We start from the raw sequence: 133,374 nt of genomic DNA, 5'->3' as shown, positions 1-133,374 counted from the left end.
ACTGTGTTTGATATTGCCTCTTATGTCCACATGGAAAAAAGTAACTCAATAAACCTGTAGTTTAGTCCTGTCAAATATTTTATATATATTCATTATAAAATAAAGTCTTAGGAATGAAGATTTTATACAAATCAGAATAACGTCTCAAATACATAATTTGAAAGTCTCGACTTACAAACGCTAAGTTTCTATAAAATACAAATACAAACTCGTCAACGCAGTGACAGTATCAAATATAAGTAAATAACTATGGCTATTAGCCAAAGTACAAGAAATAGTTTGCGTGCATGTAGCATGTCGGCTTCTTGACTGCGAAACTGGGCGTGATCATTATGGAGTGCCAACTCCCTCTTCTCGAACTCTGCTTCTCTTTTTTTAAGTTCTTCATCTTGCCTTAATACTTCTGCTTCTCTCTTTTTAAGTTCTTCATCTTTCTTTAATACTTCTGCTTCTCTCTTTACAAGGGCTTGCTCTTTGTATTCACTACTATCAGACCATTTGAAAAAGTTGCACTGTGGTAACCCCTGATTATAAATAAATAATCAAGGCAACTTGAGGTCAAAATTTTTGTCATTATTACAGTAATATGAAAACATAAGCTTGCAACTACTATTAATTGCGACTACCTCTTTGTTGTAGAGTGGACACCCAAAGAAAGGTCGCCCCGGAATTTTTCGAGTATTTGATATTCTAAGTACAGCTTCATTCCCACAGCTGCACATTGGGACGTTTCTCGATGTACGATTAAGCAACGATGTTGAAGCAACTGATGACGACATTCTAAATTTGAAAGAGATGTGAGACATAACGTCAGTTATCAGCATATTCACTCTGCACTAAATTTCTATAAACCTTGACCATTTTCTAGAGGTTACCCACTTTTGAGACTTCATATGAGTTTTACATGAAAATATACTATTATGTAGCACTATACTGATATGAATCAGTTGTTGGATTTTGAACATGTTCTCTTAACTCATATGATAACATGAACACCACATCAACTTAACTAGGCCTTGGAGACTTAGCCCCATGTTTAACTAAGAGGTGTTTTTAGTGCTATCTTTTTAAAAAAAAAAAATCAGAGAGACAAGAATCTTTCACACCTCAACTGCCAAAATGAATTGCCAAGCCTTCATACCTCAAGATCAACAAATGACGTTTTCCAGGAAAGCAAGAAGAGAAAAGTACTGGAGCTGTCAACAAGCAGTGAGGATGAAGAGGAAAAACAAGAGGAAGGCATTCATGTTAGAGCAAAAAGAGGCCAAGCTACTGATAGTCACAGTTGACAGCTCAAGAGTATATTTGTATGTTATTCATCGAATGTATTTGCAAAATCCATGAGAAGTTGAAATGCAATACCATTTATTTGGATCAGGTGAGAAGGCAAAAAATCAATTACAAGTTGAGATGCTTGCAAGACCTAGTTCCTGGATGCCGCAAGGTAGATTCTTTTTGTTATTTTTATGTGTATATGTGAGTTCATGCTTGCATTAATTGTTTGTGTGCTTAAGTGTATATGTTCTGTAATATGACCCTGAAATTCACAGACAATGGGAATGGCAGCGATGTTGGATGAGATTATCAATTATGTACATTCACTGAAGAATCAGGTTGAGGTAAGTTGGAAATTAATAAACAAACCAAGGTGTAAACACGATGATGCTGTCATATTGAAATCTAAAGCACTAGCAATTAAAAGATTCTTGTTTCTCTGATTTTTTTTTTTTTAAGATAGCATTAAGTATGTGAGAGAGTATGATTGTTTTCTTTGCATTAAGTTTGAATTAACTCAGTAGGGGTATTCTTGTAGATATCTTAGTATAGTTCTTTGGAAGCTATCATATAGTGTTGGGCAGAGTTTTAAGTTCAAAGTTACAATGGAGACTTTGATATCCATGGTTTTAACTTGGGCAGGTAGAACTAATTCTATTTCATGTAGCATTAAAATCAATTATAATAACAAGATCGATGTTGATTTGATGGATGGAAATTAATGTTAATGAATACAAGGGGATTATATATATGCTGCTTGGATTGGTGTTGATTTGATCTTAACTCTCAAGGAATGTTGGGAAACTATATATGCAAGAAATGAGCTGTGTTATTTATAAGATCATGTCAATCGAATTTGTGCTGGCCAGGAATGCATGCATGCTAATAATTCCTTTATATATTCATCATCGATCATGGCATGATGATCATGATCAAGGAATGCGTTTCGTATAAAATAATCTCCTTACATCAAAAGCATGATCAATTCTTATCCTAAATCAATTCTTCATGTGGAAGGGTAGATTGTGGAAGAAGCAACCCATATTTTTAATAATTCATGCAAAGTGAAGATGTGCATACCGAGTATGTGTGATTCCAGGGCATTTATTAAATAAAAAAGGAAGATATATCTCATATTAGGGCTTTGGAGACACTCAATTCAATTCTTTGTATTTGGTCTTTCTATTAGTATTTCCATTATATATGAAAAAGAAGAATGAAATGGATAGTCAAGGAAAATACAGGGTGATGGTTGATGGAATGCCCATCCTACTTTTGTTACTACATGATGTACATATACATTGACAAGTAATTTTTCTTTCTGTTTCCTATAATATGATGTTCATGCCTGTATGTAAGACGTGGAATGCAAACTAATTAATGGAACCAACCATTTAGGAAACCCAATCTCCCTTGAATCAAACTAATCAGGAACCCACTTCAATCCAAAATAAATAGCTATTCATACCAATCTACGCCTGCCTTGTTGCTAGCAGAAGTACAGGCTCAATAATCTCCTTATATCCAAAATAAATAGCTAACAACAAAACAACAATTAGAACTTCTACTATAAAAACACATACAATCTACTATAAAATATATACAATGATTCAGGGCTAACAGCGAAACAACAATTAGAACTTATAAAGCACCACGAAATCATAAGGAGAAACGAAAGTAACCTCGGATGGAGCCGTTTGGTGGATCGCTAGAGCGTGAATCTTCCTCGGCGTCGCACAGGTGCATTAGGGTTAGGTTTATCTTTGGGAGCGAGATCGGGTAGGGACTCGTTAGGGGAAGAAAGGGGAAACGAAGAATAAGAAAGGGGAAGAAAATTTGAGAAATGAAGAGGAGATTCGATGAGTATGGGAAACGAAAGGAAAAGGGATTCGAAATCGCCCTGGGAGAGCAGAGAGTTCGTGGGAGGGAGGGAGGGAGACGGATCGTAGAAGAAATCCAAAACGCCGCGTTTTGGTTCACGCGGGCAGCTATAAGAGTGGAAACAAAACACACCGTTTTGTTTCCACGTATGGATGTCGTCCGCGGGGAGGCCTAACTCGTGCCTGCGTTTAGACATTTTCTATTTATAATGAATCACGATCATTTTTGTCTAAATTCTAGAATCTAGAGCAAACGAAATATATAGGAAGACCCTATAACATTTATTCAATATGTAACATTATTCGGATAGTCAAGCAGACAACAATAAAACATATATTTGAAGAAATAAACTACAAAAGAAAAGCTAATATATAAAAATACCTAAATGATATTATGAAAATTTAATTAATAGCTTAAAAATAAAGATATATATTTATTGTAGATATGAACTCCATAAGAAAAGTCCATGAGTTATAAAGGGTTAATTCGAGCCTTGTTGGTAGACTCAACATGCCAATAAAATGAGTCGTGCTTGACAAATTCTACCAAGAAGGCTAAATGCCTCTCTTTTTTTTCTATACATTTTTTTTTTTATATCCTTAAATATATTTTTAAAAAAAATTTATAATATCATTAAAAAATACTTACTTAATCACTGAATAAAAAAAAATATCAATAAATTATTCTCGCGACCCATTCTTGATAAGTTTAGCATTATTGCCAATAAAATAGACTTGAATTGCAATGCTCCAACTTTAATTACGATGTTAATATCCATTTAATTCGTGTCTTATGTCGTCAAGGGAATAGATGATAGATGGCCAAGTAGTCATAGCAAGCATCCATCCCATCGATGAAACTTATGCCATACATGCGTGAGAAACAAACACACTCCATTTATCTCCTTATTTTTTCAAGAAGAAACGGCATTTCATCATGGCACCTTACTTGGCTTTTGCTTTTTGATAATTGTAGGGGACCCAGAATGATGTCCTTATTTTGACCAATATTGTGTGTGTGTGTTTTTTTTTTTAAGGAATGAACTATTAATAATTTTTTTTTAAAAATATTTAAAAATATATAAAAAAAATTATTTACATTATCGGTACAATGCGGAGCACCATTCTCAACCCCTCATAGCATTTAAAAAAGAGAAAAAAATATTCGTAACCATAAATTGTACAATTTTTATATAATCATTTTAAAAAAAATGAATAAAATACGAGACTCATACGAAAAAAATTAATTATTTAATAATAAATTTTATTTATTTTCAAAACGATTATATCACATTTAAGCATTTCATAATTTTATGCAGAATTAATCTTTAAAAAATAAGAGTTCTTTTTTTTCTCTTTTGTTTTATGTGTAGTTGGTGCTTAGGCTGTGTTGTTTTGGCTTATTCAATGTTGTTTGAACTTTGGAGCCTTTTCAATGCTGAACTAATCTCTGTTCTGTTTTGGCTTATATATTTCTCAAGCTGTCTCCTATTTTAATTTTTTGAACACAACCGGCAACCGGGGAGCTAATGTTGATTAGGCCCAAGACTAAAGCCTTTTACAAGGAAGCTAACGTCGAATTGGGCCAAAACCCTTGGAACTTCTCTGCTTGATATGCATCTTCATTTTGCTTAATAGAAATTATATACCTGAGGGCTGAGAAGGAGGAATCTCACTCGTAAAACAGATCCGAGGGTGGCAATTAGAATTTGTATTGTATTAAGTCATGGATATACGATTATATGGATCAATCTAAATCTTATCCGTTAAGTTAAACGAATTAGACATTTAAATCTTAATATGAACAATTTATATAACGAATCGTGACGTGTCATCCGTTTTGATTAATTTAATAATTAATTAGAGATTGATCAACACGGCATAACTAATTTTTACTCGTTTTATGTAAATGAGTTGAACTAACTTACATAACTCATTTGATTTGATTAACATGATTTCACGTAAAAATTTATATTTGTTAGTAGCTACAATATTAAAAAAATAATAAGACTACATACTAATAAAAAATATCAATATTTTATAGATTTTAACATATAATAAAATTAATATTATAAACTAAACAATAAAAAATATGAAGATAAGTCCATAATTACAATTCCAACAATAAAAATATAATAGTATTGAGAAATCTCAATATTACAATCTAATAATAATAAAATTATAATTTTGAAATAAAATTTAAACAAATTATTACAATTTGATTTTGGATTAAGTGAATTAATCCGTTTAATTATGTTTTAAAAGATCGACCCGTTTTGATCCAAATCAATTTATATCAAATACAAATATGTTAATTTGACATCGTATTCGTATTAGGCTAATAAGTCAGGTCACGTATTGCCACTTTTTAAAAAAATATTACAGAAAATAGAGGAACATGGTACCATGTGCATCTGTCTTGAGGCAAGGCCGCACGCGCTGACCAAAGTGGTGGTGTAGTGGCGGAGGAGTTGGATCTACGGATAACCAAACCGATGGATGTGCATGTGACGGTTAAATGTGGTCACTGGTCAGGCCACAAAATATCAATAGAATCGTCCAAAAAATAGGAGATAAAACAAAAGGCAAAAAAAAAAAATACAAAGTATGCAGTATTGCAATGCATGACTGCCATGAGTGCTAGAGGTGGTGCTTGATAGCTCGGGACAGTCACGAGTCGATGGAAATCAATTGTCCAAGGATAATTTTAAAATATTTGATGGTGATGATTTCGAGAGTATGACACGTATACATCAATTACAATTGAAGAACAGTGCATCTGCCATTCAAATTTTAAAATAAAAATAATAAAAAAATCTTAAAAAGAATGCAGAAAATAGTAAACTGAAAGTTAAATAAAAAATATTATGCTCGGTTTAGATTGAGACGAGATTTAATTCATTTTATCTTATTATTATAATTATTATAAATTTTTATATAAAATATAAAATATAATAAATAATTTAAAATTTTTAAATTTTAGAATAATAATAATATTCATAAATAATATTTTATTAATATTTAATTTAATTTTTAATTTTTATATCAATTTATTTTATCTTAATTTATTATCAAAATCTTATTTTATAAAAATAATATTTATAATCATAAAATTTAAATTTTAAAAAAATTGAGTAAATAATTAAAAAGAATGAAAGGGAGAAGCCCCCTCCTACGAACATTATTTGTGGGGAGGGGCGACTTTTTTGAAATGGACGGCCGGAGCAACCCATCAAGAGTTTGGCCTTATCGCTTTGTACTGACATATCATCAACCGAAATGATTGTTTGAATCCTGGATACATAAATAATCATTTTAAAATAAATAAATAATTTATATTAAAAAATAATTTTTTTTAATAATAAATATTATTTTTTTTCGAAACGATTGTACGATTACTCTTTTGGCTCCGTATCTTTAATACGTGCCACATAATACATATAAATGCATAATATGCTTTGAGGAGCCAAAAAGACACCCAACATGAACAGTTTTTGGCCACAAAATCCAAAAATCTCCTAAAATCAGGCCTCTTGTTTTATAACCCAGAAGAACGAGGCATTTTCGATGCCAACAAACTTGGCAACGTCACATTTCAGAGTAATTATTCATAATATATAAACATCTATGATTGATTGTTCGATCCTGCAATCTGACTGGGAATTGCACCAACTTGCATCTATACTTAAAATGTTTATTTTACAACCCTCAATTATTTTTGGGTTACACATCATAAAAAGCTACCCATAACCAAAGTATAAAAATAAAAAAAAATAAAAAAAAAATATTAGATTTCGTTTGAATTGAGAAGTGATCTCAACTCATTTTATCATTATAATTTTTTTAAATTCTCAAATAAAATATAATAAAAAAATTCAACTAATTCAAATTTTAAAATAATAATAATATTAAAAAATAATATTTTATTTAACTTATCTAAAATCATTTTAATTCATTTTAACTGCCAATCCAAACCGAACTAAGGGTGAAGCTATTAAGCTAAGGCAAAGGCCACATGGACTTGCGTATTTGGAACTCTGGGTGGTAGCGATCCAAGATATTCCCTTTGGTTTTCTGGGAAAGTTATGTGGTATTTAGTTCTTAGATTTTGTATGTTTTGAGTAAATACAAGTGAAACTACTCCAGATGGAAATGGTCGTTATGGCTTGGAATATGTGCTCTTCATATTTGTTAACATTCATCCAATTTGGTTGTTTCCTGGTAATTTCGTGGCATGTGAATACAAGCGCACCCTCATTAATACACATCACATCTGTCCAATTGGCTCAACTAGGAATTTCCAACAAACTTCAAAGAAGATCAATGTTTTGTAACACTGTCTCGCACATATATTTTAAATTTATAAAGATTAATTTTATCACTAAAAAAATTATAAAAAATAAAATTTTTTTTTTAATGAAGAATCTGCCTGAAATTTGCACAGTTAAGATTTATATGAATTAAAATTCTGAACATATTAATGACAAAGAAACACAGTAATAAATGAAGAAAAAAAAATGTTATTTTTACATATATAATTCTGATATTTTTAATATTTTCGATTAATCCTTGAAAGTGGGTCCCATATATAGGCCCTAAGTATGATTAAGAGGAGAAGGTATGATTAGGGGGATGTGTGGCTTTTGGAAGGCAGGATATTATCGATATCTATATAACGTGGAATCATCATTCATGCTCCTAAATATATTTTGAGAGATAATATATAAAAAAATTATATAAAAATAAATTTATAAATTGACATAATTTTATTTAATGTGTTAGATTTATTTTATATTAAAAATAATTTTACAAACTAATATACTATGTGACATTAATTTGTAAATATTTTTGTAATTCCTGCTTAAGTATTTCTCGTATTTAACCCCACCGAGTCACCGACCACCAACACTCCATGTGATTTACGCGCATTATCGGCCCCATTCACGACCTAAACACTGGCCCACCACCACCTCCCCGCCTCAAAGATAAGACCCTCTACTTGGCGATATCCCATTGGCCATTGATTTTATTAAATCATTTCTCTTCGCTCGTCGATTCTCGCAAAAGTCAGTGTTAATCGCATGCCTTGGGCCCCGCATTCCTTTTTTTTTTTTTTTTTAATGTATTTAAAACATGGACCATTTCAAAGTGGCACGTGTACTGTTTTTCAATTATCCAGCCACGTCACCTGCGATTCTTTTCTTAAATATATCTTATTTTATTGTTTTAATTTTCGATTCGAATACATTATAAAAAAGTGAAATTCTTTTTACAATTCTTCGTGCAGATTGCATGTATAATTTTATTAATAAATAAGAATAAAAGAGAAAAAAATATTATTATAATTTTAAATTTTTTTTAAACATAATTACAGACTTGTATAAACAATCTCCATTTAAATACTGTATATAGACCAACTCTATAAAAAAAACTCCATATTTTTATTATGAAGTAAAATACATTTTACCTGGAACTATTCATAGTACAAGAGGTAACATAGGTTCTTCTTAATAGTGAAAGTATTTTATATTATTTTATTTTATTATTATAATTTTTTTAAATTTATATATAAAATATAATAAATTTTTTTAAAATTTTAAAATAATAATAATATTAAAAAATAATATTTTATTTAACTTTTAACTTTTATTTATAATTATTTCATCTTATCTTACTATTTAAATAAAACAAAAATTGCCGGATCATGATTGCTGCGACAATATTTGCAAGTGGTCACTTATAAAATAAAATCGAGGGTTGATAGGGGTTGTTGGAAATAAATATACTTAAACCGATAATAATTAGTATACTTAAACCAATAATAATTAGGAGAGAATATAAGAAAGAGATTTGTTTTATTTTATTTTATTTTTAATTTTAAAGATAATTTTACACATTTGACATATGATGAGTTTGTAATTCCGATTCTTATCTAATTAATATATCCAAGATTATCTGACTATATATATTGTGATACCATTGATAACATACATGATATATGAAATCTTATATTGTTGGAAAATCAACGCATATATATGGCTCGTGACTCCACTATTAAATGACAAGTTCAATCCATATATAATATCTTATATAGGGATTGAATATTTTAGGATCGAAAAATCATATTTGAAATTATAGAATGTGTAAGGTCGTGCATTTTTTTAAAATATAAAATTTATATAAAAAATTAATTTTTAATAATATTTTACGTTATTTTTTTTTAAAAAATAACGATACTTACAAAGGCGTAATTCATTTTCTAATATTAATCTTTTAACACATTTTCTGTATAATTGTAGAGCTGTATAAACGGAACTGCATGCGGTCAAAAGCAATAATGAATAAAAACCCATGTGGCAAACGATGACTGGCTTCTTACAGGGCGGGCCGTATAGTGCATATTAGTGGGCTGGCTCGGATCATCCGAACCTCAAACGCGTAACTCCGAGCCAACGAGGCTCGGACCTCCCGCCCTATATAAGAGCGGCCTCTCTATCTTCATCGCTCACGCGTCGCACGTCTCGCTAGCTGGACGACAAAATCTTCAATTCAAGAAAGATAAGGGAGGGATAGAGATATTTTCCTCGGTCTGAAGGTAATAATAAAAACGATCTCCTTCAGTTTCTGTTCGTTCCGCACAAAGATATATGAGTATTCTATGTCTTCTTAATTGAAAGATGTGACGGAACTTTTTGACGATCTGTTTGGTTTCCGAGAAGCAAAGGAAAAGAAAGGAAAATTGGAAATTGTAGCTTCCTCTTTTTTGCGTTTTTGTTTGTTTCAATATCTCCGTTCTTTATCAGAGACTAAACGAACCGTCATAACCTTGACGGTTTGGATCGATTTAATAAATCTGAAAATTTTAATTGGATAATTTGATTGCGGATATGACTGATTTCTTTTTCTCGGTCTGGCTGAGTTTTCGGGTTTCTAATTTCGAATATGTTGTGAAGATAAATATATTTTCTTTTTTGGTATTCCGTCTCATCATGCTCAGTGATCTGATGGAAAGATTGTGGCTTTTGAACCCTATCTGATCAACGGCAACGTTAAATTTGGTTATCTTTGATATTCTATGGGTCTTAAAACTTATTAAGCTGATGATTTTCCAAACTTCGATGCGAATGCTATTTGATAGTGAAAATTTTAAGTTTTCATCTGATTTGCTATTGAATCGATTTTGTGCTTCCTCGGTAATTATTTGCCCCGCTTATAGCCGATTCTTTCATAACTTTTAGTGATTTCAGTTTTGGGGAAAATGGTTTCAGTATGTGATGAATTGTTACCCGAATAAGAATATGAGATTTTAGTTAGGAACAGCTGCAAATAAAAGTTGCGTTCATATTTAGGATAGGCAAGGCTTGAGTCCTGTAGTGCTTTATTTTCTGGTCATGGACCCTGCTTCTTGATGTTATTTATACCAATGTTCTGCTGACTTTGAAGTACAGGTAAAAGAACCAACGCTTGGAGGTGATTGAAAAATATGGCAATGGTTTCAGGAGGAAGTTCAACATTGAACCCTAACGCCCCTCTTTTCATTCCTGCTGCTTTCCGCCTAGTGGAGGATTTCTCTCCGGAATGGTGGCAACTGGTCACAACTTCAACATGGTACCGTGACTATTGGCTCAGCCAGCATCAGGGTGAGGATGGTTTCTATGACAATGCCGAGGATGATTTTGATGGCATCAATTTAGTGGATCTACTACCGGAGACATTTGAATTTGATGATGGGGAAGATTTTTCGAATATGGAAACTCAGTACGATGTGTATATCCCATCTTTTGAACAGAAAGGTGCACAAATAAATATTGTAGCATAGCTGTTGAAACTAGTTGTAATATTCAAAAACCCTGTTGGAGCATTTGATTGACTTGTTTCCCCATATTTGATTTGGAATGATAGGCTTTGGAATGAATGCCGAGGCACTGGTGAAAAGTCTGAAATCTTTGGATGAAAGAGGTCCCAAGTCCCCAGTTCAACGTTCAAAGTATTCAGAGAAGCCAGCCAAGTACGTGAACCCAAAATGCAGCCCCCGACGCATCCAGCAGCCTCGTTGAAAGGGAGCAAGCTTGATGTGACTTTAGCTTCTTGTAGCTCTTTATGTAAAAGACCCAAGCAAATTAATGTTTCGCATTTCGCTTTCTGCAGCTTCTGTATAGAACAAGGTTGCAACTCTTTCATCCATCCTTGTTCATTATCGTTTCTTTGTACCGTTTACTGTCAGCTTACCAACAATTCCCTTGGAATAGAAACTGCGAAAAAGAGTGTAAAATTGTAACGAAAGAAGAAAAAAAGAGGTTATGTTTATCACAAAGCGGAGCTGCTGCTTTTTTTTTTTTTTTTTTTTTTATTTCCCTGCTGCTCTTCAATTGTGTTTGAATTCTCAAGCTATTTTTTGCTCCAAACAATCCACATGGATGGATCAAACCTAATTTGAACTGGTTGCTAACTTGCGAAAAGTGTTGGGTCCAGCTACATATAGTCATATATACCATCTAGCTGGAAGATGCATTGATGCTGCGCATGAATATGATGCTGTATATAAGTGCCCCTAATGGGTGTCTTCCAACAAATGAATTCTGATTCTAACGAAAAGCAATTCCAGAATTCTGGATTCCCAATAAATCTTTTCAAACCTAAGTGCCCGGAATCAGATGCCTTCATTTGAATGAGCTGCTGGGGATCTGATAGGGTTGTCTATTATAGTACGATTACCTTTTCTCATATTTCCTTTTAGGTCGGGGATGAGTTGAGTTACATACTTGCATGATTCTCCAATCCAAAATGAACACAAGTGACTTATTTCTCTCGAGAAAATCAGTCAAGAAAAAATTAATGCACATTGCATTCAATATTATATGAAGTAAATACTCATGCGCTGCATGCTCTTTTTTCCCCGAGCAGATTCACATTACATTTGCCAAGAAGAAATACCATTGTCTATTCATTATATTTTTAACCAGCATCCTTCTATAACCTCCATACGCGACATCAAGTTATTGATTTGTTATTTTTCACCAACCTATCAATCATTTCAATTTTCAAGAACGCCAGGAAATTATAAAACGATGATTGTTAAACTGATATAAAATACACTTGATTTCACTGTCCATCAGTTGAACAAGAGCACCATTTAGACCGGCTACTATGAATATGGAAAACATTACATACTTGCAACTCATCTGACAAAAAGCTGGATGCTCGATAACCTGAAAAAATGGAAGCCTAGAGAAGTTTTTTCCTAATCAAAACGTTGGCCTAGATTTTGGAAGCCTGGAGTTTGATTATGTTACTGACTGGAAAAGTATCAAATCAATTGTGCTCTTCTTTTTCTTTCTCTATTCTCTTCAAACAGATGCATCTGAAAGAAAATCTGCACTCACTTCTTGAAGCCTCTTCTTTTTATGAACTTGAACTTTGGTTTGGCTGTAAGCACCATCAGTTACCGCCTTTGGTAGCCAAAACCCAGGCTTCTCAAGAAATGGCGCTCGGTCAAGAACCAAAGGTTCTCTTAGGGTTATTTCAATGCCATCATATGTCCACAATGTCAAGGTTGCTTCCCCTTTAAGACCAAAAGAGAACCATCCTAAACCAGCCACTGCAATGTCAACACTATTCACATCCCAACTTCTTCCGGACACTTTGACTTCCCTCTCTTCCCATTCACCTAAATCAGAAGCACGTTCCATGCTGATCGGAGGCTGAGACCAGAAAAAGGCCAAATAAAGTAGTTATACAGACAATACAAATTATAAGAACAGCACTCACATTTTTTGGAAAAAAATGTCTGGAGAAAGTAATTGCAGTTCGTTTTCCAAGGCACTCAAAAGTGAAAATCCATCACCTAAAAAGAACTGCCAACTCGTCCCTCTTCCCCAAGGAAAATAATGTTTTATCCATAAGATCCCCAAAGTAATTTTTCACCAGTAACAGCAAAATAGAAACTGATAAAAACAGCCAAAAAATATTTATACGGCCTAGTTTCATTGCAGGCACAAATACATGTCAATATTTTAAGATGTACCTGCCTCTAGATAACCTTTCAAGGAGTCTAGAGTTTGGGATAAAAAAAAGGTCGTATATAAAACAAGGCAACCTGTATAATAGATAGTTTGTGATTTTTCTTGCATAAGTGCTGTGAAATGGCCTGCCATCATTTGATGAGCCAAGACAGACAATTCAGAAAACTGTTTTAGAATTATCATTTGTGATAAAGGTCTAAGTTTAATTGTCAAAGTTGGCTCTGTAGTGGAGACCAGAGCCATATAATGCTTGGGAAACTATATGGCGAGCTATAATGCTATATGTGTCATACTGCCAGTTGTTGTATCCTTTGGATAAAAAAATTTACCTGCAACCTAACACCGACATGGTTTCTCCAAATCTCATCTGCATTTTCTATCTTTCCAAAGTGTAGAGAAATATTAGGAGAAACCCAAATTGTGACATAAATTGTTTCCACAGAAGCTTGAGTAAGATCTAGCCTTGTAAGACCACCAACATGTATGGTTTGGCCAGCCTGCAAATATTAAATATGCCAAGACAATTAGATCCGATAGCATCATAACTTTGATATAATTATTATGTTCAGTAGACATTGCACATTCTACACTAACTGATAATAAAGCTGACAGTACACAAAGATAAATGGATCCCATCCACCTTAAACACAAATGGAATTTTCCAACACAGCTGATTGAACTGTTGTACAATAGGAACTCATTCAATTTAGTTAAAGCATTTGAAGCAATGTACATACTAAGAGAAACAAGAGAGAAACGAATATCCACCATCAACATGTAATATCCATCTTTTCCCTTGCTTCTCTGAAATATGTTTTTCCCCCAGACATGCCTCCTGTTGGTTCTAGGATTCATGTATTACTAGACAATCGCACATCAGAATCTGATGGGATGAATTCTGATTCTAGCTTCCCAATCGAATTACAAACGGTGATCACAGCCTATATATATTTAACAGTGATATTAAACAACAAGAGAATTTTTTTTAGAGAAATGTTTGATCTACACACAAATCTTACACAAAGAAGTTTACACATTGACGTGGTTTAATGTAATACGTTAGATCTATTTTACAATAAAAAGAGCTTTAATGTAAAATAGATCTAACGTATTACATTAAACTTCCTTGTGTAAGATTTGTGTGTGTAGACCTAACACTTATCTATTTTTTAATAAGTATTAAACAACAGGGATCGGAAAAGGACTAAATTTTAAATGGGTCAAGTTTATGTTTATCCAATGATAAGTTGATTCTAATTTGAATTCATTTGGATATCAACTGAAACAATGCACACTCAAATGTCAGATTCTTAACATTCATCGATTTGTTGCACTTCCAAGAAGTTTCATCCACTAGTCCGCCATAAGTACTTAGTTGAAATGGTACATCAGAACATATCTAAACATAGAAGTCTATCCATGAAGGTGTATGCCAGAATATTTACGGCTACTGTAACAAAGAGCTTGCCTTCATTCTATAAGTCCGAGGTTGTAGCTGCTTCCTTATTTCAACCATTTTCTGCTCCTCCCGATCCAATCGCATGGACATTAAATATGGATGTAGAAGCCCTGGTGTGTCAAACATTTTAGCCTTGGCTGATAAAATCCCCCCAATTCTCAAAATGCCAAGAGTTGTTCCAGGGACTGGAGCTTCCGTGAGCTTTGTAACTTTTGCACCTTCTTTCTTTGCCAACGCATTGACTAGAGTAGACTTGCCTGCATTCTGAGCCCCAATTACCCACACATTACCTCGAGGACCAGCCAAATTCTTGATGAAGGACAACAGATTCCTCACACCCATATCCTTAAGGGAACTAACCAAATAAACGCCGCTTAGCTTGAGTGCACCTCCAGCCCTTGCACGATGGCGAACCCATCTATCTAACCTGGCAGGTGAAATTTGCGATGGAAGAAGATCAACCTTTGTAGCCACAAGAACAAGTTTTGGTGGCTTTTTGCTAAGTTTGAGGTCGTCTTTGGCTCCTTCCAATGCCTTAAACAATGATTTTGCCGCCCGTTTAGGGAAAGAGCCATCAAAATCAACACAATCAACAACCATAACCACTATAGTAGCATTGCCATTCCCAGCGGGTTTCATCAGCCGGGTAGCGATCAACCTATCAAAATCAAAATCGGGTATCAAGTTTTCGGCTGTTTGGTTCTTCACTTGCCCATAATTCCTCAATGAATGACACCGAGCACACACTGTAACCTCTTCTTTCTCTTTGTGAACCTCCCTAGCCATCCTCTTCTTCTCCGCTTTTGACACCTTCTTCTTCTTTGCCTTTTCGATTGTATCCTCGTTAATATTACCATAACCGACCCCCGCCGGAGCAAATCCATCCAGATCCGACTTATCCTCTTCCTCGTTTAACTTAGCTTCCCACTCATCGGAATCCCAATCAAACTCATCCGCCGTTCCAAAATCACCTTCTCCCTCATCACTCACCTCAAACTCACCCTCAATGCCATTAAAAAAGCCCTCTTCTACTTCTTCTTCTTCTTCTTCATGTTCATTTTCCAAAGCTAGGAACTCGCTCACCATACCCTCGTCACCCCCTGACAATTCTGTTCCTGCCACACACCTTCTTTTATAGAACCCAGGAAGGTTTGGTTCCTTATCTTGCATAAAGACTCCACAACCAGGACAGATAGGCCCGTAGTTCGCATCCTCATCTCTTCCCTCGCTCAAAACCGGGTTCCTGCCGCCTTTTTTTAGAGTAATTTTCCCACTAACTTTCTGGGTTGTTTCAATACTTGTTTGGTTATGCTTTACTGCTAGATTGATAAACGAAACTTTCTTGGTCTGTATTGTGTTTGTCCCCATACTCAAACCTGATGAAAAAGATAACGATTTAGGAAAGTGGGTAAGGGTCTAAGTTAAAGTAGAGGAGAGCAGGAGAAAGTGAAGGAAAACGGGGAGAGTTAGAGAGAGAGAGAGAGAGAGAGAGAGAGAGAGAATTTTACCTATTAAAAAACGACTATCTGTAATTGGTTGCTCTTGTATGATGCTGCTGCTGAAACTCTTCGAGCTCAGCTGGGCCGTGATGGAAGGGAGTTTAACTGTGGATAGCAAGACAGCCATTTCTTCGGCACCGGGAATGGTACCCAGGTACTGTATCACTCGCACATATACACAGGAAGAGAACGAAGGAGGCCGGAAAGAATGGGAGGGATCAGACTATGCTGTGATTGGATTTTACAATTAATAATAATAATAATAATACTTAGTTTATAATCTGAGCTGTGCGCGGTTTTACAGTCTGAGCCCCAGAAAGATGACCCGTCCTCCCCAAAATGTCGGCCTAGTCCATCCTCTTTAGGCCCCGTAAGGGATAGCAGGATCGCCCGGCCTAGTAGTAGCCACTCCATTATTTTATTTTATTTTCCAATGCTTTTATTTATGTGTTGATAAATTCGAGCGTTGAAACATATTCTTTTGGTATTTGAGGATGTTGAATTTTTATTATATTTTATATATAAATTTAAAAAATATGTAATAATGAAATGAGGTGATATAACAGAATTTTAGTGTTGAATTAAACATATTTTAAATTGAATTGATAAAAAAAGAAAAGAATCCCGACATCGGGACAAGAAGGGCTGGAAGTGGAAGTGGAAGAACGGAGCCAAATCTAAATAATTAGGGTCTAAATATATGTGATGGCAGAAACTTGCCAAAATATATAGCCATTTATTCTTCTACATTTTCTTCAATTATTTTCCATTGTATTTAAAAGGCCTATGTGTATTGTCCATGTATGAAAATCGATAAGACATTAATTCATATTAATTACTTGGCATTCAAATAAGTCGTCAGAATTCCAAAACAAAAGGCTAAGATGGAAAAATTGCCGCCAAGTGGTTGTTTTATCAACTGAAACTTTGTTAAGTATTCAAGAGAGGATTGCTAAAACGTCGACTTGCATAAACGGTGCTTTGCATTTTCTAATTGTATCCAAATTAGAGCAATTCAAAAAGAAGACATTTGCATTGTTTTAAAAGTGATCGCTAATTTTTGACGCAATTGGTGCTAGACGGTTATTCATATAGTTTTTACAGCTTTTGCGACACAATGATAAGTTTTTGCGTCTAAATTTGAGCGACACAAAAAAGAAAGTTTATTGTGGCATAATTTGAAAACTTATTGTGGCATTATTTAAATTTGTTGTGTCTAAGCGGCACAAAAAGAAGATATTTGAGCCGCTAATTTTCGACGCAACTAGTGTCAAACGATTATTCAAGTAGTTATTACATCTTTTGCGGCACAATCATAAGTTTGTTTTTTCGTCTAAATTCGAGCAATGCATAAAAGAAAACTTATTGTGATGTAATTTGAATTTTTGCATATAAATTAGAGCGACGCAAATGGAATATTGGGTCGTTTTTAAAGTGGTTGTTGATTGTTATAATTCTATATATATCTTTTAATTACGTAAAGGTGGTGTAATTTCTTTAAGAAAAGAGTAAAGTTTATTATTAATTTTTTTTTTTACATAATCTCATATTTTATTCATTTTTTTCAAAACAACTATACAACGATTGTAAATATATTTTTTCTTATCTTAATCATCTAATATTCTACATTGTGATCGTTAATTGATAAGTCTCGGATTTTGATATTTGTATGTTTGTGTGTGTATATATATATTCTTTTTTCTTCTTTCTAAACAATAATATTAGTAGTAAACAAACATGGAGTATACATGATGAGTCTCCTCGATCCCGCTCATTGAAGATTAATATGAACATTGCATAAATAAAATATGAACCAAAAAAAGAAAAAAGTGCTTATAAATTCGATCCATGCATCCATGTTAATAAGAACAAAGCCCCACAAGAAGGGTCTGGAGCGACCGTGTCGTTCCAAATGCTTTACACATCAGAAGGAACAAGAAAATGCTGCAGATACCTTAGACCATCGTCCATATTTACGTACCTCCAATTTACTATACTCAGAATCCCCACACTCACCTTCTCCGCCCTAACCTTCCTGCCACCACCGCTCTCCGATCTCCTCCCACAAAAACCCAACTTCACATCCGCCACCATGCCGCTCGCCACCTCACTTGAGCAACACCCCGGCGACGGTAGCTCCTCCGAGAACCACCCTTCTGCCCCTGGAGAAAAGCTCACCTTCCCCTCGCAATCCATCATCGTAAATATCCCTCTCCACCCTCTCAGTATTACATTCCACGTGATTTTCACGTCCCCCAAATCATCGAACATCGACGCGGGACTCTCGTAGTTCACATCGATATCGAACTTGAACACCCCGCCAGGAACGACTTGTAGTTCTTCGCCAGGTTTCTCCAGACTCACGATGTGAGAAGTTCTGGTGCGGATGTTGATGGCGAAGATGAGGCTGTCAAGGGAAAGCAGTGGCTTGCGGGGGGTCTGGAGGCGGCGCCTGGCGGCAGTGTGGCCAATGGCGTAGAGACGGTGGTACGGGACAGTGAAGTCGGTGAAGTGGATGTCGGACAGGGAAGGGAAATGGTTGTTGCACAAGGGTTTCCAGAGGAGGTCTGAGGACATGGAAATGGTCCATGACTTGCATACACAGGAGGCTATGGCTAGGGTTCTGGGGTCAAGGTGGTGAGCAACAAGAGCAAGGACTGCCCACGGTGGTGAGATGGTGGCGGAGGATGTCAGAGACATGGAACTTACTCCGGATTTGAATTTGAAAATTGAAATAAGAAAACAATGAAGTAGGTAATTGGGCGCGACAGAAATGAGCGGTTTTGTGTGTATGTATCAGTATAGAGACCGACGTATATGTGCATCTGTGGAGAGGGGGTGGGTTTCGGAGGAGACTACGCGTGTTGGACAAGGGCCTTTGGCATGGCCACGAGTTGCCACGTAAGATTGAATGAGCACGGGCGAAGAGTCTGAATAGCATACACGTGACAGCCTCGGCTCGACAGACGTATTAATGACACCCATACTGACGTGGGTAACTGTTCCTATGCCTTGTATTTAAAATTCGAATAACGTTAGTTATCATCTTAATTTTTATTATCTTTTTATTGTTTTATGATATAGTATTAAGTGATTATAAATTATTTTATTATATTTTATTTATAAATTTATCATTTAATACGATATCATAAAATAATAAAAAGATAATAAAAATTGAGATGATGAATAAATTTTTTATAATAGTAAACACACGTTCTTCTTATTACAACATGTTAAAAACATAGATATTTTTTCTTTTTTCAAACATATTGTATTTGTACACGCATCACTTATTACAGCATGTAGCATATACATGCCACGGGGTTAGAACCTATTTTCTCGTATTAAGTTTAAGAATAAATCAATTTAAAAAGTGGGTTTTAAAAGTTATAAACCGTAAGAAGTGCGTGGCATTTTTTTCTAATTTCTACTGTTTATTGTTATCCATATAAATATTTTGAATATTATTAAATGAATAATAAATAATATTGAATCATTTTTATATATCAATTTATTTTCTATTTGAGACTATCAAATTCAAACCAAAACTAAAGGATTTTTTTAATATTATCAATTAGTTTAATATTATTATTTTAAGATATAATAACTTATCTAAGGGACTAATGGTAGAATTGGAATGAGATGATGTATAATGAAAAATCATCCACCATTCTCTTGGTGCCTTGTTGGAATTACGGTAGAAAATAGAGTTTTCACAATAAAACTTTTAGCTGTAGACGTTTATTAAAAAGTTACACTATTATTTAAATAAATTATATTGTTATATTTGGTAAAGTTTTTTAAAAATGTAAGATTATTTGTAGGATATTTTCAACAAAAGCTATATTTTTTTAAATGGACTCTCAACATTTTTTAGGCACTTAAATAACCTAAACATAATTTTTTCTTTAAAGATCGTCTAGGCCGTTAAAAACACTTTTTTAAATTTTAAACTCAAATCCAAAGAAGCACTTAGATTAGGCTTGGATAGTAAGTTGATATGAAATAAATTGAGATGAAAGTTAAAAATTGAATAAAATATTATTAGAATATTATTTTTTAATATTATTATTATTTTAGAATTGAAAAAGTTGAACTGTTTATTATATTTTGTGTGTAAATTTGTAAAAATTATAATGATTACATAGATGAATTGAGACTAACTTTCAATCCAAATCGAGCCTTAATCACCATCTCTTTACCTGACATTTTATGATTAGATGATAAATAATAAATTATAAATAAATTTGTCATAATTTAATATTATATTAAAAAATGACGAAATAATGATGTAAAGACATGTGTAATACATAACATTTATATATTTGAAGGAAAATGCTAAATGCATTTAAAAAAAAAAACTTACAAAAATTTATATATGTACATGGCTTTTCACAAGTTTTTTCTTTTCTCATGTTTTATTTATTTTTAATAAAAATTATGTAAATGAGAAAGGCACGCGAGTACATAAAATTTTAATAATGATTTGTTTTTGTAAATAGAGTCAGCATTACCTTTTTTTTAAATACTTATATAAGAATGAAATTATTCTCATCAATTATTATTTATTATTCTATAAAAAATATTTTTATATTTTGTTAAAAAATTATAAATATGAGAGATAAAAATAAATAATAACTAACTTATAGTATTTCTCAAAAAATATATTTTTGCGGGAACACAAAATCCACAAATTTGAAAGCGTAGTAAAATCCGGCAAAGAAAATTGGAAAAAGGTCAAAAAGCATATTTTAAACATACTTACGAAAATACCCTTCATCCCGCCCATTTAGCAGCAGGTGTATCTTGCGACGTGCGTCTTCACGCTTCCAAATGAAGAAACCAAACAGATCAATGGCGCAAAGAAAGAACTCTTCATCTCCCTCTCCAATCCCGATCGGTAAACCACAAACCGCGAGAACCTAACTAGAAATCAAATATTCCATTAACTGATTTATCATTTCTTTTACATTTATATGTCTCTCACACTCAGGGAATTGCGAGGTCACTGTCGAAACAAATAACTTCAGCTTCCAGTCGGACCCTAGCAGCCTTCAAATCTCAATCTCCAGAAGCGCAACAATCAAAATCTCAGGTACTCATTCATCCTATTACTGTTACGGTTCCACCGGCTTTGCTGTTTGTTTGGTCGCCGCGAAAATGAAAAATAAAGATTTGCTAGAATTCAATAAGGGATTGATTTATATAACTTCTTCCTTTTATTCTCCTCCCTTTCTATTAGTAACAGTACAAAGGGTTAGATTTTTATTTTTATTTTTTTTGATAAATAAAGATTTGCTAGAATTCAATAAGGGATTGATTTATATAGCTTCTTCCTTTTATTCTCCTCCCTTTCTATTAGCAACAGTACAAAGGGTTAGATTATTATTATTTTTTTTTTATTTTTATTTTTTCACTTATTTGGGTTGCTTTTTGAGGCAGTGATGGAAAACATGACTAGAAGGAATAGTAATGAGCTTGGGGCTTCGAAATGTGAAGAGAAAGGTACTTTATATTCAATTATCATTGGAACGCAATAAAATTTCAACTGTGAATAGTTGTTGTTGATGTTTGGTCTTGAGATTTTGGAGGTGTGGTATGTTAATTTGTGATAATTTGATAGATATTTGTTGGACATTTTTTTTCTGGCTTATTTAGAGGAGGGGGAGAAAGTTTTCTTGCTCCTCAATCCCAAGGATTCCGATAGCTGTACCAAATCGTATCTTCAGGTACATCTCTCGGTCGATGTTCACACACATTTGTATCTTTTTTTGTTTGATTCTCAGAGCATCAAGTAATAACGGGTACACTCTTTATCAATCTGTCTTGCAGTATGTACTAAATATGTACATGAAGGAGCTTCCGGCTATGAACTATGCTGCTAATACTGGAAAGCAATCAATGTTCCTTGAACGATGTGTAACAAATGGGTATAAAATGCTCCCCATTGCATGCCAATATTGGTTTTGAAAGTCTCACCTCTCCTTGTAGTGTGAACTATGACTATCCTCACGGAATATATTTAACAACTTAATTGAATATGCTTTTGAAGTGTGTAGCCTCCGAAAATTTTGATATTAAGTTACATTCCAAGGTCTGAGTGGCTTTCATAAAAAATCATCTTTTCATTCCTGTTGTTTTTTTCTTTTTCTGCAGGAAGTATTGTACGTTGCTTTTGTTATCCAACTCTTTGGGAGATTTTGGAGAGGTAGGATTTCCATGCTGTCTTGTTCTGAACATGGTATTGGTACTCTTTAATATTAACTTCAAGCCACGATTAATAATATATAGTGAAAAGGGTGTTTACTTATAAAAAATAAAAAAACTTGAGCCTCATAAACGGGTAATAGGAACAGCATCTTACTCATTAAACTTTGACACAGTATATATTGCACACATGTATCCATATCCACCTTTAGTGAACTCAGCTTTTTCTGTGTTATTATTATTTCCACTCAAACATTCATTGATATTGTCTTGTTTGGATAACCCTTTTACACAAGAATGAACTAAGTGCAAACAAAGAAGTATAGCCATAGAAGCTATTAAGGGCACAGCTATATAAACTGGAGGTATATCTACATGGTCTTTAGCTGTTCCTGATAAATCTTGCCTTTTCCCAGCACACCATGGAAACTTGTATCTTCTGTCAACAGAATTAACACCTATCGGTGGAGATATAGCCAGTTGCTTTATTATGTTGACCTAGTTTTTGGTTCTCTCCTTTTGTAACTATGCAGGTTGTAGCTGCAATTACATATCAAATAGTCCCGGCTGATACTCAATATGCTGAGATCCCTCTTGCTGCTGTTAGTTCAATCTACCAACACAAGGTCTTTTGTTTTTTTATTTCTCTTTCATTGGCAGTTGGCATTCCATAACATTTTGTCGTTTGTCATGGTTCAAGGAGCCATTAGATGCAGGCCGTTAATCACCATGGGGAATGTATTTAACTATTTATACTTCAAAGGAACAATATCCACCATCTAATTTAAGGAAAATTTTTCATTTGCTTGGTTTCATATGATGGCAATGGAGAAATCAAAGCAAACACCTTTATCAAAACTGCCACACCAGGCGAGTTATGTACATAATGAAAAAATATGGATCTAAGAAGAGCATGGAACAAATGTTACTTTTATTTTATTTGAGTGGCTGTGTCTCATCAATATACCTCTAACTCCTCCCCTCCTCCCTTCCTATTCATTAACACTGTGCTTATCTTAGGAAACTTGGAAAGGAGTTTCTTTGTCAATTTAAATGACATCTCAACAATTTTCAGGGTTTTGGTCACCTCTTGTATGTAGAATTGAGAAGGCGACTCCAGAGTGTTGGTATTCGCACAATATTCTGCTGGGGAGACAAGGAATCTGAAGGGTTTTGGCATAAACAGGTAGTTAGTGACTACAGCTTGGAGCAAGACAAAGTCATAGACTCATGGGCATAGCTGCCCATTTTATTGATGATTAGTCTATATTTATCTTCTCCTATGAAATTTATGTTACAAAATGTTTTTCTTTTCATGAAAATGGACACAGTTGTCTCAGCTACGTGTTTTTTTTTTTCTTCCCAAAACTTACACTTCGCTGAGAAGGAAGTTTCTTAAAATAAGTTTAACTTGTGACAGTGAGATTGTCAGGTTACTTTCGTAAAACTTGTTTTTTGTTTTATTTCTAATTTGAGTTTTGTGAAAATTGATTATAATTGCAGGGTTTTGTATCTATAGCTGAGGTAGACTCCAAGGGTAGAGCTCGTAGACTACCTATTAAAGCTGACATACGCAGAGCTTTATGCTTCCCTGGTGGTTCAACCCTCATGGTTTCTCATCTTATCAAGGAAATTTCAGATAGCCCTGCAGATTCTCTTAAATTGTGTTTGCCATTAAAGCCTCGTGAGACATGTTCATCATCTGCTTTTGGAGCTCAACAGCTTCGACTTTCTAGATCTGAAAATCTTCCATCCGAAGGGATGAATGATGGGCTCCCAAGGGAAGACGAAAACTTAGGTGGTACGTTGAATTTAATTTATTCCAGTTCTGTGAAGATTTCTGGTGGTTTCTTATAACGGGAAATTGAACATAACAGTGATGTCTGGACATCCTATATGAGAAGATTCTGTTTTCTGTTTTATACAGATGCTTTGTTCCTTCCTCGGGATGGGAACCCTTATGAGAAAATACCAAGAAAGTCAATATGAGCACATACCTTAATAACCTTGTTGAAGTGCTTTAATATGTTTTGATATGGTTTTGAAGAATCACCTCATCTTCATTTGCTGTCGCAGTGCAGTTTATCAACCTTGACTTCTTCAAGAGGTTCTTAGATTTGGGATTCACTTGTGGTTCTAAGGACCTGGTTCCTTTTGCAGGAGCACACTGCAACAAGATGGCTGCTGGTGCAGAACTATCCAAGAAAGTAACTGATCCTAATGTAGAGCATTGTTCTTGTTCTACACAAGGTTCAAAGAGGAGGGTTTGGGAAGCCTCTTTATCTTCATTGAAGTCAAAAAAAGTAAAGGGTAGCCATTCAATTGACTGTCAAGTTGGTTCTAACTGCGGTTTAGCTTTAGGAGGTGATGAGAATGAATCTCGTTTTCAAGGATGTTCCTTGGACACTTCAAGAGACAAATATTTGGCGAGAGCTACTCATAGTGCTCCTTTGAGTAGCAGTTGTGTGGAAAAGATTGTTGAAGAACATCAGTTGGTTAGTGTAATGCAAGAAGCGTCGGCCAGCGAAGATTTTAAGTCAAAGGGAGAATGCTTTAGAATCATGTTGATGAATATTGCTGATGATACTAAGAGAACTCATCTCACAAAGGTAAATCCAGCCTATTTATCTTGTTTGGCATAATCCAACATTGACATCATGGCGCATCCCTCTTGTCTTATTAAAAGAAAAAGGTTCTTCAGTGCTAGATTATTTTGTTTTTTTGTTATCAGGTAATCGAAGACCTTGGCGGTGCTGTTATATGCGATGGAAGTTTAGGCACACATGTTGTCACCGGAAAAGTGAGGAAAACACTGAATTTCTGCACTGCTCTGTGTTCAGGGTTAGTCTTATTGTCAAAAAGTGATGCCACTTGGATTCGCATTCTCTGCGTTCATTGATGAACTTTATTACATTTACTATCTCATGGGATTTGCAGTGAGTGGTTACCATGGACATTTCAGGCCACCCTTTTTTTGAACAACATTTTGCATGCCTCAGTTATTCCATTTTATGGGGAACTATTGAAATTCTGAATGTGAACTAGCTGATTTTCTCCTTTTTTCTTGATTCCCTTCTGCATATAAGTTTGTTCCTTTATATTTTGACACTCTGTCAGCACACAGTCTGAGTTTGATAAGGTGAAGAGTATTGGTTTCTATATCTGGTATTAAAAATGAAGGACTGTTTCGGATATTATGTGACTTGTTTCTATTGATATCAACTAAATTGTCTAGAAAGAAAAGTACATTCTTGACAGACATGATAACTTAGAAGAAAGATGAAAGAAATTAAAAAAGTAATTTTAAATTCCTATAAGCTATAAGAATGTGTTCCTTTGTGGTTGGTGTTATTTTGAGACTGATTTTTTGTTGCAATTTTCATAGCTCCAAAAAGTTTGGTGAATATTGTTCTTATAAAATATGGTTGTCTCCCTGTCATAGCTTATTTATCTTGCTTATATTTCTCATGCTTTGACACAGTTTCGTTTGTTCACATGTATAAATAATCTTTTTGGTCACGCATAATGATTTTTATTGTTGATGATCTGTTATGCAGAGCTTGGATAGTCTCGCCTACTTGGTTGAAAGAAAGCTTCCGTGAAGGCAGATTTGTGGGTAAGTTAGGCTGAATAATTAGTTTTTGGCTTTTAATCATTATTTAAGCATTTTAATACATATTTTTCGGTTTTCCATCATTTATCAGATGAAATTCCCTACGTATTAAATGATGAAGAATACATGTTGAGGTACAGAGCTGAGCTAAAACATGCAGTTCTCAGAGCAAAAGCAAGTCCTCAGGCTTTGCTCAAAGGGTATTACGTTTGCATAGCGGCTCATGTTCAACCCCCTGCTAAGACTTTATCTGCAATTGTCAGGTCTGCTGGTGGAGAGGTATGTTCTAGGAAGCTCACAGTGTCCCGAGTGTTGATTATGCATGCATATGTTTGTAGTTGAAGGATTGTTTATGTAAGTCTACTTTAATCATATCTGTAGATTCTCTGTTGCAAGTACAAATGTATTCTAGGATTTGTAAAAGCTACCAAAAGAATAGGTCTGACAACATGCTTTCACTTTGAGGTTCATGCTTTAGATGAACCGATGATCTTTATGAATTTTAATGTCCACAAAAAATGCTTATGGATAAACTAAAAGATATGACTAAATCTCTAACATTGCCAATAACATTTTTTTTTTTTTATAAGTAAGAATTTTTATTGAATAGATTGAAACTAGGCAATTCTCAAGTCCACAGGAAGTATACAAAGTGAGACACCTAATTACAATCTAATAAGCTGGAAAGAAGAAAGAAACTCATGAACCTTCCCACTCTTCATGAAAAAAGAATTTATCTTCATGAAAAAAGTTCAAGCTCAAGTGATTTGCGCATATTGCAAGTCTGACATCGTAAGGTTCATTTCTTCCTCATTGTTCTTAGTTTGGTTGGTTTAGACCGATATACTTCTGATTGCTTGGAGCTTGAGCCTTAGTAATCATCACCGTTCAAGTTTTGTTTTCCAGATATTGTGTTCTTTCTTTTTTTGGTTTAGAGTACTATGCGTTGGTCCTAAGCATTTAAATAATGCTACATGCTGGCGTGTCTAGAGACATACGCTTGCATGCGTCTGGTATGTGCATGTAAATGAACAGTGAATATCCGCTCTGTGCTTGTGTTGGGCTGCAGCAATTGAAATTAGATATAAAGTGGTGTCTTTAGGTAAACAGACCTGGGGGGAGGGTGCTTTATTGATACATAACAAATGCCATTATTTACTGATTATTTTGATTAAAAAAAATAGATCATTCGTGGACTGGAGAAAGTGAATGAAGCATCAAGAACAATCTTTGTGGCATGCGAGGAAGACATGGATGAAGCACTGTTGGCTGTAAAGAAAGGGATTTGGACTTTCAGTAGTGACTGGTTAATGAACTGTGTCATGAGACAAGAGCTCGACCTGCAGGCCCCCAATTTGCAGAGTCCCTCTAACTACACTTTTATGAATTGTGTGGAGATCCAAGTTTATTTCAACGTAAATCCTCTCTCTCTCTCTCTCTCTCTCTCTCTCTCTCTATACATATATATATATATATATATATAGGTAACTTATTCAAAACCTGCTCACTGTCCCAAGAGAACGTAATGATAAGACAAGAAGGTTGGCTGGAAAATTCGAAGAAAGCAGGTTATTGTGAAGGCAGATGTTCAAGTTAGACTTATTGATTGATATCACAAAATTTTGTTACTGTGAAGGCAACATAATTGCTATTAATACGTGCTTGAGTATATATTTCTTTACCAAAATATTACTTACTCGACCGTTACTGTATTTACTAAGAAAAATGATAAAAACAGGTTATGTTTCATTTCACGGCATTTGAGGCGATCTATTTGGGTTCCTCAAGTACTTGTTAACTGTGTGGTTGGAACAAGTACTACTTTTTGGTACTAAGATTAGTACGGCTGATCCAAAGGTCCCATTGTTTCCGTTAGCCCCAACCTCGATGATAGGAAGACCTTGTGTCGAGCCCAAAGGCTTGGCTTCCCATGGCCTATGTATATTCATTCATAAATTGATTGCCGATTAGGGTCAGAAAGAATCGTATTTATATTTATTACATTTTAAATGATGACCTGTCATGTCATCTGATTATTTCCTAATTATTCTATGAATCTTAATTAAATTTATGAATAAAATGATGGTCTGTCATGTTTTTTTATTATTTCCTAACTACTCTATGAATCTTGATCATATACATTGTATAGCTGGACTTACAAATAAAGTTATATATGTCTACTATTTTAAATAGATAATTATTTAAAATACTGATATGATTAAAAATATCAATGTATAGTTCGAAAATAAAAAAACAACCTTCCCTTTTACAAATTTGCTGGCAAATACTTTATATAGTCTTTGAATGTACAGTCATTGAGTATTTTATTTGAAAAAAATGGAAGTTATCATTAAAAAAAATAATTTTTTTTTATGCGAGTATAAGTTCAAACATATATAATCGACGCCTAGATGCATAGCTATAAGCCATGTAAATGCTTACAAAGCCGGAAAAAAGACACTCCGTTACAAGTAGAGGATAAGAGATGTTCAAGATTGAGACGTGGATGCCCCAGCCCATGTCTACCTCTCCGTACCCGAACGCTACATTACATAGCTCGATCGTGGACCTTTGGCATCCCCATTCCATTTCGGAAGAAAGTCTCAGCCGCTTCTTCATTCGTTCTCTTTCTAATTATGGCAAAAATGTGGGCAGAGTCCGTTTGCGTTAGTAAAGCCACTTCTTCGGCTGCACTTGGCTCAACATGGGAAACCTCTTCTTCAAGAATGACCCAGCCACGGTCGGATATTCAGCTTTTTTCGTATGCCCCAATTCGAGCTTCTCATTCCGTGGATGACAACAACAAGGCCTACAAACAACTTGGTCTGTTCTTATTTCTTCTTTATGTTCTTGGTGCCGAGTTTTGGAATTGGTAGTGTCGCTTCTTTCGCAATTCTCTGTGAGAATTTAAATAGAAAACTGGGCGGGGCGGACTGTAATGTAATTTAGATGGGTTTCTGGCAACATGTCATACTTTAGATAGGTTTCTGCTAACACTTCAACTGTTTGAGACAATTACTCCATTAACATTTGTTTACGCCTAATTTGGTTTTAAGAGCTGGTGAAAAAAACTAGAAAGGTATTGGAAGTTTGGCGTCTTCATCTATCTGTTTCAGAAGGAAACTTTTCGATGAGAGTTTGGAACATTCCTTTTGATGAGCGAAGTAACTGCTGTTGTTTTTCTTTTCCCTTTTGGAGCTGCTTTCGTCGGTTTTAAAAGCCACGAGAGCTATTATTCTAGCTCCTATGAGCAAGAATGTTGTTTCCGATATGCTAATGGAGCGGTACCTAGGAAACTCAACGTTTAAAATTTTTCTAAGGCAAATATTTGCTAATGTCTTACTTGATTTAATTATTTGTTATTTGATAAACTGCAGGATCGTCTGTGTTACTTTCATCAATAACTCAATGAACCTTAGCGTTAGTTGTTATTTTTTTTTTAAGTCTTAGCGTTATTTAACATGTCAAATGTTATGATTCTCCATCGTAAGATCATGATAAAGTCCCCTTTACTTGATATTATATTAGTATAGCGCTAGCGTGCTACAACTGGCATAGTCTATGCTGTCATGTTTGACATTTGCAATGAGATATGTATTTTTTTAAAGGTGATGGCGCATGGATGATAGTATTATGCGATTTACTTAAATGAGTGGACATCGATACTGAACTGAAGACTTGTTCCAACCAGAAAATTGAAAGGTTAAAAATTGCAGGGCGAAATGTGGTGGTATCCTGTGTTATGACGGTATTCTATCATGAACTTGGATTCCCAAATTTTCTATTCACACCTACAGTGGTATTTAGTTGCTTCAATCAACTGCTTCGCTCACACATGTAATTCAGTGGCCAATAATATCATGCCTTCTGGGCAATAAAATTCCAAACATCTGCATTGCATTATCATTATCCTTATAATTATGAAAGGAATCTATAATCTATTGAGAGCTGTAAAACAAATGACAAGAAAAGGAGAGGACGTATCAAGTATCGTCCTCCACATCCAAGTGGGCGGAGCTATTGAGAGAGCCCGTATAATCCTCATCCAAATGGACATCAATACTTTACATTGTAATGAATGTTGCGGTATCATTATTCTTATGGTGTAAAGTATTATTTGTAAATATACCCATATATTTGCGCTGTATGTTCCCTTTGCTAACCAGGTTCTTGCGTCTCCCATGGGAAAATAACTGCTCTTTTCACTTGTGTGTGGCGGTCAGGTAGTGTGGGTTTGGTTTGTGCACATTTGTGGATTGGTAAATTCCAACACATTGATTTTACAAAAGAAAAATGGCTCTTGAAAGTAGATTTTCAACTGTTGTTGCCACTTCCGCAAAGCCAGTGAATTGATCAGAAATAGATTCTTTGCTACCCGGGTGATGATTTGTTTATAGTGTAATATCTCATTGCTGTATATATTTGCTTCTTTCTAGGATTGAAACTGACTCTGATTCTTATAGTACTTTTTCTAAAGGCTTGTCTTCATTGAAAAAGAAGATTGAAGATGCTGTTATTCGTGCTGAGATGTTCACACCAACTGCCCTGGAAGTTGAGGAAGCGAGATGGAGCAAGCAGGAAGAAATGATACGTGACTCTAACCTCTGGGATGATCCAGCTAGATCTGATAGAATTCTAGTCAAGTTAGCTGATGTTGCTAAAGTGGTTGATTCTCTCAAAGACCTGACATTTAAGGTGATGTACAAGTGTTGTTTTCATTGGAGTTTAAACAAAAGAAATGTTTTACTTTATAGAGATTTACATGGAGTTGCAATCATCCGTTGGTTGGGTGAATGATGATGAATCATTGGAGACTGAAGTGCTATTTTTGTCCTGAAACCAGCGGGTTTCATTACCCCTAATTTTCCCACATTGATATGAAGGAATATAGACATGGTATCTTCATTATATGGGTGCAATATCCGTTTACTTTGAATTAAACAGCTTCTGTTGTACCAATCAATTAGAATTTTGTTTATTAAATGTGTGTGGGTCCGCAAATGTTAAAAGTTGACCTTTCTCCTCAAAAGATATCTTGGAGCACAGAACTTTTTCAAATGCACAATTTGCTTCATTTATGTAATTTTCTTTTCTAGAGCAAGATGCAGATTGCGACAAGTATGTGATTTATAGCTATTTCTGCAGGCAGAAGAAGCGAAGCTGATCACAGAGTTGGCTGATATGAATGACATCAACTGTGGGCTATTTAGGCAAGCATATAATGCATCTTTAGATGTTAGCAAGTTTTTGGATCATTACAGGATGTCCAAGCTTCTTAAGGAGCCATATGACTTGGAGGGAGCATGTGTAATTATTAATGCTGGATCTGGAGGGATTTACCCTAAGGTTTGGGAAATCACGTTTTGCTTCCTCTCTCTGTTTTTTGTTTTCTCTTACTTTGAGTGCCTTCCATGTTCGGATGTTCCTACCTTGCTTCTGTATATATTAACTTTTGAAGTGACAGTTTTAAAGCCAATGCATGTTATAACTTATGTTTCACTCCTAAAACTCCACAAAATTGTTTGAGTTCATTCTGCTTCTTTAAGCACGGAAGCTCAAAAGAAGTTGAATTGTAAATCCTTGGTTCTTTTGACATTAGCTCTATAATCCTCATGATGTAGACATATGGCCTTAATTAATAAATTCCTTTACCTGCTTCAGAATAGAGCTATAATTCTGAGAATATATGCTGCTGCTTCTAGAAACAGCTCATTTTCAAATCTTCCTGTATACTTGGGTTGCGCCCCATTGCACTTTGAATAGAACTTATGTTACTTATAACAAAGTTCCTACTTTTCATTTTGCTTATAGATAAAAAAAAGTTCCCATTTAGACTGAAAGTATAAAGTCTTGTCATCAGTCCCTATTGAGCTTTTGTATATCTAACTCTGTCAGAAATTGAGGTTTCAATTTAGGATAATGTAAAAGCTATGATTATGCTTTTCTGTTATAGTTGTAGCTGTTTTTGTTATTAAGGCCCCACATTTGGGATGGACTCTAGAGAGTCTTGGTGCTTGTCCTCTCCTGAAGTCATGCCATCGCCTAACTTTACAAGGATGTCATTCTAGTTCTACCCTACTGAAAGTGTGAAACTATTCTTTATATATCTATCTATATATATATATATATATATATATATATATAAGTAAGAATATAATTTTATGTGAATGAACAATAGGCCCAAAGGATGAAACCATTCTTTGGGAGTTGATGGAGCTATATAGTTCCTATGATACATTTGTAGATTAGAGCTGTTGATTGACCCTTATGTGATCCATAATCATACTTTCCTCTCTCTCTCTCCCTCTCTCTCTCCGAATTCACTTTTTATATATGCAAATATAGATCTGGGCAGAACAACTCCTAAGCATGTATGCCAAGTGGGCCAAAAAGCAAGGTTACAAAGGAAGGGTAGTTGAGAAGTGTTCTTCAAAGAATGGTGGCATCAAGTCGGCCATGATAGAGTTTGAATCTGAGTGTGCTTATGGCTATCTTTCAGGGGAGAGGGGTGTTCACTCTCTGATAGGTTCTCAGAATGGATGTATTCTGCTTGAGGTATGACTACCATTTCCTTTTCTGACCTACTTATAACAGAAAAAATTAAAACTTCTCTTATTTGCTTTTGGGTTAGAATAAATAGAGAGAAAAAAATCCCCCCATTTTTTATTATTTGATATCATTTTTTTTTTCATTTTGGAGGTTGAGTGGATGGGATTTTTAATTGGTTATGTTTTGGACCCAAACTTTTTACTGTTTATCACTTCTCGGGCATTGCTTTGTGGTAGGACTTTCTTATGCATAGGACCATAGATTTCAGGACCCTCCTGATTTTCTTCAACTGTATTTAGAGTGTCTTATTGGATCATATGCCCATCCCTGAAATATAGGTGGTTTGTGGCTGAGTAGCACCGCTCATTGTTACCGTTAGTTGTTTTTGCAACGTTTTTTTTTTTTTCATTTTTCTATTCACATTTTTTTAATATATTTAAATATTTTTAAAAAATAAAAAAATACACCAATACACTTAAAATTACTTCCTTAATCACTAAGTAAAAAAAAAAAAAATTATCAAGCGGTACATTTGAGCGTTACAACTTGGGAGGCAAAATAGCTTTTTCCTTGTGGAAAATAGATTTAGAGCTACACACTAGTTGCTCAAATCTGTCCATCTACAATTCTACTTCTCATTTTTATTGTCATTGAGTTCATTTGTCAATGTCTAAGCATAACATTTTGTGATGTTACTTATGTTGTAACGTTGGTTGGTTTATCTGAAGATAAAGAGTGAATCAGAGAATATCACTTTTGTAAAAACAAATAGTTGGAGAGTAAGCACTACACACTGACACACACTTAAGGAGAGTAGATCCTTGATTTTCATACCACATACCTTTTTTGACCAGGTAAGGAAATGGTTTCTATAACAAATAATATTCAGAAATTCTTTCTTAACAAGTTGTTGTACACTAGGGTTTGCAACAAAGATTCACGGGCATTATCACACGCACAAAAAGCATCTTTGTGGGTGTTATATTTTGTAGAAAATTTCTCAGAGTTCATTTTTAATTCAAACCAATATTCAGCAAAAGTCAGAATTGTACTTTACCACCATATGTTTTAGATGTTACTTAGCTATTTGAAGGACAGCTATGCTCAACATTAGTTCAAGATCTTGTGAAATACTTTCATAAATAACACGTTTGGGTACTCAGGAGTTTCTACGAACTCGTAGAAAAGGGGACACTGTGATAATAGTGAGGAAGGGACGTAACTTTAATGGTAGTTTTATCTCCATCTCAGAATTTGGTCGTGATAAGAGGAGAGGATTGTTTGTGATTCCGGAAGGAAGGAAGGGGGAGGGATGGAAGAAGCTTGCTGATATTTTAATGGAGATGGCTGATATCCAGATAGTTGCTGCAAAGAAGAATAAAGGTGAGGGAGGTGCTCCATCATCGTGGGCAGGAGGTGCAAGGTCGTACAGTGAGGTGCTGAAGAAGGAACCGTATCGTGCTGCATTAGAAGTGGTGTCAGGTGTAACCATCTCTGAGGACGTGCAGCGGCATGGTGTAGCAGAAAGCAGATTGGCGGGGCTAAATGAGGAAAGCATTATGAAGATGTTAGCTGGATTGGAGGAGAAGATCAGCATTGTGTTAGATGAAATAAATTATCTAAAACGCTGCGTTAAAGGTAAGGAGGTGGTGGGCCGAAATGGTGGGCTTGGTATGGGTCTGGGCAGAGCGATGGGCTTGGGCAAGGGTCAGGCATCAGGCCCTGTGAAGGCTTGGAGGGCAGTGGAGACAGTTGGGTCGGGGAAGGTTCTCGGATCCGAGATATCGGACCAGGGACAGCGGGTGGCGCCGATAAGTTCATTACCGGCAACCCTGCCGGCACAGAAGCTGCCGACAACCTCGGTCGAACCCTCTGGTGAGACGGAAAAGGAGATCCGACTCGGATATGAGATTTTGGACTAAGGTCATGTTGCTCCTGTGGCGCCGATAAGTGCATTATTGGCAACCCTGCCGGCACAGAAGTTGCCGACACCCTCAGTCGACCACTCAGGTGAGACGGTAAAGGAGTTCCGACGGGAAGAGGTAGAGGAGGGGGAGTTTCTGGTGTTAACTTCTGCGTCTGTGGAGAATGGACTATCGGAACTGTGTGTGGTGGACGAAGTCCCAGAAGTGGTGCACAAGCAATCTGGCTTGAGGGATAGAGAGATGTCTCTTTGCGGTGAGGTGTTTTCGCGGGACAGTGATGTGGTTCAGAGTGGTCTTCCACTTTTGGTGATGAGTAGACCTAATGAGTTATTTTCTGGGGATGATTCTCCTCCTAATAATATGGTTTTAAGTGGTGAAACAAATAAGCTGGATGTTTCGGTGATTCCCAATAACAGTGTTGGGGAAGAGGGGGCTCTTACTCCTTTATGTACACTCCCTCCCAGTGATTATGGGAGTTGTTCGACGAATTGGATTTTTAAAAAGGTAGAGGAGCTACAGAAAATTTTTGGGGTCTCTTTTGGAGGTTATGAGGAACAATTTATGGCCCTTCTTGTGGCTATTGAAGCTAGCCGTTCGAAATCAGCTTCAAAACAAGATAGGGAACTTAAACGCTTAACATGCTCCATCAATTATGATGTCAAGGAGGGGAGTAGTGGAAGGGTTAGATCAAAAGGGAGGGGTAAGTTAAGTTTTAATGAAGCCTAAGATCGTTTCTTGGAATGTAAGGGGTCTCAATGATAGGGACAAACGCCTTCGGATCAAAGCGCTATTGAGATTATGGAAGGGAGATGTGATATGCTTGCAAGAAACAAAGTTGGATTTTATTGATAGAAGTTTTGTGCGTAGTATTTGGGGATGTTCTTATATGGGTTGGTCCTATTTGGCCTCTCCGGGAGCATCAGGTGGAGTATTATTAATGTGGGATAAAAGAGTGGTTGAGGCGATTGAGGAGTGTGTTGGAGAGTTTTCGGTTTCGGTGTTATTCAAAAATGTGAGCGATGGGTGGATTTGGGCTTTTGCAGGGTCTTATGGTCCTAACATAGATAGAGATAGACGACGGTTGTGGGAGGAGTTAGCGGGAATACACTCTTTATGGGATGTGCCGTGGTGTATGGGGGGTGATTTTAACATTACTCGTTTTCCTAGTGAACGATCGGGGCATCATCGACACACTTTGGCCATGGTGGAATTCTCTGAATTCATCTTTGATATGGATCTTATGGACCTCCCTTTGGTGGGTGGTGAGTATACTTGGTCTAATGGCCGTGCTTGGTCGAAATTGGATCGATTTCTTGTCTCACCGTTATGGGAAGCCCACTATTCAGAAGTTAGTCAGAAAAGGTTAGCTAGAGTCAGCTCAGACCATTTTCCCATCCTCTTAGATTGTGGTGGCATTCAAGGGGGTCGCCGGTATTTCAAGTTTGAGAATATGTGGCTTAAGGTGGACGGGTTTGTAGAGATGGTGAGAACTTGGTGGACTTCGTACCAGTTTAGTGGCACTCCGAGTTTTATTCTTGCAGGTAAGATGAAGGCTCTAAAGCAAGACCCGAAGAAATGGAACTTGGAAGTTTTTGGTCACATTGACAATCAAAAGTCTATTTTGATGGAGGAGTTGCAGGAGTTGGAGGGTAAGGAATTATTGGGAAGGGCTTCGGAGGAGGAGTTATTGAGAAAAGTAACGGTTGTGGCAGAGTTGGAAAGGGTGTTGCTGTTAGAAGAGACTTCATGGCGTCAAAACTCCAGAGCCCTCTGGTTGAAAGAGGGTGATAGGTGTACGAAGTTTTTTTCACAAAATGGCTAATTCTCATCGACGTAATAATGCGATTGAGTTGTTACATTCAGGTACATAGGTGCTATCTTCTTCGGCTGATCTAGAAAGTCACATTGCACATTATTATGAGACTCTGCTTACCGAACCAGTAACTTGGAGGCCGAAGCTTGATGACTTACCGTTTGAGGCAATTGATCCGCAGCTTGTGAGTGTATTGGATAGACCTGTTGTGGAAGATGAGATTTTCAAGGTCATATTTGGTATGGCTAAGGACAAAGCGCCGGGTCCGGATGGTTTCTCAATGGGTTTCTTCCAAACTTGTTGGGATGTGGTGAAAGGTGATGTCTTGCGGGTGTTAAGTGAATTTCATGCTTATCAAAAGCTTGAAAAATCACTTAATGCGACTTTTATTGCACTCATTCCAAAGAAATATGGGGCGTCGAATATTGAGGATTTTCGCCCAATAAGTTTGATTAGCAGTGTCTATAAGATTATTTCAAAGGTCCTTGCTAAACGGCTTAGTCTAGTGCTGGAAAATATTATTTCCAAGCCTCAAAATGCTTTTATTCATGGGAGATATATACTTGATTCGGTGCTCATTGCAAATGAGTGTTTGGATGCTAGATTGAGGGAGGGAAGTCCAGGTATTCTTTGCAAGCTAGATATGGAGAAGGCTTATGACCATGTGAACTGGGATTTCCTTTTGTATTTATTGAAGAGGTGTGGTTTCGGAGATAGGTGGATTTCTTGGATGCGTTTTTGCATTTCAACGGCCCGGTTTTCAGTGCTAGTTAATGGCACTCCTGCAGGTTTTTTTCATAGTTCGAGGGGTTTGCGACAGGGTGATCCATTATCTCCCTTTCTTTTTGTCATAGTTATGGAGGCGTTGAGCAAGATGTTGCAGGCTACTGTTAGTAGGGGTTTTTTATCTAGTTTTCAGGTGGGAAATGGCTCTGGTAGCTCTTGTATCATTTCACATCTTCTTTTTGCAGACGACACTGTTGTTTTGTGAAGCGGATAGGAGTCAGGTCCAAACTTTGCGTGCATTATTACTTTGTTTTGAAGCAGTATCAGGGCTTAAGGTGAACCTTGACAAGTCTGAGTTGGTTCCGGTGGGTGTGGTCCCTAATATACGCAACCTATCAAGTCTTCTGGGTTGCAGGGTGTCCTCGTTCCCAATGAAATATCTGGGTCTTCCGTTAGGTGCTACTTTCAAGAGTAGAGCTATATGGGATGGGGTGGTAGAAAAGATAGAGAAAATGTTGGCTGGATGAAAAATGGTGTATCTATCGAAAGGAGGTCGTCTCACTCTTATCAGGAGTATCCTTACAAACCTCCCCACTTATTTTTTATCCCTTTTTCCTATGCCTGCAGGGGTGGTGAATAGAATTGAGAAACTCTTCAAGGCATTTCTATGGGGAGGCTTAAGGGAGGAGAAGAAAGTTCATTTGGTTAATTGGAAGACAGTATGTTCTCCAGTTGAGTATGGGGGGTTGGGTGTGTGTAACTTGAGAACTTTTAATAAAGTGTTGTTGGGGAAATGTCTTTGGAGATATCATATGGAAGAGGGTTCTTTGTGGAGGGAAATAATAGATGCTAAATATGGGGTTGATTGGGGTGGTTGGTGTTCTAAAGAAGTGAGAGGGGGGCATGGAGTGGGGCTATGGAAGTTTATAAGGAAGGGGTGGATTATTTTAGTAAATCATATTCGTTTTGTCGCAGGTGAGGGTGACCGAATCAGTTTTTGGCGGGATGTGTGGTGTGGAGATCATGCATTGGAAAAGGGTGTTTCCAGTTTTATATCGTATTGCAGTTAACAAGGACGTTTCTGTGGCGGAAGTGCGATTATTTGCTCATGGTTCGCATCAGTGGAATATTCTGTTTAATAGAGATATTCATGATTGGGAATTATCTATGGTTTCAGATTTTTTCAGCTTGTTACATTCTTTAGGGTCTACTATGGCGCAACAAGACAGCTTGAAATGGAGGTTCCAGGATCATAAGAAATTCTCAGTAAAAGCGTATTATAAAATTTTGATTTCACAGGATCACACCTCATTCCCTTGGAGGAACATTTGGAGGTCTCGAGTGCCCTCTAGAGTTGCTTTCTTTGTTTGGAATGCCGCCCTTGGGAAGATCTTAACCACGGATAATTTGAGGAAGAGAGGATGCGTTGTACTGGATTGGTGTTACATGTGTAGAAAGAATGGAGAATCGGTAGATCATCTTTTACTACATTGTGATGTAGCAAGAGGGTTGTGGGATGAGATTTTTTGACGGGTCGGTGTGGCTTGGGTAATGCCTAGGAGAGTGGTGGAGCTGATGGGTTGTTGGAGGAAATTGCAGGGCAGTCATCAAGTGGCAGCAGTTTGGAGAATGATTCCGTTGTGTATCATGTGGTGTATTTGGACGGAAAGGAATATGCGATGCTTCGAAGACAAGGAAAGAACAATGATGGAGCTGAAGAATTATTTTCTGCACACTTTATTGCTTTGGTTTTCAGCTATTGTATAAATGGGGATGATATACATGAATTCCTATCTTTAGTTTAACGCTCTTAGAATGTATCTAGGTGTTCAACTGTATACTTCCTGTGTACTAGGTATATGCCTATTTCATTCACATCAATAAAGTTTATATCTTACTTATCAAAAAAAAAAAAGGAAGCTACTTGAAATTTTGGTACACCGTTGGTCAAAACTACCCTTGAAATGAGCTATTTGGCCTTCTCTCTCTTTCTCCCTCTCCAATTGATGAATAAAATATAATACTTGGATTGGTTTTTTTCTAAAAGATGCATGTCCCAGATATGTTCAAATGGGATGACATATTTTCCTAAGTGCTGAATGTAATCATCATCATTCAGTAATTTCTTATGTCCTTATATCCAGCTTAGTTGATCACCTTTCACTAAACTGTTCCATTTTCAAAATTGAAATTTCACAGGCTTCTGCAGTATGTGTGGACATTGTTCCCCTCTTTCTCAAAACAACTTATGACTTGCAAATCGATGATGTGGATTTGGTTGTATCATCATCCTCAATAGATCAAAGTGGAACTGAACCAGCCATTTGCATTCAGCATATTCCTACCGGAATAAAAGTTCAATCCTCAGGTTTTTATTTATTTATATTGCTGAGTATCCTCAGGTACTTATAATTTACTAACTGTCATAATAAACTAATCTTCTTCTTACAATATTAGAGGCAACGAGCTAACACTTAAGATTCACATGCACACACAAACACCCAGAGGAGTGCAGGATGGGAATTAATTTTGCTAACTACTAACTTAGTTCATACTAGAAATTGTGGGTCTGAAAATGACTAGTACTGCCATACTAGGAACTTGAGGCTGGAGTAGATTATTTGTACGGTCATGCTTAGTTAAATATATTTGTTTCCTCAAGTTTTTCAGAGAGGAATTTAGAAGTGTCCCAAGTCAGCCAGCAAACAAGTTTTACATTTGAGGTTGCTTCTCTAACTTGCTTTTAAAGAGTTCTTCAGAATCTTGCTCTTGCCTACCATATGCAGCATAACTGCTTGTAAGCATAGTATTGGTTATCAACACAAGGAAAAAGGTGATTAACACAACCTCGCTGCAAACTGTAGGTAGCAGAATGCAGCAATATTCTTTTTCTTTGTTCCCGTCAACCATCAGTTACATTCAGAATTCTTATGGTTTTTTGGTTTTTTTTTTTTTTTTTTTTTTTTTGGGGGGGGGGGGGGGGGGGAGGGGGCTTTCAGGAAGGGACCAGAATAGAAGGCATTATGTTACTTGAGGTGGCAATAAAAAATTAAGAAAATAAATAGAAAACAGTCTAAAAATAGGCATCTCGTGGTTGCTTGTGCTGTAACCTTGAAATAAAGCAGGTTCAAACCTACGTAAAGGTTAACATGACTTTACAAAGTAGATAGATTTTTGTATCTGTGGATGCTCCTCAGCAGACTCCCTCTAATTTACTTGCAGCCGAGAGGAGCCGCTTTGCGAATAAAATCAAGGCCCTTAATCGATTGAAAGCCAAGCTTCTTGTAATAGCAAGGGAGCAAGGAGTGTCCAGTGTAACTAGCATAAAGAGAGATGCCATTGTCAAGTTATGGCAAAAGGAAACTCGAAGGTATGTGTCTCATCCATTCAAGCTAGTACAAGATGTGAAAACGGGCATTGAATTGTCTGACCTGGATTCTGTTTTGGATGGAAATATTGAACCTTTTATTGAAGCTCATATCAATATGAGATAGTCATGTGCTGCTTTTTCATTTTTTATTATTACAAGTCAGCCAGTCATGTGATATGATCTGAATCCACCCCTTTTCAATTGATCAATTAGTCATCTGAGATTTCTGAACCCGTGATGCTTTACTTTCTCTATACTTTAATAGAGTTGCTATAGTTTCTGTTGTAATATTGCTATTTTTTAAATCCGGAAGTACTGACATCTTGATTTGGCAACTTAAGCTGATCTTCAAGTGTATATGGTCTCTGCCTATTCCGCCTATTTCCAGGAAGGATTGTGACTCAAAACTGATTTATAACCAGTTTGTTCACTTTCATCATGCTATGGCTATTCATATATCAATTCTCTTTTATCCTTGCAATTAAACATGTTTCAAGCATATTGGCTAGCATATCACCACCTATTGATAGGATCATTTTTGAGCTGCAGAAATGGTTTACTGACCAGTCTCCTACTATCATTGACATTAGTATCCAGCATTAAAAGATCAAAAGCATCTTCCGAAACTATAATGGATTGCAGCTTAAATGAAAAAAAAAAAGAGGTTGAGAAATAGAACTAAGAACCAGTGCTAGAGCTGGTGCTTGGTTGCCACAAAATGCGCTAGTCCGTATGCAGGCGTGTCATGTGTGTACATGCATGCGCGCGCGCGCACACATACAAAAATGGTGACAACGGGGGATTCGCTCAACCCTTTGATTAGTCCAAAATACAACTTGATACTTTCGTACACGTGAATTCGTGGGTTTGGGTATAGAATTATTTTACGACAGACTTGCAAACGTATTTTAAACGGGATCATCTTTTAATATTTGCGTGGGATTTATTTTATGAATTATGCAAAATATGTCAAGATCTGCCAGACAGCTTAGACCTCAGCGATTTATAAGTAACTTGTACAATACTTTACACAACACTATTTTAAAATAAATTTTACAAAAATAATATCATTTTATAAATATATATTGTGTACATCATTATTCGTGAACTCTGGAACACATCTTTTGGTAACGTTAAAGACAAGGTATGGGCGGGTGGGCGTATTGGAGTAGGCCCGGACCTACTACTGGGTGCTCGTTGGTAATCAGATTTTGACCTGCATTATAAGTCCTTTGTTTCAGCCTAAACCTCACACCAAACCTTTTATCATTTTGCCATTAAAAGTACAAAGGGAACCCACGAATCTTGATGCTGCACTTGGTACGGTTGTTGGGAATGTAGATTCTTTTTGTACAGTTACACTTTGCCATAACACTTGACACGAATGGCTTGTGCTTGAATGTGTGCATTCCTGTGCACATGCATCTATCCATACTGACCAACTCAACACATCTTTAGCTGTACCATGTCAATGCCTGACAGCTAGTTCCCCATATTAACTAGTACTTGGTTTCATGCATATGCGAAAAAGGCTGACTTCGTGCCAATGCCACCTGGAACATGTCCCAGTCCCAACATGTTCCATGTGGGGGGGATGGCCTAGGAAGAACTACAAAAATGATGAGTAGTTTTATATAAGCATGTGTTGCGTGCGGTTCACAAATTTGTAGTTTATTATGTATAAGCATGACAACCCGAGATTTGGAATTGTAAAACTCACAAATGGGAGGGTGGGTTGGTGGGATGATTAAACAAATCCCACCAACGTGGGTTCCATTCTAAACTTCAACATATTCTTGTTAAAAACAATCAATCCTTGAACCCGATACCCACCAAGTTCGGGTCAACTTCCAAATACAGCAAAACTTTTTGAGAATTATAATTGACTACGTTGTGTTGACAGATTAAAAACTCTCAGTTTCAAGTTGTGTTGGGTTTGGATCGATCAATTACTACATCGAGTTGTAATTGAACGATGGCTTTAAGATTCCAATTCCAATTCCACACCATAATATATTAAGATGCTGAGACCTTTCTTTTAAAAATAGAAGAACATAAAGCAAAAGTTGATAAAATGATAAATTCAAGAAATTTATTTTGAGAAAATAGTTTTTTGGTGGAGCAAAAAAAAAGGACAAATCCACGTGGAGGGTAGCCGTCAAGAAAAAAGGAGAGATGCACGTCGTTAACCACGGCTACAAAGAAAGCAGAGGAGAGATAGAAGTCGAGAAACGAGTGTCGCCATTATCTCCGCAAGCATAACCCAAAGCCACAACCTACTCCCTATGGTTCCTCTGTAAGCCACCTCTCCCTCTCTCTCTCTCTCTCTCTCTCTCTCTCTCCCTCTCTTTAATAATTAACAATACATACGTTTACCATATGGGATGCTCTTTTCTTCCTTACTTGATCTGATGGCGGTTTAGTACTTTGGTGGTGTTTTGTTGTTGATTTTGTCGGTGCAGAGGGGAAAAAGGATGGGTTTGCTTGATAGTCTTATGCAGTGTTGAGAGACTCTAGGAGGATGAATAGTAAAGAAGGAAAAGAAAAGGTGAAGTTATATTTTTTCTTTTCTTTTGTTGTGGTTCAGTTGTTATCGAATGAAAGAATGAGGAGCAACTGAAAGAAAGAAGAAAAGGGAAATGGAAGTGTCAGTGCGTATGCCACGTATCGTTGCTGAAAACATGTGGGAAATAAGTTGATGGGTGTCTTGTTTTTCATTTATCAGCGATCCCAATTAAAGTATGTTGCTTAGCCGTATTCAATAAGTTTTACTCGAATGTAAGTTTTAGGTGGACCTTCTATGACCATTTTTGGATGTTTATTTTACAAAATTGTCAATGTACTGGAAATTTGGTGTTTTTATCTGTATGGTTTCTTTTCAATTTGTAGTTTCCATAGTTTAGCGCTCAAAACTTTAGTAGCTGTCTCGATATTGGACTAGAGGGCAAGATGCGTACTTTTTATTTGTCAATGTAATTACATTCTGCTGCTCAGGTGGAATGACTTTCCACTCCTACATTTGCGTTGCAGGAGATATTGTGTACGGTTTCAAATTCACTGTAAATATCTTTTTGGTGTTATTAATAAAAATTGAGGGGAAAATAAAGATTAAATATTTTCTGAAACATTTGTGGAATATCATGTGGGTAAGTATAATTGATATGATGATATTTGGGTAATGAGCAGAAAAAGAGCATAAAACTAAAAATTCAAATTTTCTATTTTCTTGCCTCTATTTGCTCTACCTTACAAGGGTTTTCTTGGTATGATGGTCGATCACAGACGTTGTCAAGGCCATGAATGGTGATAATTGAAACTATCAATTTTTAATTTTTAATTTCACCTTACCTCTGAATGATGGATAACTCGTAAGGATAAGGGAAAAACATTGTGACTTAGTGGGTAGGGTTGATATTGCTGTGTCTTGTGTCCCAGATGGCATTGTATTCTCCTCGCCTCATTGTTACAGAAGTCCAGTGTTGTTCTCTACTATATTCCTTGAAAAGTATGCCACTGTGAAATTTATCTTGGTATTTTTGACTGACTGCTGTTATGGTTTGTAGGATTGATGCTTCCTGATGCTCATTTATGTGAACAATTACCTGAAGTGTGGGGTATTTGAAGCTTCACCCCTTCATAAGAGAGATTTTCAATTCTCCATTGAAAGAAAATGGAGCTTAACTTGTTTGCCGGCTTCTTTGCCTGGACATCATCTCACTAGAAACGGTAAGCCCTATTCCAAATGAACTGTAGGTTCAGAGTTACATGTACCTTATATTCACTCCTATGCATGAATCTGATTAATAGGAAAGAAACACTATAATCAATGACTTCCATTCATCCAAAAGAAACACTTTAATAGGAAAGAAATTAGATAATCTGTTCATCCAAAAGAAATGGAGATAATGTAAGTTCATCTCAGTTGGTTTCTTCATTAGATACTAATCAATCTAGAGAGCAGTGAATCATATAATTGGATAATTGACTCTTTATGTTGCTATACTGCGTAAAAGATTAACCTTGAATTTTCAGACTTACCACTTGACTTAATATATTAGGTCTTAGATCTGCAAAGATGTCATCTCAAATCATGGAAAAAATGGAATGCAATGTGGTTGTGAAGGAGTACTTGCAAGATCATCCTCTCTCGTATTCATACGAGGCTGCCATGGAAGCACTTTCCTCCCTCATTACTCGTAAAAATCGAGGAGACAAATCATCCATAGGTGGTAAATATGGAAAAATGCAAAGAATGTCTGAGTATCTTAAGGTAACATTTGTGTACTTGTTCCTGCATGTTTGAAGTAATTATTGTTTAGAATGCTGTACGTTGTAACTTCCATGAGCATTTTTTAGGTTAGCAATATACGTGATGTACATTGTTGGTCAACTTCCACCTGCATAAGTTTATGTGGCTGATGATTTCCAATATCTTAACTGTCATCTTTTTTTTTTTGAAGCTTTCTTGTTTTAGGAATAGAAAATGGTCCCTGAACTTTGATTTTTCCATTCTTCATCAATCTGAATAATTTTTTTGTTAAATAGAATTCTCAGAGATGGAAAGATACGATGCTTCTTTTTCTGTACAGATTCTTGGCTTGGAGGAGCATCTAGATGGGCTCAAAATAATTCATGTGGCTGGAACTAAGGGGAAGGTACTCTTCTATTTATGTTATCCCACAATAGCTTCTTGCTAGGGCAGATTGGCTTGAGGCCTGTCGTTATAAAATTCTGAGCTTACTTTACTATTTTTTCGAACCTTATTATAGATAATGTCCAACATGGTTATCCCTTCTGTAAAGGATGAAAAAAATGTATGGTTGTTTCACATACTGATAAAAAAATGTGTAGTTGTTTGACATGGATAAAGCATAAAGTGACAGAAGCTTCAAAGATATTAGATGATAAGATGCTACAATCTGTATTTATACTGCAGTTTGACCTCCTTGTTTGAAAGTAATATCAGATGAGAGCTAATATTTGAGTATGCTTTCTTCTCAATGTTATTTTTTGCTTAGCGGATTCACATTTCAGGGTTCTACATGCACATTTTGTGAGGCTATTCTGAGGGAGTGCGGTTTTCAAACTGGACTCTTCACTTCTCCTCACTTAATTGACGTGAGAGAACGATTTCGTATAAATGGGTAATTGTTTAAATGAATCATTGCTATCAACTTTGTGATTATGTGTGGAATGGTATCTGCATTGATGATATCAACGCCCTTGAACTGTCCCATCCTAGAAGTTTTCTTTATCAGTAAGAAATGCAATGGGTTGCAGTAAATTGATTGATAGACTTTTTTTTTTTTTTTTTTATCTTTGATGTACTATACTTGGAAGTCTGTAACAAGATGGATCACTATCACCTATGAAATTCTCCAGGTATCCTAATTTGTGGAGTACAAGAAAACAAAAGGCTACTTGGCTAGAAATAATTTTGGACCTTTTATTGCTATGTAAATAACCATGGAGTTATTTCATTCGCATGCATTTTTAGAAGTTTAATGCAGGAGGAGATTTTGAAAATTTTATGGATATCATGGCTTCATTTGTTTATTTCGGCTGTTGACCGAAGGAAAGGTGTTCTATAAAATCATTACATGATCAGTTATTCCATCGGGTCTCTTGAGCATGCCATTTCAGCATCTCCACATACATGGATGGATTTGGATTGCCAAGTAACCTACAGGGGAAAGTGGATCCAATAACTTTACTTTGATGCAAGGCTTTCTCTATTTGTGAATGGGAAACAGTGGGAACCAATCCTCATAAATATATGGGAGTCTAAGACCATTTTTCTCTGCAAAAATTTTTCCTTGCTATCTTTATGTCTCTATCATCCTTAATGGTTGATATGAAAATTTATATATATCTGATTTTGATTGCCTCTGTAGGTTGGACATATCCGAAGATAAGTTTCTTCTGTATTTTTGGGATTGTTGGAACCAATTGAAGGTATAATTTTGTACTTTATATGATCATAAGAAGATCAATAAGCCAGATTATCTTCGAAGATTATATTGTTCTCTTTGAGTGGACTTTAGAAACTGAAAGCTGATGTTCAGACCCCTGTTTTTGAAATATAGATTAACAATTTTGTATAATGCACCATACATTATTACTTATTGTGGTCACTTCTTGATGGTGTATTGCAACTCATGTGATTGATCATTGATGCCTCTTTCCACTTAAAAAAAAAAAAAAAACTCCTAAATGGCGTCTTTTTTGATTCTTGAAGTCAATTTGCAGGAAAAGGTTACAGAGCACCTGCCAATGCCTCCGTTATTCCAGTTCCTCACTGTTTTGGCTTTCAAGATATTTATATGTGAAAAGGTTAGTCATGGATCCTTTGGTTTCCATTGAAGCTTATCTATTTTCTTGGTTCCAAATTTGAGTGGTTAACAGTTGCAATGCATGCTTTTCTATCTTGTTCTAATGAGGGAAGGGGAAAGTTAATTGTAGGGATTTGTGAATTAGTAATTTTAATTAGTGCTTGAGGTTTTTCTTGCACAAAACAATTAGTGCCCAAGTTTTGTAGGGGTGGTATAAGTTTGGAAAACTCTTTTGTTAGGTCTCTTCAAATAAGTTGCAAGTTTGAGGTTAGAATCTATTATTGAGCTTTGAGTGGAAGTATAGATTTTAACTTTTCTTTTTGGGGATAATTATTGAATAATTATGACTTTTTCAGGTGTTCTTGAATTATTGTGTTGGGGATAATTTTGGAACTGAAAATGGTTCCTGTCTGTAGGTCGATGTTGCTATTATTGAAGTTGGTCTTGGGGTAAGAGGGACTCAACAAATGTGGTATGTTTTTTTTTAATCAGGGGCAAAAGTAGTAAATATCATTTGTAGAATTACCCTGATTTTTTTCAATGCTTTTAAAGTTCTAATTTTACCTTTTAAATGTCTTTTACTTATCTAAATTTCAAAAGTCCAAGAAAGGCATTATAATAAACAAAAATTCGAGTCTTTACTTTAGCATTTATATGAAAGTCTTGCAAGCATAAACAACTATGATTGTAATGAAGATTGATGATAAGCCATGCAGATTGAAAAGCCTGTTGTCTGTGGCATTACTTCTCTGGGGATGGATCATACAGAGACCTTGGGTGCGTGCTTTCTAATTTCCTTTAGACATAACTCAACAATTGTGCCCGTTTTCTGTTTTCTTTAGACATGGTTCTCACTCAATATCCAATATATGGGAAACTTATTACTTCCAATTTTAGTATTTTGTTTGTGATGCGATTGTTATCTAATATCCCGTTTGACTCTTATCGCAAACTATTTTTCTTTTGGTATCTTGGTTTAATGTTTCCATAGCTGCAGTGCATTAAAATTTTAGAAATTGAGAAAAGGTGTATCTGGAAGCTTAAGTTTGATAATAACTGAACAACATGCAGGAAATACTCTCGGAGAGATAGCTTCACACAAGGCTGGAATCTTCAAGGTATAGAACTCCTTTAAGCAACTCAGACTATAAAGTATTTGGCTTTCTTTAATAATGGGTAATTTATTGCAATATCTCTGTTTTGATTATTCAAAGTGGCAGTTTTCATTTACAAGTATTTTCTGAATTGGATTGATGTCTTCCCTGCTCCTGAAGCCTCAAATTCCTGCATTCACTGTGCCCCAACTTTGTGAAGCAATGGATGCTATTTTGCAGAGGGCTCACGAGCTGAAGGTAGTCATATTCCTTAGCCCATTTCCTGAAAAAGATCATGTTAAAGGTCTAATCTTATGTTTTTTTTTTCTTTTCAAGTGCCTGCTTTTGCAGTAATGTGTTGATGAAATTACTTTTTCTTGCTTTGACATGACCTGCTTGTTATTTTTATGGGTAAACAATAAATCATGGATTCACAATTCTTGAGTTGGTTTCACTCTAGACCAGAGAACTATCTTCTTCTAGGCAGATTGAACCAATTTCTGAATCTAATCCTGTTTTTTGTGCCAATCCTGTTTTTTGTGCCAATATAATCTGATTAGATTGTTTTCTTTCTTTATTTGAATGTGATTGTGCTCTAGTATTTGTAAGTTATAAATGCACGTGCATATAGTTATTTTGGCAAAATATTTATTCAGTTAGAATACAATAAATTCCAGAGCCTATATATATATTGAAGTATCCAGATCTGTTCCAACATTATGGTTACTTTTGAGTTGGAAGAAGTAGGATAGGCGTATACTTTATAGAAGTCTGATCCTTTGAGAAGCCCAGTCATCTAAGAGAACTATGTCCTTTCGTATTCTATAATGTTTAGACAGGATAGATTAAGATGCAAAGAATACTAAAATTGTACTATTGTATTCAGAAGATACAATACTATTGTCTGTCATATATTTTTTTTCATTATTCTATTAGCACATTTCATACCAGAAATAATAATAATAATATAATTAGTCTAGGTTTAATATTTACACATGCACCTGCTATTGAATGTGGATTTGAACAACGTTAGGAGCACTACTGTGAATTGAATTAGCACTCAAAAACACACGTGAACACATCACATACTCCTACATGGACTGGTGAATTGATAGTGATGTACTTGATTGATCCATTCTTATCAATTGCAGGTTCCATTGAAAGTAGCGGCACCTCTTGAAAACAAAAATTTGGATGGGTTGAAGCTAAGCTTGTCTGGTGATCATCAGTTCATTAATGCTGGTCTCGCTGTTTCCCTTTGCAAATGTTGGCTTCAAAGAACGGGGAATTGGGAAAAGCTATTCCAAAATGTTGGTTGAAATTCATCTGCAACTGTCTTTTGCTTTGCTTGCAAACAATATCTCGATACATTTCCAGGCTTGCAAACTCACAGAATGATTCTAGGTTTTCATCGTGAGAGAGTAGTGGAATGTTGTAGAATTAGTTAAATATATAACGGGGTTCAACCAAGTAAAAGATATGTTGCGTTTGAACGGTCTTTGAGATCCCTCGTCATCCAAATAGAGACTTAGTTAAACATATAACAAATAAAACACTCATATTAGTCTAATTGTGTTTGCCTTTAGGTATATCCTTATCTTTCTATGTTCCCAGTCCATGATGCATGGGTAGAGAGATATAGGGAGTATTTTTCTTTTGAGTGGACTGGAGCCAGAAACTTTGGTTTCATAAGAGCACCAAAAGGATATTTCTGGTGTCGACTAGTTCATTTAAACCAATCGTCTTTGGGCCAAATGGCACCTCCTTTACTCATAAACAAGTGATCGAGGGTAAAGCGAGTTTTGATATTGTTCAGTGTGTTCATTACATTATTTTGCGGAGGAAAAGAAACTGTTTGACCTTTTACTGTTATTTAGTTATTTGGGCACTTTTTTAGAGTAATCTACCTTTTCACATCAGTACTCCAAGGTTTAAGAATTTTTTGTCCTTTTTCCTTTGTCTTCCTGTCTTAACTGTGTGGAATACAAAATCTGGATACACAGGAAGCAGATCTGCCGGTGTCTTTTCTTAGAGGTCTTTCAACTGCACAAATTTCCGGGAGGGCTCAGATTGTTTATGATACTTACTCTGAATCCAATAATTCATTAAAACTGTCTGCAAGTTCTTGTGGAGATCTGATCTTCTACTTGGATGGAGCTCACAGTCCTGAAAGCATGGAAGTTTGTTCCAAGTGGTTCTCTAGTGCTGTGAAAGGGAACAATAAATCATCTTCTTCATTTAAGGTTGAAGATTTGGAGGAGGTTTGGGGGAATGGTCATATTCAGCATGAAATTGGGGGCATGGAGGAGTCCGAAAAACAATTAAAGCAGGTATTCCATAATATCAATGGATGACCAGGTTAGGGTGACCAGGTTGCATATTTATCAACGGATACTTTTGTCAATTTCTAAATAGATTATGATGGACGTTAATTGGCTCCTCTAATGCAGTGACTATAACTTATTGTAGATTCTGTTGTTCAATTGCATGGATGTGAGAGACCCTCAGATTCTGCTTCCACGGCTTGTGAGCACATGTGCTTCCTCAGGTATTGCTGAGTACAGCCCGACAGACTTCTAAGCAGAGTTGGCCACATGAGTTTTGTTCTATTAGTTTGCTCCATATATAGATATACTTGCTTAATCGTATGCAAGGCTTCTTCTTCTCATCTACCTTAATTTACATCTCTTGTTGTAAGTCTAGCATTCTTACTAATCCTTATATCATATCCTTACCTCAATTATGGCTATGTCTTGAAAAAAAAAAAAACTAAATTTTAAATCACATCACTTCATCCTAGTGCTACTGGCATTTATTTGATTCCATTTGGAAAAATCATGTGAATCAACACTCGTCTTTATAATGACAAGAACTCTATTTGGTTCTTTGAAAGCAAAACTAAGTGATATAAAAGAAATAAAGTTGTGGCATAAAACAGTAAAAGAATCAAGTCTGTTAATTCACATGCACCATTCTGCACTATGGAAAAGAACTTTCTGTTGTTTCAATGGCTTGGACTCCCTTTTTTCCCTTTATCTGTAAGTAACTCATGCACTTTGTGGCACTTGAACCCAAGATCTCACCCACTCAAAGACCATTGGCACATGGACTCAAGATAAATGAGGTGGTCTTTTGACTCTCAGATTTCCTGCCAAGAAATGGCTGCATGAAAACATAGTCTTATTTTTCTTTCCAAAAAGAATTCTGCATGGTCACGAGACTTGCAAGCATGTATTGAGGATTATATATGATTCTGTGCAGGAACTTACTTTGCAAAAGCGCTTTTTGTCCCAAGTATGTCAGCATATAACAAGGTCACTTCTGGTGCCTCAGTCATTCCTTCAGATGTCTGTGGCAGGGATTTGTCTTGGCAATTCTACCTCCAGAGACTTTGGGAGAAGATTATTCATGGGAAAGGTATGCCTCATCTTTTTTGCTTACTCTTAAGCTTGGGTGTTTGTTTAACAGGTCGACAGTTTCACTTCATTTTTCTCCATCAGGTATCATTGGAAATTAACTTGTGTAATCTTTCTTTATTTGTAGCCATATAAATTCAATAAGAGATAGTGAGGGCTATCAATAGAATTGGGGGTACCGTCCCTCTTTCTAAAAAAACAAATTCAACAAGAGACGTGGAAGGGGTAAATTAATTATGTCTCTTTGAACAGCCCTCACTTGCTCCATTAAAGAGGTGCTTGGCATATTTAGAGGCTAAACCATAATGTATAGCCAGCACCTTTGTAAATATTGTTTTAAATCATCAGCTGTAAATATATTGTTTGTTGGGTTTGAGGTACACATGCACTTGAAAGGATTGATCTGACCGGCATGCTGTTGTTCTGTTCACATGCAGAAGTAGGTACTTTTCATGACAAGGGTGCAAGGATGGACAATGCAACAATTTTACCACCTCATGAATTTCTTTATGAGGATGCTTCTCATTGTAGTCCCGAGGATAATTATTTTGCTTGCAGTGCAGTAATGCCTTCATTGCCATTGACAATAACATGGCTGCGGGATTTTGTCAAAGAAAACCCGTCCATAAAAGTTCAGGTAAGATTAATGGCAACCTGTTCTTATTTTAAGTTTTTAACTTTGATGTTGGAATGACCTAGGCAGCATAGGGGATCGTGGGGATATGGGTTAGGAAATTAGTCCTGAAAGTTCCCTCGACTCTTCTTTGATAGGAATAAAATTTAGGAAATTGCACAAATTGAAGTGTCTTTCAATTTAGCATAAACTTTGTCATAAACAAGAATGTCAAGGATATGCCACTTTATGATAATAGTACACAGCCGGCATGTGTCTTGCAGACACTCATGCTAACATCTGATCATTATGCTTATTGTTGATTTACAGGTTCTTGTCACTGGATCACTGCACCTGGTTGGGGATGTACTAAAGCTATTGAAGAGGTGATATGCATTAAGACAAGGGCCGAAAATAGGGGTTATACAAAACATTCTTTCACTCATTTGCATCACATTGATTGATTCTATACCACATTTTTGAAGCAGCTAAGCTTCTAAATCATAATCTGCCAAACTGATAACGCTTCCTTGGCAAGTGACATTCCACTGATTTATTTTCTGTAAAATAATTGAGGTTCACACCATTAATTACAAAAACATGTATTTGGTGTTAAACAATGCATTTTTGGATAAATGTTACCTTTTTATGCAGAAGAAGCAAATTCCGATTTGGTTTTTGAATCGGTACGTCTGATGCACTGAAAATATGTTTACCCCCGGTCTTGCTAATGCAGTCACTTGAGCGTTAGGAAGGAATTAGGATTGAAAATACGAACTCACTGTGTTAATGCCTTAATTTGCACAACAGACCGGAAGGGAGGAAAGAATCATCTCCAGCCCACGATCGGGTTTTGATATGGTGTTCTTTGCGTTCATCCATAACATAAATAATAAATAAACAAATAAAAGTAAATAAAAAGAGACAAAGATTTATGTGGTTCAGCATAATGTCTACGTCCATGGGTTGTTTGGGGGTGAAATTCACTATAATGGTGATTTTACAATCTTTCATAACTTCACGTTTTATAGTACAATGGAGAAATTTAAGAGAGATCTTTTGGAGTCGCTATGTGTAGTGGAGTTTGGCGTATGGAGCTTCTGTGACAATATTTTGTGTAGAGAGCTTGTGGAGAGTTTGTCAGATTTGTGGGAGATCTCCTCATTATATAGAGGTCTAATACTTTGGAATGATTAAGTCCAACTTGTCTTGTTAAGCCTTTTTCTTTTAGGAGTCTAAGTCAACTCGTCCCATCTCTTCTTGATTTTATCTCTTAGTTTGATTTTCGATCTTATCTCGAGATTAAATTATAGGCTGCTAATTTGACCCCTATAGATGCCCATGATTCTTAAGGGTGATTTGTTGGACAAGAAGGCTTTGAGAATCTTCAAGTCAATAATCTGCAGAATAAATTTTGAAAATTGGTTCCTAGTTTCCTGTTTGGTCCCTGATTTTCTGTTTGTTTCCTAATTTTCTGTTTGTTTTGTGCTAAGCGGTGAATAGCTCAGTTTGGGAAGATAGGAATGAGGTGTACTCGACCACATTATGTATGAGCATGGAGCTCTACTTTGGCAAGAGATGTATTAAACCGAATTAAGTCTTAGCGTGAAGCTCTACTTTGGTAGAAAATGTACTCAACCACATTAGGTGTGAGCATGAAACTCGATTTTAAGTTTGTTTATTTGTGTAGATGTTTGCCATGAGAGATGGTTTATTGTCGGCAAATAGTGCATATTTCTATGATTGATTTTTTGTGATCATTTTTGCTTTTGTTGGTAGTAGTAGATTTTCTGTCTTATTGGTGTAAATTGTTGTTGGTGTTCTCATTTTGTTGTTTGTTGGTAGTAACCAGTGCTTAAGTAGTCAGGAAGCCCGTCGACTCCCTGGGTCCACATTAGGTGGTTGTCGAGCCCATCGACTCATTTTCGAAGGAAACCTGCTGGCAGTGGTTGTGGCGTGAGCATAAACACTCGGTGTTTGCTGGAGAGATGTTATGCTTGTATTGCTGTCTATATGAGAGAGGTCGGGCAATTGCCCGCCTGTTAGGCGTCTGGGAGGTCGGGTGCTCCTTGACTTTTCTCGTCTATTGGCTTGTCACGTGGGAGGTTGGGTAGTCTGATAACTTGTCCTGCTTGTTGACCCTCGGCGAGAGATGAGTGGGGTCAATCGATCCCTGACCTTTCCCTTTTCTTGGGCATCGCGAGTCTTTGGACTCGCCATTAGTGTTTAAGAGTCACGTGGTCTCTTGACCTTCGCGCCCTTTTTCATGGGTACCGCCAGTCTTTTGACTTGTCATTGGTTTTAAGGGTCACATGGTCTGTTGACCTACACGCCATTTTTCCTTGGCACCACGAGTCTTTGTACTCGTCATTGGTGTTTAAGGGTCGTGTGGTTTGTTGACCTCTGCGCCATTTTTTCTTGGCATCGCGATTTTTGTACTTGTCATTGGTGTTTGAAGGTCACGTGGCCTGTTGATCTCAGAGCCCTTTTTCCTTGGCGCCACAAGTTTTTGTACTCATCATTAGTGTTTAAGGGTCGCGTGGTTTGTTGACCTCTGCGCCATTTTTTCTTGGCACTGCAAAACTTTGTACTCATCATTGGTGTTTAAAGGTCGCATGATTTATTGACTTTCGTGCCCTTTTTTTCTTGGCACCGCGAGTCTTTGTAAGTGTTCAGAAGGATGCTCAACCGCACTGTTGTGGTGGGAGGTTGAGTTCGACCGCCCTTATAGGTTTCCACAAAAAACTAATAGGTTAGTATAATACAAATTACAAATTTGAGATTTGTAAACATGAGTCATTCTGCCAAAGTATGGTGAAGGCTGGTGACACACGAGAGATGCTTATGCCTAGCCATGCTTTAGCATTGATGAAGGCTTGGGATGCCAGCGATACCAAGCGGTCTATCTGATGCAAACAAATTAAGATGTCTGTGCGGCTCCCGGAAGGGGCTTTGCAGCTGGTGTTCTATGTCATGCTGGCGATTTCTCGCGGAATATATTTCTTGAGCGTGTAGCCACTTGGATTCTCATGGAATCTCGATGAGTTTCTGTGGGGAAAATCTCCAAAAATCAAATTTATTAGTAGAAAAATGAAATTCAAATAGCATGTTTGAGAGAGACAAACCAGATAAATTTTTGCCTCTGCTTTCCATTTTTCCTTATTGAAATTGTTCGCTGATGAATACTTTTTGCATAGGGAAGTTGTCCGCTTTTTGTAGCAATGGAGATTGTTTGTTTTTTAATGATTCTCTCTCTTCTCTCTCTCTCCTTTTTTTTTTTTTTTTTTGCTTGTGTGAATCGTCACTCCCAGTTGATTATAACTGCCGATCAAAGAATATCGCCATCTTTTCCACTACAGTCAGTTGCTCGCCTTGGAGTGGTTGTCCACCGCCAAGGGTTGTGTGATTTGCTTGGGTGAGGTTGGCGAGATGTCATCCCGCCATCTTTTGTGGCGAGGATGCGAGGAAACTTCAAGGTGAACAGTAGCTAGGTGCTTCTATGGCGAGCACTGGTGCTAGCGGCGAGGAATTTCTGTGTAGATTACAAGCGGGGAGCTCCCTTGGTGTGAAACCTTGGTTGCCTGGGGCGGCATTGTACCGGTTCATGCTTGTTGCCCATTAGGAGTGCTATGTGCTTGTTTCCCACAACAAGGGTGGTGAGGAGCGGTAGGTGTGGGTAGTGAACTTGCACACTGTTTGTCATCTTCGCGGAAGCCCACTGGCGGCATGTACCATAGACTGCAATCTCTATCTCTCGTTCGGTGGCTGGGCGAGCTTTTAAAGCCAGATGAGGCTTGCAGCAGTGGAGGGGTGTTGCCGCAGGTAATGGAGGTGGCGAGGAGCTCTACGGTGGTTGAGTGTTGATGCGCTGGTGACAGAAACTATCGTTGAGCTTGTTGGGCCGCAACACTTGGACTTGGCGAGGACTCCTACAGTGACGAGGACCTTGGGGAGGACTCCTACCGCCCCTTTCTGGCCATCAAGGGTGATGGTCGTACTCAGACCATACTGCTGGATGAGGTGGCGGGTGGTGTCGTGAGACTTTGGGTTTCGTCTAGCTTCGCGGGCAAGGCCTTGGCCGTTGGTTGGCTTTGGTTACATGTATATGGCATGGCCGAGCTGCGCCTCGATTAGTTTCCAGTGGTCAAGCTTGTTGGCGACTTCTGGGTTAGGAGCGCCATGATGGGTGGGGCTATGGAGGAGGCTTTACGACCAAACTTTCACAGGCTTGGTGCAATGTGTTCAAGCTCTCAATGGGGTCAGGGACGCAGTGGTGTCCGCGAAAAAGGTTGGCAGATCGTCGCCGTGCATTTTGATCACCTCGCAATGTTGTGGGTTGTGTATAACTGAACTGAGGTTCATGGCAGGAGGCGTTCTCACCATAGTGGAGAGGCGTTGAGCTACTCCTGTGTCAAACATCGACAGTGGTGGCGAGGAATGATGACAAACAAAGCCTTCATGGTCGGGAAGCATATCGTTAGTGACATAAAGCGATGGTAGCCATGTGGTGGCCACTGACAACTTCACTTAGCTCACATATTGTTGGTGGGGACTTTCCAAGTTGTTTTCGAGCTTGCAACGGTGAGAAGCAGGCGGGAAAGCTCCCGACGGCTCCATCTGGTTTTTCGACTCGGCTACCGGCCTTTCCCTTCACCGGGTAGAGGAGGTGTCGGGCCCTTGTGCTCGCCAACTAAGGCCACTAAGTGCAAGGTGGTATGTGCCCCTCATGCCTACTGTGCGTGCCATGCACAGTGGTTGCCTTACATGCACAATTTGTATCACGTGCACAACTCGTGCCTTACATGTACAGTACGAATCATGCATCTTGCACATGTCCTTGGAGTCTTTTTCTTCTTTTTTGCAGGTATTAGTAAAATAAAAATAAAAGGTAAAAAGTGGAAAAACTTATCAACTTTTGTATATGGTCTTGTGAGTTAAGGGATAACCTTCTCTCAATTTCGATGCAGAAGATTAGTCGATTCCATAGATGACGCCAACTGTTAATGTCTTAATTTTCACAATAGACCAGAAGAGAGGAAAGAATCATCCCCGGCACACGATGATAATTCGGACTTTGATACGGTGTTCTTCGCGTTTATCCATAACATAAATAATAAATAAGCAAATAAAAGTAAATAAAGAGAGTCACAGAGATTTATGTGGTTTGGCATAATTCCTACGTACACAGGTTGTTTGGGGGCCAAACTCACTATATTGGGTGATTTAACAATTTCTCATGGTTTCACATATCTCACAATACAATGGAGAAATTTAAGAGAGATACTTTGGAGTTGCTATGTGTGGTGGAGTTTGGCGTATGGAGCTTTTGTGGCGATATTTTGTGTAGAGAGCTTGTGGAGAGTTCGTTAGATTTGTGTGGGATCTTCTCATTATATAGAGGTCTATTTTCTTGAAGTAATTAAGTCTAACTTACCTTGTGAAGCTTTTTTCTTTTAAAAACCTGAGTCTCTTTCCTTTTATGAGTTTAAGTCAACTTGTCATATCTCTTCTTGACTTTATCTTCTATTTTGATTTTCGACCTTATCTCAAAGTTAAATTATAGTCAGCTGATTTAACCCATACACATTGAGTAATGTTGATGGCTAGTAGCTACTGCCATTTATAGAGATAGAAATCCTCTAAAATCCTCTTTGTTTCTTGTCCTTAAATTCAAGAAGTTGAAACTCCAGTCTTAAATTGTCACCTGCACCATAAACGTCGTGCCATGGTGATAATTTATAGTTTAAATATCAATACAAAATAGGTTGGAAAGCAAGTGGCTTTCATTTATAGTTTGGGCTGGAAGCATTGCCTTATTGAGACAGACCAAAAAAAAAAAAAGTGCCTTGCATATTCCTCATCTATTATAGAATCCTTTTTGTTCATCCTTATCCAGTTTAGTGGAAAACTTCTTTTTGCCAATAGAAACAGACCACTAAAAACTTGAGTGCTATGACTCTTTTCTTTCCTCGCATCTCTCCTTTATATCTGAAATTATTTTTATGCCCATTTTGGGCATCAACATAACAACATAGAGCACACCACCTGTGAACAATAATAGAAAATAAAACAGATCATTTTTGCTTGTAATCTACCTACATTTCGTGTAGGGTTCTTAAGACAAGGCCAAGGCACTGATTCCTTTGGAATTAACTCAAGGGATTTAGAAAAATGGAAAAAGAAAAGGAGAGAGGTCCTATATGGCTTAAAAATAACATGCATGCAGGGGTTAGATCATAATTGAACATATATAGCTTTAAATGTGGATCCGATCTGACGGTAAAACTAAGTTTTTCTTTTCTTAATCATTGTTGCCATTTTAGCAAATCTCCACTGAAGAAACGAATTGTGTCAAAACCATTGCGCAATTTATTAAAAAAACTTAACTGAAATAAATATATAGCATTACAAACGCAAAGTGCAGATGACGACGGTACGTGTTCTACCTCCATGTTGTCTGCTCTTGCAAGCCATGTTACTTCCTGCCAGTTTCGAGCAAAAGGTTAATTCGAATTAATATTATATTCTTAATTTGTTTTATCTTCTCTTGCAGCTTGTAAAATGTGGTGGAGAGTTCTATCATTCATCATCATCATACATATATATATATATATATATATATATATATATATATATATATGATTATTATTAGTATGGTGGGTCATCATCATCCTCATTTGGTGCTAACGTCTTAACAGAGCAGACATTAGTTCAGCATTGAAAAGGCTCCAAACCTCACTGAATAAGCCAAAACACCACAGCCTAAGCACCAACTACCCTTAAAACAAAAGAAAAAAGAAAAAAGGAACCCTTAACCTAAAAACAAAAGCCAAGTCATGAGGCTGCCATACCTAAAGCGCTCTCCGCCATAATGAAATGCTGTTTCTTCTTGGAAAAGTGAGGAGTTAATGGAGTGTGTTTGTTTCTCATGCATGTATGGCATAAGTTTCATCGATGGGATAGATGCTTTCTATGACTACTTGGCTGTCTATCATCTATTCCCTTGACGATATATGACACGGTTTAAATGGATATTAACGTCGTAATTAAAGTTGGACCATTGCAATTCAAGTCTATTTTCTTGGCATCTCGAGTCTACAAATGAGGCTCAAATTAAGTACTCTTTATAACTCATGGCCTTGATCAGTATTTAAAAAGTTTAAATAATTTTAATTATTTTAATTTATGGGTTTTCGTTTAGGAGTTCATATCTACAATTAATATATCTCTTTATTTTTAAGCTATTAATTTAATGCTCATAATATCATTCAGGTATTTTTTTATCTATTAGCTTTTCTTTTGAAGTTTATTTCTTCAAATATGTCTTTATTGTCGTCTGTTTGATTATGTTAATAATATTACATATTCAATAAATGCTGTAGGCTCTAAAAGATAGTGATTCATTATAAATATATAATTTTTGTAATAGTTTTACAATTAGATTAGTATGATTTGACCTTTGCTAGTTCATTCAATGTAAAATCCCTCAAAAATTAAAAAAAAAATTAAAAAATTCCCACGTATAAGTACGTTTGGAAATTAAATCAAACTCAACTCATCTCAACTTATCATTACAACTTTTTTAAATTTTAACATAAAATATAATAAACAATTTAATTTTTTCAAATCTCAAAATAATAATAATATTAAAAAATAATATTTTAACAATATTTTATCATCTCAACTCAACTCAACTCAATATCTAAACGCAGCTTAAAAAAAAAAACATTTACGGTCACAACTCATCCCTATGCACTCATGCATAAAGAGTTTTAATTTAGAATTTCATTTCAATTAGAAAAAATACATATATAAAATTGGATCTTACTATCTTACGATATTTATGAGTATTTAACTTTATTATCTTACTCTAAGCATCATTTTGATGCTTGCGTTATAGATTGGGACACTAGTAAAAATTAGAAGTACAACAGTGTATGGACACCCTTTGGTTAGTCAAAGATGTTCAATTTGGAATTTATTGAAACAATTTTCGGGTTGTGTTCATGATCCTTGGTTATGTTTGGTGATTTTAATGAGATTATTTTGAATTTTGAAAAAAGAGGGGGCAAGGTTCGTATGGGTGGTCAAATGCATGCCTTTTGGGATGCAACAGATTTCTGTGGTCTGAAAGGGATTGATTCGGATGGTTCTTTATTTACTTGGTCAAACTTACGTGAGGGAGAAGCACAGTAAATCATTTTCTTACATCGCAATCTGATCACCAATGCATGTTATTAAACACTGTTGGTTCTGTTGAACATTTTCGAAGAGGGAGAAAATCATTTCGGTTTGAGGCAATGTGGGTGGGCAGTGAGGGTTGTGTAGAAACTATTACTCATGCATGGTAGGAAGCAAATTGCATTGATGCTGTGAATGATTTGTGTGCTGCAATTTCATCATGTCGACGTGATTTGAAAGTGTGGAGTGCTGTTCAGTTTGGAGTTACTGATATCAACATGTTATTAGAAAGGGAAGAATTAACGTGGAAACAACGGTCTCGTGTGTTATAGTTGGCTTTGGGTGATCAGAATTCAAAATTATTTCATAGAAAAACTTTACAAAGAAAAGCCAGAAATTTTATTACTAAATTACGGGATGATGAGGGTGTTTGGCATGAAGGGCAAGCTATGGAAAAGGTTGTTAATGATTATTTTAAGGCGCTGTTCGCTAGCTCTAGTCCCTGTAATGTGGAGGCTATTCTTGACGCCATTCCATTGAAAGTAACTGCTGCTATGAATGAGGAGCTAATGAAGCCATATTCCGAAGAGGAGGTCAAATCTGCATTATTTCATATGCAACGTTTGAGGGCACGGGTTCCGATGGCATGTCTCCTTTATTTTTTTAGAAATATTGGTCTATAGTGGGAAATTTGGTGACCTTTGTGGTTCTTGTTCCAAAAAAGAAAAAATATGAAAATATGAAGGATATTAGGACTATTAGTTTATGTGATGTGGTGTATAAGATTATTGCTAAAACTATTGTTAATAGGCTTAAAATTATATTACCACAAGTAGCTTCAGATTGTCAAAGTGCTTTTGTACCATGTCGCCTTATTACAGATAATGTGTTAGTTGCTTTTGAATCTGTTCATGCTATTAAGAACAGAAAAGAGGTCACAAGGGTGTTATGTTAGTGAAGCTTGACATGAGTAAGGCTTACAATAGAATAAAGCGGTTTTTTTTTAACAAGTTATGCTGAAACTTAGATTTAATCATCATTGGGTGGGTTTAATCATATCATGTATCAGTTCAGTTTCATACAAGGTGTTATTGAATAGAGTTCCCACCTCATCTTTTGTTACATCTCGGGGATTGAGGCAAAGTGATCCTTTATCACCTTATTTATTTGTTTTATGTACTGAAGGTTTATCATCTCTACAAAGAAATACTGAGAGTTGCCGGTTGATTAATGGAGTTAAGGTTTTTTTCTCGGGCTCCAGCGGTTAGTTATCTATTTTTTTTGCATATGATAGCTTGCTATTATGTCAAGCCACTTGTTATGAAAATGAAGCTTTGCAACAACTATTGGCTACATATGAAACTGCTTCGAGGCAACAATTGAATTTGGATAAGACTGAGCTGCTCATGAGTCTGGATGTAGGTTTGGAAGAGGTTAATGCTATAGTGTCTATTTGGAATGTTTCTTCTCTACAACACCATTCTCAATATTTGGGACTTCCTTCATTTGTGGGGAGATCTAAGAGTGCTACTTTCCAAGATTTGTGAGAAAGGGTGTGGGGTAAATTACAAGGGTGGAAGAAACAACTACTTTCTTAAGCTGGTAGAGAGATATTGATTAAAGCAGTAGCCCAAGCTTTAACAACTTATATAATGAGCTGTTTTTTAATGCCAAAGCGGCTATATGGGGAGTTAGAAGCAATGTTTGCTCGATTTTAGTGGGGTCAAAAGAATTCAAAACGCAAAATGCGTTGGATTAGTTAGGAGCAAATGCATGTTTCTAAGTTATAAGGAGGGATGAGTTTTAAAAATCTGCAGTTTTTAATTTGGCGTCACTTACTAGACAAGGATGGAGGTTGTTAACAAAATCTCTGTTGGCTCGGGTTTTTAGAGCTAAGTACTTTCCTAATAAAGATTTTCTACATTCACGTTTAACAAGGAAACCATCTTATGCTTGGAGGAGTATTTTTGCAGCTAAAGAGATTTTGTGTTGTGGCTACATTTGGCGAATTGGGAAGGGGCGTAAAGTTCATATACTACAAGATCGGTGGCTTCCCTTTGATTGTCAATTGCACTCTCTCTTTTCTCAGCATTTCATTCATCCTTCCTCAACAGTAGATTGCTTAGTATTGGAGGATCTATCTTTATGGAATAGGGAGTTGGGTTTTTCAGTTTTTACTCCATATGTGGCTGCTACTATTTGTTCCCTTCCTTTGCTATCTAGATAGGTGGATGATAGAGTAGTATGGTTGGGTAATAAAAATGATTACTACTATGTGAAGTCATGTTATCATATAGCTTTGAAATTGTTTTCTCCATCCGATGTAGCTGAAAGTTCTCATGCAGATGAAGCTAAGGGATTATGGAGAAATTTTTGGAACTTGAAGTTGTCTAATAAAATTAAGAATTTTCGATGGAGGGCGTGTAAATATAGCCTTCCTACAAGACATAATTTATTGAGGAGAGAGATTATTCCATTAGCTGTTTGTGATCATTGTAAGTTGCTTGTGGAAGATGGTTACCATTCTCTTTGTGGCTGTCTAATTTTACAAGATGTTTGGGCTATCTGATGTCTGCAACTTTTATCATATTTAAAGCAGGTTGGGTGATTTTTAGAGCTGGTATAGTTTTTGTTAAAGTTTGATCCAAAGTTAGTTCCTATTTTCCTTACGGTTTCATGGGATATATGGAAATATAGGAACCTTAAGATGTTCTAGAATTTCGAGTGCTTTCTTTTATAAGTAATTGATAATTGTCTTGCATACGTTGAAAGTTATTTTAATGTGAAGAATCAACAAATGGTGGCAAGTAAAGAAAAGTTGCTCTCTTGGAACCGCCCCCCCCCTGCGAGAAGCTTAATTTTTATGGTGCGTTGTTTCAATCTTCTGAGTCAGCTAGTATTGGAGTCATCCTATGGGATGATCATGAAAATGTTTCGATGAGTTGTAAGAAACAAATGGTATTTTTGAAATTGATGATATTGAAACTTTAGAAGCTTTAAGGGGTTTATAATTAATTTTGCATACGGGTGTGACTAATCTGGATTTGGAAGGAGATTCTTTAATTATTGTTGAAGCTATTCCTTCTAAAGACACTAATCTATATCTTCTTATTCGGTTTGGCTCATATGATGTATGTCATGTTGGTCGTCAAGGGAACGAAGCTGTCCATCTTCTTGCACCACATGCTTACTTTATTGAAGATACGTTACAATGGTGGCATGTCTATCCATAATTTGTTCATTCTAGAGTTATGATAGATCGATGCTGCCATGTAATTGTACTGTGTTGGATTATGTTCTTTATCTTCTTTATGTATGAAGGTTTGTTGTTTTATTAAAAAAAAAAAAATTTGAGGATCATTCATTCATCGTATCTACTCTATAATAAAAAAAAGTTTAAAAAAAAAAATAATTTTATAATATAACGTAATATGTTATACCACATCTACATCAATTTAAAAAATTTTCGTAAAATCTTTTTATAGGCTGCACATTTCTCTTGAGTATTTTATTTTTATAACATATGTATTTTATTTTTCTATTTGACTAATGTTATATATACATACAATTTTATGTACAATATTATACGTATTAAATATCTATTTCATTTTATCAAATTTCTTTTTAATTCGAATTTTAAAATTTCTGCCATAAGAATTTCTTTCTCCACTTCCCAGTTTGTGATAAAACCAAACTGATATAACATAAATTAAATAAAAATATTTCACACTTTTGCTCAAAAAAGTATTTGACATTTTTTCAGCCAACGTGAGAAAAAGGTGAAAATGATCCCAACTAATTTGAACTAAAATAATTAATTATTTTTAGATGAAAAAAAGAGGAAGCCGTAGCAACTAGCAAGCGATAGCAATGGTTTCTACCATCTATGACGGGTTCATTTTTCCTTCAGGTTTCAATTTCTCCATCGGCTTCCATCTCTCTCCCTCTCACTCGCTAACGTAGACGATATACCTGCATGCATATATAAATATATATATATATATATATTATTGCTATATATGCACCGAACTTTCTCTCCTTGCAGCCTCTCATGGCGGGTCTCCACTCTGCCCTTAGACCCACCACCTCCTCTTCATCTTCTTCTTCATTATCGTCGTCTTCCTTGCAGTCCTTCAGTTCTCGGCTCCTCTTGCTCCTTACACTCCTCTCGTTGACTCTTGCTTCCTTTGCCTTTATTCTTCAATGGCGGGGCGGACTCAACGACCCGATTACCCGCTGGTCCCCAGACCATAACGAGTTCCCGGGCATGGGTGTTTCCGGCTCCGGAACCTCCCATTCTTCTCGCTCTTCGGGCTCCGATTGCGTGGATCTTCTGGGTCAGAGCCGCTCACCGGTCTTCCCGTATTTCAAGGACTGGAAGTTCGGGTACGGGTCGGATCTGAAGCCTAAGGTGATTGTCTGAATTGAACGCTTATAAGTGTTCTGGTTTTGGTTAAATTTGGTTGATGGGTTTTGCTTGTATTGACTTTTGGGTTTCTGGGGTTTGAGTTTTGGTGGGTGTGTTTGGTTTTTTTGGATCTGGCATCTGGGTTGTGCTGATATTGGTTTGGCACGAGTGGTAACATGCGATTTTAATTAGCATTAGAATAGATTTAAGACATGACTCATGTGAGCCATTGCCAATTGGAAATCAAAGTGAGTTTTGTTGCCTGTACTGTATTGTTAAATTTTGTCATGCGGTACATTATTATTTCGTTTTTTACTTATAAAAAAAAAAAAGATTATTATTTCGTTTGAATTAGCAATTTAGCTTTATTCATTAGATCATTTCGATTCAAAACTCTCATCCACAAGTTTTATTTTTTATTTATTCTAAATTTTGTTAGATGCATCTGAAATTATAAGTAGAAGCAGCATGGTGGGAAAAAATATTAATATATTTTGAAATTGACGATGAATCTATTTGAAGAATCTAACTTTTTAATTCCAGATGATATCTAGGCACGCTCTGTTCAGCGTTTTCATAAGGCGTCCTCCAAAATCTTTAGTTTTTGTCCAGGATGCGGATTGAGGAAATTAGAAATATTTGAGACCAGGGCAATGACCAATGACACGATCTGACTCACAAACATCTCGACTTTCTAGGTGTGAAAGTCCATCTGATCTCTGGTCTTGAGTAATAATCTCTCTTTTTTTTTTTTTCAACTCTTAAACAGATAAGTTGGATTTCTTTATTTAAATTTTCATGGCATGAGATGCTAATTGATTATTCGAAAAAAAGTAAAAGAGTAGCCAGATGATCCCTCTTCTGAGCAAGTTGATATTCTCAATGCGCACACAAACACGCCATCTTAATGGATCAATTCATAACTGTTACAATGCTAAAAAGAATTTCACTAATTTTTTTTAAAACAATATTATGTACTTCAAGTAGGGCTGGAATTGTTGCAAAAAGATATAAAAGAACAAAAGGCATTTAAATGCAGTTTTGTCCGGTGCTTGTCTAGATATGGTCCTAACCTTCAGCATTTTTGCATGAAGTGTCCACTTTCAGTTTAAAGCATGTTAACTTTCAATTTGCGAAAGCAATATGCTTGTGCCTATTGCTGAAAAATCTTGGATATTCTCCTTCATCTTGATAATTGATATATAACATATTTATTCCTATAAAATATATCATATTTTGTTTTTTTTATAATTTTGTTTGTTTTTGGTATTTCCTTTGGTGATATTTTGTCCCTTTAATGAAATTTGAGGTATCTATTAAATCTATTCTGCATTTGTTTGTCATTTTTATAAATGAGATAAATTTCCTTTGATGCATTAATGATGTTGTGAATTGATGCCAAAGTTGTCTTATATTAGATTACTTTGTTGATGAATCATTGATCAATTTATGGTCTCTCTCTCTCTCTCTCTCTCTCTCTCGCAATTTTACTGTATGCCAGATATGTATTACAACAAGCACTTCTGCTGGTCTAGAGCAGACCTTACCTTGGATCTTTTATCATAAGGTGATTGGAGTTTCAACATTTTTCCTTTTTGTGGAAGGGAAAGCTGCCTCCGCAAATGTATCTAAAGTCTTGGAAACAATTCCAGTGAGTCTAAGTCTTCTGCTTCGTGTATTACATTTACCAGTCAATACCTCGTTGTATTTAATGTCTGCAATTTCTCTCTTAAATTCCCTTCTTGTTTTGAATTTCTTGATTTCTTTTATTATGGTTAAAGATTTTTTATTTTTATTTTTCAGGGAGTTAAAGTTATATTCAGAACAAGAGAATTAGAGGAGCAGCAAGCTAAAAGGTTTTATTTAGATTTCCCTTTGAGAACACTTTATAATGGATGGCAGCATAGATATGTTCTTTCAGTTTTAGTTTTTAGGACTTTATTAATGTTTGCTCTTTGTTCCAATAAAATTTTATTTTACTTATATAAAAAAGCGTAGGTGTATCTATTGAACGACTCCCTTGTACTTAGATTGCGCCTTTTTTGGCTCTTCAATAAAATTATCTCAGTTGAAGTATTTATTCTTTCAGAGGTGGTCGGTGATATTGTCAGCCAATATTTATTAGTGGAGGAGACTGTTAGTTTGTTTTTACTTTGTGAAATTTCACTAATACGAGTCTAATTATTTATGCTTCAATTTCCGTTATTGCAACTATGTGATTAGCCGGATCTGGAATGAGACTTGGTTGGCAAGCTTCTTCTACAAACCATGTAATTATGAGTTGTTTGTGAAGCAATCTCTAAATATGGAAATGGCGATTGTCATGGCAAGGGTAAGGTTACTGAATTTTTATCTGTTGTATGACATGCTTATTATATTTTCATAATGTAATAAGACGCTATTGCTGTTTTTGAAAATTTTAGGATGCCGGGATGGATTGGATCATCCATCTTGACACTGATGAACTAATACATCCAGCAGGCACTCGGGAGTATTCTTTGAGACAATTGCTGTCTGATGTTCCTGGAAATGTTGATATGGTTATTTTTCCAAACTATGTGAGTGAAGCAGCTTTATCTAAACTTTTCTTCAAACTAGTTAATAGCAGTACTTAAAATTTTGTTGGCATATTGTGTGTTTCAGGAGAGCAGTGTTGAGCGAGATGATATCAAGGAACCTTTCAGTGAGGTATAATCTTTTTGACCTTCCCCATGGTCTTGACCACGATTTCAAAAATAGATGACTGATGGTATAGAGATTGGCAACATTAGTTTTAGTTGAAGTTGGAATGATCAAAAAATTTATCTGTATTATGGGGCTCCCCACCTAGACATTTTCAATCTTTTTCAAATCAATGAATTGGTTAGAAAGTTCATAGTCTTTGTCTTGCTTCCAATAAAACTTTTCAAAGTTGCTTCAAGGAAAAAAATTTTTGGACAATTTGAATTATGCTGGGACAATTCAAAGTGTTAAAATCTTGCAATTGACCCATTATTTTGATAAAAAATTTCATGCAACTTCTGTTATTAGACAGACATTTGTTGCCCAATATCACTTATCTTATTTCGGCATAGGTCTCGATGTTCAAGAAGAACTATGACCATCTTCCAAAAGATGTGTATTTTGGCAACTACAAAGAAGCAACCCGTGGCAATCCAAATTACTTTTTGACCTACGGAAATGGAAAAGCAGCTGCTCGAATTCAAGATCATCTTCGTCCTAATGGAGCACACAGATGGCACAACTATATGAAGACCCCAAGGTATGTTTGATTCTATGTTACATTTCAGCAGGTTTATTACCATGCATGTCTTGATCAAAGTTTTTAAAGGGCTCGTTTGTTTTCGCAGATGAGATAAGATGAGTTGAGATTAAAGTTAAAAAGTTGAATAAAGTATTGTTAGAATATATTTTTTAATATTATTTTTGTTTTGGGATTTAAAAAAGTTGAATTGTTTATTTTATTTTGTATTGGAAGTTGAGAAAGTTGTAATGATTAAATGAGATGAGATGAGATGAGATGTTTTCTGAAAACAAACGAGGCCTAAATGTCTCTGTTTATACAAATGATATGTTAGTTTTAATTCAATATTTCCAAATTTATGGTTAAATGAAATTTGTTTTGTCTACACTCACATTTCCCATGCACTCTTTTTATAGTGAGATCAAATTAGACGAGGCTGCTGTTCTGCATTACACGTACCCTAAATTTTCTGATTTAAGTTCAAGACGTGATCGGTGTGGCTGCAAGCCTACAAAGGAAGATGTTAAAAGATGCTTCATGCTGGAGTTTGATAGAGCTGTGAGTTCTGATACCTTCGCTATCCTTTTCTTGTGGTTAAACCTGATGAAACCATGCCTTATAGATTTCCTGTAGTTTGGAGAGGGCATAGTTATCATTTTCATTAGATTCAACATGTGGTGCCTGAATTGTCCTCGAGTTGAAGTTTGTACTACCCCAGCGCATCTTAGGGTATGTTTGGTTTAGTGACAACACATTGTGTTGATTGGAATTAGGATGAACATTCCTAATATACCCGTCCTAATTTTTTTCTTAAAAAAGAGCATACAATCTTTTTTTAAACCCTATAAAAAGAGCAAATGGTGGCTGGTCAAATGATTGTTGGGTTGGTTTGCTGTGGCCTGGGCCAGTCGGCCACCCATACAAATTTGTAAAATTTTTGCTATATTTTTAGCACAAATCCTGCATATGCGTGATTATACATCTTGCTTACAGTTATGTCCTATTATATGGCTGTGCAGGCATTCATAATTGCTTCAACTGCAACAGAGGAGGAAATGCTTCGCTGGTATGAGGATTTTGCACAAAATCTCGCATCCTTGGTTTCAATAGATAAAGTTCATAGAAAATAAAATTTTATGGTCTGTCCTTTGCAAGTTGTATTCAAGGGTACATTTGGGCATCACTGAGTTTTTAGTGATTTTCTTGTGGTCTTTCGACATTAACAGTGGTGGTGATTGTTGTGAACTAAGGCTGGGAATGATAACCCATTTGTAGGATTGTGATAAGACCCACTTTTTTTCTCAAGTTCTCTCCAAGATGGCCTATTACAGCCACCTTTTATTGAAAGTTAGGACAGTGTATTATGAATGAGATAACCGTTCTTAGCTTTGGTTTCTATAATTGTGTGTTTTTGTTTAATCTTCTTTGTTGTTAAAGGTACCGTGAACGCATCGTGTGGACTGACAAAGAACTAAATTTGAAACTTTTGAGGAAGGGCATATTGGCTCGTGTTTATGCTCCTATGGTGAGTTCAATATCCATAAAGTCTACCTTCATTTTGATTATACTCAAACTTCCCAGTAACTTATTTGCTTGCACCTTGCGTGGTTGTTAGATGTTCTCAAACCCTTTTCATGTCTTCTGTACAGGTCATTATTCAAGGTCTGAGGGAATCTGGCACTTTTCACTCTGTTATCATTTCAGCAATGCAGACAAGTGTGTCGAAAGACAATTTCTTAAAATCCATTGAGAGTAGTAACTCTTCTAGGGCAATCACATCCGAAGTGATTACTTCAAGAAAGATGGGTAACAGCGGAGAATCTCAAGCGACTGCAAGAAAATTCTTGGAAATCGAAGAAGCTGCTTCTTACCCCTCAGCTATCCCGCCCTTATCTCCGCCGGGGCTGCATGATTTTCACATTGACACATAGTCTTTTCTGCCATTCACTAATACTACGGCCCTTTAACTCCTTGCCAATGTCAGCTTTCCCGTTTGGAGATTGGGAGGCAAAACAGAATAGAGTGAGAGAAGCAGGTTTGGCTGTTCCGAGGGCACTTCATTGTTCAGTTTCATGGGGGGGGGGGGGGGGGGGGGGGGGGGGGGGGGGGGTGGGGTTCTTCCCGATCATTACCCAAGCGCTGGTGTACATTCCAGGTTTAGATGGATAGATTTTAGAGAATGATAGGTGTAGAGCGGGATTTCGATTGCAGATTCTTGATTTGCTTAAATCTTGTTCATTCATGTAACTATCTGCTGATTACCCGAGGTTGTAATCGGAATTCCTCCCTCATAATTGATTGTTAATTGATATCAACACATTGAACTGGGCCATTTTAGAATGGAAGTTCTTTCCCCAGTGAGGATAGAGAGATGATTACTCAATAAACATGGCTAATCAAGTGCCATTGATTTCTTTTAGTCGAAGGGATACCACATTTTCACATGAAATGTTTAATGTGCAAATTTAAGTGAATAATTTCTCCCCCCCTGCCTGAAAAAATGACGAGAAAACGAAAACGTTCTAGAAGCTTATAATTTACATCCTCTACAATATCATGGTAAAAATGAGTAATGTTGCTAGGGGTGTAAATTCAAACCGGTCTGGTCTGGTTTTTAGAATATGAAAACCGGCTAATTCTGGTTTTAGGATTTTTTGGACCAGATCGGACCAGTTGATAAAAAAAAAATATAAAAAATAATATTTGTATTATTGTATATATAAGTTTTATACAAAATATTATATATATATATTAATATATATAAGTTTTATATATTATGTATAATGATAAATTTTTATGTGAAATTTTTATATATAATTATATATATTCATATATGAAAAAATTTCTTATTATAATTTATAAATTATTAGATAAAATGTTAATACTAAATCATTAAAAGTTTATAACTAATACTAATAGTCTAATATAGACTAATGACTATAGTTATACTTATAATTGATACTACAAGTTTTTACTAAAAATTTATAACTAATATTAATATTAAATATATAGTTTATAACTAATACTAATATATAACTTATAACTATACCAATAGTTTAATATTAATACTATTATATAGTCTAATATATTAATAAAAGTATAAAACAATTTATTTTAAATCAGTTTATTTATTTATTTTTTTTAAAACAAATTTTTAATGACAAATTGTGAAACTTATATTTTAAAAAAACTGGAAAACTAAACAGAATCAGAAATCGGTAAAACCGGAAGTACCAGTTTAGAAGGGTAACTGGTGCGTAATCGGTTTTAGAAAATACAAAACTGGTACATACCGATTGGGTTCTAAATTTTGTCTAAAACTGGACCGAATCAGACTGGTTACACCCCTAAATGTTGCCAATATATTTATATTCTTAATGTAAATTTTGTGTTTTCTTTTTTTTTTTAAAAAAAATTAGATAAATAAAAATCTACATAAAAAAAAAAAATTATACTTTTAGAATTCGACACTTTCATATTTAAGACCATGTCCCGTTTGAAACTTTGACTGAATTAGGATCAATTCAACTCAATTTAATTTAAGTTAAGTCTAATATCTAAATATTTAACTCTCAAATTACTAAATTTATCTTAATTCAAAACTTATTTACACATAAGATTCATAATATTTTTCAAATTAATATATTTTTACACGTGAGACTTATAACTTTTTTTTAATTTTTCATAAATATATCTAAACTCTTCTTAATATCTAAATACATTTAAACTTATTTTAAATGAACTCAACAAAACTCATTTCATTATTTTAACTCATTATTATTGATAAAATACTCAACTCAACGTTAAACGGTCTCAATCCAGCGGCAGAGAATTTTCCAATTTATAATCATTATCGTCAAAAAACGATTCTTCTGGCTACGTGTTATTACTCCACAAACTTGGCTCCGGTCCACCGTGTAGAGGCGGGTGATTGGAGGTAGTAAGCATAAAACCTGCTTCGGCAGTTCTTCCTCCCTGACCATGCCGCTTAAACCGCACACTCCTCCCCCTCTCCCCCCCTCTCTCTCTCATGAGCGATGAAGCAAGCATTGCATCTACAGCTTAAGAGTTTCATAAACCTTCCAAGGTCTCTCTCTGTCTCAACAATATATCAAACAAAATTTAGTTTTTTTTAAATATTAATTTTCCGAATTCCTTTCCTTTATATTATTTTACTTGACTCTTTATTTGGTCGCCGAGAAACCAAATATCGAGACATTCTTGTGAAAGGTATATGATTGAGAAGAAAAGGCAAATACCTTCGGAGTCGAAAAACTTTAATTTCTTTTATGTTATGTGATTATTTCTTTTTACCATTTGGCTGACTAAGGGAATTGTAGCTTTGCAGTAGCTCCAAGAAGGAATTTGAGAATTGGAACATTGATCTCTTTTAGAGTATGCACAATGGGGTCCAAACGACTCATCTCAAATTCATCGCTACCCGTGTCATTTGAGGACAAGAAAGAGAAGAAACTGAAAGGATTAGTGGGTGCAAACTCGACTTCTGAGAAGGTTGTTGTAAATGTTGTTTGCTGTTGCTTCACCTATTTTTTAATGGGCTGATTTTGTTCTCAGTTGTATGCTTTATGGTCATAAAATTATGGTCATTCGAGTGTGTCGGATTGTAGTTCATATTGATTTAGTATTAGTTTACACATAGGAAAATGGTGTGAAGAACTCTTCAGTTGAGTTTGAACGATTTAAGGATGACCCTGCGAGAATCGAGGCAATGACCGTTCAAGAGCTCAGGGCTACATTGAGGTTAGTACCTGCTTATCTGCTTTGTGAGTGAATATGGCTCTTTTTAAGTCTCGGCACTTTTTCACCTATTGGAAATGGTCTCTGTAAGTATGTTTTCACCGTGGAGAATGATACGAGTGCAGCCGTTTATCAGTAGGAGGTGGTGCCTTTCTTTTCTTTATCTTGCGATTTCAAGTGTTTTCTAATCTTTTGAAATCTTCAGGAGCGTTGGGGTCCCTGCCAAAGGCTGTAAACGCGATCTTCTGAATGCTTTGAAGTGTTTTGCGGAAAAGAAGATAGATGGTAATCCTACATGTTCTTCCACAGTATTTTACCCTGCTCCATGTATTGTGGGTGTTAAATAATAAAAACACGGAGCAAAAGAAGAGTTTTTTAATAACTAATAATATTTTACTAACCACTAATATATTTCAATATTTCCTTTCTATCCCCTTTTGCTCTCTACAATGTATCCGAGTAAGATTCGTGTTGCTTATTTCCAACGGTAAGATTCTCGTATGTGCAGGTAAAACTTCTCTGACGGTAGAAGAACAAGCATCCTTTTCTGCTGAAAATATATCTGTAAAATGTAGTGATAAGGACTTCTCTAAAGAAGACTGTGTTGAAGATGTCAACACTGATTTGGAAGTTCCTGGACTTCCGCAACATAAGGGAAGGGTAAAGAAATCTGCAACTGAGGATAGTATTATCAAATTCAAGACTAAAAGGGTCACAAAGAAACAAAATCTGTCAATCAGATGTGATGAAGGTTCAGGTGCTTAGGATTTTGTTCTTACCATAATGCTTTGACATGATCATCTATTTTTGGAGCAAATCTCCCTCCCCCCTCTCCCTTCCGTATAATGTTCTGCTTAAATCGGACGTTCAATTGGTTTAACTTAAACGAGTCATTGTCTGTCGTTAATGTTGGTAGGCGGGATGGTCTTGGACACAAAGAGAAAAGTTTCTTCAAAGATTGTTCATGAAGTTGTTAATGCTGACGAAGGAGTTATGCCTGTCATACAAACTGAACCATGGACAGTCCTTGCCCACAAGAAGCCTCAGAAAGGTTGGATTCCTTATAATCCTAAAACCATGAGGCCTCCGCCTCTAACCCGGGACACAAGATATATGAAGCTCATGTCTTGGAATGTCAATGGATTAAGAGCTTTATTGAAATTAGAGGGATTTTCTGCGCTGCAACTTTCCCAAAGGGAAGATTTTGATGTTTTGTGCTTGCAAGAGACCAAGCTACAGGCAAGTATATAAATGCATGTTCTGTTTCTTGTGGGTAGGAATTGGTAGAAACTGTGGTTATATCAAGGCTTTTATTAATTTGATAAAAACCTAGTTTAGCAAGTTTGAATTTTTGGTTCATTTGCAATATTGCACTGTGTTATTATTTTGGAAGAATGACTCGAGTGGTGTAGTTGTATTTTTTTGCCTTTGAAACATCATGCCCCTCAAAAGTGCACCATTGTAGACCGCGTATGCATACAGCTTGGGATTTATTACATCTATCTTTACCATTTTGTCATCTATGGCCTGGGTTAGTTTTGAGTCAGAGTAGGTAATCGGTTCCTCTATTCAACTTGGCACTAAGTGGGAAAAGAATTATTTCCTTTTAGTTTCACGAATCTATGCTTTTCTTAGCCATTGTGACTGCTGCAAATTTCCTTGTTTCCCCTTTTCCTTTCTCTGGGTGGTGGTTAAGAATTTGGAAACAGCTTTGAACCGTTCCATGATCACCCAAATAAGGTATATAAACTATTTTGGCAGGTAGGTAATGCATATTAAGATTGCTAAGCTATTATTTAAAGAGGCAGCTGGATAAGCATTCTATCAGTCCTGAATGCTAGAGTTCAAAGTCTTCAAGGCAGGACTTTTTTGTAAAAATTTCTGTGAGAACTGTCACTGTAAAAAGACTATATAAAGTTTTTGTTGTTCTTTTTTTCCCTCTATTGGTGGTTCTCTTGTATATGTTGATGTAGTGCACCCTTTGGCACTTCTACTAGATGCTTTATTGCTTATAAAAAAACGTAATGCATTAAAACCTAGCCCACTGTGAAACATCCTGCTACATACAGAGGACATACTAGAGTACTTCCCATCTCATTACCTATCGAAATAAAGAAAAATTGTATTTCCCGTCTCATTTTGGGGCTGTATATGGAAGTCACATTTTCTCGTCTGGGAAAGTAGAATATTCTTTTGAAATAATATGACCAAGACAAAGCTTAGCTCTTCTTCTTTAGTTTTGAAGTAGGTTTTTTTTGGCTTACCATATGTTTGTTAGGTGAATGAATTTAGCCTATTATTATATTTTCTTTTAAATTGAAATGCTGTGAGCATCTCTCTACAGTTGATGGTGAGGATATCAGACAGTGTGTCATGGATAATCTTGTTCTTCATTTCATTTATATCTGTTCATGCTTTTGTTTGTTTTATATAATTGCATCTTTAAATTCTCAAAACAGGAGAAGGATGTTGAGAATATCAAACAGTGTCTCATAGATGGCTACGAGAACAGCTTCTGGAGTTGTAGTGTTTCCAAGCTTGGTTATTCTGGAACAGCGATTATCTCAAGGGTATGCTTATTCTTTTTCCAATAGAGGCTGTTAAATTTAGGTCTTTAGAGCATCAAGTATATTTTAAATCTTTTTGTTATTGTAGCATTGTCCATTCTGCCTGTCTGGCATATATAGAAGACATTATAGTCGATATATTGTGCTGAGATTTGCCATCATTTTAGTGATGGCTGTTTCTTGCAAAAAAATTTTTTGACAAGTATGTTCTTGCAAAACTAATCCTGCTGAATGTTCCTGTTCTAGTCACCTAATAATTATTTTTCAATATTATACAGCATTATTTTGTTACTAGCATATGTTTTAACATTTTTTTTTTACCTTATTTATTTTATCATGTGCATTTCTTTTAAAAATGATTTTATGACAAGAAAAAAGAGAAAAAAGTTTATGAATGCAAACTTTTGCTTTTAAGTTATGGTTTTGGCTGGTTTTGTTTCGCTGATGAACATTGGCACTTGTCTGACAGGTAAAGCCACTTTCAGTCAGATATGGCCTAGGCATATCAGATCATGATAGTGAGGGGCGGCTTGTGATGGCAGAGTTTGATTCATTTTATCTATTGAGTGGATACGTCCCTAACTCTGGAGATGGCTTGAGAAGACTGGTACTTTACCTCAAGCATCTTCCACTACATTACTAGAGTCTCTTAGTTTCATTTTCTGGACCATTGACTCTGATTTTGATTCTAGTCTTACAGGGTTACACAATGGGATCCATCTCTGAGCAATTACATGAAAGTAAGATTGCTTTTGCTCACCCTTTTCTGTTTCTTTTTTATTTTTGTAATATGTTATGCATCGGTTTGCTATATATATTCATCTTCCTTCTCTTTGCTTTTCATTTTTCCTGTATACAAGCAGAATTCTGTTATTCATGTCGGATGTACCTTAAATCTTGTCCTAAGAATGATCTCGGGAGTAAAGTGTTTGGGTCAGTCCTGCAAATAATTGAAATGGATTCGCATATCTTTGATGGCTTAGTGCTTAACGATCATATGGCAACAATGTTTTATGCCTAGTTGAGTTTTAGTTGGATGCTCTTGCCAATACTGTGTAGCTTATTACAACCTTTGATGCTTTAAAACTCTACAATGCACCAGGTACATGCATGTTTGTTGTCTTGACAAGGTGTATATACTCTGTGATTATATGTTCTTTTTATAGAAGTGACTCATTTGTTTATTGTGCTATTCATTATTGATGCAGGAGCTGGAAAAGTCGAAGCCTGTCATTTTGACTGGTGATTTGAATTGTGCTCATGAAGAGATAGACATATATAACCCTGCTGTAAGTGCTTCATATTTTGATTTGCATATGAGTCCTTATTTATTCCCTACTGCTATTACAATCTTGGAACTAGACATTCCAAGAATTAGGCCATTGCTTTGGCACTTGTAATCTCTCATCTCTGGTCTTGGCCTGGTGGTAGAGTAATGGGTAAGGTGAGCGGATGGTGATGGGGTTAGTTCTTTGGTTTAAATCTTGCCAATTATATAAACAGGTAGTTTTTCTAGCAACTGCTTATCTTCTATCATAATATGGAGAATATGCTTTATCTGCCTTTAGCAAAATGATAACAGTGATCAAATCTATCCTTGCCTTACAGTGTTGCCCTTTGAAATTTGAGCTATTTAATTTTAGGATACTGCTAGGGATACCCGCGCTTTTGACCGATGAAGTTTACCGATCACTTCATTTTGTATTTTTTTATATTTTTTTATATTTCTGTATTTTTTAATATTTAAAAAAAATATATTAAAAAAAGACAAATTAAAAAAAAATACAAAAAAAAAAAAAAAAATACAAAATGAAGTGATCGGTACACTTCATCGGTCAAAAGCGTTGGTTCAAAAAGCAATATCCTTATTTTTTATTTACAAGCTGTTGTTAAACTAGATGCATATGAGTAGTTATATGATGCTTCCTGAGGAGGAGAGGAGGTGCATGTTGGAAGGTAAAGAGGGGCTTTTTTGTGAATTGAATTTGATTCTATTTTAGCCGGTTCCAGTCTCGACTGTAATTAGATTGTAACACTTACTGTGATTGGCTCTCTTTTACAAATGTAGCACACTCAGTCCATTTCAAGTTGCTGAGTTATAATTAAGAAATTATTGCATCAAACTGTAGGGAAATAAAAGAAGTGCTGGGTTTACAGATGAAGAAAGGCAATCATTTGGGACAAACTTCTTGTCAAGGGGATTTGTGGATACCTTTAGACGGCAACACCCAGGTGTTGTTGGCTATACTTACTGGGGTTATCGGCATGGCGGGCGCAAAACTAACAGAGGTATTTCAGTCTACCTTCTCAGATCTAATTTCTACTGGATTGAGTTCGAAATGGGCATTTGTAGTGATTGCATGTGTGTTGTAGTTACAAGGATTTTTTGCCGTATCATAAAAAGAATATTTGAAAACTGCAGTGGTATTACTCCAATCTGATTTTGCATCTGAACAGCCCAGTGAACAGGCTTTGTAAAGATTTCTCTATATTTAATCCGTCTCATACTAACTGCACCATCTTCTACTTGATCACCATCTTCTACTTGATGTTTTTAAATTGGTATTGACACAAGCACCTTGAAAATGAATTGGCTCTCATTGGGGATGTTTTGGATTTTGAAACAGGATGGCGGCTTGACTACTTCCTTGTCTCAGAATCCATTGCTGATAAGGTTTATGACTCTTACATTTTATCTGATGTGGGTGGTAGTGATCATTGTCCTGTCGGCCTTATACTCAAGCTTTAGTTTTTCCTTTATGGCACAAAAGCCAATCTTTTGGGGCCTTAGGATTTCCCTTTTAATGGAAGTTTGGATTAATCTAAATTCATTGTAAGGACACTGTACAGGCTCTATTGCTACTCTGCTAAGAGCATGGCAAAAAAAAAATCAATGACCTAATCTATGATTTCGACATTATTAGAAGCTTTTGACAGGAGGTTGAATTATGGAATATCTGAAGACCCTGTCCTGCAACTTTTTTCTCCTCTTAAGTAAACCCTGGCTTGCAACATGAACATCAGAAAAACAAACCCCATACAAAATCCATGGTGACAGTATAAGTTCTTTTCAAAGAGAGATATTGTTCTTTGTCATGATTTTTGTTATGTTTGGTATATTTATTGATGTGATGCATTTAAAATGATTTTCTATTTTGGTTGATATAGAAAATAAATGTAGAGTGTATATATATATATATATATATATATATATATATATAGTAGTGCCAGTGCCTTTTGAATTTTAAAATATTACCCCAGTTTGAGGTTAGTGTATCCTTTACTCCGAAGCAAGTGAAAACATTTTTTTTTTTTTAAAGGCAAAACATAGCAATGATGTAAAGCACCAGGGTATTGTTCATCATATTTTTAGTTTTTTGTTTTGTTTTTTTTTTTTTTTTTTTGAAGAAAATGTTGTGGGATATTACGAACTAAGAATTGGGCAGAAATTGAAGCATCCTAACTTGATCGATCGAATTTATTGTTTTGACATACAAAAATGATAGTTGTAGTCTTAGGTGTGCAAGTATCATACATTTTCTTTAGAAAAAAGTGAGTAAATTTAAAATCTATCTAAAAAAATCATCTTTTTAATATGGACTATTTTTTTTAGAAATATTAATATGCCTCTTAATTTATACCACTCACTTTGTCACTTTGATGTGGAATCACAATGTGATCCATGTGGCTTGTTTTAAAAATTTAAAACACAGATAAAAGGATAGGGAAAATTGAGGATTTTAGTCTTTTTCTTTTTGTATTTTTCAATGGCCATTTTGTTTTGGATATGTATTTTTACTTTTTTTTTTAAGTAAGTCACATGACACTATAATGCCACGTTGTGGTGTCACCTCAAGGGGCGAAGTGTGATATAAATTAGGAGGTATAATAACATTATTATTTTTTAAAAAATAGAATGTGCAAAACTTGTTCATCCTGACAAAATGATGTTTTTTGCTTTTATGAAAAACATAATATAAAGATGAAATTAAGGATGGCACTACAGCCATCGAGGGATTCTCCCGACAAGGCAAATTGCCTTTTAAAAAAAAAAAAATCATGCACTTTTTTACATTCTTTATTTTTTTTAAAAAAATACAACATCAATAGAAAAACACTTATTAAATCACTAAGTAAAGAAAAAAAAAAAATAACTATCGAGTGAAATGCTCGGGACCCATTATCGGGATCCCAAGCATTTCTCTAGAGTTGATGATAAGAGAAATCTCTTAAAAGAGAGAAAATTGAGCCAACTCCATCTATCCTGTATGAGAATTACTGTTAGGTATAAATTGTAAATATATAAGCCCTGAGTAAACAGTTTGTAAAAATATGGATCCTATAAAAAATAAAATTTTTATATTTTCTCGTGATATGGTTTACTTTTTTATAAAGAGTATGTACCAGATTTGTACATTTGAGATTGTTATATATAATTGAGTAATGTGAAATATAATCATAAGTTATGCAAGAGTCTCGCACTCCATTTAAAAAAAAATATCTATTATTAAAAATTTAATTTTTTTTTATGAATTCTATATGAGAAGTGATATTTATAGTCATAAACTATGTAAATGTTGAAAACTTCTTAAAAAAAAAAAAAAAAACAAGAGTAAACATGAGACCATGAAAAAATTAAATTTTTAATAATAAAATATACTTTTTAAAAATATATATATATATGACACACTTGCATAGCTCATATTCTAAGATTATTTATGTTATATATACTCACTTCTTCTCAAAGGAGTTCGCGCCTCGCGGCGGTGAGCTGGCAAGTATCCTTTCACTGCATAATATTTCCTTTACGTATATAACAACCGGGTTTTCGGGGCGGGTCCCAACGATGATGTGGAGGAACTTGACGATGTGGCAAGATTTGATTAGCCTTGTCGACGTAGAAGAAAATTTCCTATTCTGACCGTGTCAAAACGGTGTTTGAGAATGTAAAGAACAGAAGAGGGATATACCGGCACAAAGAAGGAACATTTCATATCCGAAGGATACAGAGTCAGATTGAGAGAGTGAGTCCGCCATGGCAGCTCGAAAGAGAGCTTCAGCAGACGCTTCCACAGAAGCTAAAGTCCAAGAAAAACCTAAATCCCAAGACTCCGTTCCAGCCGAGCCTCCAACTGCGCCCCTAAATTTAAAGTCGGGCTTCATTCTGAAGCTCTCGCTCTTGCTATTGGGTCCGTACTGTTACCTCATTTTCCACCACTATAATATTGACCGGGACCTCAAGAAGTCGATCCTCATAAATGCGGTGGTCAGCCTGGCGGGGTTCTTCGTCACTCTTAAGATGATCCCTGTGGCCTCCAAATACGTCCTTAGGCGCAATCTCTTTGGCTACGATATCAACAAAAGGGGTACCTATGGAGGCACACTCAGAGTGTGAGTGTTCTACGCTTTTGGTTCTTTTTGTTTGCGTTCGGTTTTTTACTGGATATAGGATCCGTACGGGTGTTAGATTTTACTTGCAAGTAAAGTTGTTTTTCAGCTGGGTACGTGGTAGATTTGGTTTTTGATTGAAACCTTCAACTGGGTTGGTGTTAGATTTGCTTTCTGGTCGAATTTAGGAAGTGGATTTCTGTTTTTTTTTTTTTTTTTTTTTTTTTTTTTTTTAAAAGGGAAGTGGATTTCTGTAGGATTCTTAATTTTCATTGCAATTCTTCAAATGTAGCGTCAATATTAAGGTTTTGGTATCACATTTCTTAGCACTATTTGTTTAAAATGAGGTTGAATTCTCAACTTAGTTTTATGAGCCGATTGTTCTAGATCCCGACCAAATTTTATTATTTTTTGATATTTTAATATTGTTTCTTTATTGAAAATTACATGAGAATCCTCACCCTTTCTTTGACTTGAATTTAATGTTTGTTAAAGTTCTTTAATTTAATAGTTTATCTTATAATTTTTTTTTGATAATTAATAAGAGAAATTTTATTTTAAGTAAATAGGCATAGCCCAAGTATACAGGATGTATACAAATGAGAACACCTACTTACTAGCTAAAACAGAATATAACTAAAGCAAAACATTACAATCATTCCCATTCCTTACAAGATTCTTCACCCAAAAGCTTATAGTACTAAGAAAAAACTCCCTAAGTTCCCCTATAGAACATGCACAATTATCAAAGCTCCTCCGGTTCCTCTCTAACCATAAACACCAAAGTAACCACAGGGGGATCATCTTCAACACTGCAGTACTGTTACTTCTCCCCTCGATACCTTGCCAACAAGCAAAGAAATCCACCACATGCATAGGCATCACCCATAAAATCCCAATCCTTGCAAAAACCTCATTCCACAACGATGTCGCCACCTGACAATGAAGAAAAAGATGGTCAATAGATTCACCATCCTTCTTACACATAAAACACCATTCAGCCATCTGAAAACCTCTCTTCCTCAAGTTGTCTGTAGTTAATATTTTCCCAAGGGACACTAGCCAGCAGAAGAAGGCAACCTTACTAGGCACCTTGGCTCTCCAAATACTTTTCAGGGATAGTCTGACCCCATGACTGGTTAACACCTTATAAAAAGAACTCACTGAAAACCTTGAATTAACTGTATGCACCCACAGCAGACTTTCCTCCCTGTTCTGATCAAGCTTCATCTCATATAATCTTCCTAAAAAATCAGAAACTTCACCTACTTCCCAATCCTGCACGTCTCTAATAAATTCCACAGTCCAGCAAATCAAATTGTTAGAAAAGTGATAGGAACCAGCCACTGCAGCCCCTTTGTCTTTAGCAATCCTGAAAAGGTTAGGATAAACAATCTTAAAAGGTGAATCCCCACACCAGATGTCATGCCAAAAATAGATCTTTGCCCCATTCCCTACCTTGAATTTGGAATTCTTGACAAATTCCCCCCATCCCAGCCAAATAGACTTGCACAAACCCACCCCAAACGTCCCTCTAACTGCATTCGTGCACCAACTCCCCCACATCCTCCCATATTTAACATCCACAATATTTCTCCAAAATGCATTGCTCTCGTTATGGTATCTCCAAGCCATTTCCCAAGTAGAGCTTTGTTGGCAAAGTCTTAAATTTTGCACTCCCAACCCTCCAGAAGAAACCGGAGGACAAACCTTTTTCCAACTCACCAAATGAAACTCTCTCTCCTCCCCATTACCATCCCATAGAAAATTCCTATAAATCCTCTCAGTACTTTTAGCAACCCCAACTGGTAAAGGAAAGAGAGAGGAAATAAGTAGGGAGATTAGTTAAAGTGCTCTTGATCAAGGTAACTCTTCCACCTTTAGACAAATATAATTTTTTCCAGCCAGCTAACCTCCTCCTAATCTTCCCAATCACCCCATCCCAAATAGAAACTGATTTGTGAGAGGCACCCAAAGGTAGTCCAAGGTATCTCATAGGTAACGAAGCTACCTTACATCCCAAAATATTGGACAGATCCAAAATATTCCTGACCGTTCCCACTGGAACAATTTCAAACTTGGAAAGATTAATTCTTAAACCAGAAACAGCTTCGAAACATAACAGTAATGCTCTCAAAACACGAAGGTGATCCCGATCGTTATCACATAGAATCAAAGGGTCGTTTGTGAAAAGCAAATGTGATACTGAAATACTATCCCGTGTCTCATCACCCACCACATATCCTGACATAAATCTTCCTTTCGACAGCCACCTCAAGCATACGACTCAATGCAAACATCACTATTACAAATAGAAAAGGAGATAAGGGGTCTCCTTGCCTCAAATCCCGAGAGCTATTAAAAAATCCAACCGGATTGCCATTTACTAATATTGAAAATCTGGCTGTCGAAATACAATGTTTAATCCATGAACGCTACTTCTCACCAAAACCAAACCTCCCAAGTAAGTATAGAAGAAAATCCCAATTGACATGGTCAAAAGCCTTTTCCATGTCCAATTTAACTAAAACTCCAGATTTACCCATTCTTATTCTACTTTCCAAGCATTCATTTGCAGTTAGAACTGAGTCAAGAATTTGTCTTCCCCTCACAAATGCATTCTGAGACTTTGATATAATCTTGTCCATAACCACACTAATACGATTTGCTAACACTTTGGCAATGATTTTGTACACCCCATTTACCAAGCTAATAGGGCGAAAATCCTTCATCTCCACTGCAACCGCCTTTTTAGTAATGAGAGAAATGAATGTAGTATTAAGATTCTTCTCAAATTTCAGGAACGAGTGGAATTCACCAAAAACTTTCATAATGTCATCCTTCACGATGTCCCAACATGCTTGGAAAAACGCCATGGAAAAACCATCCGGGTCCCGTGCCTTGTCCTTCGCCATACCTTTAACCACATCAAGAACAACTTCTTCCTCAAAAGTTCGCTCCAACCAATCTGCACTCATTTGATCAATGGACTCAAACACCAGCCCATCTAACTTTGGTCTCTAGTTCTTCCTTAAAAAGCTTCTCATAATAACTCATAATGTGATCTTCAATCTCCCCAATATCGGTAAGAACATTCTCCCCATCATGAAGAACTTCAATAGCATTGAATCTACGATGAGAGTTTGCCATTTTATGAAAGAATTTCGTACTGTTATTGCCTTCCTTCAACCAAAGAATCTGGGATTTTTGCCTCCACAATATTTCCTCCATAAGAGAAAGCTTTTCAATTTCTGTATTCACCTCTTTTTTCTTCTCCCCCTCCTCATAGGAAATACCTCCCATAGTCTCCTTATCTTCTCGAGTTTTGTCTCCTTTTTTAACAACTGGAAAATTCTTTTTTTTTTTCTTTTTTCTTTTTTTATCGTTTAACAAAATTATATTGATGATAAGAATAGGCAAGAGCCCAAGTAGGGGGGAAATGCTAACCATGTTGTCGGCAATCGATAGCTTCAGGAGTTGGTAGTATACATTTGACAGGTCAAAGTAAGCAATCAGATTGTAATTGATTTTAATGGCATGAACAGTCATGAGTTTCTTGTATCACTAGAATACCACTCCTAGGCATTGCTCTTGTATATAACCCGTGTACTTGGGCTTTTGCCTATCATTATGATCGATAAAAGTTTATTTACCGATAAAAAAAGAGTAAGCAATCAGATTGTGATGGTGAGGATGTGTAACCTATAGGGGCAGAAATACTCCAAAGTTTGCCATGGGAAAATGCCATGTGCAAGGAAAAGCAATGAATATATCCATGTTTTGTTTTCTCTTCTTTTGTTTTCGTTTTCTGAACTTTTTTCTCTCCATTCCTTCATTAACCTTTATAGCTTAATGTATCTGTTTAAATTCTCTTATTAAACTCGATGACAGTACTTTGTAAAATTTTCAGGCCTGAGTCATTGGGTATTGTTATTGGGATTGTTTTCTTGGTCTTGGCCATCGTATTCCAATATTTTAACTTCACGTCGGATTCCATTGTAAGTTCACTATCTTTCAGGAAGTTCCTAATTTATAGGTGTGACCTTTTGTATATTATCTTGTGTACTTGGGCTATGCCTATTCATATCAATACAATCGTTTACTTAATTAAAAAAAAAAAAGGAAGTTCCCAATTTATAAACTTGGACATAGATGAAATTAAAAATATAGATCTTCAAGTTATGGCACTTTTTAATTATATACTTCAGTCATTGTTTCTTAAAACTTATATTTAGAAAATCTGTTAAAAGCTTACTAAATACCCATGGCTTTCATTTTATTAAATACATTTTCATTTTGAGGGACATATGGCTTGCGTTGCAGTTCTCTATTTAGTTAATGATGGTGGCTAGTTGGTTGGTTATCAATGTGGTGACTCTAAGGTGCGAGGATGGTGGTTAAGTTAGGCTGGTGCTGTGGTGGTGATAAGGTTTTGGTGGCATCAAGGCAGCTATGGCTTTGAGGGAGAAGTTCATCAAACAACATGGAGGATTTTAATGTGAAGTGGGTTCTCTGCTGATTCTTGGTATACCTATGGATTCACCTTTTAAGACTCTGCAGTGTGGATTCCAGTTATAGAAAGGACAGAGAGGTGTCTTGCAGGATGGAAGAAATTATGCTTTTTCTAGTGGTGGCTGGTTGACTCTAATGAAAAGTATGCTATCTAGTTTAGCCACATATTACCTAGGTAGAGCATAATGGTGAAATGGGTTTTTTAGCCTAGGATCTCCATGGTTGATGTTTCAATGGGTTTTAGTCAAGTAGTTGTATTATGCACTGTTCTTTCATTTTCTCCTAATCTGACCATATTCAGTTGTAGACCACTTTGGTCCACTCTGCCTTTTTTGGTTACACAAATCATCTCAACTCATTTAATTATTACAACATTCCCAAAACTCCCACACAAAATACAATAAACAATTCAACTTTTTCAAATCCCAAAACAAAAATAATATTAAAAAATTATATTCTAACAATATTTTATTCAACTTTTCAACTTTTATCTCATCTCATCTGTGTAACCAAACGAGGCCTTAAGTGACCTATAGGTGGTTCTCTATAAAATAGAGAATCTCTGGGTAAAACTTGTGAGGATCATATAATGCTTTATAGCAGCACTGATTGTTCTTCAGCTTCACTTGGCTTGAGAGAGTGGAAGTTCAGCCCTGTTTTGCTTTTTCGTGTTGACTTCAAATAAATGGTCTTTTCTTTCTTTCTGTCTTTTTTTTTTTTTAATCTATCATTTTAAGTCAATATAGCTTGTAGTATCCTTTTGGTGATTATCAGGACTCCTCTTTGAATTGATTTTAAGCTCAAGGTAGCAGCTCATCATTTCCTTATTCCTAACATTGTGTTAACGTTGAAATGCTTAACTAGAAGAAAAGTTTATGTGTTTACCATACCAATGATGCAGTGGCTTGTTGAGTACAATGCAGCATTGGCATCCATCTGCTTTATGACATTACTTGGATTTGTTGATGATGTCCTTGATGTCCCCTGGAGAGTGTGAGTATGCAGTCATCTTGATCGGTTTGCTCAGCAAGCATTTGTTTCCACTACCATCTAGATTGTATTTCTTATGTGCTTCCTTGCGATTGTGAAGAGCAGGAAATTACTACTACCATCATTTGCTGCTCTTCCTTTGTTGATGGCTTATGCTGGGCATACAACTATTATAATTCCAAAGCCTCTCATTCCATATGTTGGCCTACAGATTCTCGATCTAGGTATGACTTGTGATGTAAAGAAATGATATGACAAAGAGATACATACTTTTGAAATATCTATGACTCTCTCTCTCTCTCTCTCTCTAAGGTTTTGGTAAACAAATAATCTGGGCCGAAGACAGGATCAGGAAAATCTACCTCTGTGCTTGTTGAAACGCATTCATGATTATGCGCTTAACTTTAGCACTCCCACTACCTCCTGGGAAAAATTGCTATTTACTGTTTGATTGGGTTAAACAGTTTTTCCCTGAATTTGTAGATGGTTTTAAATCCCAGTTCTTGATTGTTTAGTTGTTTATCCTTCGAGTCTGTCTTATCTTCTGTTGTCACAGGATGGATGTATAAACTATATATGGGGCTTTTGGCGGTTTTTTGCACAAACTCTATAAATATCCATGCTGGTTTAAATGGACTTGAAGTTGGGCAGACAGTTGTCATTGCATCTGCTGTAAGCATAAAGCCTGTAAACTAGTTGTATTATAACTCTGTTATAGAATTTGACACATTTTAGCAATTTGCAGATTTTGATACACAATATCATGCAAATTGGAGCATCTAAAGACCCTGAGTATAAGCAGGCCCATGCATTCTCGATTTATTTAGTTCAGCCCTTACTTGCAACATCACTGGGTTTACTTTCTTACAACTGGTAGTGATACCTTACAATTGCTTATGATCACTCTTCCTTAGAATTTAAGTAAATCTTCTTGACATTTTTATTGCCTTGCTTATGATAGGTACCCTTCTTCAGTTTTTGTTGGAGATACTTACACGTACTTTGCTGGGATGACCATGGCTGTAGTTGGGATTTTAGGCCATTTTAGGTGTGTTCACTTACAGTTCCTTTTAGGTGCTACTGCTGCTTCAGAAAGTTGGATCTTCTCTCTTTTTCCTTTCCTTGTTTTTTTACATGTACATTACACTGTTTTCTATTATAAAATTAGGGAGTGGTCAAGAAAATTAAAATAAGTCAGTTTTCATTGTGGATTATGAATTTTCTCCATGCTTGTCTCTTCAGTGGCATCAAGTATGTCTTTTTCCCCCAGTTTCCTAGGATCCATGCACAGGGTGGGACTTTTGAATTTAAATATTTGCTCGTATTGGAAAGGTGTGGTTGCAGTCTTACTTACAGAAGTGGACCTTAGGCACTGTGATTGGTGACAAAAGGTTTTGAAGTGAATTTTTTTTTTTTTCCCCCCGATATGATTTTCCTTCACCTAGTTAGGCTGTGTGACTAAGATTTAAATCATTATCCAATCTAAATCTCATTTGGTTGCTGATTCAATGTGCTATTTAGACTATCTTGGGATATTCTTTTTCCAGTTGCATTTCTGCTGGATCAATGCCACCTTCTTAGTGTCAATAACCATGATCAAATTTAAGTTCACTAAGCTTCAATGATGTATGTATTACCATGATTATTTGTTCTCTATTAATGTTGTCTTTTCAAATCTCTGATACAGTGAAACGCTCCTGATTTTCTTTGCTCCTCAAGTTTTGAACTTCCTCTTATCGCTCCCTCAGGTTTGGTCCAATAAACTCCCAACCCCACCCCTCCTAAAGGAGGGCAAAAAAAAAAAACCTATTGATAGTTTAGAATTCTGCTGGATGAAAGGCTCTAACCTAGGTTATTTTTTCTCAGCTTTCTGGTTTGGTTCCATGTCCACGACATCGTCTCCCTAGGTAGCTTCACATGTCCTTTGTATTTATTCTCTACAACCTGCCAGAGACGTCTTATGTGAAAAGTTTTCATTGATATACGGCATATCTGTTTAACTTGTCAGGTTTGATTCTAAGACTGGACTGCTGACCGGGACAAATGATGGGACGCTTGTTAATTTTACTTTGAGACTACTTGGCAGGATGTCGGAAAACTCACTATGCATTGTTCTTCTCGTTTTCCAGGTGATTTGTTGATATTTTGCATATGTGCACATTTTTATCATGGGTAATCTTCAAATGTTAAGAGCTCAAGCCTCAATCACCTCAATATGTGTTATACGTAATCAGAAGTTCGACCATCAGTTTTTGCCTTGAAAATCTTTCTAAATCTGAGTTCATGATCATCAGTCATATGACTTCTCTTTAGGCCCGATGCAGGAAGACCTATCTAAATCTTGCCAATCCAATTAGCATGTTTGGCTTCTTAAGTTTCCTATCTCGAATATGCCGACTCAGTTGACACAACCATGCTGCTGTAATTAGGCTTCCTATTTTTTATTGAGTTATGATTAGGTCTCCACTACAAACAAAAGACCATTTTGTTCTATTTCAATTACTACTAGTGCTTTATAAATTGGTTGACTTACTGGTGATGAAGCTGACTGGATTCCACTCCAATCGTGTAATTTTATCTATGTTGAACAGGCCATTGCATGCTTTCTCTGTTTCTTGCTGAGGCATTTCCTTGCTGGTTGGTACAAATGAGGTGGCTACGTCAAAGAAATGGTCTTCTGGTTGTAATAATTAACCTAAGGAACTCTGCTTCCTTGGTGTTGTATGATATGACCTCCTGCTTTCAAGAGTTATTAAAATACCAAAATTACTGGAGTACGTCTTTCACCTGGAGCACACAAATCCCGTACGGTTTGGACATTTTTGAAGATCATGCTGAGTAAGATTAATTTACAGTTACTTTTTATATTGTAACCCATCAGGAGGAGAGAACCGATTGCCCCATGTTATCTTTCTGGAAAGCCAAGACAGAGTAAAAGACCATGTTACTGCTGACATGTCACCACTATATTTTTGTTATATGATTATTGTCGATTAGTTAATATACTTTTATGGTTTAAAACTAAGGATTATAGACTGATTAGTGATGCAACCATTTGTTATAATTGATGCAGAAATTCTTGCCTAGTTGACATGGTTTTTTTCCCTTTCTTTTTGGGAATGTATGCTTATGTGTATGAATGGCAGGCCATTCAAGAATAAATGGGACCCTTTTAACAATTTGCTTGCCCTTTTAGAGCTAGTTTGTGTATGACCAACATTTTCTCTGGGTAAGAATGGATTCATAAAGCAACCAATTAACTGATTTATTTTGCAACACCAATGCTTGAGCTGGCTGTAGACGAGTCTGCAGTTTCAATCAAACGCTGGTGTTGCTTCATGAATTACCCCATATGGCTCTATATCTTCTATTAAGACATTTATGTACATCAATACGTGTAAAGAAACCTTCAATTTCTTGCTCAGCAACCAGCAATCCGGTGTCGGTGTAAAGAACAGAGGAAAAAGCAAAATATAGTTTTCAAGTTTCAACGCTGCAGAGGTTCCTGCTATTTTCTTGCTCGATGATTTCATGACTATAACTGAGAAGATAAGTTACACAAAGTATCAGACTGTCAGCATGGTTCCTCTGAAAATCATTTGCAACCAATTATCCTAGTATGATCAGTATTTGAAAACAGAAAGGTGGATAAAACCAAACTACTAAACTCAGGAAAATGCATCTGATGCATGACTGAATCACTTATACTAGAGGCAATACCAAAAGCTTCTCATTTTCCATAAAGCATATCTCTCGTAATTCAAAGTGTAACTCCATAATAGGATCCACCAGCATTTATCATCTTCAGCAACCTAGTCAACATCCATAGCGTGTTCCTTCTCATTGCTACTGCTAGACCACAGTTTAATCGTCCGATCATGTGATACGGTTGCTATGTAACGCCCATCTGCCATAGATGATACAGCTATGTTACTCTGATTTGAATGACTAATTGTTATTCAAATGTTACTGAAAGTAACGAAACCATCAACAAAGCCGCATTTAAATGCAGGAAATTTACTTTTTTGATAGAACAATAAATATACTTGGGGAAAATCTGAGCATTTTTCTTTTTCAATAACAACGTATCATCACCAATAAGGGAGACTAACCCGGCATGTGAAAATACCCTAGCTCGTTGTCACAGGTAAACCCAGGAAATGACTAAATAACTTAAGCTGACATGGTATATTAATTTTTTTGAAAACCTACCATTTTGTAGAATAAACTAAGCCCACAAAAAGTATGACCTGTAGTATTTTAGATTATAAAATATGACGACAAGAATGCTAGATATAATATGCAAGTGTAAAACATGAATACATTGAAAATAAAGCTACCCAAATACTAGGAGATATAAGGTAATTGGAGGGGAAGGGCACCTCCACTTCCCTCCATTTATCAATGTCTTCAGATTCTTAAACAAGTGAAAATGGGAAAAGAAAACAGAATCTTGGCATATGCTTAACATTCTACAGTTAGGAACTTACCTCCGACAACATCCAGAGATGTGACTTTCGCTTCATGTCCAGCAAGCGTCTTCACAGGCTTAAAATCCCGAGCTGACCAAATCTAAAAAATATACACCCAGGATAAAATGATAAGTAAACAGCATAGGAACCGGAAAAAAGAAATACAAATAAAAGGTTAAGCTTCAATTTGTACATATGAATCATGGTGATCAGAAAGGAACTGCACCTTAGCTGTCATATCATAGGAAGCAGTTACCAAGAAATATCCTTCCTGAGGCTCAAATTTTACTTCAGAAATTAGGTTGGAATGCGCTGGGATTGTATACAAAGATTTCTTCTTTCTCAGATCCCAGACTCGACAGGTATTGTCTTCACCGCCAGTGGCTAAATGGTAGCCATTGGGAGAGAAGCTAATTCCCAGAACCTGAAAAAGTAGATTAAGGTTGCATATAATTGAGTCAGTTAAACATGCATGTACAGTACTTTTATATATATAGTTAAACATGCATGTACAGTACTTTTATATATATATATATATATATATATATATAACACTGCAACCCACCCACACCCCTCCCTTTCTTGCCGGGGCTAAACAAGGAAAACAGTAAAAAAGAAGATGAGTTTCAAGTCTCACTGGCTTGACATGGCCTTCTAAGGCGAGAATACTTCTGCCTGTTCGAAGGTCCCAGACACGAGCAAGTGCATCAAGTCCACAAGATGCTGCTAATGATCCATCATGGTGGAACGCTATCCCATAGACGCTTCTACTGTGACCTTCTTGAAGAAGCAACTCCTCACCAGTATCTACATCCCATAATCTCCATGTCTTATCAAAGCTAGCAGTGCCCAAGTACTTCCCTGATGGATGGAAAGAAATGCGCGCAAGACGGTCCAGATGGCCCTCAAATGTCCTCAAGAGAGATCCTTCAGTGTTCCACAACTTTGCAGTCCGGTCAGCAGAGGCAGTAGCAAGATGGTCATGCACAGGAGAGAATGCAACATCAGTAGCACGCTCTGTGTGTCCCTTCAACGTAGACACCTTTTTCACTTGAGGCATGCTCCACAACTTACCAACTCCACTTAAAGAGCTGACAGAAGCAGCAATGTGAGGAATCTCATTAGTTTTATGTACCATTTTAGTTGGTAGCACATTAAAATTTTCTGATATCATGTATATGTCCCGTATACTTGGGCTATGCTTATTGCCATTAAAAAAGTTTCTTTTTTACTGATAAAAAAAGTCTCCTGATACCATAATATAAGGACATCCATATAATATATTTCACTGCTAACCAAACACATAATTAGAAGTTTGAAATGGAGATTATTTTATGACATTCCTCAACTAGTGTTAATTCCTATACCCCATGAAAGGGGAGGGCTAACACTGAGGACTTGATATCATGTACTCTTTTAAACCAATCATAATAAGTTAAACAGCAGATGTGGCAATAAAGTGTTAACCAACAAGAAAGTTCTCGAAATTCACCAGATTTGCATTACAGACACATATAAGTTTCTGCACTAGGCTGCCAATTGAAACTTAATTAGAAATGAGGAGGAAGGGAGATTAGGTCCCTTAAAATTCAACACTTTGACCAGAAAGGACAAAACACATGTTTTTTGGGGCATGTATTTTGGAGAGAGAGAGAGAGAGAGAGAGACCTCGTAGCAAGCAGTTTTCCATCCCGTGAAAATGAACAACCACAAAGTGGCCGGTCATCCCCAATCTCACTGCAGTCAAGCACCAAATTCTCTGATTGCTTCAGAGCCCAATCCATCTCAGCATCCACATCCTCATCTGGATCATCCCTTTTCCTCTGAGCGCGTTGAATACGCAAAGCTGCCCTCACAAGAGAGTACTTTGCAATGTTGACTCTAGCATCCAAGAGAGACTTTGTGCCTTCAGTATAAAAGGGGTACTGAACAATTTCTTCCTCAGCATCCACTTTTGGAGCAGAAGCTGCCGCCTCTTCCTCCTCATGAGCTCTCATCAGCTTTTCCAGCTGCCCTTCAGCATCTAATTTTGCCATAATTGTCCGCAACCTCTCGCGTCTTTCCATCTCTCTTTCTCCAAAAAGGGTCATAGGTTCACCAAGCTTGCGAAGACGTGTTCGGACAGCCATGTCATTAGTAGGAACCGCTAGAGCTTTAGCTCGCCGCTTCATCAAAAGCTCTTGAATTGCCTTTTCCTGCCTCTCTCTTATAAATCTGCTCTCTTCTGATACCTCATACTCCCCAGTTGAACCAGTTGCAGTCCGGTTTGGGCCCAAGTCATCATGCTCTGAATCTGAGTCACTCATTCTCACCTCACCATTTTGTGAAACAGGTGGCCTTAGAACAGGAGGGCGGACGGGGAGAGGTGCCAATGGGCGGAGTACAGGAGGAGGAATGGGAGCAATGGTAGGAGGCACAACCACAGGAGGAACTATTGGTTGGATTGGTTGGACTGGAGCAGCGTTAACAGCAGAAACAACAGTTTGACCATCAGGGACCAAATCAGAAACCTCTTCAGGAGAAGTTGATGCAGGTACTTCTTCGTCGACTTCCATGGTACCTAGTCACAGAAAAATCAAAATAAAAATCAAAGGTTTAATAAAAAAAAGGAGCTTATACAGTAAAATCAGAACTCCATTTCTCCGTTATTTGTTACGACTTCTTACCATCATTGAAGAAAAATACAAAGGAAAATAAAAATATACGTTTACTTGAACCAGTTCTAATGACATACACCCAAGCATAAAAAAAATCAACCTCAGCATTTAAAAATCTAGAATATAATTAAACAGCTTCTGTAGGTTTTAATGGGTCTATTCCATCAGCCATTATAAAGATCATAAAAGTAGACAAAAAACTAATATTTCAATCAGGTAAATTAACAAACAAGTGGTGTTCCGGATAACAGCCCGAGAATAACGCCACCCAAGATTTATTTTCCAACGTTCTCTACTGCCATTTCTTCATTCCCTCTTGTTGCGATAAGTTAATCAGAACGAAAAGAGTGAAAAGATTAAGAAAAAAAGCTCAAAAATGTCCACAATTTCTCTAACCAAACAGAAAGCAGAGCTCCGAAACCCACAAATGAAACGGGAGAAAAGTAGAAAAATATTCATTCTTGAAGTGTTAACATTGGTAAGAAGAGATAAAGAGGACGTACCTCTTGCGGAGTCGAGGTGTTATCACCAAGAGAGGATTAAGGGTAGTCTCTCTTGTGAAAAAGCTCAAACCTTTCGAGGATTAAGCAACAGCTTCTAATTTCAGGATTCGTAAGGAATTTTAAAAAAAGAGATGCAGTACTTCTGGCTTAAAAAACAGGCCGACTCTTTCTCTCTTCTGGCGAGTGGAAAGCCGCATGAGTTTCGCTTGTACTGCGTCCTGGAAAGGAAAAATGTACACAACATCTACGATTTACATGATTTCTACACATCATATTTTTTTAATTTTTATTATTATTTTATTAAATATTTAATATATAAATAATGAATAAAAGAATTAAATTACTTTTAAAAAAATAAACTCAAAAAAACATTTTAAAACAATATTAAAAATTTAAAAAAATATAATATGTGGAGATTGTAATATTGTATAGTATTACCCATCCTCAGGAATATGATCCAGTTCGAAAATTGGGATTTTTCCTTCTTCTTTTTCAGTTTCATAATTTTTTTTTAATTATAAGCTTTATATCTGAGAATTTTCCATTTAAAATTATAATAAATATATTCCATTAAAAAAGGCATTAGAATAATTATTTCAATGCTCTAACTACAGATTTTTTTTTCTTTGTAAAAATAAATTAAAAAACTAACATAATTTGACGTGGTACGTTAGATTGTAAAATTATTTTTATTGTAAAGTAGATCTAACATATTATATGAAGTCATATCAATTTGTAGATTTATTTTTATGTGATCTTTGTATATGTAGCATGTCTCTTCCACGAAATATTCACAACATTCTGAACATTAGGATAGTCGTTCTCAATATTCTCAATATTTTCAGAACTTCCATCAATACTTCAAAATTCTCTCACCATCGAATACAGTATACTCAACACCAGCATTAGGATTCTTACATACACCGCAACGCATTTATGAGAACCAAGTTTATCGAACTAACGTAGTAATAATGCATGTCCCAACGGCACGAGCCACGTTCAAAATCTGCAATATCTTCTCGAACAAACTACAAAATGCAGAGCTTAAACCGAGCATGGAGAGGACTTGGCTGAGAGTATATCACGCTATTACACGCTATCCTTCATGCAGATAACCAAGAATATAACAAACTCAACAATATATTATATACTCCAAAGCTTCACAAAATTCACTTCTCCCAACTCCATGGATTTCCAGCTCTGCTGAATCCGTAGGGTAGCAGCAAAAGCTAGGCAGTTTCTTTTTTCCTGAGTAGTCATTCATAAGCAAAATTTATGGTCCTCCTTCCCCTACCATTTTTCCCCCCACGACCCATTTGATAGTCATTTCCATGAAACCTTGAAGTTTTATACCTTGACATGTACCGATCAGAGACTTCTTTCCTCCTGCTATTGTCATCCCACATTCCCCCATATCCACCGGCTCTTTCACCATTCACATTATCCGACTCATTATAATTTTTCTCCCACTCATTACACTTATTTTTCCACCGATTCCATCCCCATGAATCATTCTGATTACTTCCCCATCCATTATCTTCCATGGCCTCATTACTCTGACCGTAATTATGTTCCCAAGGATTATTGTTGTTATCCACGACTTGGTTACAATCCCCATATCCGGGATGCCGAGCTAAGTCAGCGGCTTCTCTTAAGTCCTCTTCAGCTTCTCCCCATCCAGTGCAAGGAAATGACTGGTTCAAGAGCAGGGAATCACCAAGAACCACAGCCTTCTCATCTTCATCTTCATCTTCCTCGAAAGGAGCCTTGGGCTCCTGTTCCAAGTCCAAAAGTAATTCAGGATCTATGTTGGCGTTCCAATCTACTTCTTCAATATACATATCCGGGTCAGGCAATGATATGTCACACGGAAGGCCATTAATCTCTGCCCAAAATCTGAATTTTGCATTGTGAAATGCCTCTTCACCAGCAGAGTCATTCCATTGAACCACATTGTCATAGAGGTACATACACTTCTTGGTTTCCAGGAGCCTTCTCCATGGAACTGAACCAATTAATGTGCAGAATTTCTTCTCCCATGGAGGCACAGACGACTGCCAAGTATCTGAAAAAAAAAGGAACAAAAGGAAAGTTCAATCATGCATGCAAGGATACTCCATTAATTTCAAGTAAGAAAAAGAATCAGCAGTATGCAGCTCCTAGAAAATCAACATCCAATGTGCATATCCATACTTGTTAATCTTAAATTCCTCATACGAGGCAACTCCTTTTATACAACTAGCATAACTCCTTCACAGATTCCATGTTTATAGGTCATTTACCATTTCTGGTGCACTTTCCCCATCATTGAATCATATTTTCAAAATCAACATCCAATATGCATATCCATACTTGTAAATCTTATGCTCCCCATATCATGGTGAGCCACAAACTCAAACAAGGTACCAAGTAACCCATCCAAAATCTGAACATCCCTTCAACACATCTCGAATCAAGATTCATCACTAATAGATGCAACTTTTGTTATATACGAATTAGATTATAAAATACTTCAGTCGCATCTGAAATTGTGTTTATATAGATTATAAATACTTCAGATCATAAGCAAATAAAGTCTCACAGCCAAAAACTTCAGCAACACCCCAACTTCAAGAAGGGAGCATCACGATACATGCGATATAACAACACCTCCAACATCCAATATCCAATCTCCATAATCAAGAAGCAAACGAGACGAAAAGCTCAATACTTAAATGATCATAAGAAACCGCCTTGATCACAAACCGTCCCAAATTCTGCAAGAAAGACGTTATATCATGACCCAAAACCTGACAACTGCACATGTACAGACACAGGGAGGCGGCTATATAAAGTTCTGAGAAGAAGAACAAGAAAACCCACTTTCTTGAAGCAAAATTCATTAGAGAAGAACCATTTATAAAGAAAACAAAAAACTAATTTTCCTCTAATATCCAGGAAAAAAACATAATGAAGAATTAAAAAAACCTACATAGGAAACATACCCACAGGTGGCTTCCAGTTCTGTGATCTTGTGCCCTGAGTTTCTTTATGATGAACTCCACCTTGCTGTTTTCTCCAACGACCCATACTCAAACAGGTAAACCCCAAAGACAAACACGCGCAAAGACCAAACAAAAGAACCCAGAAAAGTGAAGCAAGAGAAAAAGAAAAAGAGTCAGAAACTGGGTTTGGAGCAGCAAACAGAGACGGAATCTGCAATTCTCAGATGTTGCAGGGAAAATAGCAGGTGGGTTTGTGGCTAAAACCGCAGGCGTGGTCTGATCGGGCTAGGAGTCGCAGACTTTAAGCAATTGAGGAATTCCCATAAAAGTGACGAGGGATAGGGAACCGTCCGAGGTTATTGATACGTGTGATGCAAGCATATTAGTTCCAAGAAAAAATTATTCGTTTCGTCGGAGGCTTTTGTTTTTTTGTTTTTTTTTTTTTTTAATGCTTATCCTTTGATTTCATCATTTCAAATTTCAATTATATCAATTACTTCTTTTTTATTCAAAATTCACTTCAACTTATCCTATTTCTTCAATACAAAATTTTTAAATTTTCATATAAAATATAATAAATAATTTAACTTTTTCAAATCTTAAAATAATTATAATATTAAAAATAATATTCTAATAATATTTTATTTAACTCATCTAAAACCATCTCAACTCTTCTTTTAATTCAAACCAACTTGTCAAATATTCAAGTGATTTTATCAATTATTTATTTAATTAGCAGAAGCAACAAATCCTTTAGACAAATAATGTTTAAAATAAAAATAAATATTTTATTTTTTAAACAAGTCCTTTACATTTTTCCACCTTGACTTTTAGACAAATCAAGATTATTGCATCGACTGCTTATGTCTCATTAGAATTTTGACACTTTATGTTAAAAAACAAATAAAAAAAAAGAATTTGACACATTAGAATGATAGAAGAAGGCACGTCCCTTGTAATCTAAGGATTTCCATTTCGACAAACCTTGCAAATCTCGATTTGCTTTTTCTAACTTCTAACGAAAGTATAAAAGGTAAGACAAGACAAAGCAATTCTTTAAAGTGTCCTCACGCGAGGACTTATTTATTTATTTTTTGAAATCATTTTCTGTGAAAAATTAAAAAATTATGTTTGGATTCGTAAAGTATTTAATTTCATAATTATAATTTTTTTAAATTTTTATATAAAATATAATAAATAATTTAATTTTTTCAAATCTTAAAACAATAATAATATTAAAAAATAATTTTTTTATTTTAATTTTCATCTTTTAAAATCATCTCGTCCCATTTTTTAATCTAAACCCGCTCTTAAATGTCGTGAGGCAACGTTTAAGATAAGATCTTGCAATAATATTAATAACATTAAAATGGTCAAAGCACGAGATACTTCCCCTTTTGTATTCTCAAAAGTATTCGCTAGAGTTGCATCTTTTTCTCTTCTTTGAACGGTAACTCTCACCTTTTCCCGTATAAAGATTTTAAATCCTTGCGTACTTACCTTCATTACACAGCACGGTGTACATGTACACTTCCTCTAATAAGACACTAATAAACTCTAGCTGCTGATAATGTGCTATTTTTCACATTATCTGAGGCGTTATCTACCTAAAAACTTAAGCATTGGTTACAGGAGACAAGTAATAGCATCCTAACCTATATGATATTTAATTTTTTCAAAAAAAAAAAAAGGGTGTTTGGATGTGACTGATTAACAGATTACCTACCAAACCCCTTCAAATGGCCACGTAAGCTGCCTACCCCGTCATCCCGTTCGCTGATACCCCCGTTGTGCAACCTTTCTCTGTTCTACGAGAGGCTACGTACGACGACGATGGTGAGGTTCCCAAGTCCGTTGAAGATGATGTTCTCCATCGCTCGCTTCTCTCTCTACTTCCAGATCGTCTTCCTTAGCTTGCAGGGATTCGACGATCACCGAGTGCTCACCCTACCAAAGACGTCGGAAAATTCATCTCTTCAAATGCGTCCGGGCGCACCTTTCAAGATCGCTCTCTTCGCGGACCTGCATTTCGGGGAAGCCGAGTCCACCGACTGGGGACCGGGCCAGGACGTGAACTCTACAAGAGTCATGAATACTGTACTGGACGATGAAACTCCAGGTAAAATCTTGATCTTTTAGCACCTCTGTTGAGTTCAAACAAATGGACGATTGAATAACTCTGTTTTCGATGAGGGCTGATAATCCGAGAAGGAATTAGGTATATTTATAAAAAATGAATAATTTTTTTTTTTTATATATAATCAATTTTATGAGATAAATTAGATTCATGAATTTTTTCATTATATCAAGATCTGTCACAGGACAAATAAGGCCCACACTACTTACCTCGTGATAAAGATCAGAAAAAAATATTGTTTGGCCTACATGTAAGAGAGGGTATTGAGGAATAATCTCACTCTTTAGATAAGATCTTGAGCATATTTATAAGGAATGAACAATCTTCTCTTGTAGGATCGATTTTATGAGATGAGTTAGACCCATAAATTTATTCAGTATCAGACTCGAGTCATACAATGCGCAACGCTTTTTTCTAATTTCGGCTAGATTTATTTACATGAGTTGATCATATTATATATTATGAACCCATTAGGTAGAACTCACCCTTGAAAATTAGCTTACAATGAAAATGTGCATAGAGGCTTATAAACCATCAATCAATCTCATACTTAGTCAATGTGAGATCGTAACAACCACCACACTCCGTAGCTGATGTCTACGACAGTCCTGACGCTCACACAGACTGGTTGTGTGCTAGGTCTTTTCCTAACTCCGGACGAACACTGTCATGCCGACATCACCCCCCGTGTCGCACGATTGCAACCATCGCAACATGGCCTTAGACGTGGGGTGACTTTGATACCATTTGTTATAAATCTACTAGGTATAACTCACTCTTGAAAACTAGCTTATAAGAGAATGGTGTTTAGGGACTTATAAATCACCAACCAATCTCATACTTAGTCGATGTGAGATCATAACATTATATAACTGTGAGTAATGAATCTTATTGGCGGCTATGGAGTTCATGTTCTTGATCGTCACTAATATTCAGCCAATAGTTTCCCCTTTTATAACGCTGTCATGGAACGCAATGCATAAACATATATAGTTGGCGAGGTACGTAGATAAGATAAAGATCGACTGCTGTTCATGGGCGGACATTTATATAACGAAATAATCTTGGGAGAAGCCATTGTTTGGCTACATCCATTGCACATATAATATGGCATTATCCAAACTACACATCTCCCACGAACTGATGGATGAGAGGTGGAGAGTGAGAGAGAGGTGGAGGACGAGATAGAGAGACCGAGAGAGAGGTGGAGGGTTTGGCTAGCTCGGAGGTGCTCGGGGAGGAGTTGCGGTGGTCAGGGGAGCTGCTTAGTGGGGCTAGAATTGACGCACAGCGGCAATAGGGCCGTCGATGGCCCTTCACCCATTTCGGTTGGGTTACCACAGGGGAGAGAAAGAGCTGCGCGTGGGGGAGATCGGTGGTGGCTGGCTTGGTCGCCGACGTGAGGGGGAGTCGTCGATGGTGGCAATGAGGCTGGATGGCGCACGGCGGTACCGAACTGGGCTGAAGATGAATCGGGCCAGCACAGAGAGAGAGAGAGTGAGAAAAAAAATAAGAAGAAGAAGAAACACCAGAAGTAGCCACATAGTGTGTGCAATACTATAATGGCTGCTCTTGTAGCACTACTCATATAATTCTTTCTCGAGGAGTTGTAGTGCATATGGTTAAAGTCAACTGTATAAAGTACGTATTTGGCACTTATTTTCTTCCTTCCATCAATCTCCCTCTCCAAGTCTCCCCTACTTGTCAAAGGCGTTAACCCATGAGCTTCTTTTATTATGAGTGGGGCTATTATGCCGCCCCACTCTTATCGCAGGCGTACCATTCAATATAATTTTTTTTTATTTTTTAATACATTTAAATATTTTTAAAAAATAAAAAAAATATATCAATACACTTAAGATTACTTTTTTAATTACTAAGTAAAAAAAAAAAAAAAAATTTACCAAGCAATCAATTAGAGTGGTACAAAAAAGAAGATAAAGTAGTGTTTCTCTTTTATTATTCCTAGTTTAGGAGAAAGAAAGTCTGGTTTCAATCCTTCGAGGACTTTGTAATAAGGCCGACAATCTTATGACATCATCAATATCAAGCCCACGACATTGAGGTTTGCTTTTAAAATTAAAATTTTAAATTTAATCATTATAAATTTTTTAAATTTTTATAAAATAAAATAAATAATTCTATTTTTTTAAAATTTTAAATAAAAAAATATTAAAAAAATATTTTAATAATATTTTATTTAATTTTTTAAATTTAATGTCATCTAATTTTTGAAAACAATTGAGGGCCTACACTAATGAATTGAAATTAAGAGACATGTTGATTGACGAGTTGAATTCGAATTGACACGAGACATATAAAGTTGAAAATTATTATCAATGAACAAATTATTAAGATTGATTCGTAGAAGGCACGCAAGACGAGCGTATGAAAACACGAATCATTGACCGTAATTGCAACCGCATCCTAATTGATACCCAAAAAAAAAACCAAAGAATATACCCAAATCCTCACGTGTCATTTCAGCGTTCTTCCCACCCACAACAATACCTACCGCAACCGTCATCTGGTCGACAGCAACAACCCATTCCTGCTCTTTTCTCTGCTCTCCGACTATGGAGATCAGCTTCCCAACCCCAGACAAGCTCACGATCTTCTTCTTCGCCTGCTTCTCTCTCTGCTTCCACTTCATCCTGGCCGTCGGATTCGAACACCAAGAAGTGCTTGCCCTACCGACCAGGCCGAATAAGTACAAGCACCTCCAAATGCGGGCGGGGGCACCCTTCAAAATCGCTATCTTTTCTGACCTGCATTTTGGGGAGAACGCCTGGACGGACTGGGGGCCTCGCCAGGACGTCAACTCTGTAAAGGTCATGAATACTGTTCTGGACGATGAAAATCCAGGTAATTTTAACATAATTTCTATTACCTCTCATGACAAGAGTCACATATTTTCAAGATAATAATTCACATTTTTTTTTTATTTTTAACAATGTGCCATTTGATTGCCCCTTCAGTCAATTTTTTGTTTTCTATTAATAATTACAATGCGATTTGTATTGAAAAATTCTTCTCATTAACTACTATTCACTAATTACTATTCACTACTTCACACCCCATATCTTAGAAAAAACATCCCCACATCCTATGAAAAAGTTGTAGATATGGAGTGTGAGAGTGAATAGTAGCCGATAGAATTCCTCAAGTATTTTATCAATTTATTTTCTAGAATTTACTTTTGATCAGTCACAAAAGCAGTCAATGTAAGGGGGGAGGTTGTCGAGTAATTCTATATATAATCGTAGACTGCGTAAACACTGTATAATCATTTTGAAAAATAGTGAGGTCTACTATTAAAAAGTTATTTTTTTCATGTAGGTCTAATGTTTTATTCACTTTTTTCAAAACGATTACGCGGCGGTTGCATAATTTACGATTGTAAATATCGTTTCTCTACCGGATAAGGGAGTTAAAATGGTTATATTGTTTCCTTTCAAAAAAAATTTTTGATCGGTAAACAAGATTTTATTGATCAAAATTGTTCCTTTCAGAATTAGTATATTCAACATTTCATTTCTAAGTTGTGAATGGAGAGGAGAGGAAAAAAAAAAAACGAAATTTCTTTTTTGGGAGCTCAAGAGAAAATGAATAAAAGTCGTGTAGAAGAGAAAAGGAGAACAAGAAAGGACTTTAAATGGTCTGAAGAGTGAATAGAAAAATGTTATATGTTATGAGTTTTTTTTGCTTGATAAAAATCTTTTTCATTTTTGAGTTTTAAAAACTTTTTGAGGTCAAAGTTTTAGATGTTTTAAGAAAAATTCAAATTTGTAAAAGATTTGGGGCTAAAATTTGGATTTTAGGATAAGTCTAAGTATATGGATTTTTAATTTTATAAAAAAATATGTTACTGTAGATTTCTTGGTAGTTATTTTTTAAACTTTTGAGGGACCAGAAAGAATTTTATATGATCACACTCTTAAATCACTACTCTTCACCTTGGAATGCACTGGTCTCCCTGTTTGTTTATCTGGGATTGATCTACTCTTGCAACCAGGACATTCTATAAAGATGATTATCTCTTAAGAGGAGCACCCTTTTTAGTTCCCTTTGGAAGGATTTCAATATGTTTTGTTAGACCTCCTTATTTCTGCACCCACAAATTAGTATGGGTTAGCTCTTCAACATGTTGTTAGTGTCAAAGGAGCATCTTGTTCCGTCTAAGTCGGCTCACTTACCTTGTCCCTCTTCGTTAGTCCGCAGGAGCAGAAAAGGTATCAAGGCATGCTGGTGCCACTTAGACATAAATGATTTTCATTTCCCATTTCTTACAACATGCCTTTGGAATAGATTCTTGAATTTTGCAGGAAAAATAAGAATCATCCAAAGGCATGAGAACTCTATGAATTAGTTATTGACCTTTTCAGTAAATGTGTTTTTTTTTTTTTTCCTCTAAATGCTGCATGAAGGAATCTTAATACACTGTCTTAATCTTCCATCTAACACTATTCTAGCATGCTGCCAACAGTTTATCACATGATGACTATCACCTGTGGTAGATCTCAAGTTCATTCTGTTCGTGTTATTAATATTTCGATTCCTTCATTTTGTTTGTACGTTTGTTTATTTTTTTCTTTTGGTCAGTTTAAAATTCTAATGAAAATTGATTGTAGGGCAGATTTTGTTATATACCTTGGAGATGTCATTACGGCAAATAATATACTAATTGCAAATGCCAGCTTGTATTGGGATCAGGCAATCTCTCCAACAAAATCCAGGGGTATTCCATGGGCCAGTGTATTTGGAAACCATGACGATGCACTGTTTGAATGGCCAATGGAATGGTTTTCAGCCCCTGGAATTCCTCAACTTATTTGCCCAGAAGCGAACTCAACACATTCAGGTTAGCATGAAGTTTGAAATATTGAGTAAATGAGATTGGCAACCAGTCAGCACTAGTAACTGGAATGGAGCCTTGGGTTGTCTGTGTTTCCTAGAATTATGGTTTGTTTTCATTGTTTCAGACATCTGCCTCTCGGTGCTGGCCTATTCATGCAGACAATTATAAAGAATATGGGAAGTATAGAAGCAAATGAACTGTCATTAACCCCCCTTTAAGTTGGATATACATTCCTCTTTTTAAGTTGTTTTATATAATCCATGATCATAGCTGCAGAACACTGTAGCTTTTCTAGTCTAGAGTAATTAATATAAAAAGTGATATCATGTTAATATGCAGCTATGTCGATATTATCTCATGGGGGAGGGAATTAAAAGAATTTGATCTTATCTTGTCTCTAATGTGGCCATAATATTTGGCAGGAGCAGAAGCATGTAGCTTCAGTGGCACACATCGTCTGGAGTTGATGAAACACGAGATTGACCGTCATGCACTATCTTTTTCCAAAAATGGTCCTAAAGAACTTTGGCCTAGTGTATCAAACTATGTTCTCCAAGTCTCATCATCAGACGGTCCAAAGTCACCAGTGGTATACCTGTACTTTTTAGATTCTGGTGGTGGGTCCTACCCAGAAGTTATATCAAGTGCCCAAGCAGATTGGTTCCGGCATAAATCTGAAGAGATCAACCCTGACTCAAGGTACGTGGAAGAATAAAACACGACTCTCTTTTGAACTTGCTTTCAGTGAACCTTATTACTGCAGAACACAATATTTTGGAAAAAAGATTTAAATATATAAATTATACTTCATCGTGTTAAATGGTTCCAAAGAAAAAGGAAACAAAGCATAGAAGACTAGGAACCTTGGTGGAGATGATTTTGCTTTAAGAGAGAATGAAAAAGAAAAAATAATTTATTGTGGCGAACAGTTGTAATTGACTATGCCGAGGTTAACGGATTAGATAGAATATATTCTGATTTTTTTGATATGTTTGCTCCATTTCTTGTCCATCGAATTCTGATTATATCTGACAGGGTGCCTGAGCTAATATTCTGGCACATACCAAGTCAAGCATACAAGAAGGTTGCTCCACGGTTTGGAATACACCAGCCTTGCGTGGGCTTAATTAACAAGGAAAGTGTTGCTGCTCAAGAAGCTGAATTGGGTATCATGAAACTTCTTACTAAAAGGCCTTCTGTCAAGGTAAATGCTGTTTATGCGTAGATGGTACCATAATCATTTTTGAGCTCTGCAACAATGAAATCCTGATATGTGGCTTTGGACTGATGGACATAAACGGGTTCATGCTGAGTTGTTTCCCTGTTTCCCTTTTCATTGTGGCAGGCAATATTTGTTGGACACAACCATGGATTGGACTGGTGTTGCCCCAATGAGAAACTCTGGCTGTGCTTTGCAAGACATACTGGTTATGGTGGCTATGGAGACTGGGCTAGAGGAGCTAGAATTCTAGAAATCACCCAGAAGCCCTTCTCGGTTAAATCTTGGATAAGGATGGAGGACAATGTAGTACACAGTAGAGTCATCTTAAGTCCTTAAAGTGCTATATTTCCTTGTGTACAAATATAGAAAGGAAGATTATACAAACTCCTTAAAGTCCTATATTACCTTGTGTACAAATATAGAAAGGAAGATAAGCCAGTTTGTATATGTGTGTGTGAGTATTTGCCTTTTAGTGTGATGTGACATTTTCAACTATTCAATTGTATGTCTAGTTAAAAATTAATCTTTTAAAGCCACATTATAACCCTTCATTTCTGTCATTACGAAATAAAAATTAAATATTGTTATTAGGTTAAAGTTTAAATCATTAAGTGAAAAAATAATCTTTTTATTAAATTACTATACAATTAAAATTAGAAGGTAATATATTTTAAGTGCAAAGTTATAGCAAGTCTCTAATCCCTATCCAGTAGCTCTCTGAAGTGCATCTCCATGGTATTGTTTCTCTCTGTAATAGGTGTCTTTCTTTCAGTGTAAACTTCATCATCTTAAAGACTTCATGCACCGACCATGGCCTATAGTATCATGGCTCCGCCGTTCTCCATACTTAGAGATAAGATTAATAAAAGAAAAAAATATGAAAGAATACTAAATGAGCATTCTAGAAGTAAGCATCCTAATAATAATACTCCAAATTTTCTAATGAATATCTAAATGAGGTGAAGCTATGCATTAATTTTAGCAAACGAGGGTGTGCATGCAATCATAATGACAGTGAGGCTATATTACTATGAAATGCTTCTTTTCCCTTTTGATAATCCATAAGAGCCTCTTTGTTATGACAAGTTGGTATTCTGTTTTTACATAATCAAACCAAAGCATATGCAATTTGATTTTTATATTGTGCATGCTCAGACAGTCATCTTGTTAAAAATATCTGAGTAATGAAAATAAGTTGCCCACCATCCCCAATTTCTTTCACAAAAAGCTTCTTTGTAGCATCCTATACTGCAAGGTACAAACCATTTCATATTTACATAATCTATAACTCATGAATGAATCCAATGGAGTAGAATTGCTTTTCCATTTCTCCTAGCCTTGCCAAATTGATCGATCCGGTCACTATTAACAGAATAACGACCATTTACATAGCTTGAGCAAAATTTGAACAATTTTCTTGACATCAGTAGTTATTTTGCTTACTAAAGTATCCCTTTTCCTCTATCGTAAAGGGAGAGAATTTTGCAGTCTACTCATGAGAATGGAGGGCTTGAAACGTTGCCCCATTGATAGCCTACCATTATTGCCACTTGATAGAAAAACGCTTTCTACCAAAAGAAAGAGAGAAAGAGAGAAAGAGGAAGAACTCTTCTGCATGGGCAATTAACAACTCAAAAGGCACTTTATTCTCTTCCCAAAGGACAACTCATTGTAGCCCAATTTTGTTAGTCAAGTTCCTAACCCCAAGTTCCTTAAGTTTCAAGTTAAATTTCTCTACATTAATAGCTCTGTGTCGGGACATCAAGCAGCTCAAAAGCCATTTTGCCCTCTAAGCTGGGCCACAATGGAAAGCTAAAGTTCCATTATCTTGGACAAGTCCAGAACTGTTCACATGGTTAATGATCGAAAAGAAGGGGACCAATGACTTTGGATATAAGTGATTGTCCCATTATTTTTATCATGTCTTTAACCTAATCTACCTAAAAATTTGGTAAGCATAACGGATTTTGACTGATTTTAAGAGCTGTTTGAGCTTTTAATATGTGATCCAAAAAACATTACTTTCTAGTGCAACATCGCAAAACCACCGCATAAGAACGGAGAACTCATACCAAATTCCTAATATGCTCACAACATCATACAAACAGTGTTCCCCTTTTTTTTTTTCTTCTTCTTCTTTTGATGTGGCTCAACAAGATGGGAGTGAACCCCAACCTGACCCCACCACCTTACCTATCGTCAAACATGTGTTGAGGTCTTATTTCATTTTTGGTTCTTTTTTTCCTCCTTTTCTTCTTTGGTTGGTTGGTTGGTGGGGAAGAAACTAACGAGGCCAATCCAGTAATTTGACATAAACGGACGTTTGAACTGGTCAGGGGCAGGTTATGAAATCGACGGTTGAAAAGAGAGAGGGAGGCAGAGGGGACCCTCATGAGGTTCGCAGAATTTGCTCTTAAGCCACCATGCAGCAGTCATCACAATTCACAAAGTATCTGCATAGGCCTTTTCACACCTCACTCCAAAGAGTACTGGGTATGCTTTTCCCTGCACTGCTCTTGCTTCCATTCTCACTTCCTGAGCATATATCATTTGGTCTAGAAAACAAGACCAAGCACAGGCTATAGGAAAACACCCATTTGTGGTTATCTTCGATAACAATGTCAGTAGGATTTATGTACTATCAAGACCGTGAAGTGGGTCAATTCTGAATTTAGATGCTTTGACATTTTCTTTCTTCGTTTAATTTATGTTCTTCTTTTAGGTAAAGTCAATGGTGCTCTTCTGTGGCTGATACTTGATAGTGTAAAAGGTAAAGAGTCTCTGGGCTGCTCTGAAATCAAGTTATTGTACTTGATATGTTTCCTATTATTGTTGTACTCCCTTTGTTTGATGAAACACTGACCTTGGTGATTCTTTTCCTTGGTTAGATTGAGTAATATATGTGCTTTTAAGGATACCAGTTAGTAATCGTTTTATCATGCATAATTATCAACTGTGAGCCTCACACAGAAACATTACTGGTATTAACATTTTCAATTTTGGCACTTCCAAATTTGGTCAGGCCAAACATTACTGGTATTAACATTAATCGAATGGGCTTGGAAAACTGAAATAGTGTGATGAACAGAATTAATTATCAGCTGGTTTTGTTTTCCGCTGAGAAAAACTTCTATGGAGTAAATGTAATACGGTTGTTTATGTTTTTTTTTTTTTTTTTTTTTTTTTTTTTTTTTTTTTTTTTATCTGTCTCAAATGAAGGGTCAGTTGAAGAGTACATACTTTGATCAATACGATCTTATGAATCTTCAATGGCCAAGACCAAGTGCTGGTTTGGTTGGGTAACCAGGCTCCTAACTTCTGAGTCAAGAACAAAACTTGAAAAGGTTGATTTACACTCTTCTACTTTCAATAATTAGAAAGATGATTTCCAGTAAGCTTTTTTGTTATCTTCGTATTCCTTGCACTTTTCAGAAATCGAAGAGGTGGAGATGGTTTTTTGGAAAGGTTAAACATAAGCAGTACCCTGCACTCTTAGCACCACGGAGAACACTGAGCGAAGCAACAGAAGAGCAGAGAAAGCATGCTTTGACTGTTGCCATAGCAACAGCAGCTGCAGCAGAGGTTGCAGTGGCTGCTGCTCATGCAGCAGCCGAGGTTGTCCGGCTCGCAGGCGCTTCTCAATCTTGCCAGCGCTTCATGAAGCAAGATAGAAATTTGGCTGCCATTAAGATTCAAAGTGCTTACCGGGCACATCTTGTGAGCTTTTTCAAATCTTTGCTCCATCTTTCTCCATTACCAACTTTTGTCTCCAATTTATTGGGATATAGACTTGTGGCATCTTCTGCATTCCATTGGAACTTGGATGATATTGTTGTTGCTCTAGCTTCTAAAAAAGTAAATTTCTTTTACCTTCAAATTAATCATGTTTATTTTTTCAAAAATTTCTTCAACTGATATGCTAAATAAGTTGGTAAACTCTAGTGAGAATTGGAAGTCATTCAACTGTAAAGATCTCCAAATACTCCAACGCGTTCAAATGCTTCTTAAAATACTGAGTCTTACATTGCGAATTCAAGCGCAATGCCAATTTGAATACTCAAACCATCCAGACCGAGTGGTTTTAGAGTCACAATTAGTCCGCCTGCCATGCACTATTCAAACACAGCAATAACACAATGGACCACTCATTGGAGAAGACGGACATGTACATGCTCTTTGCTTCCCTTTTTTTTTTTGTGAGATTTGGAGAAAAAGATGCAGGATTATGAGAACGATTGTTATCTTTTATTGGTTATATTGAACTAAGCGCTTTCATGCCTGACTTGAATTTCAAATGGGAGTGAAACAGGCAAGGAAAGCATTGAGAGCATTGAAGGGACTGGTGAGACTTCAAGCCATAGCTCGTGGACGAGCTGTGAGATGCCAAACAGTCACATTGAAGTGTTCGCCACCCAGTGCAAAAAGACAGGCAGAGGTACAGGAAAAGAGCATCCCTTCTGCAGATGCAAGCCGCAGAGATTGTTATAAGAAACAATTTGACAGGGCAAAAGATGAGTTTGGAGAAGAGGACACAAAGGTAATGAGATGATTCAAATAAAAGATTAATGCCTTTTAAGGTGCTTTCAAAAGAAACTTTTAGTAAGAATGAGTTCTGATAACCCAAGAAGAATCATAGAGACCCTTTTATGTCATTGTTAATGAAAGAACTTCCCTAAAAAGGAAAAATGTACTACAACTAAGGGGATCCCAATCAATATTTCTCTGTTTTTCTTGGTATGTATATAAGTTGCATGCAAGTGTTAGTAGATGTTTGTCTTTCAAACTTCAGAGATAACTTCTTAACCCATAGGAGGAGAAGAGGGTACCATTTGTATAGGGGAATTATTTCGAAATAGACCTCCAATCAGTTTGCATGGTGAAGACCTAATGCCTATGGACTTCTTCACAATGAAGTTTCACCCGAATAAATCGGTTATTTGATGATACTGCAAATCAAATTTGTGCTGATGATGTTTATTGATGTTGCTGATCTGGTTTACTGAAGATTTGGTTATGGGCAGCTTGAATGCAGCAGTCAGAGAAGTTGGGACCGGAGCATGGTTTTGAAGGAAGACATGGATGCTATATGGTTAAGAAAGCAAGAGGCCATTACCAAAAGAGAGCGCATGAAGAAATATTCATTTTCACAGGGGGTAATTTTATCTGCTATGATATTTCCTCTTATGCTTTGGTGGCTGATGACTAGAACCGAGTCATAGAAATCCGAATCCTATATGTAAATTTACTACCATGTCGTTACCAAATGTTGCTTGGTTCCTAGTTTCCTGTTTTACTGACAACTAAAAAGATAACAAAACAAGGTTCTGGTCTCTTCTCTCGTATCTAGTTTTTATGACAATTATATGTTTCTTAGGAGAGGAGAAATGCTCAAATGCTGGAGGAATCAGTGGACAACAAGAAATTCGGAAAGAGGAGCTGCCGGCTAGAACAACTGTTAGACAAAGAGCAGGCATGTAATATGGAAGGAGTGGGTGACAGGAATGGGCAAAAACAAATTAAACCCAGAAATGAACGGAAGCAAGTTTCTCTAGGACTGGATTCACAGTGGTCATTCCCAAGGAGATCTTTCTGTCATGCGAAACAGAACTCAACTGGTAATGACAGTTTGATGCCAAATTCTCCCATTTTTCGAACTTACATGAGTGCAACAGAATCTGCCAAGGCAAAACAAAGGTCGTTAAGCACACCAAAGCAACGGATCATTGGGTATTTGGATGGATGCCTTGATCACAACTTTGCAAACAAGAATGAGCAGTACTACTCGTTTTGGTCTTCTTTTAATACTGGTACCAATGACGGTAGAGGTGTTTCTCAGTAGGCATGCATCTTCCTGCAACATGGATCGTCCTTGCTGAGTCTAAAACCAAGTTCAGTCCAAAGGCTTTTTCAGGGGAAAAAAAAAAAAAAAACAATGTCGCAATTATTTCACAAACCCGTTTACGTTTTTAAGACAAATAATCATGTCAAAGTTTATTTCGACTTGGTTTTTGACAGGGAGAGGAATTGAAGTACCTTCATACCATATTCATCTCACAGCTACTTTTATATATACATACAGTTTATCATGAACAACGTACGATATTATCATGATCGCCTTATAATAATCTCAATGGAAACATTCACAATTAATTGAATCCTTCTGAGGCTAGTTTTGTAATTGGATATATGTTTATACCATCTCTCTGGACATTTTGTAATACTATATATTTTGGTGGAATAACAAACAGGAAGCTTTCAATTATGGAACATGCATGGTACTTGTACAAAAATGCTAGTGCAGGCCGGGACACGATATATAGAACACGAAGAAAGCTCATAAATATGATTAATTAACTGACAACTTCAATCTAGGGTGAGCATTGACTTAATCAGAATTGGATTGACTCCGAATCCAACTTAATTTGTCGAACTCCAACTCCAATTTGTGTAGGCTCAAATCTGACTCCAACTTTGACTTGTCAGAACGGAGTCGGATTTGGGCTTTCAGTTTTTGATTTTTTTAACTTCATATTTAGTTCACAAAAAATAAAGAATGGGCTTTCAAATTTCAAATTTTCTAAGAAAATTAAAATTAAAACTAAATAATTCACTGCTAATTAATTTACTTTTATACTAATATCTAACTTATTTTTATACTAGGCTTATACTATAATGTCTAATTACATGTTGTCATATTATAGTATTACATATTATTTTGTATCTAATTATATGTTATTATACTATAGTATTACATGTTATTATATTATACTAATATCTAACTTATTTATAACTTATTTCTAGTGTTTAATTACATGTTATTATACTTTAGTAAATTAATACCATGTGTAATTAACTTATTATACTTAGACTTATTAGTTATTTCTATATTAGTGCATGTCTAATTTATTTCTATACAAAACTTATACTAGAGTGTCTAATTACATGTTATTATACTAATATCTAACTTATTTCTAACTTAATTATATACTAGACTTTATAGTGTCTAATTACATATTATTACACTTTAGTAAATTAGTATATGTATTATTATTATACTAGACTTATTTAAATACTAGTGTCTAACTTATTTCTATACTTGATTATGTATGCTAGTAATACTATGATATTTACATATACTAAACTATCATTAGTATATTTATATTATAGTACAAGTATATTATTTTATAATAATTAGCTCATACTAGTATATTATTGAATTTAACTATATAAGTTCTAGTTATATAATTACATAACTATATTAGTATATATGATAAATATATAGATAAATATATTTTTATAACATATGTACAATATCAGAGGATAAAGTTAGAGTCGAAGTCGGTTCAGTGACACATCCAACTGAAAAATTAAAAAAAAAAAAAATTTGACTCCAACTCTATTTTGTCAAAATCGGAGTGGAGTCGGATTCAAAATTGGATTTACCAAATTTTGCTCAACCCTACTTCAAACTAAGAACCTTAAAGACTAGCGCGTTAAGGGGAAAATACACTTTTAGCCTCCAACTAATACAATTCTTCATAGAAATTTTATACCAGCTTACATCTCATGATCAAACCATTAAAAATTGGCATGATCTTACACCATTTAACTACCAATAATTGATCATAAATAGCATTAACATTCATATTCAACCGTTAAAATAAATAGATAAATAAAACGGATGATATGACATGATATCTTGACTATTAATGAATATTATAGACGATGCACACTACATTTTTTTATTTATTTTATTTTATATGTATAGTTAGTGGATGTGTTAATGAGCACTAGCATTTTTTTTTTAGTTGGAGGAGGGGTTTCGAACTCAAGACCTTCATTTTGGAGGCTGGGGTTATGCCAATCAGGTCACAGATATTTGGCAATGAGCACTAGCATTGGTTTCTCTATATGCTTATTCAAAATTACATCTTTTAAATATTGATTTTGTATATCAAGAAAAACTTCCACATTGGATTATGTATTATTGAATCATTTTTTTCCTAAAATTCTTTTTTATATATATTTTGCAATTAGCATCCACTTTATTTTATCAACTTAATACAAATTTTATGTATCAAAATCATCTTAATATAAATTCTACAAAGTTAATTTTAATGGATAGGAGAGATAAAAATAGTAAAATAATGTTTGAAGAGTGAATAGCGGTTCTTCAAATTCATAGCTATGCAAAAATTTAGAGATGCATGAGCCAATATAGATGAATTTAAAAGGATATTATTCAAATTTGAATATGAAGATGAAGATGCATAAGTCAATACTAGTGCTGGTCAATTCTCAATATATATTCAGTAATTGCACATGTACAAGTTTGGGACGATATTCTGTAGTTCTGATCTGTTTTTTACAGTTTCGGCAATGGATTCGAGTTGGTAGATCAGTCCAGCCGCAGGATTTCAATGATTAGAAACATGGGATTAGTGAATAGTAGTATTTTTAGATTAAGATAAGTTTAATTTTTTTTATGAAAAGTTGAAAAAATAATAAGTTCATCAATTATAAGTTTGAGGTGAATTGAATTTGGTACAACAGCAAAACACAACCAAAGTCTTCCGTCTGGTGTGGATTTTGTCTAGTTTTCGATTTCTCCGGCCAGTTTGGTGTGGATTTTCTCTAGCCACTTGTTCTAGCTTTGGATTTTCTCCAATTTTTCTAGTTTTGGATTTCTCTAACCGCTTATTCTAGCTTTGGATTTTCTCGATTTTCTCTACTTTTGAATTTCTCTAGCTCTGGTACGAGATCTGTTTCAAGAATGTGCTTACTCTCCCACCTTATACCCATGCACCACCCCTCTCAAATCCTGATTCGATGTCTCATTTCTTGTTTAGAACTATTTTAATCCAACTTTTACAGTTGACTGATATCAAAATTAATTTAAAACATATTAAAAGCTGTTTCTTCCCTTTCTGTCAGGTCTCATTTGCTTATATAAATTTTATGGTACGATTCCAAGTTTACTGTTGCAAACTTTCTTTTATAATCATCGAGAATTATCCAAGTTGGTGTTCATGACTTCTTCCCGAAGAATTTATTCCTTGAAAAGCTCTTTTAAGAAGGGTATACTAGCTGTTGTGAATCATATTAATTTACGAGTGGGAGGAAAAGTGATCCAAATTCTTCATGGGGCTTACTTTGTATAGTTGGGAGAATAAGATGAGATGATTTTAAATAAAAGTTAAAATTGAATAAAATATTATTATAATATTAAATTTTTAATATTATTATTATTTTAGTATTTAAAAAAATTAAATTATTTATTATATTTTATATAAAAATTTAAAAAAATTATAATAATGAGATTGAATTTACTATCCAAATTCTATCATTTCTATTATGATAGAATAAGTACTAAAGTTTCTGACTTTTTGTTACGGCCGTTTTATCTGACTTTGCAGTTTGCCCCACCAAGAGAAAAAGCAATAGAAGAAGCGAGGGTTTGAGATATGGGAGATTTTTGCCCACGTGAGAAAAAACTGTAGGTGTCTGGAATTTTGATATATACAGTTGTTTTTACGTATTCTTTACATATTTTATTGGTATGATTAATTGTATCAATTTTTTTAATATACAGTCAATTGAGTGTATAAAGAATATGTAAAAGTAATTATTTATAAAATTTTTATTTAATAAAAGCTGCCATGTCAGTGGATAAAAGATTCTGGTTTTCCGTTTGCAAGTATAGCATTTTCCACCGTAATTATATAGAACGGAAAATATACTTTTATCATGAAACAATATTTATGGGTACAAACACAGAAACTCGAGTCCCTGACATTAATGCGGAAGTATAAAGTCTGTCTTAGCTAGCTATATATTGTAGTAATGCAATTATGCAACCCAAAGCTGCCCTTATTCCAAAGGAAAAGTCCTGGTTGGACTTCTCTTAATTCACAATATCATAAAACAGTACCACTGCATGGACGAGTCTCGTCCTAGTCTTATAGTTTATTCGACTGATCTGACTACTACATGGTATTCTTAACTGAAATCAATACTGTATTTAGGCGTTTTATTCGGTAAAAACAGCCCCCAATATTTCTCATAATCTGGATTCTTCTGGTTCTCATCAAACATGGCAAAAACGTAAGTTTCTATAGGGCTACCGGGCTTCTTTGGAGTTCCTCCCTTCACATGCTTAGCCAAGTTCGTGTTGTAAGTTCTTGCATTATTTATTTTTGTCGCCTGCCCTCCACCGGACGGCCAACCGGTCTCGGAAACGACGATCCGCAAAGACCCCCCGCCGGCCCTTTCTAGTGCCCAATAGAAGGCATCCAAAATGGCATCGAAAAGGTTACGGTACCCGTACCGGCCGTCCTGCACGACAACTTGTGGAGAAGTGAAAAGAGCATACTCAAGACGAATGCTAGCAGTGTTGCCAATGTAACTGAAATATGGGTAAATGTTAATGAGTAATGGGGAGTTGTTATTCACTAAGAAACGGATGATGGGACCAAGAAGTGCTTGGTATTCGGAATTGAATGAGCCTTTTGATGGAGGGTAGGACTCTCCGAGAGCAGCTGCAAAAGTAGGAGTGGAAACTTTGATTTTGTTCCCCAGGCCAGCATTAGAGATTGCAGTTTGAATGTTTTGCATGGCAGGGAGAAGATACCGTGCATATGGACCGTTTGGCTTTATTTCATTGCCAACCGCAATGTACTTGAAATTCACATTCCCATAATTTTGCACATGGTTTCGGACCCATGCATTTGCAGTGGCTTGATTTGAAGCAATGCCTTGAAGCTCTTCATCAGGGACACCCAGCATGAGCTCGATGTTGGTGCCTCCGAGGGCTTGTTGAGCAGCTTGGTTTTGGCCATATAGTCGCATTCTTCGGATGTTGTATTGTTTATAGAGCTCTACAACTTCTCTTGGGGATGGTAAGTTGTTTCCAAGCATTCCATAACAAACACCAATCTGCGCAGCTGCGTTAGATTGAAAAAACATGTTAAATTTTAATTATATATGTCCTCATCCGCTGATCATAACTAGGTCATGTTGAAAATGAGATTTTGTTCTTGTGAATGAGAAATATGTTATATATCGAATAGTATTAATTTGGTACATGAGTGGCCAGACATTCCACACGTACATAAGATGCATGCAGCATATATGGGACGTATACGTTTGTCGAGATCAGCATGAAATTCAACATGATGCAGGTTTAGATCAGATATATATATATATATATATATATATATATATAACATATCCCGATGAAAGCTACTGTTTTGAAATTAGTTGACCTTTTATATATCTTGGTACGTCATTTGATTATTGTCATGCATGATTAACACATGAACGACAAGTACTTTAAATAGCATGCATGCATGCAGTGTTGCTCTTACATTTTCGAAAATGAACTCTTGTTACCGATTTTAATTTTCAAGCTGCGCACATGTTATATAATTCAGGGTGGTACGACTTATATCGAGGTTTATATAAGATCAATAACTACAGCTTGACCACTAAGGTGGTCACCTAATTGGCAAAAGGTTAGGGAATCGTTCTTCCCTCTTTTACTTAATTGAGGTCACAAGTTCAAAACAACTTACAAATCTTGGGAGGCTTTGCATGCTAGCACTTTAGTGTGATTGCGGTGACAAGCTGCTCCAAATGAGGTCAATAGTTATGGCTCAAAACGAACATACCTCAGCGAGTCAAGCTTTTATGGTCACACCTAGAGGGAATTAAAAGTTACACTGGCCACCCCTCCCCATGCCACTAGGCGATCATTGGCCATCCTAAGGGAATCAAATTGTAGTTTTTTTTAAAAGAGTTTTTTTTTTTTTTTAAAGAGTACTCTTATATTGATGTTGTTATTCTACTAGCTAGTTTAGAGAGAGAGAGAGAGAGAGAGAGAGAGAGAGAGACCTGTAATGTCCAGGCCAGCCATTAGCATCCCAAAGAGTAGTAGCATTATGGACACCATGGAAGGGAATTTCCTGATTGAATGAGATGTAGCCATGAATGGAGGAAATCTTTGAGGAGAAAGGAAGAGTAAAGGAGCTAGCGAGAAGAAGAAAATCAACTATGCTTCAAAACGCTAATTAGCTGCCCTTTATAGAGAATAGATAGGGGTGGGTATATGGCGACTAGATATGCTGGAGACTAGACTGTAACTGGTCAAACACTCCATGGGACGCAATTTGCACTCCATGGGAAGGAAGACGAGGGAAGGAATTTTTAGCAACGCACTAATAAAAAAAAGACTTTTCGGCAAACATATTTTGGCCATTCCTCCAAAATTAATTTAGCCCGCCAAACACTGCGGAAATTAATTAAGCCATCTCCACGTGCGCGCGTGTGTATATATATGGCCTACGGGATAGGGGTGGCAAATTATGTTTTTAGCTCGTATTCATGTCGTGTCAAGTTAGAAATATTTGACTATATAACTCAATTTGAACCCAATCCGTTAAATTAAACGTATCAAACTTTCAAACTCTAACTCAACTCATTTAGATAACGAGTCATCTTGTGTCATATTTTTTGACCCGTTTAATAATTAACTAGAAATATGTTAACACGATACAAGTCATTTAAATTTATTTATTTCATGTAAATTGGTTGAACTAAACGCATAACTCATTTGATTTGATTAACAAAATTTCATATAAAAGTTAAAATCTATATTTATTAATAACCACAATATCTTAAAAAATATATATCAATATTTTTTAAATTTTAACATATAGTAAAACCAATATTATAAATCACACAATAAAAAATATGAGTATAGGTCTAAAATTACAATCCCAACAATAAAAATAATAAAAATATAATTATATTGAAAAATATCAATATTACAACCTAACAATAATAAAATTTTAATTTTGAAATAAATCCTAAACAGGTCAAAACAGATTGATTTTGTGTTAAGCAGGTTGACTCGTTTATAAATCGTATCTTAACGGGTCAACCTATTTTGATCCGAATTCATTAATATCAAATTTAGAACCGTCAAATAAATTTGTATCGTGTTCATATTAAGTTTACAAATCATGTCAAATATTGTTACTCCTACTATCTACTACTAGAGGTTATTAATCTGTTATATACAGAGTCAATATTGACGGCCTCAAGTTTTTATATATTTTACTCTATAATATTTATTGCTTGTTTACTGCTATTCTAAATATTTATAATTAATGTTATAGCATTCACTCCAAATTTTATCTTTCTCCCATTTCAAACACTTAAATTCGATAGAAATTTAATTTTTTTTATAATTAGTAGGGAAAGAATTTTAGCCCGTCAATCACTCTACGGAAATTAGTTAAGCCACCAACGTCAATACACACAATATATATATATATATATATATATATATATAGGAATCTAGGATGTTCAAACAAAAACTTCGTTTTATGTTCGTTTTATTATATGTTCAGACAAAAACTTCTGCATCCTATAATAAATTTAATGCCGGCCATATTTGGCCGGCATTAAATTTATTATAGGATGCAGAAGTTTTTGTTTGAACATCATAGATTCCTATATATATATATATATAAACAATATATATAGCATACAGGCCGGCACTAAATTTATTATAGGATGCACCGATGCAAAAGTTTTTGTTTGAACATAAAACGAATTAACATGGGTTAATTACTTTTTGAGAAATGATATAAGTTACGGTAGTAAGTTTGTAAATGTCGTGTAATTATTTTAAAAAAAAATTGAATCAATAAGAACCCATATGAAAAGAAAATTAATTTTATAATACTGAACCTCACAATTTTTTAAAAGTGCTGCGTCCAATAAATATGGAATATTACCAGAGATCATAGAGCACCCAACTTAAGGTCCATTTTCGTAATCATCAAATTTCAATTGGATCCAATGAATATGCTTCAAGGCATGCTTCTTCTTTTAAGCGCATGCATGACCAGATAGATAGACTAGTGCCACTGATCATCATCCAGCATTTCATGATCATGCTAGTGTTGTATACGTGGAAAATTGAGATCAAAGTTACACGCGGATATTTGCAATAGTAATATTACTGTATATATATATATATATGTATGTATATATGAACTATTTCTCTTAAATTTGTCATCAACTTACGATAGACTGGGATTAATTAATTTGATTAGTTGATAGACTGGGATTAATTAATTTGATTTTTTGGGATGAGAATTTTTATTTCAAAAAACTGGGATTTTATTTGTTCCAAATTAAAAGTTCATGCCAAAAAAAAAAAAAATTGGGACGAAATTGTACGTGCTAGACAGATTTGAACTTTTGGGACAAGAACATGTGAATTATTTTACATTTTGTCCCTAAACATGTGAATTTCACATCAATAATTAATGCCGAGGACATCCGTCCAAGTTACAAGCAATATTATCAAATACCGTAGGACGTACGTTGCACGAGTAGTTGTGGAACTATTTGTTTTCCCGTCGAATAGTCTACTATTCGGTTTTTCATTGTTTCTTTCTGAACATTTTCTCATACGTATGCAACCATTATTGCAATGGACACCTTGTCGTATAGATGAAACATGAGCATCCATGAGTCCAAAACCACTCCCATCGACCAATTTGTAAAGATCACAACAAGATATGGGAGTGGAAAACACTAATCAACCTCCATGAAAGGTCTCTCTCATCACAAGAGCATTTCTCAATCACATTTTACGTGGTAGTAAGACCACATGGCAGCACCTCAGTAGCGATTGACAGGGCACACAATGGATCAATCCAGTTTATAGTAACAAAATTCCCAACTTGCTGTAATCCACATCAAGGGGAAGCTATAGCAGCACTCATAGGTGTTCAAGAAACACATTCAAGACAACTAAAAAAGATTATCATAGAAAGAGATTTATAAAAAGTCATAGCAGTTTTGCAACAGCCACATCAAAACACCAATTGGATAATTGAGGGCATCATCAGTGACACATAGTTCTTTCTACGAAGTTTTGAGGAGTGGACAACAACAAAATTACGTCATTTTCAAAATCGATGCGCGTATTCTATTGTGCAATAGATAACAACCAACAACATATTAAATAGCATACTCCTAAATAGGATCCTCCAATGTCTGTTGGAATTTCATAGTGAAAAAGATCCACCTATCTAAGCTATTTACTACTGTTAATTTGTACTTTTAATTTCCTGCACCTAGAACAGTTGTCCCTAATGTTTCCATAGTTTCTAATAAAGACTACTTGTTCAGAGAAAACAAAAAAAAAAAAAAGGTACATTTTCTCCAAATAACCAATTTCATTACTTGCCTCTCTTTGAGGGTAATGAGCCCATGTGCTGAAACTCGATGGACTGCAGATCCATACAACGTCTAGACAACACTTGCAATAACTCGATCTTATTCCAGCTTAACCTATATTTTTCTGGATTTTTATGCTATTTTACCAAACATTAATGTAGCTAGTCACACAATCACTCCATTACTAAGGGGTGGCAAGTTGCAATCATGAAAACAATTTCTGAACGATCATTAATTTGAAGTACCTTTGGCTTATATTTGATTGCATTTCGAAATTGAGTAAATGCATTAATATTTCCACGAGACGATGTTAGAGTCTTAGACCAATATTTCCAATATCCGTAAATGCATTAATGTGCATTTACGCCTATCATAGAAAAATCTTTTTTTTTTCTCCTTATCTTTGGACTAATTGATCTCATTTTATCTCATCTTTTGATCTTAATTATTTATTATCATATGAAAGGCACGCAGTTAGCTAGCTAGGGCTCAATTTTAAGATATGGGGAATATAATTAACAAAATATATAAGTATACCTTTCTCAGTCAAGCGATATATTTATTCAACAATTTACAAATTAGAATCTTAGACCAATATTTCCAATATTCGTAAATGCATTAATGTGCATTTACCCCTAACATAAGAAAATCCTTTTTTCTCCTTATCCTTGGACTATAATTGATCTTCTTCCATTCATGACGAGATAGTGCTAATATAATTCTTGGAAACTTTGATAGCCGCATACTGTAGAATATTGGTAATCATAGGATCGAGTCAGTTTGATATATATATATATATATACACATGACTATTAATAGAGTAACGTCCATTGGATGTTTGCCTAATTTAGTTAATTAAGTATATTATCATATTTAAATTATGTTAAAACTCTAATTATTTATATGGTTTTACTTTCTTAAAAATATTTAACAAAATTTCATTATTTATTTAATGATGAAATATTAGTATTTTATAAAATAAATTTGATAGCTTATGGATGATATGATATTTATATTTTAATTATCTATTTTAAAATAGTTTAAATCAGTGTTTAAATTTCTACTGTTGAATTAAATTTGGGACTTAAGATGAAGAGTTGGGATTTAAATCTCTAAAACTTTCATTTTCTCCTCATTTTCTCTCTCTCTCTCTCTCTCTCTCTCTCTCTCTCTCTCTCTCTCTCCTTCCGCTTCACGTCTACCCTCTCTCTCACCCGATCTCCTCCCTCAAGCAGCCTAGTGCCACCGTGCGCCACCCTGCGGCATCACTGACCACCTCACCGGCTTCCCTTCACGCCGGCGACCAAGCCCCACCTTCGAAGCCCTTTAGTAGCTCCTCTCTTAGTCACACGCGAGCAACTCGAAATAGGTCTCAACGCACCAGTTCTCCACCCTTGTGCCACCGCGGCTCAGCCCCAGCTCCACCAAGCACCACCACCGAGTTCCCCTCACGCTGTGGACCACTTCCATGAAACCCACCACCCGTAGCTCCTCACTAGCCCCACAGACGCAGCGCCTCTACACGCACGAGTTTCTCCTCGTAGCGCCGCCATTATCCAACCACATGCCACTGCACCACCATGACGGCCTAGATCCGCCGCCTACAGCCCACGACACTCCACCAGCCTTCCACGGCATCTCCCCTGCTCCTCCATGCCCAACCGAGCCTCTACCTCTCCCATTTTGTGATTTTGTAAATTTCTACATTTTGTGATTTTGTATAATTAGGATGATTTACGGTGAGTTTGTAATCATCTTACAGTGATTTTGAGATGATTTACAGTGAATTTGGTCTGTATTTGCTGTGAGGTTGTACAAATCAGGAACATAAGTGGAAGACAGAAGTATATATTGTTCATTACTGTTCATTATTATTCATCAGCCGATACGCTCTTTTAAGTATAAGAATATATATATATATATATATATATATATATATATATATAGTGGAAACCAATCCAAAATATTCTGAGTGCTACGTCCAATAAATATGGAATATTACCTGAGATCATAGATTAAATTTCAATTGGATCCAATTAATATGCTTCAAGGCATGCTTCTTTTAAGCGCATGCATCATGACCAGATAGATAGACTAGTGCCACTGATCATCATCCAGCTTGTCATGATCATGATAGTGTTATGTGGAAAATTCGGATCAAAGTTGCGCGCGGATATTTGCAATAGTAATATTACTGTGTATAATATATAGATATATATATATATATAATATATATATATCCTTATACTTAAAAAGAGACTATGGATAGATAAACAGTAATAAACAGTATTTTATGTTTGACTACTTTTGTTTTTCATCAATGCCTCTACACAAAAATTCTGCTTCTTTTTAAGTAAATTAAGCTGCTGCTTTTTTTTTTTTTTTCGCCAACCCACTCTTCCTTTTACTTTTATATTTTGCAACCTATAGACTTCATTTATTTGAGCTTCTCTTGAATTATACTACATAATATTTTATTGGTAGGCATCTAGAAATCTAGAAATGTCGAATGGGTCAAACGTGCAGAATGGGATTGAAGGGGTCCTTCATTTGTTTGTAAAGACGTTGCTTTTCCACTTTTGGTCAGCTAATGTTGTGCATTTATTGGCCTAAATAAAATAGAAACCAGAAGAAAAAAAAAATGAAGAATAAAATATCAAATATGTATTGTGTATGTGAAGAAACATTCACAAGTTATAAAATTAAACATAAATCATACTATTAACCAATTTAATTCACAACTCGGATCTATGCCTCTTAACTATTTTTTCTATTTAAAACCAATAATAATGTCATGAAATAATTGAAATATATTAGTTCTAGATGTATAAAATGTGCAATGATTCAACTCAATCAATACTTCATGAGATTGAAGGTTCAGGGTTTGAGTCATAGCTAGGTTAGTTAAACTTATTGCTATTTGAATTAGTAGTTTCTAACTGGAATAAGTTATATTATCCTCGTAGATCTTATTATTAAATTTTCTTCTTCTACACTAGATGTTTATATTTTAGAATAATTTATTTTATAATAATACAGGGCAAACGTGCCTAGCACATAATCCCATTGCTAGTATATATATATATATATATATATATATATATATATATGTATGAACTATTTCTCTTAAATTTGTCATCGAATTATGCTATATATAGATATATATTATTTTTTTATTGCATGCAATAGTACTACTGCTAATTATTTTATAAATTACTGAGGGTGAATCCCCTTTGGGCCGGGAAGGCTAGCTTGCCGTAGTGACCATAAAATTATTTGTTCCAAACATTCTTCGCTACAAGCTTGAAATTAATTAATTTTATTTTTTGGGATGAGACTTTTTGTTTCAAAAAATTGGGATTTTATTTGTCCCTAAAGACGGTTTGAGATGAAAATTTTCCATCCTGATCATTTTGTTCCAAATTAAAAGTTCATGCCCAAAAAAAAAAAAAAAAATCATTCGAGACGAAATTGTACGTGCTAGACAGATTTGAACTTTTGGGACAAGAACATGTGAATTATTTTACATTTTGTCCCTAAGCATGTGAATTTCACATTAATATTTAATGCCAAGGACGTTCGTCCAAGTTACAAGCAATATTATTAAATACCGTAGGGTACTACGTACGTTGCACAATTAATAAGTAGTTGTATGATCTATAATTGTAAACTCGGATATTCAAGGCAGATCGATCATTGTAAACTCGGATATATATATATATATATATATATATATATATATATCTTAATTACTCATGATATGATTCTAGACAGTAGACAGCAATCATGCATAGTATGGGATTACAAGCGCGCAGATCAGTACTGTAATTTATTGTCATATTGTGCACCAAAGTTGCACTTATTCCGTATATGATCGATCTAATACTATTCTTAACCAAAAGTAACTTGAAACTTGTGTCAGAAGGATAATTGTGTATAGCTGAAATCTATATTGTATTGAGGGAACAGTGTCCCTTTTTATAGAGTTTACAACACTGTTTCTGTTACAAGAGAACTAATAAGATAATGACAAGTGTAAAGTCTAGAATATTCTAAGAATTCTGTAAAACTAATTTATCTAGGTTAATACGTCCTCTCGAGTCCAATAGGGTTTCAACCACAGTGAGACTCGTTCTAAACTTAAAAAATGTATCAGAAACTAAGGGCTTTGTCAGTACATCAGCCAACTGATCTTTGGAACTGCAGTGGGCAACTGTTAGACTCTTGGCAGCAACCCGATCACGAACAAAATGATAATCAATGTCCATATGCTTTGTCTTGGAGTGATAAACAAGGTTGGCAGATAAGTATGTTGCGCCAATGTTATCACACCACAAAATTGGAGATTTAGGAAGAAAAAGACCCAACTCCCGAATCAGTTTTTGCAACCAAATTAATTCTGCAGCAGTGGATGCAAGTGAGTTGTATTCTGCTTCTGTACTAGATCTTGCAACTGTCTTTTGTTTCTTTGAACTCCAAGAAATAAGATGGTTTCCCAAATAAACACAAGAACCAGATGTTGATCTTCTGTCATCTGGGCATCCTGCCTAGTCTGCATCTGAGTAGGCATGAAGAGTGAAGGGTGAAAGAAATTTGAACATCAAGCCATAATTTATTGTGGCCTTAAGATACCTCAAAATTCTTTTAACAGCCGACCAATGAGATTGTTTTGGGGAATGCATGAATTGACATACTTTGTTTACTGAGAAGGATATGTCAGGTCTAGTAAAAGACAAATATTGTAAAGCACCAACTATACTTCTAAACAAAGTAGTATCATCAAAGGAGGGAGTATCAAACTGTGAGAGCTTGAGAGATGCAGACATAGGAGAGGTGATGGGTTTAGCATGAATCATGTTGCTTCTAACAAGTAAGTCTTTGATGTACTTATGTTGAGAAAGAAAAAGTCCAGAGTCAGAGTAGTCAATTTCGAGACCAAGGAAATAGGAGAGTTTGCCTAGATCCTTGACAGGAAATGCAAGACCCAAATCATTGACAAAGCTGTTAATGGCACTCGGCTTGGATGATGTCAGAACAAAGTCATCAACATAAATCAGAAAGAACATGTGTAAATCACCATGATGCAATATGAACAGAGACGGATCAGATTGAGAAGCAGAAAAACCATAATCAGTTAACCAAGAGCTTAATTGTGCAAACCAGGCCCTCGGGGCCTGCTTCAGAACATAAATCGCTTTATGAAGCTTGCAAACATGTTTAGGAAAATTTGAATCAATAAAGCCCTGAGGCTGTTGCATGTAAACAATATCAGACAGTGATCCATGCAAAAAGGCATTTTGTATATCCAACTGGCGCAGAGGCCAGCCACGAGTCACAGCAATTGAGAGAACCAAACGTAGGGTAGTCGGTTTGACTACCGGACTAAAGGTATCATGGTAATCAAGGCCAGGCTGCTGGTGATAGCCTTTAGCTACCAGTCTAGCCTTTCTACGTTCCAAGGTTCCATCAGAGTTAAATTTGGTTTTAAAAACCCAACGACAACCAAGAACATTATAAGAAGGATCAGAGGGTACCAAACTCCAAGTTTTGTTGTGAAGGAGAGCATTATGCTCTTGAGACATTGCATCTCGCCACTCTGAAAATTTGGATGCAACTGAGAAGCTTGAAGGATCATCTGGTACCATAGCCATGGAGAGGAAACAATGCCGTGATGGAAAAGGAATGGTGCCATCTGTGGAGGTTCAGGGACGAGAGGAATTTGTTTTGCTTCAGGTGATGATGGGAGACCGTGGTGGTCGAAGAATAGAAGAAGACGAAGAAGTATTTATAGGAGTAGAAGAAGACGGAAGCAGCGGCGCAAGAGATGAGGAATTATCTGGAGAATTAAGGTTAGATGTATTGGAAGATGAAGGGTCGGGTAATGGATTGGGCAGTAATGGGCTAGATGAAGTATTGGTGGGTAAGGGAGTGAGCGGATCGATGATTGGGCCAGGGTATGGACCAAGGATAGATTGAGGAAAGAGAGGTAAGTGAGCAGCGGGTATGGACGGGGCTTGAGGTGTGGTTTGACTGGGCTCCGAAAAGGGAAACTCATCTTCATGAAAAGTCACATCCCTTGAAATATATAGCCTATTGGACTTAAGATCCAAACACTTATATCCTTTGTGATGTGGACTATAGCCCAAGAACAAACATGGAGTAGATCGAAAGAGAAGTTTATTTTTATTGTATGATCTGATATTGGGAAAACATTTGCAACCAAAAACTTTGAGGGAGTTATAATCTGGATCATGGTTGAAAACAATTGAATGAGGAGATTTATTGTTGAGGATTTTTGTAGGTAGAAGATTAATTAAATAAACTGCTGTTTCAAAAGCATCAGACCAATATGATTTAGGAAGAGAAGCATGGGCTAGCAAAGCAAGCCCAGTTTCGACAATATGTCGATGCTTTCTTTCAACTATACCATTTTGTTGATGCGTATGGGACAGGAAAGTCTATGAGAAATACCAAGTTTTTGACAAATTGTTGTGAGAGGTTGGAATTCACCTCCACCATCCGTTTGTAGAGTAATTAATTTGACATTGAATAATCGTTCAACGTGAGATAGAAATATGTGGAAAATGTGTTGAACATCAGATTTTAGTTTAAGCGGATAAAACCATGTGTAACGAGTAAAGTGGTCCACAAATGAAGCATATTATTTAAAACCAAGCCTTGAATTAACCGGAACTGGGCCCCAAAGGTCCACACTGACTACTTGTAAGGGCCTTGTGTAAACGGCCCTACTGAAATTAAAAACCAACTGATGGCATTTAGCCAAGGGGCACTCGGAACAAGTGAGAGGCATTTTGTTGGAAACGAAAGACAAACAGTTGGAGTGTAAAATTTTAAAGACAAGCTCGAGTGATGGGTGCCCCAAACGCCGATGCCAATTTGAAATAGAGGTCCTTTCACCAAGAGCAGTAGAAGGAGAAGTCTCGAGCTCGAAGAGGAAGGGAAGACATAGAGACCATTACGAGTTGGACCTGTGAGGAGGATTTTCTGGGTCCGGGTATCCTTCACAGAGAAATGAGTGGAGTGCAACTCAAAGAAACAATTATTATCGATGCAAAATTGAAGAACGGAGACGAGATTCTTGGTGATGTTAGGTACATGAAGGAGGTTGCATAAACGAAAATTAGAAGAGTTTAAATGAAAGAGAGAGTCACCGAAATTCTGAATTGGAAGACAAGATCCATCTCCAACACGGATTGCTTCAGGTCCATGATATGGCTCAGATGACAGATTCAAGTTGCTCAAGTCGCTGGTTATGTGATGGGTAGCGGTGGAGTCCGAGTACCAAGTTGAATCGGAGCTGGTGTTTTGGTTGTGGGAAGAGGTATAGTTTGCGGAAAAAGATTGGGGTGGGTCATATTGATAGGAATGATCAAATCTATGGTAGCATTGGAGGGCAACATGGCCCGATTTCTGGCATACTTGACAGGTAGGGCGAGGCCCACTAGGTGCTTGATGGGTGTTCCCTGAGGACTGAGAGAACTGTCGCCCACCACGAGAGTGATGACGACCTCTCCCACGGCCTTGTCTTCCACCACGAAAGGGAGCACGACCTCGTGTATCCCGAGAGAAAGTAAAATTTGCTGAGGGTTCATGTAGGATTTTTGAGACATGACTCAGTCTGTTTTCTTGGACAAGTAAGAGTTGATAGAGTCCGTGAGAGGTTAAAGGTTCAGCGCGAGTTGTAACAGAAGTTACGAAACTCTCATAAGCAGGCCCTAAACCAGTGAGAAGATAAGTAGCAAGGTCCTTTCAGGAATAGAGGAGCCAGTTGCTGCAAGGGTGTCGGCAAGATTTCGGACTTTCCCAAAATAATCAGAGATAGTTTGATCTCCATGAGAAAGATGAGTCAATTGATATCTGATTTGGAAGTCTTTTGCCTGTGATTGAGATGTAAACATGGACATCAGGGCAAGCCATAAGGCTCTAGAGGTTTCAGCTGAGAGAACATGGCTACTGATTGAACCGGAAAGAGAGGTAACGAGTATACTGAGCACGAGTTGATTTGTGCGGGTCCGGGAAAGAAACTTAGGGTTGGTCTGTTTGGTGGGGAATTCCGTGGTGATAGGCAAGAATTGAGAAGGGCAAGGCAGAGTTCCATCAACATATCCATAGAGATCTTGCCCTCTAAGGTATGCTGAGATCTGCACTTTCCATAACAAAAAATTTTCAGTTGTTAGCTTGGTAGTAACAACATGTGAGGAAGATGAAATAGAGGAGGCCATGGATCAAGAGGACTGCTAGTCGAGCAGCTCTGATACCATGTCAGAAGGATAATTGTGTATAGCTGAAATCCATATTGTATTGAGGGAACAATGTCCCTTTTTATAGAGTTTACAAGACTGTTTCTGTTACAAGAGAACTAATAAAATAATGACAAGTGTAAAGTCTAGAATATTCTAAGAATTCTGTAAAACTAATTTATCTAGGTTAATAACTTGGGCTGTTTATTTGGAAGAAAGAGCCCCCAGTGTTTCTCATAAGCTGGTTCTTTCTGATTCTCAACAAACATGGCAAACAAATAAGTTTCTATCGGCTTTCCAGGTCTCTTTGGAGTGCCTCTGGCGCCCTTCACATGCTGAACCAACTTCGTTATGTAAGTTCTTTCATTTTCAAGCGATGTGGTTGCCCCACCGTCTGAAGGCCAACCGGACTCCAATACAACGATCTCTAATGACCCCCCGCCGGCTTTCTCCAATGCCGAGTAAACAGCATCTAAAATGGCATCGAAAAGATAACGATAACTGCGAGGAGGGTCGCTCACTACCTCTGAAGGAGCCGTGAAAAGGGCAAAGTCTAGATGAACATTTCGGGGGTCACGAATGTGACTGAAATATGGGTATAAGTTAACGAGTAATGGAGACCGGTTGTTCACTAAGAAGGTGATGATAGGATCAAGAAGTGGCCTGTATTCGGGCTTGAAAGAGCCTCTTGATGGGGGGGAGGACTCTCCAAGTACTCCAATGTCAACGGCAGTGGAAACTTTGATCTGGTTTGGGAGGCCAGCTGCAGAAACTGCGTTTTGAATGTTTCGCATGGCGGGGACAAGGAACTGTGCATATCGATACGAAGGCTTTACTTCGTTTCCAACTGCAATATACTTGAACCTGACATTACCGAAGTTTTTCACGTTGTTTTGAACCCAAGCGTTTGCATTGGCTAGGCTCGAAGCGATGTTTTCAATGTTGTCGTTCGGAAGGCCGAGCATGAGCTCAATGTCGGAGCTTCCGAGGGCTCGAAGAATAGCTTGGTTTGGATCATAGATTCTCATTCTTCAGATGTTGTTTTGTTTACTGAGGGCTATAACTTCTGCAGGCTGTGGTAGATTACCAAGTCTTCCATAACAAACACCAACTTGCGCACCTGCACGAGTCAATTAAACAACAAATGATCAATGGTTTTACATATACATAAAAATGCCAATGCATGCTTGGCCCCCACTTCTTTTAGCTCAAACTTTGTGCAGCTTGAGCTCCTATATATAAAGCCTACGGCATATGGTTTAGTTCCAATTGAAATATGCGCTCAATTTCCTCCTTAATTGTCATCGAATTACTCGTAAAAAATGAACATGAAAAAAACAAGTTCTGCCGGTAGTAAAACATGATCGAACTCTGTCCTTAACTTGACAATTATATGTTTCTTAGGAGAGGAGAAATGCTCAAATGCTGGAGGAATCAGTGGACAACAAGAAATTCGGAAAGAGGAGCTGCCGGCTAGAACAACTTTTAGACAAAGAGCAGGCATGTAATATGGAAGGAGTGGGTGACAGGAATGGGCAAAAACAAATTAAACCCAGAAATGAACGGAAGCAAGTTTCTCTAGGACTGGATTCACAGTGGTCATTCCCAAGGAGATCTTTCTGTCATGCGAAACAGAACTCAACTGGTAATGACAGTTTGATGCCAAATTCTCCCATTTTTCGAACTTACATGAGTGCAACAGAATCTGCCAAGGCAAAACAAAGGTCGTTAAGCACACCAAAGCAACGGATCATAGGGTATTTGGATGGATGCCTTGATCACAACTTTGCAAACAAGAATGAGCAGTACTACTCGTTTTGGTCTTCTTTTAATACTGGTACCAATGACGGTAGAGGTGTTTCTCAGTAGGCATGCATCTTCCTGCAACATGGATCATCCTTGCTGAGTCTAAAACCAAGTTCAGTCCAAAGGCTTTTTCAGGGAAAAAAAAAAAAACAATGTCGCAATTATTTCACAAACCCGTTTACGTTTTTAAGACAAATAATCATGTCAAAGTTTATTTCGACTTGGTTTTTGACAGGGAGAGGAATTGAAGTACCTTCATACCATATTCATCTCACAGCTACTTTTATATGTACATACAGTTTATCATGAACAACGTACGATATTATCATGATCGCCTTATAATAGTCTCAATGGAAATATTCACAATTAATTGAATCCTTCTGAGGCTAGTTTTGTAATTGGATATATGTTTATACCATTTCTCTGGACATTTTGTAATACTTTATATTTTGGTGGAATAACAAACAAGAAGCTTTCAATTATGGAACATGCATGGTACTTGTACAAAAATGCTAGTGCAGGCCGGGACACGATATATAGAACACGAAGAAAACTCAGAAATATGATTCATTAACTGACAACTTCAAACTAGGGGTGAGCACTGACTTAGTCGGAGTTGGATTGACTCTGAATTTGACTTTGTCGAACTTCAAATCCGAACTCCAACTCCAATTTGTGTAAGCTGATATCTGACTCTAACTTTGACTTGTCGGAGCGGAGTCGGATTTGGACTTTTAGTTTTTTATTTTTTGTAACTTCAAATTTAGCTCACAAAAAATCAAGAATGGGCTTTCAAATTTCAAATCTTCTAAGAAATTTAAAACTAAAACTAAATAATTCACTACTAATTTACTTTTATACTAATATTTAACTTATTTTTATATTAGACTTATACTATAATTTCTAATTACATGTTGTCATATTATAGTATTACATATTATTTCGTATCTAATTACATATTATTATATTATACTAATATCTAACTTATTTATAACCTTATTTCTAGTGTCTAATTATATGTTATTATACTTTAGTAAATTAATATCATGTGTTATTAACTTATTATACTTAGACTTATTAGTTATTTATATACTAGTGCATGTCTAATTTATTTCTATATAAGACTTATACTATAATGTCTAATTACATATTATTACACTTTAGTAAATTAGTATATGTATTATTATTATACTAGACTTATTTAAATATTAGTGTCTAACTTATTCTATACTTGATTATATATGCTAGTAATACTATGATATTTATATATACTAAACTATTATTAGTCTATTTATATTATAGTACAAGTATATTATTTTATAATAATTAGCTCATACTAGTATATTATTGAATTTAACTATATAAGTTCTAGTTATATAATTACATAACTATATTAGTATATATGATAAATATATAGATAAATATATTTTTATAACATATGTACAATATCAGAGGATAAAGTTAGAGTCGAAGTAGGTTCAGTGACACGTCCGACTGAAAAATTAAAAAAAAAAAAAAATTGACTCCAGCTCTATTTTGTCAGAATCGGAGTGAAGTCGGATTCAAAATTAGATTTTTCAATTTTTGCTCAACCCTACTTCAAATTAAGAACCTGAAGACTAGCGCGTTAAGGGGAAAATACACTTTTAGCCTCCAACTAATAGAATTCTTCATAGAAATTTTATACCAGCTTACAATATCTCATGATCAAACCATTAAAAACTGGCATGATCTTACACCATTTAACTACCAATAATTGATCATAAATAGCATTAACATTCATATTCAACCGTTAAAATAAATAGATAAATAAAACGGATGAAATGACATGATATCTTGACTATTAATGAATATTATAGACGATGCACACTACATTTTTTTATTTATTATATTTTATATATATAGTTGGTGGATGCGTTAATGAGCATTAGCATTTTTTTTTTTTTTTTTTTTTGAGTTGGAGGAGGGGTTTCGAACTTAAGACCTCTATTTTGGAGATTGGGGTTATGCCAATCAAATCACAAACTATACTTGTGATAGGATGCAGAAAGGAGGAAAACGAAGTTTTTGTTTGAACATATAATAAAACGAACATAAAACGAAATTTTTGTTTGAACATCCTAGATTCCTATATATATATATATATATATATATATATATTGTGTGTATTGACTTTGGTGGCTTAACTAATTTCCGTAGAGTGATAGACGGGCTAAAATTCTTTCCCTACTAATTATAAAAAAAAAATTAAATTTCTATCGAATTTAAGTGTTTGAAATGGGAGAAAGATAAAATTTGGAGTGAATGCTATAAAATTAATTATAAATATTTAGAATAGCATTAAACAAGCAATAAATATTATAGAGAGTAAAATATATAAAAACTTGAGGCCGTCAATATTGACTCTGTATATAACAGATTAATAACCTCTAGTAGTAGGTAGTAGGGGTAACAATATTTGACATGATTTGTAAACTTAATACGAAAACGATACAAATTTATTTGACGGTTCTAAATTTGATATTAATGAATTCGGATCAAAATAGGTTGACCCGTTAAGATACGATTTATAAACGAGTCAACCTGCTTAACATAAAATCAATCCGTTTTGACCTGTTTAGAATTTATTTCAAAATTAAAATTTTATTATTGTTAGGTTGTAATATTGATATTTTTTAATATAATTATATTTTTATTATTTTTATTGTTGGGATTGTAATTTTAGACATATGCTCATATTTTTTATTGTGTGATTTATAATATTGGTTTTACTATATGTTAAAATTTTAAAAATATTGATATATATTTTTTAAGATATTGTGGTTATTAATAAATATAGATTTTAACTTTTATATGAAATTTTGTTAATCAAATCAAATGAGTTATGCGTTTAGTTCAACCAATTTACATGAAATAAATAAATTTAAATGACTTGTATCGTGTTAACATATTTCTAGTTAATTATTAAACATGTCAAAAAATATGACACAAGATGACTCGTTATCTAAATGAGTTGAGTTAGAATTTGAAAGTTTGATACGTTTAGATTAACGGATTGGGTTCAAATTGAGTTATATAGTCAAATATTTCTAACTTGACACGACATGAGTACGAGCCAAAAACATAATTTGCCACCCCCATTCCGTAGGCCATATATATACACACGCGTGCACGTGGGGATGGCTTAATAAATTTCCGCAGTGAATGGCGGGCTAAATTAATTTTGGAGGAATGGCCAAAATATGTTTGCCGAAAAGTCTTTTTTTTTTTTTTAGTGCGTTGCTAAAAATTCCTTCCCTCGTCTTCCTTCCCATGGAGTGCAGATTGGGTCCCATGGAGTGTTTGACCAGTTACAGTCTAATCTCCAGCATATCT

At 35.8% G+C, this 133,374-nt stretch overlaps 15 protein-coding genes across 29 annotated transcripts; 9 read left to right on the top strand and 6 right to left on the bottom strand.

Annotated features, from left to right (window-relative positions):
- Nucleotides 1-9,599: 9,599 nt before the first annotated feature.
- Nucleotides 9,600-11,465, top strand: LOC121265132 (protein EARLY RESPONSIVE TO DEHYDRATION 15). Of its 3 annotated transcripts, none has more exons than XM_041168627.1 (3): nt 9,600-9,751; nt 10,615-10,948; nt 11,058-11,465. In XM_041168627.1, the coding sequence occupies exons 2-3, from the start codon at nt 10,639-10,641 to the stop codon at nt 11,210-11,212; spliced, it is 465 nt and encodes a 154-aa protein (XP_041024561.1). In that variant the 5' UTR covers nt 9,600-9,751; nt 10,615-10,638; the 3' UTR covers nt 11,213-11,465. The 3 variants fall into 3 exon arrangements, with proteins under 3 accessions (XP_041024561.1, XP_041024562.1, XP_041024563.1); XM_041168628.1 differs by having other exon boundaries at nt 9,620-9,750; nt 10,599-10,948; XM_041168629.1 differs by lacking the exon at nt 9,600-9,751 and adding an exon at nt 9,777-9,903 and having other exon boundaries at nt 10,599-10,948.
- Nucleotides 11,466-12,213: 748 nt separating this feature from the next.
- LOC121265089 (GTP-binding protein BRASSINAZOLE INSENSITIVE PALE GREEN 2, chloroplastic) lies at nt 12,214-16,381 on the bottom strand. The gene is made up of 4 exons (XM_041168557.1): nt 16,145-16,381; nt 14,646-16,012; nt 13,507-13,674; nt 12,214-12,856 (listed from the first exon to the last, which is right to left on the bottom strand). Exons 1-4 carry the CDS (start codon nt 16,260-16,262, stop codon nt 12,503-12,505), a joined length of 2,007 nt encoding a protein of 668 aa, XP_041024491.1. The 5' UTR covers nt 16,263-16,381; the 3' UTR covers nt 12,214-12,502.
- Nucleotides 16,382-17,965: 1,584 nt separating this feature from the next.
- Nucleotides 17,966-18,908, bottom strand: LOC121265124 (probable F-box protein At5g04010). The gene has a single exon (XM_041168618.1). It carries the CDS (start codon nt 18,833-18,835, stop codon nt 18,053-18,055), a length of 783 nt encoding a protein of 260 aa, XP_041024552.1. The 5' UTR covers nt 18,836-18,908; the 3' UTR covers nt 17,966-18,052.
- Nucleotides 18,909-20,914: 2,006 nt separating this feature from the next.
- On the top strand, nt 20,915-27,642 carry LOC121265088. Its single transcript, XM_041168555.1, has 14 exons — nt 20,915-21,035; nt 21,129-21,230; nt 21,578-21,640; nt 21,794-21,864; nt 21,968-22,065; nt 22,292-22,343; nt 22,876-22,968; nt 23,418-23,528; nt 23,846-24,143; nt 24,503-24,951; nt 25,074-25,183; nt 25,900-25,958; nt 26,047-26,234; nt 27,140-27,642. Exons 1-14 carry the CDS (start codon nt 20,969-20,971, stop codon nt 27,437-27,439), a joined length of 2,061 nt encoding a protein of 686 aa, XP_041024489.1. The 5' UTR covers nt 20,915-20,968; the 3' UTR covers nt 27,440-27,642.
- A 777-nt stretch (nt 27,643-28,419) lies between these two features.
- LOC121265103 (peptide chain release factor PrfB3, chloroplastic) lies at nt 28,420-40,622 on the top strand. 3 transcript variants are annotated; one of them, XM_041168587.1, is made up of 6 exons: nt 28,420-28,778; nt 30,419-30,650; nt 31,101-31,301; nt 32,301-32,510; nt 39,168-39,336; nt 40,191-40,622. In XM_041168587.1, the coding sequence occupies exons 2-6, from the start codon at nt 30,483-30,485 to the stop codon at nt 40,460-40,462; spliced, it is 1,020 nt and encodes a 339-aa protein (XP_041024521.1). In that variant the 5' UTR covers nt 28,420-28,778; nt 30,419-30,482; the 3' UTR covers nt 40,463-40,622. The 3 variants fall into 3 exon arrangements, with proteins under 3 accessions (XP_041024521.1, XP_041024520.1, XP_041024522.1); XM_041168586.1 differs by having other exon boundaries at nt 28,422-28,778; nt 30,433-30,650; XM_041168588.1 differs by lacking the exon at nt 28,420-28,778 and adding an exon at nt 28,868-30,334 and having other exon boundaries at nt 30,433-30,650.
- Nucleotides 40,623-42,417: 1,795 nt separating this feature from the next.
- Nucleotides 42,418-52,449, top strand: LOC121265091 (folylpolyglutamate synthase-like). The gene is given in 18 exon segments (XM_041168559.1): nt 42,418-42,634; nt 43,902-44,064; nt 44,397-44,608; nt 44,928-44,993; nt 45,373-45,482; nt 46,233-46,293; nt 46,588-46,671; nt 47,087-47,114; nt 47,117-47,142; nt 47,387-47,447; nt 47,742-47,788; nt 47,945-48,022; nt 48,916-49,074; nt 49,768-50,094; nt 50,234-50,312; nt 51,026-51,181; nt 51,618-51,817; nt 52,124-52,449. Coding segments are annotated over 17 exon segments (1,902 nt in total). The 5' UTR covers nt 42,418-42,634; nt 43,902-43,916; the 3' UTR covers nt 52,184-52,449.
- An 11,417-nt stretch (nt 52,450-63,866) lies between these two features.
- On the top strand, nt 63,867-69,703 carry LOC121265097 (glycosyltransferase-like At2g41451). Its single transcript, XM_041168573.1, has 11 exons — nt 63,867-64,385; nt 65,884-66,033; nt 66,186-66,238; nt 66,606-66,714; nt 66,806-66,940; nt 67,026-67,070; nt 67,457-67,644; nt 68,043-68,184; nt 68,646-68,692; nt 69,064-69,151; nt 69,276-69,703. The coding sequence occupies exons 1-11, from the start codon at nt 64,026-64,028 to the stop codon at nt 69,555-69,557; spliced, it is 1,599 nt and encodes a 532-aa protein (XP_041024507.1). The 5' UTR covers nt 63,867-64,025; the 3' UTR covers nt 69,558-69,703.
- A 1,780-nt stretch (nt 69,704-71,483) lies between these two features.
- LOC121265094 (DNA-(apurinic or apyrimidinic site) endonuclease, chloroplastic) lies at nt 71,484-77,880 on the top strand. 8 transcript variants are annotated; one of them, XM_041168565.1, is made up of 12 exons: nt 71,488-71,713; nt 71,967-72,138; nt 72,287-72,387; nt 72,590-72,669; nt 72,893-73,141; nt 73,301-73,623; nt 74,844-74,954; nt 75,421-75,558; nt 75,644-75,691; nt 76,160-76,240; nt 77,081-77,240; nt 77,579-77,880. In XM_041168565.1, exons 1-12 carry the CDS (start codon nt 71,664-71,666, stop codon nt 77,698-77,700), a joined length of 1,635 nt encoding a protein of 544 aa, XP_041024499.1. In that variant the 5' UTR covers nt 71,488-71,663; the 3' UTR covers nt 77,701-77,880. The 8 variants fall into 8 exon arrangements, with proteins under 8 accessions (XP_041024504.1, XP_041024499.1, XP_041024497.1 ...); XM_041168563.1 differs by having other exon boundaries at nt 71,967-72,150; nt 72,893-73,135; XM_041168562.1 differs by having other exon boundaries at nt 71,489-71,713; nt 71,967-72,150.
- Nucleotides 77,881-79,894: 2,014 nt separating this feature from the next.
- LOC121265106 (UDP-N-acetylglucosamine--dolichyl-phosphate N-acetylglucosaminephosphotransferase-like) lies at nt 79,895-88,927 on the top strand. The gene is made up of 11 exons (XM_041168592.1): nt 79,895-80,342; nt 84,250-84,337; nt 85,753-85,844; nt 85,947-86,065; nt 86,398-86,513; nt 86,587-86,714; nt 86,803-86,889; nt 87,529-87,589; nt 87,708-87,748; nt 87,850-87,970; nt 88,433-88,927. The coding sequence occupies exons 1-11, from the start codon at nt 79,987-79,989 to the stop codon at nt 88,490-88,492; spliced, it is 1,269 nt and encodes a 422-aa protein (XP_041024526.1). The 5' UTR covers nt 79,895-79,986; the 3' UTR covers nt 88,493-88,927.
- Nucleotides 88,928-89,318: 391 nt separating this feature from the next.
- Nucleotides 89,319-93,692, bottom strand: LOC121265093 (U4/U6 small nuclear ribonucleoprotein PRP4-like protein). Its single transcript, XM_041168561.1, has 6 exons — nt 93,474-93,692; nt 91,982-92,873; nt 90,951-91,404; nt 90,540-90,737; nt 90,332-90,413; nt 89,319-89,748 (listed from the first exon to the last, which is right to left on the bottom strand). The coding sequence occupies exons 2-6, from the start codon at nt 92,866-92,868 to the stop codon at nt 89,654-89,656; spliced, it is 1,716 nt and encodes a 571-aa protein (XP_041024495.1). The 5' UTR covers nt 92,869-92,873; nt 93,474-93,692; the 3' UTR covers nt 89,319-89,653.
- A 595-nt stretch (nt 93,693-94,287) lies between these two features.
- On the bottom strand, nt 94,288-96,873 carry LOC121265116. Its single transcript, XM_041168605.1, has 3 exons — nt 96,722-96,873; nt 96,458-96,543; nt 94,288-95,538 (listed from the first exon to the last, which is right to left on the bottom strand). Exons 2-3 carry the CDS (start codon nt 96,540-96,542, stop codon nt 94,730-94,732), a joined length of 894 nt encoding a protein of 297 aa, XP_041024539.1. The 5' UTR covers nt 96,543; nt 96,722-96,873; the 3' UTR covers nt 94,288-94,729.
- A 1,350-nt stretch (nt 96,874-98,223) lies between these two features.
- Nucleotides 98,224-105,188, top strand: LOC121265110 (probable inactive purple acid phosphatase 16). 3 transcript variants are annotated; one of them, XM_041168598.1, is made up of 6 exons: nt 100,977-101,459; nt 103,231-103,455; nt 103,875-104,151; nt 104,488-104,656; nt 104,798-105,011; nt 105,069-105,188. In XM_041168598.1, exons 1-5 carry the CDS (start codon nt 101,171-101,173, stop codon nt 105,008-105,010), a joined length of 1,173 nt encoding a protein of 390 aa, XP_041024532.1. In that variant the 5' UTR covers nt 100,977-101,170; the 3' UTR covers nt 105,011; nt 105,069-105,188. The 3 variants fall into 3 exon arrangements, with proteins under 3 accessions (XP_041024533.1, XP_041024531.1, XP_041024532.1); XM_041168599.1 differs by lacking the exons at nt 100,977-101,459; nt 105,069-105,188 and adding an exon at nt 98,224-98,576 and having other exon boundaries at nt 104,798-105,049; XM_041168597.1 differs by lacking the exon at nt 105,069-105,188 and having other exon boundaries at nt 100,975-101,459; nt 104,798-105,049.
- Nucleotides 105,189-107,010: 1,822 nt separating this feature from the next.
- On the top strand, nt 107,011-110,760 carry LOC121265109. 2 transcript variants are annotated; one of them, XM_041168595.1, is made up of 7 exons: nt 107,011-107,167; nt 107,397-107,440; nt 107,886-108,018; nt 108,107-108,391; nt 108,984-109,211; nt 109,696-109,827; nt 110,049-110,760. In XM_041168595.1, the coding sequence occupies exons 3-7, from the start codon at nt 107,944-107,946 to the stop codon at nt 110,511-110,513; spliced, it is 1,185 nt and encodes a 394-aa protein (XP_041024529.1). In that variant the 5' UTR covers nt 107,011-107,167; nt 107,397-107,440; nt 107,886-107,943; the 3' UTR covers nt 110,514-110,760. The 2 variants fall into 2 exon arrangements, with proteins under 2 accessions (XP_041024529.1, XP_041024530.1); XM_041168596.1 differs by lacking the exon at nt 107,011-107,167 and adding an exon at nt 107,180-107,294.
- A 3,637-nt stretch (nt 110,761-114,397) lies between these two features.
- On the bottom strand, nt 114,398-116,735 carry LOC121265113 (glucan endo-1,3-beta-glucosidase, basic isoform-like). The gene is made up of 2 exons (XM_041168601.1): nt 116,567-116,735; nt 114,398-115,617 (listed from the first exon to the last, which is right to left on the bottom strand). Exons 1-2 carry the CDS (start codon nt 116,658-116,660, stop codon nt 114,674-114,676), a joined length of 1,038 nt encoding a protein of 345 aa, XP_041024535.1. The 5' UTR covers nt 116,661-116,735; the 3' UTR covers nt 114,398-114,673.
- Nucleotides 116,736-128,375: 11,640 nt separating this feature from the next.
- On the bottom strand, nt 128,376-129,236 carry LOC121264766 (glucan endo-1,3-beta-glucosidase, basic isoform-like). Its single transcript, XM_041168066.1, has one exon. The coding sequence runs from the start codon at nt 129,219-129,221 to the stop codon at nt 128,376-128,378; it is 846 nt and encodes a 281-aa protein (XP_041024000.1). The 5' UTR covers nt 129,222-129,236.
- Between the last annotated feature and the right edge of the window lie 4,138 nt (nt 129,237-133,374).

The sequence above is a fragment of the Juglans microcarpa x Juglans regia genome, chromosome 5D (genome assembly GCF_004785595.1).
Source record: "Juglans microcarpa x Juglans regia isolate MS1-56 chromosome 5D, Jm3101_v1.0, whole genome shotgun sequence".
In the NCBI taxonomy this organism is placed as follows: Eukaryota; Viridiplantae; Streptophyta; class Magnoliopsida; order Fagales; family Juglandaceae; genus Juglans; species Juglans microcarpa x Juglans regia.
Note: the sequence above shows the minus strand (reverse complement) of the source record. Positions and strands in the feature narration are given on the sequence as shown.

Coding starts and splice junctions, on each gene's coding strand:
- LOC121265132 (XM_041168627.1), top strand. CDS start 10,639: ATGGCAATGGTTTCAGGAGGAAGTTCAACATTGAACCCTAACGCCCCT. Junction 10,949..11,057: donor CCCATCTTTTGAACAGAAAG/GTGCACAAATAA, acceptor TTGGAATGATAG/GCTTTGGAATGAATGCCGAG.
- LOC121265089 (XM_041168557.1), bottom strand. CDS start 16,262: ATGGCTGTCTTGCTATCCACAGTTAAACTCCCTTCCATCACGGCCCAG. Junction 13,675..14,645: donor CTCGGACTTATAGAATGAAG/GCAAGCTCTTTG, acceptor TAATATTTGCAG/GCTGGCCAAACCATACATGT. Junction 12,857..13,506: donor ATGTCGGTGTTAGGTTGCAG/GTAAATTTTTTT, acceptor TTCTGGTCTCAG/CCTCCGATCAGCATGGAACG.
- LOC121265124 (XM_041168618.1), bottom strand. CDS start 18,835: ATGTCTCTGACATCCTCCGCCACCATCTCACCACCGTGGGCAGTCCTT.
- LOC121265088 (XM_041168555.1), top strand. CDS start 20,969: ATGAAGAAACCAAACAGATCAATGGCGCAAAGAAAGAACTCTTCATCT. Junction 22,969..23,417: donor GTTCAATCTACCAACACAAG/GTCTTTTGTTTT, acceptor AACAATTTTCAG/GGTTTTGGTCACCTCTTGTA. Junction 24,144..24,502: donor GGAAGACGAAAACTTAGGTG/GTACGTTGAATT, acceptor TTCCTTTTGCAG/GAGCACACTGCAACAAGATG.
- LOC121265103 (XM_041168586.1), top strand. CDS start 28,592: ATGGCAAAAATGTGGGCAGAGTCCGTTTGCGTTAGTAAAGCCACTTCT. Junction 30,651..31,100: donor TCAAAGACCTGACATTTAAG/GTGATGTACAAG, acceptor CTATTTCTGCAG/GCAGAAGAAGCGAAGCTGAT. Junction 32,511..39,167: donor ATGGATGTATTCTGCTTGAG/GTATGACTACCA, acceptor GAAATTTCACAG/GCTTCTGCAGTATGTGTGGA.
- LOC121265097 (XM_041168573.1), top strand. CDS start 64,026: ATGGCGGGTCTCCACTCTGCCCTTAGACCCACCACCTCCTCTTCATCT. Junction 64,386..65,883: donor GGTCGGATCTGAAGCCTAAG/GTGATTGTCTGA, acceptor ACTGTATGCCAG/ATATGTATTACAACAAGCAC. Junction 68,693..69,063: donor GAGGAGGAAATGCTTCGCTG/GTATGAGGATTT, acceptor TTGTTGTTAAAG/GTACCGTGAACGCATCGTGT.
- LOC121265094 (XM_041168562.1), top strand. CDS start 71,664: ATGAAGCAAGCATTGCATCTACAGCTTAAGAGTTTCATAAACCTTCCA. Junction 73,624..74,843: donor TGCAAGAGACCAAGCTACAG/GCAAGTATATAA, acceptor TTCTCAAAACAG/GAGAAGGATGTTGAGAATAT. Junction 76,241..77,080: donor TAGACATATATAACCCTGCT/GTAAGTGCTTCA, acceptor ATCAAACTGTAG/GGAAATAAAAGAAGTGCTGG.
- LOC121265106 (XM_041168592.1), top strand. CDS start 79,987: ATGGCAGCTCGAAAGAGAGCTTCAGCAGACGCTTCCACAGAAGCTAAA. Junction 86,514..86,586: donor CAGTTGTCATTGCATCTGCT/GTAAGCATAAAG, acceptor AGCAATTTGCAG/ATTTTGATACACAATATCAT. Junction 86,715..86,802: donor GGTTTACTTTCTTACAACTG/GTAGTGATACCT, acceptor TGCTTATGATAG/GTACCCTTCTTCAGTTTTTG.
- LOC121265093 (XM_041168561.1), bottom strand. CDS start 92,868: ATGGAAGTCGACGAAGAAGTACCTGCATCAACTTCTCCTGAAGAGGTT. Junction 90,738..90,950: donor TAGAAGGCCATGTCAAGCCA/GTGAGACTTGAA, acceptor CTACTTTTTCAG/GTTCTGGGAATTAGCTTCTC. Junction 90,414..90,539: donor CCTATGATATGACAGCTAAG/GTGCAGTTCCTT, acceptor TATATTTTTTAG/ATTTGGTCAGCTCGGGATTT.
- LOC121265116 (XM_041168605.1), bottom strand. CDS start 96,542: ATGGGTCGTTGGAGAAAACAGCAAGGTGGAGTTCATCATAAAGAAACT. Junction 95,539..96,457: donor GAACTGGAAGCCACCTGTGG/GTATGTTTCCTA, acceptor TTTTTTTTTCAG/ATACTTGGCAGTCGTCTGTG.
- LOC121265110 (XM_041168598.1), top strand. CDS start 101,171: ATGGAGATCAGCTTCCCAACCCCAGACAAGCTCACGATCTTCTTCTTC. Junction 103,456..103,874: donor AGCGAACTCAACACATTCAG/GTTAGCATGAAG, acceptor AATATTTGGCAG/GAGCAGAAGCATGTAGCTTC. Junction 104,657..104,797: donor CTAAAAGGCCTTCTGTCAAG/GTAAATGCTGTT, acceptor TCATTGTGGCAG/GCAATATTTGTTGGACACAA.
- LOC121265109 (XM_041168595.1), top strand. CDS start 107,944: ATGGCCAAGACCAAGTGCTGGTTTGGTTGGGTAACCAGGCTCCTAACT. Junction 109,212..109,695: donor TTGGAGAAGAGGACACAAAG/GTAATGAGATGA, acceptor GGTTATGGGCAG/CTTGAATGCAGCAGTCAGAG. Junction 109,828..110,048: donor AATATTCATTTTCACAGGGG/GTAATTTTATCT, acceptor TATGTTTCTTAG/GAGAGGAGAAATGCTCAAAT.
- LOC121265113 (XM_041168601.1), bottom strand. CDS start 116,660: ATGGCTACATCTCATTCAATCAGGAAATTCCCTTCCATGGTGTCCATA. Junction 115,618..116,566: donor GGCTGGCCTGGACATTACAG/GTCTCTCTCTCT, acceptor AATCTAACGCAG/CTGCGCAGATTGGTGTTTGT.
- LOC121264766 (XM_041168066.1), bottom strand. CDS start 129,221: ATGAGAATCTATGATCCAAACCAAGCTATTCTTCGAGCCCTCGGAAGC.